Source organism: Dipodomys merriami, unplaced genomic scaffold (assembly GCF_024711535.1).
Source record: "Dipodomys merriami isolate MVZ:Mamm:240054 unplaced genomic scaffold, mDipMer1.0.p SCAF_34, whole genome shotgun sequence".
Taxonomy (NCBI): Eukaryota; Metazoa; Chordata; class Mammalia; order Rodentia; family Heteromyidae; genus Dipodomys; species Dipodomys merriami.
The window spans coordinates 5,148,836-5,293,014 of NW_027204937.1; the positions used below are offsets into that span (position 1 = coordinate 5,148,836).

The following is a 144,179-nucleotide window of genomic DNA, read 5'->3' on the forward strand; positions in this document are numbered from 1 at the left end:
CTATGATCTTCTTTGGGGCTTATTTTCTACTCTTTAACATGGAAGACCCAGGGTTAGGCAACATGGTGTAAGTCAAATGGTATTTACAAGGTCTGGCAGATGTTAACCTGCCTAGACCAACACAATGACATTTGTGTAGTGCAAAAGCTAAAAGCAGATTCGAATTTGACCTGGGGAATATCAAGGACTATTTAGTGAACACTCATAAAGCGCCATTATTCTGTGAAAAAGTGTATTCTATCAGACAGGAAACAGAACAGCAGCACCCAAAGAATGCAGGTATTTGGAAAGGTCAGTTGAAATTCTCAGCAAAGCCAGAAAGCTTTGGAGATGCAATGGCTTGACATTGCCCCCTTGTGGAAATAATATACAGCTAGCGAAACAAGCCAGCTCCTTTAGTTGTTGGGAGAACAAGGTTATAATGGAATATATATTTCCTTCTGAAGGCTATATCCTAGAGTAAAGGACATAGACAAGACTTTGCCTGTTCTAATGAATTTATTGGAAAAAAACAAATGGTCTAGAATGACTCCAGAAAAAGGTTAAAGTTCCTTAAAATTCCTAGTCCTATTGTGATCTGGGAACAGCTGGCTTTTCTATCCATATATCCTATCGGCATCTCTATTGCCTGCACAGATGATATTCACTCATTGCTTTGAGTATAATCTTGTGATCTTGTTGTCCCTTGGAATCTCTTTATAATAGAAAAAAGCCCTCTAACCTTTGAAAACCCTACTAAAATTTCTGTTTGTCCTTCGTGTCCCTGCTAATCAAGAGTATGACTTAGTTTAAATTTAGGAGTTTTTTTTTAGACTTTCCATCACTAGACCTATTCTTTCTTTAAAAGAACTTCTTTAAAATTATGAAAAACAATATTCCTTATGGTAAAAATATTTTTTTATTTTTATTTTTTATTTTTTTGGTCCAGTCGTGGGGCCTGAATTCTGATCCTGGGCGCTGTCCCTCAGCTCTTCAGCTCAAGGCTAGCGCTCTACCATTTGAGCCACAGCACCAGTTCTGGCTTTTTTCTTTTTGCTTATGTGGTGCTGGGGAATTGAACCCAGAGCCTCATGCATGCAAGGCAAGGGCTCTACCACTGAGCCACCTTCCCAGCCCTGATAAAAATACTTTTTACAAGATTAAACTCAGCCTTATGCTTTCTAGACAAGAGTTCTACCACTTGAGACCCTCTCAGGTTCTTCTGCTCTTTTGTTTGTTTTCAGATAGGATCTCATGCTCTCCTTGTCTTGGCTTGCCTTAGACCACAATCATCCTACTTTTCCCTCCCAAGTAGCTTGGACCAAAGAGATGTACCATCACACTCTATTTTTGAGATAAGCCTCATGAACTTTTTCTTGGTTTGGCTTCAAATAAGATCCTTCTGTCTCTGCCCCCCACACAACATGGATAAAAGGCAATTGCCAACATGCCTGGTCTAAAGCATTCTTAACTGAATTTTATTTCAAGAGTTAAAAAAATGAAAAGAACTAAACAGGCACCGTGTTTCCCACCTTGACAACAGAAACATGCTCTTTAGTCATTCATCTGTGTCAATATTTTCTCTTGTATCATTCTCTAAATATTTATAATGACAGGATCCCTAAAAGCCAACATCCATAGGCCACTATTTTACATGAAACCCTCTGGTAGCCATGTATTATCTTCCAGAGCAACTTCAAACTTTCTGCTGTTTTTACTGGCAAAATACTTTCCAGCATGTACCCCCACACAACACAGATTTATTTAGATATCCATACTCTCATAGTCATAGTTGTTTATGTTACAAAGATAACAACAAATTATGAATAAGAAATAGAACAATACTTAAATGCTTTATTAACAATATAAGGGGGAACTTATTATACCCATAATTGTGTTTTGGTAAGAGAAGAGTTATATGTACTTGAGAGTTTTGAGAGTCAGAGATCAACACTGCGTTGAACTTTCAACCTATTTGCATTCCTCATTTTAACCAATGTTGCAGCATTACTGCCGTTATCAAAGCCTTTGCTGACAATCGTGGAGAGTCTGTGCCTCCCTTGGTGCGAACAGAAATTCACTGTAGAAAGCACTGACTTAAAGAACAGAATTAAACCTCTCCAGATGGTGTGCAGAACTCTTCAAAAGCTGGCCAGTGTACACTTCCAATGGGTCTCTGAGCAGCTTCTCTATTCTTTCTTTGTTTTGCCAGTCGTGGGGCCTGAACTCTGAGCCTAGGCGCTGTTTTTGAGCTCTTCAGCTCAAGGCCAGTGCTCTACCACTTGAGCCACAGTGCCACTTCTGTCTTTTTCTGGTAGGTAATTGGAGATATGAGTCTCATGGACTTTCCTGCCCAGGCTGGCTTTGAACCTCAGTCCTCAGATCTCAGCCTCCTGAGTAACTAGGATTGTGGGCATGAGCCACCGGCACCTGGCAGCTTTTCTATTCTTAACACACTGGGTCTCAGACCTACAGGTGGATTGTGGGCCGGGGGAAGTGGTCCATATTTGCCAACATCTGTGCTTGTGCATCTGCATGGAGTATCATTGACTCTTCAATTGCTGTGGATTTCTGGTCATCTTTTAAAAGCATGGATCCAAAAGCCATTTGTCTTTGAGCTTTCCCAGGTCCTACATCTAGAATCCTAGTAGCGGTTGCTCCCTCACGACTTGGTTGTCCCTTCAACTATACTTTTAGCTTCTTGTAACGTTTTGACTAAACGAGAGAAGAATCTATACATCCTTGTCCACCTACGCATTTCATGGCAAGCATTTAAGAGCTGTGGTAGAGTGAAACAGTAACTGCTATTAATGCTTCAGACTTCATGTTTCCTAGACTGTCACCATGAATAACCCCCATCACCTGCAGCCACTAGGGGGCACAAGTTCTTATCTCTGCAAAGGAGACCTTGATGCCTGGAAGATGGTCTGGAAGATGGTTTTTCTCTTTCTTTTCTTTTTCTTTGCAGGAGTCGTCTTGCCAGGGAGCTTTCTTCATTCACCAGGAGAGATTTTGCCCCACACTTTTGCTCCCCCTTAGCTTGGGCTATTGTCTGCTCTACTACTTTCAAGGGGAAAGGAGGAATCTATTGTACTGACAAGTTTGGACACTTAGAGTTTTTTTGTTTTTAAAGATTGTTTATACTCTTACCCCTGGTCTGACTAGACTTCCAGCAATGGGGAAGGGACATTGCTTAGTTTAAAGACCTAAATAGGACATTGAGACTCTCTGAAAATTAGTGAATTGTACTACTCTGGACTCAATAAACATAGTCAAGTTCACATAATGGACACTCCACCTAATTCTAAGAAGCTAAGGGGCTCCATTACCCAAAGCCCTTCCACAATCCCATATAGTTAGGTGATGTAAGCAGCACTGGAAGGTTTGGCAAGTGGGAAGGAAGGAGAAGCTCCTTTTCTTGGCCAGTGGCAATGCTAAGGAGGAAAAGATATGGAATGCTCAGAGATGTCCTTGATGGTTCTCAAGAGCATTTGCTTTGGTATTACAAGCCAGCATGCTCAGCTGGATCTGACCAGAGTGCTTGATAATTCCCCTTTAGGGTAACCTTTTAGGAGCCACATAAGGGCTTCAGGCTTTGTTTTCAGTTCTGGCTTCCCTATCATTTGTTACCTCAGCCTCTCCAGTGGATGTGGAAGTGAGTCCCTTACATGGAGCCTTTACTGTCTTTCCAGGTTGTTACCCAAACTGTCACTTCTGTGGTTGTGAGGCTTATAACATGAATGGGAGCGACTGGGGTATTTACCAGCAATAGCAGGTATCTAAGTTACTCCAAAATTTAGTGGTTCAAGATAGGAGCCAAATCACTGCTCCTAATTCTTTGGGTCAGGATTTGGGGAAAAGCATGGCAAACATGTTTACCTCAGGGCTATCTGGTACTGCTGCTCACTGCTGGGTGAGGGGAGACCCAAGAAGGTCTCCTTCTACGTCTGAGGCATGTATGCAGACAATGTGCTTCAGCATCTTGACTCTCCCAATGGTCCCTCTGTCCATATGGTCCCTCACCATTCAGGACTGTGGTGTGATTTTCTCTTCCTAGAATGGAAGTAGAAACTCAAAGTATTTCTAAGACTGGAACCCAGATAGCACAGTATTACGTTGGACTCCTTCTCCTATATAAAGGAAGTGGCCCATCCAAATTTGAGAGGAGAGGAGCAAGCCGATTCTTCTTGAAAGAGGGTGTGGAAAAATCACCCTGGAGTGAGAATGGGAAGTGGACTCTGGTGGCTGCTTTTGAAAACAAACAAACAAACAAAAACAAATAAGAAAGCTGAGACCTGAACAGGTTAACCAACTCACTCAGCTGCTAATTAGAAGAGTTAATATCTGGCCCTGATCAATTCAGATCAGCCATGTATGTGTTTCACTGTTAGTCTGCTACTTTACCATGCACATTTATTTATCTCCACTGCTCTTCTGGTTACATATCTGTGCACATGGTTCTCAAATGACTTTGAAGGCCCAGAAAAAATGTAACCTTCCTTAGTAGTTTAACCAAGTCTTTTCATGGCATTTCTCTTAAGGTCCACAACATTAGGAAAATAAAACAAACAAAAAACAATAACAATAACAACAACTCCAGCTAAAATAGAATCTACTGTAGGAATCTCATAATTGGGCTTTGGTGTTCTTTATGTCTTTATCTTGGGCCACACAGTATTAAGATCTAGAATGTTGTGGTTAATCAGCCAATATGAAATGAATGGCCTTAGAAATAAGCCCACTTTATTTCTGACCAGATCATTCTCAGCTGTGTGGTCATTCTAAGAAAGCTCCCAGGATCTCAATCATTAGTCATCAAATTTCCTCCAGACTTCTCTTCCAACCTTGTTCTTTCACCATTACATATCCAACTAACTTTCATTGCCTAGCTTAGTATCATAGCTCAATTTACATTTAAAATATGAATTATGACAGTCTTAATTTTTACCCTTGTTGTCTTCTGAAAAATACCTAGCCGTAGGCTTCTTTCTCTGCTATGCTAATGATAGCTTTGACTGTTCCATTGTAATCTGCATTCAAAGAGGAGCCTTTTCTATTTTGCTCAACATTGACTAGCTAATCCAAAGTTCAAAGACTGTTATATAACTGGAACTGAATTGACATCTAAACCGGGATCACCTTGGTCACTAGTGAGGCCATGGCTCCCAGACCGACTGGCAGAAGAATTTAATGAAGTTCTGTGGGGCTGCCTTTGTACCAGGGAGTAGTCTGAGGGCAGGCTTTCTCAGAAGGGCTTTCCATAAGCCAACAAACTGAGTAATCCCAAAGGAGACATACCTAACACAGCCATAATGAACCCTGTGTCAGAGGGGCCAACTGTTTGCCAATTCCCAATACATATGGTGTTCTTTTCTTTGGCTAAACTTCCCTGGAGCTCCTTTGCTTATTTAGCTTTCCTTAATAACCAGCAGATGGCTTCTGTCTGGGCAGTCATCAGCTGGTGCCTAACAGTGGCAGATTCGAGAGGAGGCATGGGACTTGTTAGGGGTGCAGAATCCAGATGCTGGCGTGCAGAATGCCAGGTGAAGTTATCAGGCATCACCTAATTGCTGTTGGGGGCAGTGCAGACAGCTGAGTGGGGGTATTGTAGGGACTTCTTCCTGGAACGGGGAGATTGTTCAGCTGGGCAGGGAGAAGTAGGGAAGGCAATGGCAGTGGTATTCAGGAGCAACATTAGAGTAAACACAAATCATCCCCTGAGTCCTCTGTACCTCACCTGATGCATTAGGCATATGTGTTCTCAATCAATGTATTGGAAATAGAAGCTGGGTTGGATCCACCAATTGTTTATATATTCGTCCATTCAACAACTTGGATGGTGCACCAGACTGGATCTAAGGCACACAGGTCCTTGGGATACTGCAGTAAAAAGACAAGGGTATCTACTGATTTTTTTAAAGTTCTTGTTTTGTTTTATTTAAGGTTTTATATTAATGTTTTTATCAGATCATAATTATATTCATCTATAAGGCACAATGTGATAGCTTGATATATATTTATTTGATTGCATAAAAACAATCAAATGCATAATAAAATAGAATATCCAAATGAGTAGCTCACTTATTTTCAGAGAAAGAGGTTCATGTAGATAGTCAACAAAGCAGGGAAGGAAGTTTTCAGCTCCTGGAAGGGGCCCTTCAAGGAGTAGGAGGAATAAGGGAAAGAAGATTTGAGAAGATCCAGAATGCTCTCCTCTGGCCTTACTGGCTATTCTTCCTAGAGTAAGAATGCTGGGGATGTAACAAATCAACCCATTACAATGGTGTCAGAGTCCAGGCAAATTAGTGTAAGGAGCAACAGACATGTATTCTACAGAAATTTCAAGAGTCTCTTCTCTCTGGGCTAGACAACATGGTAGTCCTGTAGCTCCAGTAATCAATAATGCAGATTGCCTTCGTTCTGGAAGAACACAAGGACAAAAAGTCAGAAAGGAATCTGTGATGTCTTTAAAGTGGTGGTAATTACTACAAAAGACCATTGACACAGCAGTGTGTGTGTGTGTGTGTGTGTGTGTGTGTGTGTGTGTGTGTATGTGTGTGTGTGTGTATGTGTGTGTCTAGCAAGCCTGAATGCATGCTGGGGGCATGGAGGAGGTAGGAGGTTAGATGGGTAAATCTGGCTAAGACCAGTCTCTTTGAAGAAGTAACAGTGCAGTGAAAGTCTTGGAAAAAGCGCTACAGATGGAAGGGGGCCCTGCCATGTTTCTACAGAGGAAGGAAACATTTGGTAAGTTTGGAAAATAGCGAGGAGGGCAACCTGAGCAGACTATAGTTCTAAGGCAAAAGTGGGAGGAGTTCAGCCTGGAAGAGTAGTCAGGGTCTTCGGGCAGAGATCTTTAGCAAAGAGATGGAATTCATTTTAGAAGTGGTAGGAAGGTGTCAGAAGGCTTAGGAACAGGAAAATGACTGCAGTCAGTAGTTCTGCTAAGAAGGGACAGTTCTGGCTGTTTTCATGTGGCCACATGGCAGGATTGCACATCCCAGCCTGCTTTTAAGTTACACGTGGCTAACAAATTTGAGGAGTGAAGTGTCATTCTTGAGTGAAAACTTGGTAGTCAGGAAGTGCACATCAGCCTGGGTAAGTACAATGACCACGCTGATGCATGCAATGCTTGTTCCAAGAATAGCACACACACTGTAGTAAGTACTGACTGATATTTGGGGGTTGTTATTGTAGAATAAGGAAGTCTATTCCAACAAATACAAATTTGACTTAATAAGTATATTTAAAATCACTAAGGTTATTATGACATGTAATTATCTATTATCTATCTATCATCATCTAACTATCTATCCACCTCCCTAAATGTCCTCCCACGATTCCATTATTATGTGAAAAAATGATAAAAAAAAACCAACCACAAAATATATATGTGTATGCTCTTTGTATTTGCCTTTATTCCTACAGTTTTACTGTAAGTTTGAAAATATCTTCAAATGAAAGTTTAACATTTCAGAAAAAGAAAAAAGCAAACTTTTACAGAACTACCATGTTAGTCTATAATGCAGCCACCCATGAGAGAGTTTATGTTGAATGTCCTGTCCGAATGTGAAATTGCCACCTAAATATGAGACCTCTAGGCCTGCCTTCATCCACTGTGACATCCAATCTTAGGTATATGGGTAGAGACTTTAGAGAGTGTAAAGTACTGATTTTCTAAATGATCAAGCTTTCTGGTTATGCTTTTGGCTTTCTATCCACACTAATTTCATAGATGAAGCAATTTTCCAGGCATTTCTTTGCATCGGTGTGACAGTGTACAGGTTTTCTAAAGTCTAATTGATTCTACTTTTAACTACTACACCTGCTGTTTCAAAGTTCAATAGCTTATAGTCATTATCTGAGTGAGAGCAGTTTTAAGCTCTTCTGGAAAAGAAACAAGAAAGTATATATACATCTCTCTCTCTCTCTCTCTCTCTCTCTCTCTCTGTGTGTGTGTGTGTGAGAGAGAGAGAGAGAGAGACTGAGAGAGAGAGTGAGAGAGAGAGACTGAGAGAGTGTGTGTGAGAGAGAAAGAGAGAAAGAGAGAGAGAGAGAGAGAGAGAGAGAGAGAGAGAGAGAGAGAGAGAGAGAGAGAGAGAGAGAGAGAGAGAGAGAGAGAGAGAGAGAGAAAGAGAGTACATGCATGCTTGCACATGTTAATCCTCAGGCTTGAACTCAGGGCCTTGGTGCTATTCCTGTGCTGTTATTCCCCACAATACTAGCACTCTCCAACTTGAAGCACAGCTCCACCTCTGGCTTAAAAAACAGTCTTATGTGAATGTAGCAGTTTAAAGCATGCTGTGAGTTAGCTACCTTTCTCTCAAGGAAGAGCTGGAGTGTCTGGCCCTTCCTTTGAAATCTGAACAAGTGAAGAGTGTGCTACTGCAGTGACCTTTGCCGACATCTGAAACTGGGTTGTAAGAACCATACAGCTTTTTTTTGTCTCCTAGAACATGGATCCTTATTCCTGACCTATCATGAATAAATGAATGAATGAATGAATGAATGAGGGCCTACCTTCTTCAGGCCACCAAAAGGAAACATGGAGAAGCCTTAAGAGTCATGGAGAGATGCCTAGCCTTTCCTCATATGCCATTTTGCTTCAAACTATGACTAAAGGTACATGAGAGATCTCACCTTAAAGCCTCCTATACCTGATTGCTTCCAGAAGTTTTGATCCACAAACCATGAGAGAACATCAAATAGTTGCTTTAAGTTTTTTTTTGTTGGTCATGGGGCTTGAACTCTGGGCCTGAGCACTGTCCCTCAGCTCTTCAGCTCAAGGCTAGAGCTCTACCATTTTAAATCACTCTTTTTGATTGATTTGACCCCTAGGATTCAGATAACCCATTCCTGAAGCCATTACCAGGGAGGGATGAGGGGGAAGAACAGGATTTGCAGAGAAGAATAGCAGCAAAAAGAACTTTGATTCCCACTACAGACCTAGAAAGAGATGGAAACTAGACAATAGGGATTTGAGGAAGGTTAGGATGAGACATGAAGCTGACAAGATTGTATTCTTTTTATTTTTTTATTTCCACACTGTAGCCAATCCTTTGCATTCAGGCAGTTAACCCTTTCTTTATTCTGGCAAGAAATTGGATAGGTATTCTGTGGAGAGTTTATTCAGCCTCAAAGGCTAGAACCTAACCATTCCAGGCCATAAAGGAGCAGCTCCATACTGAAACCAGGAAGATTTGAGAAGTGAACTGGGATTGTGGGGTACCCACACACAAATATTCCAATCATTTTACAATATTTGAGTCATTTCACAGCCATGATGGAGGAGTAAGGAAAATCTCATGAGACTGGCTATCCATCTGACTCTCTGGGTGTCTCTTTCTCTCTCTCTTTTTCATACCCCTGCCCCGTAGCATTTGCTTACAGTCTAAAAAGGCAAACTGAATGAATAAAGACCTACACTGCGGTACATTATCTTAAAATTTTAGAGCTCCAGAGTAGGCAAGTAACCTTAATATACTCCACAGGGAATGTGCAAAATTTCAAATATAACAATGGCATCGGGCTCTGGAAGCCAGAAAAGCATGAAGCAGTGCCAAGAATACTGTCTTACACATTGCAAGCAGGACATGAAGGAATGGAAAGGAATACAGATATTCGTGCTCCTCATAAGACAACAAGGTCTCTCTACTCTGAATATTTCTCTATTCACCACTCTGATTGCTAAAGTAACAACTGATTGTGTGGAGGATGCACAAATTCGAACCCCATCATCCAGGGTTTCCTAACCACCAGGGCCTCTTCCATTGTGCCCTACTTAAATGCAGCCACTAGAGGTCAGTGTACTCCATGATCTTCCTATGTCACCCTGAACCTGTATCCCCCCCATTCTCTTCTAGTGTATCCCATCATTCCATAAACCTTCCACCCAATCAATGCCCGACTCTTTCATTGTGCATGGTGGACTTTATCACCAACAAAACTCTCCCTGCCTTTCATGCCTTTTTTTTTTTTTATTGTGAGAATACCGTACAGAGGAGTTACGATTACATGGGCAAAATAATGAGTACATTTCTTATCAAGCATTGTTGCCTCCTCTTTGTTTCCCCTTCCCATCCCTTCCCATACTTCCCCCTTCTCCCCACCCAGTCCTCCCCTCTCCCCCCCCCACCAGAGTTGTAAAGTTCGTTTTTGACATAACGACTTGTACATCTCATTGTTGCAATGGGTCCACCTGTATCCCTAGTTAAACGATTTGTTTTTCCCCTTCCACTCCACAAATTATACCAACATCAAATACAGTGAAAGCAGGGTTATACCGTGAGGGAGGGACATACAAAGCAACAAAGAAATCATCTTATAAATATCTTAGAAACAAGTGCATGAAATGAAAAAAAAAACACATTTGAATACTTATCTTGGGGTTCATTCCCCTAACATCAGCTTATCTGACCTTTTCTGGTTGACTCAGACACATACTAGTTATTGCAAATAAGGGAAACTATGGGACCTATGTTTCTTTGGGCCTGGCTTACTTCACTTAATATAACTTTTTCCCAAGTCTTTCCATTTCCTAACAAATGGGGCAATGTCCTTCTTTCTGATAGAGGCATAGAATTCCATTGTGTATATATACCACATTTTCTTGATACATTCATCTACTGAGGGGCATCTGGGTTGGTTCCATAGCTTAGCTATGATAAATAATGCTGCAATAAACATAGTTGTGCTGGTAGCTTTAGTGTGGTCTTGTTTGTGAACATTTGGGTAAATGCCCAAAAGTGGGATTGCTGGGTCATAAAAATGACAATACTTCCCAAGGCTATCTACAAATTTAATGCAATGCCTATTAATATTCCAACCTCATTCTTCAAGGAAATAGAAGAGGCAATCCAAAAATTCATATGGAACAATAAAAGACCCCGAATAGCAAAAACGATCCTTATCAGAAAGAACAGTGCTGGAGGAATATCAATACCAAACTTCAAACTCTACTACAAAGCCGTAGTAATCAAAACAGCTTGGTACTGGCACAAGAACAGACCCCAGCGCCTTTCATGTCTTATCTGAAGAATCCTTCCACATTCTCTGAGACCACATTCTCTCTGCCCTATGATAATACATCCCCTGTATTCTCTTGTTCATGGTCTTGAGAACTATTTATTTTTTCTCCTTCAATTATCTGTGTATCACTGGAATGTAAGATGCCCTCTGACTCCTCACCACCCCTTACTCTATATTTTCTCTTATATCAGAGTGCTTTTGAAACCCTTGGTTACCCTCCCACTAGTGTGCCAGTAATTGCTGTCAAGAGGGTTGCCTGCCATTGTTACTCACTGAGGAACTTGGTGTGTAGCTTACTTTCTTCCCCTATCATTTTCCCTAATAACTTCAGAGTTAGAAAGCTCACTCTATCTAAGTGACTGCACAGACACTTAGCTCCCGGTCTCCTTCCTGTCTCTTCCTCACTTTGGCCACATGTTCCCATACCATTACCTCTGTAGCAATAACCCCCAAAGCGCTCTATTTCCCCTATCACATTAGCTTATCCTTCCAGTGTTCCAGATGCTTCCTGCAAATTCCTCTTCTCTTCCACAGATATATGTGTATATATTTGTATATATGGTATATATAAATATATGTATATTTGTATGTATATGTGTATGCATATGTGTACATATGTATAGGTATGTAGACATATACATACATCTATACATTCCTCAACCCACTTACTGACTTTACAGGCTTACTTCTCACCCACCTTAGATTCTATGACCTTTATTTCTAAGGATTCTCAGCACTTCTTCCTGCCCATTGAGTTCTGTGCTGAAGGATGCTCCTCTGAAATGTGCTCAGATCCCTCTTGCCTTCACAGGGACATACTTCCAGCAATTAGGCCCCTTATCCTCTGTATAATTAACTTCTCCTCAATACTGAATATTTTCCCTAAGCATGTAAACATGTCTTCATGTTATTAAACATGGAAAAGAACACCTTCCAACTGTCTAATTGCTATGCTCCTCATATAGAAAAAACTCTTGAAAGATCTTTCTTTTTTTTTGCTTAGCCCTAATCCCAACTTCTCCATTGGAATATAAGTTCCTTAAACTTAAGAATGTCTTACTTTGGGGTTTTCCAAAATCAAATCTTGAGATAATGAGTTGCATAGCCACATTTTATTTGGAAACTATAGAGAAGCATACTAGGAAGTGGAAAGTGCTAAAAATAGAGAAGACAGTCTATAGAGTATGCATTGCTAATTTAGCTAGTACAGTGCTGGCTGGAACTAATTTGGATGGAGAAACTCTGGGAAATGGCAGAAAACTGACACTGCACAATTCCTCCATCTGACAGTATAGAGAGTGCTGGATGATCTTCTCTTCATCACTGGCTGGGCAATGATACAGGAAGTCTCAGTTCCATGACTCTTGCAAATGTAGACCATCAGTGACAAGTGCATGCAGAAAGGTCTGAGACACAATGTCAGACAGATTCTACCGAAAGACTAGAGCAAAGCTGGAAGTTAATAAGAACTTAAATACTTTTGGAATGACCATTTCAGCCAAACTATTCATCAGCAGTGAGTGGTGGTGAACTTAGTATTGTGGTGTTACTAGGATATATTACTAGGGTGAATTCTGATCATTTTGAAAACTTTTGAGTCTGTGTTAAGGAGAAAATTATGAAATCATGGGTGAATTTCCATGTGTTTGGTTTGTCACAGGCTTAATATATTTTGGCAAAGTTGTGATGGTCAAGGATGCTACTGTCTGAGAAAAGCATGGATCATTGGCCCAGGGGCAAGATGGTGGTAGGAAGAACTAATACTGACTAGGTTTGATTCTCAACCTGGTAATGATGTAAACCAAGCCAAGTCTTCCTATGATGTTCACTCAATCTTCCATGACAGCACATTTCCCCATCTACAACTGGGCATTCTTCTATCCTTCATGAAGACATTCATGAAAAGTTTGCTCTATTCTGCCTACCTTTCGAACATTTATTATGTCATTTAATTGTACCTTTATAGCAACCCTATACTATAATATTTCTCAGTCCCACCATTCCCCACTTAGAAATATGGAAACTGAAGAGCGGGGAGATCCTGTTGCTGGGCCAAACAGACTTGTTAGATTCTCACAATGGCGTTCTTTCTGCTCTAAACCCTGCTTTTGTCTAGTGTTATAGCCAATGCAATTGTAAAACCCACAAAGAGGGGCTAGGGAGATCTAAGTAGGGTTTACTAAGAAAAATGCCAGCAAGGCTGATTAAAACAACAACTGGCTCAAGCCTGTAATTCGAGCTATGCAGGAGGCTGAGATCTGAGGATCACAGTTCAAAGCCAGCCCAGGCAGGAAAGTCCATGAGACTCTTATCTCCAATAAACCACCAGTAAATGAGAAGTGGGTGCTATGGCTCAAAAGTCTAGCTTTGAGGGAACAAGCTCACGGACAGCGCCCAGGACCTGGAGGCCAAGCCCCATGACTGACAAACAAAACAAAAACAAAACAAAACAAAACAATGCAACTGAAATTCTGTAGTAGAAGCATCTTTCTAAAGCTGAACAGCAATGAAGGAAGACTAAGATGGCCTTCACATACCAATTCATCTGTCCAAGTTTATGTGTTTGAGAGCAACAAGTAACCAACATACATTTCCATTCATATTACCCAATCAAACGTCTCTGAATGATTTTTTTTATTACTTTCTGGGTTGCTGTTTATTCACTACAAAGTCATAGCCTTCATGCTGCATCTAGGGTTATGGGTTAAAAGGTTCAAGTCTGTAGATTAAAGACATCTTAGTTCTGGGCTTCCCAAGCCTCTCATTCTATAACAAATATCCAAGCTTCTGCTTCTCCTTTTTCTTCCTCCCCTCAAAGTATGACCTTGACCCCCATTTCTGACTGAGCCCGCCCCTGAGCAAATGCAGTTTATAGTTCAGGTTGAGAACGCCAGATACAAAAGCTTACATGAGCTTTAAGCATGAGCTGAGATAACCAGGAAAGAAAGCTCTTGCTGAAAGATCCACAAAGCCCAGAACAAATCTCCAAGCCATGTAATCACAAGGGGTTTATGCAAACCTCTTAAAGAAAGTTTACACACACACATACATCCAATTTCCTCTTTGGAAAGGGGCTGTTTCTTTCCAATGAGTCAGTGTTTAACAGAGCTTGGCAAAGCAAGTGCTTGTCAGCTGGAAGAAGATGGGGTTTTAAAAGTCAACCCATTCTTGAAAGGAGAAAATAACCCTTAAGCTGCATTAACATGGCCTGCCACCAGCAGCAGGAGGGGGCGTCTGTTATCGCTGTGGTTGGATGGGCTTGCGTTTCCTTCCCAAGCTCAGGCAGCCTCGGCTTGCCTGCACCTGCCTTGTTATCTGCCTCCTGCAGACAGCTCTTGCTTTGTGTGTCTCTGAGTGTGGGTCTGGGAGCAAAGCTGGACTTTCTGAGGGTCTAATTTTGAGTGGGAGGAAATGTACACTCAGCAAAGCCTCTGTATCCTGTGTCTGAGTTATGGGACAAAGTCATCTGGTGGTCCTCACATGAGAACTGAAAGGCAGGTACTGGTGTGGATGGGGTGCGTTTATGCTATTTTAAACACGAAATGTTGGTATTTTAATTAAAAGTAAAAAAGATGACTTATGAGTTTGTCCTATGAATGTGAAATCTAACCATTTGTGTGTGGAGATCAAGACCAAGGATTGATTTTTTTTCAGTGTATATAAAAAGTCAAGGCTGGGAACGTGGCTTACTAGTAGAGTGTCCTGGGTTCTATTTCTTGGTATCATATAAACAAAAATAGAAAGTCAAACTCCTGGACAATCTGCCAGTCTGGTTAGGGGTGTGTGTGTGTGTGTGTGTGTGTGTGTGTGTGTGTGTGTGTGTGTGTGTGTGTGTGTGTGTGTGTGTGTGTGTGTGTGTGTGTGTGTGTGTGTGTGTGTGTGTGTGTGTGTGTGTGTGTGTGTATGCAAGGGAGAGAGAGAGGTTCTCTAGAAGCCTCCATGGTTATAGAAACACAAAGCTCCTATTTCAATAATAATTCTCCTATTTTCTCCCGAATGACTAAAATATGAACTGAAAGCGAGGAAGATCACTCCACGCTGAGATCTCCATCTGTACATGAAAATATTAAAAAAATAATGGAGATGAGTCAGAAATAGCTTATTTGAAGGCAATATTGTAGCTCTCAATAAAACATTTGTGCTGTCTGACCTCTTTGCTCCTCTTAAAAGCTAAGTTTGCTTTTTTATAAAAGGAAAGATCCCCGAAGCTATCATAGACAAGATGGAGCTCTTCAACTGGAATCAGATGAAATGTCTGGAATTATTTTTATAACATAGGAGTTTCTACAATATTCTCTATCTTCTCTTCCTTTTTACTTGTATCCTATCTCCAGTCTCCATTTCTTGCCTCTTACCTGTTGGATGATTCCTACTTTACTCCCTGTCTCCCTTCTTGGCTCCATGGGCCCCACACATAAGTAACAGCAGAAGCCAGCTGTGAGAGTTCCTGGGAGGCGTGGAGGAGGAAGGATCTAGCCTGAACAGGGCAGCTGGTTGCTGGCTCTCCCTGCAGAGGATTTCTCCCAGGAGAGCTATGCACATCCGTCTTCCATTCAGCCCCCGTGGCTGGGGTTCCATGGGCAGTATTCATTCACAGGATGGAGCTTCAGAAGTGGAAGTCAAGTGAAAGGCCTTGCTGGACAATCAAGAGTGAGAATTCTGTTGTCTTAAGGAAGGCGATTCTGTGGTTCTCCAGTTAAGGCCATTGAGAACATGCTCCTAAACATCTGAAGCCATTGAAAACGTTTAATCGGGGAAAGCTGTCGCTCCATAGTGTTGTAAACGAAGGATAAAGCAATCACTATTCGTATGTATGAGTCCCATGGCTCTCTTGGTTGTAAGGGTAACCGAGAGAAGGCAAGCCCAACCATGCTCATTTTATTGTTACTTTTGGTTCATTTTTGGCTTGTTAAAGAGTGGCCTGTTACCATGAAGGAACCCCCTCTCCCCCCAGTTACCATTGTCTGTGTTGAGTGCAGTAGGGGGTCGGTAACGATTAGATTATGATACTCATTCATATCCTGTTTCTCTAACGATACAAGTTGAGCACAGGTGGAAGCTAATTTCTCTCCCTGGCCACTAGAGGGCGCGGGAACCCAGGCTAAGGCGCTCTCCCTGGGACAGGGGATGCGGGGCAGCGCGGGAAGGCGGTCCGAGGGGACGTGTCCAGATGATGGCTGGAGCGCTGGCTCCAGTTGTACTTCGTGCGTGCGTTTCCTTGACCCCAGGGACTCTAGGGCTGCAGGAGAAGACCACCCCTGCAGGGTGGAGGGAGTCCAGGACGAGGGAAGGGTTAGGGAATGAGATAGAAACTGTGATGTGGCTGGGGCTGCAGACCTGGGGCCTATACCTACTATTTACCAAATGGAGAGATTCCTGTCCAGCCTGCGAAGGATTCTGCAGGCAGGGCAGCCTGACTTACGCAGGACGAGGTGGGCTGAGGTGGAGGCGACCTCAGAACTTGGGGGAGTGCGGAACCCCTTCACCTCCCCTAGCCTCAGTCCTACCATCTGTGAAATGGGTGTCACTGATACCTACTTCTCAGGATTGTGGGATTGAAGGAAGTACCTGAGAGCTAGCTTGCCTTGGAAGACCAGGCATCTTTCACTCACCAGGTCTCAGGGCTCCAAGGAACTGGAGGAGATGAGCTTCTGTACCCCTGGTTTGATGAGCAAGCCGAGTAGGGCTCCGGCCTAAGAGATTCACCCAAGGTCTCAAGGCCAGGCTGCCATCCTTAGCCGGGGTTCGTGTCTTCAGACACGAAGCTGCCTGCCTGTGTCAACGCGGGGGTCCTCAGCCCCCCCCCCCCCCAGCCTCCCCTGGGCCTGGTGAGCTGTTGGCGTGTGTATCAGTCACACACAATGGTGCAGGGGCACATATGCTGTTCTGGCAAGGCACGGCGCCTTTCCCCATGTCGGTGGCAAGGGTGGATGAATAATACAGGGAGAGGGATTCACAGAGGGGCGAGGGGAGGCCAGAGCCGCGGCAATTCCCCTGTTTGCTGCTCCCCCCTTTCTCCCCCCCCCCAAATAAAAGCAGGGTAGCAGACGGTGCAGCTGGCTGGGCCGCAGAGTGGAGCTGCCAGTCCCATCATCTTGCCGCTGGATGTGGCACAGCTTTCCTTCCCTATTCTTTCTCATTTTTTGACACTTGTGATTATTACCAATCCTGGTGGCGCTGACGCACGGAGTGCAATGGTTACCATGGCATGCTTAATAGCGAGAGCAGATGTTTGGCAGGCAACCTCCATGCATTCTAAATACACAAGGCGAAAGTCGGTGGAGGGCGTAATTGATTTGCTGCCTGCTATGGGAAGGCAGCCCGGGGCCCAGCGCGCAGGGTCGCAGCACCCTTGACCGCATCCTCTCCTGAACACAGCGCTCGGGCTCTTTGGGAGCTGACCCCGTGGAGGCTCGCTGGGCCTCCCCGGCCATCCCGGCCCACCTGCTCGCTCCTCTGCTGCCCCAGGGAACACCTGCACCTCCCAAACAAGCTGTGTATGGTCTGTCTCCCGTCTGGGCCTTGGCCCAAGCTGTTCCCACCGTCCAGAACACCCTGTTGTTCTTTGTCTCCTGGCCCCAGGTCTCAGCTCAGCCTCCGGCCCCAGCAGGGCCCTGTGATGTCTGAGTTGGCAGAGGCCCCCTTTCCCTACTCTATTCATGGAACTTCTGGGGCTTATTGTCTTCCCAACAAAATGGGTGTTTCTAGGAGGTGGAACTCTCACATTTGTAAGGGAAAAAATGAAACAACCACCTTTATTTATGAGGAACATTATGATTTTGTGAAATCAGACTTCTTTACCATCAATATCTCCTCCCTCCCTCCCTCTCTCCCTCCCTCCCTCTCTCCCTCCCTCTCTCCCTCCCTCCCTCCCTCTCTCTCTCTCTTTCTTTCTCTCTCTTTCTTTCTCTCTTTCTTTCTCTCTTTCTTTCTTTCTTTCTTTCTTTCTTTCTTTCTTTCTTTCTTTCTTTCTTTCTTTCTTTCTTTCTTTCTTTCTTTCTTTCTTTCTTTCTTTCTTTCTTTCCTTCTTTCCTTCTTTCTTTCTGTCCCAGGGCTTGAACTCAAGTCCTGGGTACTGTCCCGGAGCTTCTTTTGCTCAAGGCCAGCACTTTGCCACTTGAGCCACAGCACCACTTTTGTACCGCTTTTTCTAAATAGTTTATTGGAGATAAGAGTCTCACGGACTTTCCAGCTCAAGGTGGCTTCATACCTCTATCCTCAGATCTCAGCCTCCTGAGTAGCTAGGATTACAGGTGTGAGCCACCAGCATCTGGCTTCAATAACACATTTCTTTCAAAACATCTCCCAAATACTAACACCAAGAGGTTTTGTCTTTCCTCCAAATGGCACTATTACTATTTGCTTACTATCTGCATATCTCTCCTAGCCTGAAGCTCTGTCTAGAAATGTGATATCCTTCCTTCATTGAGCTTCACCTTTTCCAGTCCTGTCAAAGTCAAGCAAGCCTCCTTTCATGCAGCCTGGCTTACCCTCCCTAGCATAAAGGATCATTTCCTGTTTATAATGGCTTCCTTGTCATGGCCACTCACAATGCCTACTCACCTCTACAATATGCTGTCCTTAACTTCTCCGGCATTCTCATCTTTCTGAGATGAAGCCGGGTGCACTAGTTATGAGCCCAGGTTTTGGTCTCAAGACTAGATCTATGTCTGAAGTCTACCCCTGACTGGTGATCACTTTGTCCATTTAAATGACTTTTCTGATTCTCTTTGTAAAGCAGGATGGTCACACACAGCCCATTGTTGTGACTGGGTGGAGTGCAGGGACTTTGATTGTCAACTTGACAGGTTTAAGAAGCACCTAGAAGACTAGTGAAGCCCCTCCTTCACATGTCTGTGAAAGTGTTTCCACAGAGGATTAAGGAAGGGGAAAGACTTGTCCTAAATGTGGACTACACTTTCCTATAGGCTGGGGTCCAGGATAGAATAAAACAGGAAGGAGGAAGCCCTCTTCTACACATTAGCCACATTAGATCGAAAACCCGGAAAGTGTGTCTGAAAGTATAAATTTCTGCGGGAACATTCTAGTCCCTTCCCAAGAATCTCTTGCTCATATACTGTGGTAGGGTTGGTCTACTACACTGCCCTCATGTGTGCAAGAACTTCTCTGTCTCCAGGCATGAGTGACACAGTCTCATAACTCTGTAATCCAGAGAGATAGATTCTAGATCTATATTTTTTTTCAGGAATTTGTGACATTAGGGATGCCTGGTTCTTGGCTTCATATCTGAGGAATATCAAGCTAGTCTCCATTATTTTCTGTTGGTGCAGCTGTCTTCTCTTTGGTTTATTGGTAAAATGATTTGCGTTGATTTTTGAACATCGAACCAGCCTTGCATTCCCAGGTCAGTCTCACTTGTCACTTGGTGTTCTCTCTGTTAATGTTCTGCTGAACTTGAGAAGTTCTTTTTGTTTTTTTTTCGGTCGAGGGGCTTGAACTCTGGGCTTGGGTGTTGTCCCTGCGCTCTTCAGCTCAAGGCGAGTGCTCTACTGCTTGAGCTACAGCACCACTTCTGGTTTTCTAGTGGTTTATTGGAGATAAGAGTCTCATGGACTTTCCTGCCCACGCTGGCTTTGAACTATGATCCTCAGATCTCAGGCTCCTGAGTAGCTAGGATTACAGTTGTTCTTCTACCTAACTGCACCCCTACACTCTGGCATAGTAGGTGTTCTAAGAGCATGTTCCTCTTTTCTGAAGGAATGGATATTCTCCATTTTACTTGCCTCAAGGGTTCCATCTGGGTAGAAAGTCTATTTTCCCACCTCTGGACTTGATACAGGGATTTTTTTGAAGGGAGTAAGAGATGCAGAATTCAGGGCTTCATCTTTCCTATTTCTTTTTGTTCTTTCTCCTCTGTCTTTTCCTTTCTTTCTTTTTCTTTCTCTCTCTCCTTCCTTCCTTCCCCCCCTCCTTCCTTTCTCCTTCCTTCCTCTGTTTAGCAAGATGAATATATTTAGTCACATTACAATGTGACATGTAGATGGAAACAATCTGATACCATGCTTTGATTCCTGTTTCTGGACAGGTGGCACGAATACGCTCCTTGATTCAGGAGGTTCCAGAGCACTGCTTCCCAGTGGTAACTGGTAAAGGACAGCTATTCAAATTCTAACTAGAGTCTAGAAAGATGATGGTCCCTTTTGAATGGCAAAAAGTCATGAGTCAGCTGCATAGGAAAATGCCTTCCTGGTGATATTCACTGCACAGAAACAATTCCATCAGTGTAGGGAGTGCATTTAGGAGGCAAGACTGGCAGGGCAGGGAGGACAGAATATTAATGAAGCTGTCAGACTGGGGATAGCGCGGCTTCAGCGGTGGGCAGCAGAGGGAGCTGTTGCCTCCTCTTCTTTACATAGAGCTTGGCAGGATGATAATGGTCAGAGCTTAGGAGAAAAAGTTGGTCTCTTGTCTGTCATAGATTTCTGTGACGTTCTAAGGAAAAGTGCATTTGCTCCTCTCTTTAACTTCATTAGGGACAATCAGGAAAGTTGATGGTTAGTTTTAATATAGGAGCTCACTCTGCCCAAGATTTGCTATGAACCAGACACTATTCTACACACACTTCATGTAGATCAATCATTAAATCTCACAACAGTAGTAGGAGTAAAAGTAGTCATAGGAGGTAGGCGATAAAATTACTAGGCCCATTTTGGAGACAAAGAAACTGAGGACAGTAAGGCTCAAGTGACATCCTCAGAGTCATATAGCTAATTACTGGCAGAGCTGGGATTTGAACCTAAGCTGTATGTTTCTGACAGCTTATGCTTGTAGTGGTGATCTCATTTAATCTTACAACCAGTTCTATAAGGTAGGTGCATTTTATTACTATTATTTTATTCACTCACAGAGAGAGAGAGAGAGAGGAAGGGAGAGATTGTTCTAAACACATTTTATTGTCGTCATTTAATATTTGGTGGTTCTTCTTTCATATGATAAGCAAATAACACAGAGAGTATGGGAGGGCAGGACTTAGTTCCAAGTCTTCTGCCTTGGACTGCAGTGATGCTTATGACCACATGACTTCCTGCACAAGTCCTTCCTCCCCCATGATAGACGGTGGGGTAGATAGTCAAGAGACATGGAGCCTAGTCTCAACAAGGACAGCTGCTCTGGGCTGCCTTGACCTCTCCTCTTCTTGAGCCTTAGACATGGAAAGGGATTTTAACTCTCCTCACTTGGAATCCTCGTGCCCTTGACCTTGCTTGAATTCCTCAAGCTGGGGACCTGTGCTTTTAGAAGGCAAAACTGAAGGACAGAAGAAACAGAGAGACGATTTTCACTTCTGAATAGAAGAAGGAGAAGACAAATATCCTCTGGGGTTTTGATGAAGCTATCAGTTCAAATAAACCTGACATCCATTAATAAATGTTGACTGGTTGGTGGAGGACCTTGCTCAACACAGAGAAGGAGTCTAGAGCATGTTTTTCCACCTCAGTCCTCTTGTTTTGGGAGGTTGGCTATTGCCTTTCATAGGGAAGTCTCCTGCATATTGATCTCTGGTTACTTACCAGATGCCAGTGATATACTGCCCTTGAGTTATATCTACGATGTATACCATTCACTTATTACTGCCACCAGGACAGCCAAGGAGGCCAGTTACTTAGGTTTGATGATGATAAAAGTGGTGGCAGTAATAAGTGATCTGGTGCTTACAAACAATCTATGAATTTGATATTGGTAATCACATTTGTATCAAAGAGAGAACTGATTGAACTCCCGGAAGAGCAGTGAGCTCAGGCTTCAATCCCAGGCATTCTTCTCTCTATAATTACGTCATCTACTCTCTTCAAGCTGATATAGATAGCAAGACTTGGCAAGTGGGTCCCCACTGGCATGGATCCATTGTCTGTTTACTCCATCCCTGGTGAAGGAAATTAACTCTATCACTAAGCACACCAATTAGTTCAGATAGCAATTTTTTTATGGCACGACTTTTTCGGTGAGGAGAGCGTGAGCTGACTTACATTCTGACACAAGCTCCTTATCATGTGGCAGGCGAGCAAAGAAATTAAAATGTCAGGTAATATTTGCACAAAGCTTTATTGCTAACAAACGCTGCACCCTCGATGTTCTTTAATGATCCTTAAAGCTTTGCCTTTCCAAGCCTTGGGAGACTGTTCCATATGTGACCTCACAGAAATGATCACCTTGCAGTTGAGGGAACCAAGCCTCAGAGAGTTAAGTGATTTGTTCTCATCATTATGATAATAAGTTGCGAATCCAGAATGTGGATCTACGTTTCCTACTGCATAGTCCACTGCCTTTTCTAAATTAGGCCTCTGTCTGGGGGGGGGGGGGGGTCCTACAGGGGGGTGATTTTCTTCTTCTGTCTTGCTCTATGTAAGTGTAAGGATGACAATAAATGACCTCTATTTCATGGGGAGCATCTTTATCATAGTATAACATGGTTTTAATGAAAGAAATTAAGTCACTGTCATTTGGCCAGTGTACTTCCCCATTCAAAAAGCACAGTGTTCTTTTGAATGTCTGGGGTTGTGGAAAGAACCCGCATTTAGAAGCAGTTGTAGCCCTATTTAGAAATGATGTGACCTGACACAGGTGTTTAAGCCTGTCAGGTGGACATCATCACACGCACCTGTTGGGTTCTTGCAATTATACAATGAGGCTTTCGTGATATGGATATATATCCATATAGAATGTGTGCGTAGCCTACAAGCTGTCAGTCTCGGTGAGAGCTCAGCCACTGTGTCTCTTCCTGTTTCCTCCTATCTATCTAGTACATATTTTTCAGTCTCTACAACTCCTTTCTAACATGGTAACTAGTAACAGTGGAAACCAATCTTTATCCCTAATGCACAATCCATCTGGGAGAAAGCTAGCTCTCCTTAAATCAAGACTAATCAAAGGAGCCTCACGACCCAGCTCCGTCCTGCCATGAGCTCGTAGGAACAGATGGAAAATGGGTTGGGCAGATGGAAAAACTCCATTTTACGACAGGAATTATTTATTTGTGAAGTTGGAACCACTTGGAATGAATATTTTGAATTAGGAGGATGAAATATTGTAAGATTCACAACAGGGCCATGAAATTAACTAATGCACTGCAGCTACCAGCACCATTGGTAGGGGGAAGGAATAATCACGGGGCTATTAGAAATGGCCCAAACATAAATTATTTACTTCTATGTGTCAATGACTCCCTTGAAGCTCTTCCATTGATGACATCCTTTCATGTCCTAAGACATTTCTTTCCCTAAGAAAGATAGTTTTCAGGTGAGTTCCTTTGTCTTTGTGATCAGGTTATTACAGGTCATGGATATTATAAAATGCATAGCCATCATTATCTATATTTTATGTTCAACCCTCACCATAATCCTCCAAAGTAGGTACTTGAAAGCCTTCTTTCCTGATGAAGAAAATGAAGTTTAATGAAATGCTTTCACCCAATGGGCATAGCTAGTGTTTCATAGGGTTATTCTTTCTTACCAGGGTTCTTGGGTATTCAGCCTATTCCCCCGGATGGCCCTTGACTGATCAGAACATTCAGCTGGCTGCATCAGGTCTCTGTGTCATCTGTGCAGAGTCTTAGCCACATATCCAGGGGCCTTCAGGGTCAATTCTGCCTCCTTTGACTTTGCCTCCTTCTCTTTCATCAAGAACATCACGTGCACATGCAACTGTAGCTGACAATTCCCAAGGCATACAGTAGATCATGCTGCAGAATCTTTGCTCATCTTGTGTGTCACACCTAAAAAATTCATCCCTGCCCCTTAAATGCTCCACCCACTCTCTTCCAGGGTAGTTCATTTTCCTTTGCCAACATGTGACTGAGTCTTACTCTAGGAAGCCTTCTCTAACGACAGTTGTGAAACGCATGGCTCTCAGTGATGGCTGAGCTTTCAGCTTCCCGTCTCACACAGCACTGAGGTACCACTGTTCTCTACAGCTTCGGTGTCAATGGTCTCTAACATCCTGTGAGCTCCACCTTATCATTGCTACGGGGCAGGTACCCAGCACAGCATGAGCACAAAAAGGTGATTGAGTGAATGGGTAGATGGGTAAGGATGACAAATGCTCCCTTCTTTCTAAAGTATATCTGTATTTTGTCTTTATTATTTGGAACAGACTCAGATTAGCAAGCAACCAACCTAGGTGGATAGGAATTATCCACCCATTTGTCACCAGGATCTCAGAAAAGGGTGGAGGGGAAGCATGGCTGGGTCAGAGTGAGAAAGACTGAATCAGGAGCCTGTTAAGAACCAGGACAAAAATTTATCAACAGATTGCTTCTAGAAGTATCAGAAGAAAGTCCAAGTTAGTCAGTGGTACTTGGGTAAGAGCATTGCTAAGGAAGAATGGATACACATTTTAGAAATCCATCCAGACCATTTTCTAAGGTCTGGTTCATAGAAGTTACTTGGCAAGTCCTAAATTGCACAGGCAGAATACACAGGCTGACCTCTTCTTTCTTGTCCCCTCATAGAAGAGCCCAAGCAGATATCAGAAAGAAGCTGTCCTCAGGACATTGCACATTTCTCTGTGTTCTCACAAGGTGCGGGGTGATCAGAAGCTTCAGATATGGGAATATATTCATGTAAGTTATGATCACTTTGCTCCTTTTTCTAGCCTCACCTCTTCATAACGTAGAAATAGTTCCTACCTCTAGGGGCTGACATACACAATTGTTGAAATTACAGAATCTGACCTACAGCTTGTGCACCCTATCGAGTCATCTTTTGCTTAGCTTAGATTCATAGAACTTTGGCATGAGGTCAGGGAACCAAATCTTCAAATGTGTCATGTGGGACCAAAGTTCCTGGAATCCTGCCTGTCTGGTTCATGGAAATGGGAAGTTCTACTCTGGCAAGCTAGATCCAAGCTAGGATGCAGTTGGATTGCCAGATCTAGTAAGGAAGAACTATACGGAAGAAAGACAGGTCCCATCTCTAACTCTCTTGACTCAAGAGCAAAGCCACATAACTTCTCTGAGCCCCTGTTTCCTCACTTGAAAAGGCCATCTCTCTTCTCATGTGACACCCTATTTCTGGACACTCTCAGTGTTGTTCTGAGCACGGAGGCACATTTGGAAACACACCCTAGATGAGATCTAGGCCACTGAAATTGACCTGGTCAGAAGCCAGTTCCTCAAGGAGGCATGGCCAATGGTGGGTACCTTTGTGTCTCTTCATTCTTTCTCCCCCATGCCAAACCTAAGGGCAGGTAATGCAAGGCTGAGTAAGGAGGAAGTGTTATTAACTAAGGTCAGCTATATTGGGAACAGTTGAGATGGCTTGATTGGAAAGGTTTTTTTCCCCAGAGTGAAAGTAAAAAATAGAAGATGAAAGTCAGGGTTTGGGTTATGGAGAATTTTGTACAGTAAAGAGACATATGATTTAGACTTGGCAGAATACATTACAATTCAACAGTTAAGAATGAGGAAAAAAGACGCTGGGCCCCAGTGGCTCATGGGTATAATTTTAGCTACTCACAAGGCTGAGATCTGAGGATCACAGTCTGAAGCCAGCCTGGGCAGGAACATTTGTGAGCTTCTTATCCCCATTTAACCACACTCAAAGAAAAGCCAGAAATGGGACTGTTGTTCAAGTGGTAGAGTGTTAGCCTTGAGCACAGAAACTCTGGGACAGTGCTCAGGCCTAGAGTTCAAGCTCCAGGACTAGCACCAAGAAAACCCCCCAACTCATTATGTCTTTAGAAAACAGTGGGCCATCCATGTGGCTGAAATAAAGATGGAGGAATATTGGGCATATGAAGTAGGAAGGGCTGGGCAATGAGATGTTGATTTCCAGAACAGGTTAGCTAGGCTGCATTTGGTCATGTTTGGTGGCAATGACAGCACTTTAGTCAGAATGCAGTTTTGTGACACTTGTTTTCAATGATTCATCAATGGTTATTTGTTATCCCCTACAAATCACACCTACCTAGAGATGATCCTGACATACTGGCGGCTCACAATCTAAGACCAAATATATGCCTTGGAAGTAGTTAATGAATCCATTGGTGTTTGAGGTGGTTTGGAAGATGAAGTGTTGGAACTTTACCTATAATGGTATTTCCCATCATACTTTGCACAGATCTAGTTCTGAGGGATACTAAATTATTATTTGAAAATAAAAAGTACATTGGTAAAAAATATACTGGAGACATTTCTCTCTCTCACTGTGTTCTCATTTTCCCAGGGCACATATAATTAAGTGCTTATCGCAGCCATACCATTATTTTTCCATTTGCCATTGTGGGTTGTACCATGGGACAGCACAAAAGATCTGTTGGAATTCTATCCTTCCAGGGACTCAGGACACAAGTGTAGTTGGCACTAGAATCTTTACAGTGGTGCTCCAGGTCCCAAGGAATCCTCATGGTGGGCCCTAATTCACTATGAGAGTATTGGGCATAGAGAAATGAGAATATCATAGTGAAAATGAGATCAGACACCCAAGTCATGTATCATTAATCTATAGACCAAAGGACACTACAGATTGCCAGCAAAGCGAAGCTAGGGAAGTGGCTTGGAATGGATTTTCCTTCTCAGCCCTTTTGGAAGGAACTACCTCTGAGGACACCTTGATTCTGGGCTTCTACTTTTCAGATGGTGAGACTACATTTCAGTTGTTTACTCAGCTTGCAGCATTTTGTTACAGTATCGTTAGAAAATAACTACATAACACGTTGTCTAAATTTCCCTCTTCTGTACACACTCCCTTTTGCAAACTATCCCTTAAGCAAGGCCTGGCACCGGGGGTTACTGTGCCAATGTTTAAATTCTGTCTGACCTCAGGGAAGGTGGGTGCTTATTTTAGAAGGACAAGAATTAAGAGTCTGTCTGAGAATACAAGATGCCAAGTAGTGAGATCCATGTCCTTGAAGATATTCAAGCACATGGAGGCTGAAAGAAACTCTACTTCAGGCGAGTTCTGTGAGAATGCTGACAGACAGCTTTGCCTGTTGTAATCTTCCAGGAGCTGGCCCATGGACCAGTACTTTGGAATTCTGGTGAGATAAAACCTGGGAACATGTCTCCCTTGTGTAAGCGTTGGAGACAGTGTGGGAGAGTGGCATGCGTGTTTTGAGCAAGGGCTTAGTACCAAGTGCCAGTTGCTCTTCACTGGATAAGTCTCACTCGGCCTTTGTCAGAGCTCAATCTGCTTGTGAATTTGTCTGGAATCCATTCCCAGCAGCGCCATCTGTTCCTGATTGTCCTACCATCTGACCATTTACCCTTTGTCAACCACCCCCCTCCTCTGGGCACCCTGACTGCCAGTTGGAGTCCACCCATTGTCCAACCTGGAAAAACTGAGTCTGAGGAGAAAACAGGACAGGAGTGAGAGGAGGACAGACACATGCCAACGGTGGTGGCATTTCAGGCCAAGATGTATCTGGGGAGATCCCAAGCCTTCACACAGAACCTGGAGAGAGAGCACGTAGCCAAGGCAGAGCCATATTGTGCCCCAGGCAGCCTGATGGCTCCACAAATAATATTGACTCCTTTTGTTTGGAAACTTTTGTGGAGGCTTCCCACTTCCCAACACACCACCCTTCAATGCTGGGCCTCCCCCCAATCTACTTTGCCTTTTGCAGGGTCGGTCCGTGGCCAACTGTGCAGGCAGATGAGGGCCCCTCCATGCTAATGAGGGGGGCCATGGCTGGCATTCCTGAGACACCCAGGCTCTCCCTGAACTGCCTTTGTTGCTAAGGAGCCTTGGAACTGCAGCTGAAAGGCTCTTAGGAGGGAGGGAGTGAAGACAGGGAGAGAAGAAAGGCAGACATTTGTTTTCTGAGCTTCACAGTTCCCTGGCCAGCTCGAAAAGCAGTCCAATTTCTGATCCCAATTAGAATATCAAACCCCCTTGTTATTGTTTCTCCTAATGATCTTGGGAAATTCCTCTGAAGAGTCAGCAAGCACTTAGCAAATGCTTTGGACTGTGCCCCATTGTGCTTCTGGTTGTATAAACCACACCAAGGCAACCTGAAAATACCCTTTATTCCAGCCCCTAGGGTGGTGGTGGAGCTGGGGGACTGGAAGAGGGCAGAGAGTAGCTGGGTTTTCAACATGTTCTTATGCAGGCTCTGTCCAATAGCGTTCCCTAGGCACCTACTCTGAGAAGAATCTGGGCTCTGTGATGGAGAGACAAAAATGAAGATGGTGGTCCCCAATTTGGATTTACTGCCAAACTTCCTAGAGAGACAGTGAATTCTGTAGGTTATTTGCTGTAACTGTGTCTGTATGGTGTTGTCAGACAGAGTTCTTCACTGGTTCTAATCCTACCACAGTTACTGTTAGACCACGAGTAAATAAATAATTACCCCATGTCTCATCTGTAGGATGGGCACAGTAACCTTCTAATTTGTTTGCTAAGAGCAAGTGCAAGCAGAAAATAACAGGAATGAGAACAAGTCTTTATTCTCTATTGGCTCATGACCATTTCCAGGTAAAAGAGAAAAAGGTCTATTAAATAGCATAAAGTAAAATACTGTGTAAGAATAAAATACACTAATTTCACCTCATGGGCCATGTCTGTGTGCCAGGTGGAGTGGGTTATCATCTCATTGTGCTTCCTGGGAAGATGGTGAAGTACTGAGGTTCACACACCTGAGAGACAGTCTGCCCATTGGTGAGATCCTGCCTTTGACATTCTGAATTCTCACCATCTTTAAAAGGCCAAAGCCCAAGGCGCTTAGAGAGATGTGGTTCCACAGTTGACTCTAAGCAAGCCTCATCACACAGAATCACACCCAGAAGGTTCTACTGGAGAAGGTGTCTCAAGATAAACAGACACAAGGCTTTACTACTCAGCCTCTAGTAGAAGCTCACACTGACACAGCCATAGGGAAAAATGCAAAATGCTACTTATCAAAGAGAGAGGGAAAAAGAAGGGGAGACAGAGACAGAGAGACAGAGACAGAGAATGATGTTAATACATAGAAGTGGGGCTTGCAAACACCATCATTATTTAATCAGCAGTGTTGAAAAATATCAAACATACCATGTTAATAATATGCTTTATTATCATAGAAAAGCAAAGTAAGTGAGTTCGTATAATATTAACAAAGAAAAGTGGTATCTCTTCTGGTCATTCTGAATTGCTGTGGGGCAAACATCATAGTCAGAAACCAAGGCCATGGATCTCAGTCTCATGGATCTCAGCTCTGATAATGCCTGGGCCACTACATTCAGGCTGTTTAAACACATCCGGGTTCAAAGTGAGTTGAGAGTGATGTGTGCCCTCACAGCATGGCCTAGTATTACAGCTCCTTCAAGTACCGCAGAGCTGGCTCCAAGACCAAATCTTCCCCTTTGCGAAATTTCTGCATAGCCTGGTTGATTTTCCAAGGGCTGAGGGACAGGTTGTAAATGACATTGTAGTTATGAATTAGGCGTCTGGCTCGTTCCTTCTCCAGAAGCCCTGTGAGTAGATTGGATGGGTGGCGGGTTTGTTAAAGAGAAAGGAGAGAATAAAAAATATGAGCTCAAGTGACTTTGAGGTGGATATTAGGTATTAAGCTTTGAAACTTTAAGCATCTTAAAAATCAAATGCCACCTTCCAAAGTATTTAGAGTCCCAGATGTGCGTCTGAGATTTTGGAAGGAATTTCTGTGTGACTTGGGGAGGGACAGGAGGAGATGAAGTCTAATAACCATCACAGATAAGTTCTAAAGCAATTTAAGTTTGGCCTTATAACCATACTACTCCTTAAAAACTCTCATTTTTAGTAGTTGTACAAAGTGGTGACTACTCAACAATGCATCTTGATCAATGTCACCCCTTCAATCATTCTACAATCTCCCCTCTTTTCCAATCTCCCCTCCCTTCAATTTTCCTAGTCTCATAGGACATGCATTGAGCATGATGACTACATTCTTCCCTACTTCCTCTTATTTGTCTAATCCCTTCCTTTTCATTCCCTTTCCCCCCATTCTCAAGTACCAGCTTCCTGGGTATTCATTTTGTTGGACTGTGAATTCGTTTTTCTAAGGGGTTACACCCTTTGAATTTTCCCCTGCATAAACCAGAATTTAGTTAATAGGCTTGTGTACACTTGCATACAACTCCATATGAGCCACACAACTTTTAAAGCCAAGTGTTGAAAGTTTTGGGGTGCGTGGTAAAAAAAAGTATCTCCACATGTTCTAGTTTTTTTTTTTTAAATCTTATCAAAGTATACAAACATGTTCCTACACATGCAGGGTTGAAACAATGCCTTTGAAGTGCATTTCCGGACCGGCATTCCCTGTGCTGTTTTCTAGCTGGGAGCTCCTAGGGAAATTGCTTTGCTTCTCAAGGATCAAAGGTTGAACCTGTGACATAGAGGTAGGGCTACATACCAGCTCAGGATACAGTCTGATACCCACACACTACACAGGGCAATGCCAGCCAATGCCAATTTTCATTCCATAGAAAGGTTAGGGAGGCATGGCAGTTGTTGAGAGAAGTTTTAAATGTACATCTAAGTATCATTAAAGATCACCAACTCATTCATATGCCTGAATCATGAGCTTAGATACATGACTTGGGGAGTATAAAGAATTTATAAAGCTGGGTGCTGGTGGCTCACGCCTGTAATCCTAGCTACTCAGGAGGCTGGGATCTGAGGATCGCAGTTCAAAGCCAGCCTGGACAAGATGAGACTCTTATCTCCAATAAACCACTCAGAAAACTGGAAGTGGCACTGTGGCTCAAGTGGTAGAGCGCTAGCCTTGAGCTGAAGAGCTGAGGGACAGTGCCCAGGCCCAGAGTTTAAGCCCCATAACTGACCAAAAAAAAAAAAAATTATAGAACTGATCTGCTATCTCTGGAACTTGCTGACCCATTGGGAAACTGAGTTATGCCTAATATCAATTAGAAGACAACTACAAAATAATAATAATGACAACACATTATTGGATAAGATTTACTATACTTTACCAAGCATTTTGGCAGTATTAACTCACTCAATCCTCCCAACAATCCATTTCACAAAGGGAGGAACTGAGATCTAGCATCTCCACATTATTTGATCGAGTTTCCTCATATAGCGTTGCCTTAGGAACGAGGGGGAAAGACAGGGATTCAAATATGTTTCATATTGTTTCCTCATATGTTTCTTGAATTGTGAAGACATCTGTTACAATTGTCAATAAAGAGCTTTCAAATATCCTTTCTGGAAATGAAAGATAATCCCCTGTGCTCTTTTTACTCTCCGTTACCTATAGAGAATGCGATTTTAAAGTTATTTCTCCAAAAACCTAGAGGCAATGCTTCATTTTAGAGAAGACCTTTATTAGTCTTCCAGAGCTGGGCAGTGGTAGATAACTTGTCAGTCTGGCTTGACATACCATGGAGAGGTGTGCTTTCCTGTGAAGAGAGCGTGAGGCCGATTCTTTTCTAGCATCTGTTCTCCTTTGGGAGTTCTTCTAGACTTAACAGTAAGCTATATGTTCAGGTGAACTTCTGTTTTATTCTGTTCCCATTTATTTATTGGTTGACTTGTCCAATATACTTGTCCATTTTCCCTGAATCAACTTCATTCTTTACCTTAGACTATACACAACTTAGAAAGTCTCTGAATTGAGTGTTTGCTCTTAGGTTTTTCTCCCTTTAAACATTTCCCTAGATCCTTCTTCTGGAATTGTAAGTCAATGGCAATGATGTAAGTTTCTGACTACAAGTTTTGGGATTTTTTTGTGTGTGTGTGGGTCCAGTCATGGTGCCTGAACTCTGGGCCTAGGTGCGGTCCCTCAGCTCTTCAGCTCAAGGCTAGTGCTCTACCACTTGAGCCACAGCACCACTTCTGGCTTTTTTCTTTTTGCTTATGTGGTGCTGAGGAATTGAACCTAGGGCCTCATGCATGCAAGGCAAGCGCTCTACCACTGAGCCACCTTCCCAGCCCCAAGTTTTGGGATTTTTAAAAAAAGTTTCTTTTGAACCTCACTTTAAATGTTATAAAGAAAGAATGAAATTTTGTGAAAAATCAGTAACATAATTAGCTCTTAGTACAGTGGCCAGTACTTGTAAGTACTCATTAATGCCAAGAATCACAACAAGACAATTATAATAATTAACTTAAGAATACTTTTCAAGTATATATGTATACATTGAAATGAAATAATTATTATGCTACATGACATTTAGTTCATATTCTAATTAGAAATACAAAGTAATGTCAAAATTTTCATCTAGCAATTCCAGTGGTATTATTACTTTTTCTTGTCATCTTTGCCATTGGTAGAGGTTCTTAGTGTGAAACGTTCAGTGAAATTTAGATCTGTCTGAATTACTCTGCCAATGGGTGGTGGTCCAAAGTGGAAACCTAAAATATCCCTAACAATCTGTCTCAGCGTTAAAAAGTCTGTCCTTTTGCAGCCAGAACCAAAACACAAGAGTTAATAAGAACCACTTTAACATCCACTTCATGGTTACAGTTTACAGAGAGCTGCCAAATATTTTATCTCATCTGATCCTTTCTCAACTCCAGGAGGCATGTTTTATTAATCCCAGTCCTAATTTATAGATGAAACTCAGAGAATTTACATGACTAGCTTTCAGGACTCAACAACTAGTGGAGTCTGGGACTTGTCCCCAAATCTTCTGTTAAAAAAACAAAAACCAAAACCGCATGTTCTTGTATGTCTCTAGAACTGGCTCTAGTGAGTCATCAAATACAGCAAGGATTGAATTATGGCTGCACTTCCTACTTGCTATCCTCTGTAAACAAGGGTCCTAATACCTTCATCAAGTGTTGATGTGAGAACTTGGTGACGAAGTGCATGGAAAGTCCAGGACCATGTAGAGAATATACTTCCAGGCCTCCTGCCACCTTGAACTTGAAAATACTTTGTATCTAGCCTTTGGTTCATTGGGCCACTTCCAAGTGCACTATTTGCTCAGACATTTATCCCAACCACGCTTCTTTCTTTAGCAAACATGACCAGTTATTCAGAGTCATTCTTTATTTCTTCTCCTCAAGGCTATTTTCTTGACAAACCCATTAGAGGGTAAACGCGGTAGGTTCCCAGAAACAGTGATTTGATGATGGATAGTCTGCCTTCATCTTTTTGGATGAAGAACACCCTGTCCTACATATTTTCTTGCACATAATAAAGCACAGTGATTCATCTGTGAGTAAAGGAAGTGTCATCTGCTCCGCGTCTAGAAGGAGGCCTTCATGGTCTGTGAAATGCTGTGGCTAATAAACCAACCAAATGACCTCAGTTAATCCTCTTTCCTCATTAAAGACAGTTGTAGACGTTCCCAAATCTGGCTGACACATTCCTTGGCTGTTGAGGAGCTAATGGATTTCATAGAAACAGAAAAAAATAGGCATAAACAGTGAAGAGGCCATGAGAAAGGCATTTCAAATCTGCCGGAATCTGTCTCCAAAGTCAACAGAACTTCATTTTCCCTCAGAACTGTTCTGTTCCTATGAGAAAGGTCCCACTCTTTGGGGAGTCTCTTAGCAACTGAGTTTCTGATTTTATGATCCATCATCTATCAATCCCACTTGACATCGTTTTCCTTAGGCAACAATTTTTCTGTCTACGGAGACTGGTTTTTATTTGATTGTGTATTACTTGTAACTTCACCACTCCACTCCTAACGCTGATATGTACACCTAAACTCAGCTGTTCATACCTTTTACATCTTCTTTCTTTCAGAATCTTCTCTAAATACTCTAGCTCAGCTGGAACATCTTTTGGGTGATTCTAGGTAGAGGAAAACCCTCCATCTAAGCTCTGTTGATTCGTAAGTAAGGTGAATTTTACCCTCCTATGAATCATGATCTACTGTACACTTTGAAGACTGTCAGATTCACCCTGTACCCCATTATGCTTCTGCTCAACCTCTAACCTTTGCAGAACATTGTCTCAGATGTCCTATCCAACTCCAAAGTCTTCCACACTTCATCTTGAAGTACCAGTCTCCATCTTCTCCGGAGCCCTCTCCAGTACCCCTGCTTCATGGAGAGCTTCCTCTTATTTCTTTTCGTCTTAAAATTTTTCAATTGATATAAAATTATACATATTTACAAGGCATACCCTTGATATATATACTTGAAAGATACCAATATAATTAGCAGAGACATATCTTTCTCCTTGAATATTTATCTTTTCTTTGTAGGGAAACAAAATCCTTTCTTCTTGCTTTCTTGAAATACATACTGTTATATATAGTCACCCCATTGGGTAACTACACACAAACTTTTCTGCCATGTCTATCTGTCTGTTGTCTTTCTTTCAGAGACACTCACTTGTGTTCATCTATAATAATTTATTCTATGCCATTATTTTCTTTCCATTTTTAACTGTTCTTTCAATCTCTGTATCTTGCATATGATAAGAAGTTTCAATTGGAGACCATGTCATATCCTTTCTCTTGGTCTGTTCTCTAATATAGTGATGGGATTATGAAAATGAATCTTTTACATTCAGTTTGGGGGCTATTTTCTCTTTCTTCAGAAAAATTATTAAAAATCCTGCATATAATATGGTAGTTATATTTTGGGTGGTCTAGAATTAAATTGCTTTGGAAATAATGTAACGAAAAGATCAAACCAAAAGAAAAGGCAAATTAAGATTAAAAAATAAACACATACAAAGTAAATGAAGGCATTGCTATTGTCGTAAGGTTACTTTTAGAGAGTACTAAGGTTTACCTCACCTCCTCCTGTGGCACACTGCAAACCAGCTCAACAGTTTTCATCCATGTACTTTTTTTTTTTTTTTTTTGTCAGTTGTGGGGCCTGAACTCTGGGCCTGGGCGCTGTCCCTCAGCTCTTCAGCTCAAGGCTAGCGCTCTACCTCTTAAGCCACAGCACCACTTCTAGCTTTTTCTGCGTATGTGGTGCTGAGGAACTGAACCCAGGGCCTCATACATGCAAGGCAACACTCTACCACTGAGCCACCTTCCCAGTCCCCATCTATATACTTTTGCATTTGTTCCCTCTTCTTTACTCCTAGATTTTGAACTAGTTCTAGATACTTTCTTTCTCATGGGCACTGCAACAGCCTCCTTTTCCCTTTCCTCTCTTATTTTCTTTTTCATCCTATGTTTCTTTCTGAATGACAACTTCATCAAACCATGCCTGGGTTTAGAAACTCTGAATTAAGTCATGTTTGCAACTTTCTGCTCTGGCATTGAATCATTTCACTCTGTGGCCCCTTTTATATTACTGTCTTGATCGTTTAGTATTCTTTGAATGGTCCCTATTCTGCCAGAGTTGAGCTCCCTAAAGGGGCTTCCTGCATAGCATTTTGCTTGGCCAGTCTTGCACTTTTGCCAAAAAGTTTCTCTATATCGCTCCTTTGTGCCTAACTGCACTTACTGTTTAATACTCAAGTTAGCATTTACAGAACCTTCTTTGACCCCAAGAAAGGACTCTCCTTCCTTTGAATCTCCACAAAGCATATTCTAATGGCACTTACCATCTTCTAGTCTTGGATTTGTTTAAACATGACTATTCATTTGCCTGTTCCTTACCCAGCTCCAAATATTTGTTGAACAGTAGGTACTGGGTATAAAAAGAGTGATATAGTCTGCTGGTGAAATGGTAGTAAGACTTCTGATTTTAAAATGCAATGTATCAAATATGTTAGTGGATGTTCAAGAATCCTGAGGGGCCAGGTGAAGGCTGTCTGATGACTCCCAGAGGAGTGCTTTGTTCAAACACAAAGATATTTAGGTATTAATTAACAGGTAGACAAGTTGGGGGTGGGGTAGGAAGCTCAGATGGAAGGGTTAGGTTTAGGAAAGGCGCAGACATAAGGCAAAGCAAAGTGTGTGTGAGGAATGGGAAGTGACTCATTCTGACATGGTGGAGCCATCCAGAGAACAACAACAGTATGAGGAGAAATGCATCAGGTAGGCAGAATTTTGCCTGGCTAAGGACCTTACGGTCATTCTAGGACGAATAGGGGGCCAGGAGATATTTTAATTTGGACAATTTTAAGATTGGATTCTGGATTCGATTTGGGCAGTAAGTAGAATGAAGGAAGGGTCAGAGACAGGAAGTGACTATCAGGGGGGGATGCTTGTCTGATTCATCTCTGTATTTCTTGATGGTGCTAAGCACAGTGCCAAGCATATGGTTTATATATAAATCATATTACCTGTAGGAAAGGACTAAAAGTGTGGTGTCCCCATTTTGACTGAAACACAAATAGATAGGCATGTTGAAATGTATACATCACCTGTGTTTCTGGGATCACACAGGTAGAGGGCATTTTCCAGCTTTCTGAACCTGTCTATCCACATCTCACATTCTTCAGGCTTGTTCTTCACGGTTGTGCTCATGGGAGGCTGGGAGGCCGGCCTGATCTTCAAAGAGCTCAGAGGATCTTGTGGAGCTGAAGTCTCAGCAAGAGGGCTTTCTGGCTGCTCTTTCTCCTCTGGAGTTTTCTACCAAAATAGCACAAGTATTTCACTGGCAACAATTCACCCTCTAGAGTTTCTCCAGACTCTTGGCCAAAGATGAGGCCACACAACTAGGAAGATTTATTGTAAGGTCTGGCTTTGGAGAGTAAAGATGCATTTTAAATGCTCAGTACCATGGGACCATATCTGCCAAGTTTTTGCTGGATGCAGAATTGGTTAAGATTTTATTTTTAAGAGGAAGGTGACATCATTACTTTGCTTCAGTTTTTCATTTCTGACTCGCCACAAGCAAAGGAACTGAAAATGGCTAAGGTTTTTCCTGATGTTTTCTTCGAAGGATAATAGCGAGAACTACAGGGAGTAGGCTTTCCTGCAACCTTTGCATCCTCTCAGGGGGATAACTTCTCTAAGATCAGAACTAGGGTTGGAAACAATACTGATACCTTTTAGGCTTGTGGGCCTATGTTAAAGGATGGATAGTGTGCTGGAATAGTCATTTAACAAAGGACGTACAGAGCCCCAAAAAGTTACTGTGATGTACTAAGATTGCACAGATATAAGGGCAGATTCAAGACTACATGCAGGGCATAGAGATGATGGCTACTTTACATAGGTATCCTAATCCATCCTAGTGCAAAATGAAAATAAAATAGAGAAGTTATCCCGGGAGTTCCATGTAGAGAGAGTGGGGGTCTATTGTCTGCTCTGCCTTTGTCTGTTTGTTTTCACCCCAAGAACATCATTGTTCCTCCACTCTGTCCACCTGACAGCAGAACGGCCATGTTCTACTTGCCTAGTTCAAAACTGGGCATTTAATGCAACATGATCAAATAAATACACCGTCCAAGAATTTCAGTTATTTTTATGAAAGAGAAAGACAGAAAGGGAGACCAATAGAGATCATTCTTTGTGAGATGCTGAAACTCTGCGGGGTTGTCTACCTGAATACTAGAAATGAGAAGTGAAGACTGAGAGTCAACAGCAGGAAAAGAGAAGATGGAATGGGATGTCCTGACAGTGCGCAAGGTCCTGGTGTTAGTGCATTGCTGATTTCTGTCTGTATTTAATGTCATATGCTTCTTGATCCTTGGAGGAGATTAGGCTGCTAGGCTTGCGCATTGCAATCCAAATGTCCCTTAGAAAACAATTCCTCACCTGCACTCCCTTATGCTTGGAAATGTTTCAGTCTTTGCAATTCTGTACAATGGTCTCAAATTTCTCACATATAAAAAGATGCTATATTCTGATGGAAATTGGGGTGCTGGGGCACAGTGGCTCATCAGGAGGTTTGCCATTCAAGACCAGCCATGGCAAAACATTAGTAAGACTCTCATCTTAACCAATAAGCTAGGCAGTGGTGGTACACTTCTGTGGTCCCAGCTATATAGGAAGCATAGGTAGGAGGTACAGGTTGGAGGATCACAGTCTGAGGCTGGCCTGAGCAAAGATGCAGGGTCCTACTGGAAAAAATAACTACAGCAATTATTGTTGGAGGAATGGTTTAAGTAGTAGATTGACTTTCTTAATGTGTATAATGCCTGTACCATCAAAGACAGAGAGAGAAAAAAGAGGAAAAAAAAGAGGAGTAAGGGGAGAAGGAAGAGGAGGAAGAAAAAGAGGAGAAAGAGGAGGAGAAAGAAGAATTACAACAAGAAGCCAAAGTTCTGAGTTGGGTCACAAACATGAATACAACAGTTGAAGGGAAACGTGAAGTCTTTTTTTTCTGAAATAGAAGATTATACATTACTGTACCTATGAGGACAATAAGCAACTGGTAAATAGCTTTAAGACAAATCAATTTATGGAAAAGCCAAAAAATGTTTTCATTTAGAAGAGTATTGATCTTATGCATTTCTGGATATTTGGGTCACTGTAAAAATCCGATGAGAACTTCAGAAAAGCTGCCCAAATGAACACACATATGTAAACATTTTGAAAGATGATTTTTAGTCAGATCCAAAATGACTGTGAGTCTCGGAATCTGATTCTAAGCCATGCTGTATTTCTTCAGATAGTCCAATGCTGCCTGAGATTTGTAAGGATGTGACTAAGGCTCAAGCAAGTACTTAAGTAATGAACATGGCTCCATGTATCTTACTCTTACCCTATCAGGAGCTGAGAGAATCTCTTGCTTGGCGCAAATGAACATTTATGTTCTTCTTGCTTATTTCTCTGTCTTAACTTCTTTGAGTCCTACGTATACACCTTTTCCTTTAGCCATAAACGACCAGATAAAGAAAAAACCCTGATTTTTAAATGGCTTTATCTTCTTATAATGCTGTTCCATCTGTTATAAAAGCACTCCTTGTCATCTAGCCATTCTCCAAGAAGTATCTCACATTTCTATAAAGTCTTCCCTGAACACCTCAGCTAGGAGAGAGGCAATTACATTGCAGTGTCTTTGCCCATTAGGGTCCTCATTGCTGCATTTGTTGGGGTCTTCTTCCACTAGATGTTTGGAGACTGTAGGCATGTGAGTGCTACTGATGTATCTATGCTCAAGGTGTAGCAGTGGCTTGCACACAGTAGACTTTCAGTGAATGAAGGAATGAATGGGTTTCTCTGGAATAATAGGAACATTGCTTTTCTCAATCCTCTGCTTTGGTCTTCCCTTTTAAAAAGTGGGACAATGAATGTTCCCTATACAAGAATGTGAGGAGAATTAGTTATTGCTGAGATGCAATAAAATCCTCAAAGAAGAGGCAAAATAAAAGAGCAAAATATTTTTTTTGATAATCTTATTCACAACAGGCTTAGCATGCAAGGAGAAAAGCATGTGCTGTTGTTTCTTGCATAACAAGAGGCTTGCCAAAATGGATACTGTTTTCTAAAATATTTCAATGTGTGAAGTGCTTGAGAGGCCTCCTGTCATTTTAAGATGAATTATGTTCTAATCTGGGCATTTAAAAACACAACAACAATAGAAAAACTGGGGCTGTTTTTCAGTTCTACAATGTTTCCTGGCTCAGTGTTGAGAATATTAAAATGGATTTGAAAACTGCTTGCCAAATATTTCCTCCTCCTCCTCCTCTTCCTCCTATTCCTCCTCCTCCTCTTCCTCCTCATCTTCTTTCTTCTTCTTCTTCTTCTTCTTCTTCTTCTTCTTCTTCTTCTTCTTCTTCTTCTTCTTCTTCTTCTTCTTCTTCTTCTTCTTCTTCTTCTTCTTCTTCTTCTTCTTCTTCTTCTTCTTCTTCTCCTTCTCCTTCTCCTCCTTCTCCTCCTTCTCCTTCTCCTTCTCCTTCTCCTCCTCCTCCTCCTCCTCCTCCTCCTCCTCCTCCTCCTCCTCCTCCTCCTCCTCCTCCTCCTCCTCCGCCTCCTCCTCCTCCTCCCCCCCTCCTCCTCCTCCTCCCCCCCTCTGCCTCCTCCTCCTCCTCCCCCCCTCCGCCTCCTCCTCCTCCTTCTTCTTCTTTCTTCTTCTTCTTTTAAATTAGAGAGACTGTTACATTTTAAAATGTGTTGTCTGGGGAAAAGTCACCCCCGTTTTCTGGAAGTCAGAGTTAAGATGTTAAATAGGTCTCATAGCCTCTCTTTATTTGAAGGTCAGATGATGGATCTGTCACCAGCTTGGGAAGGACATGTGCACACATCCTACAAGGGCAATTTCCTATGGCATGTGGCCATCCCAACACCATGTGATAGCAAGAGGGTTCTGCATGCCATCTAGCATAAGAGTTAATCCACACTTCTAGGAATTCTTCTCTGTCTAGGGAGGGTCTTAAAGAGAGTATGGCATCAAGGACTTAGAAAGAAAAAGCTCCCAGGGGAGCGCCCCACCAAAAAACAGAGGAGATCAGGTCAAGGACCCGTGGGACCTTCCTCTAACTCTTTATACCCAGGTACCTACCACATGTTCAGTTTTGCATTCATCTATCTCGTGGACCCAAGGCTTCCCTGGAGTGGTAGGGGAATCCTTTGCAATCTTCCCTAAACAAGAAAGAAAAGACATGGAAGGGTTTAGTTCAGTCTCTTTGTTTAACACATCTATATAGAAGATAGCGATCATTGGGCCAGAGGCCAAGGCGATGGTGGATAACTGAGAATCAGACACAGCCTGTGCATTCCCCTCTGCTACTTTCTGTTGAAGAGGTGCTGTATGACAGAGGTGCAACCAGTATCTCCCACTCACCACTAGCGTTCTGTCCAGATGCTACTAGCTGTAGCCTGTTGCCTTCAGGAATAAAACAGATTTCCTTGAATTCAGGCATACAACCCCACAAAAACCTACTGCAGTCCTTGAACAGTTGGGCTTGAATGTTAGCTACTTCCTTTATTAGAGGCATGGCACTAGGTACATTACTCAACCTATTTGTGCCTCAGTGTCTTCTGTGAAGTGGGGTTAATGATGCCTACAGGTTCTTCTCAGGATTAAATGGACTAGAAAGTCTAAAGCAAGAGCCTGGGGTATGGTTTAATGAATATGCAATAATATTGTTATCTGGTTAAGGGTATTTTCATCAATAAATTCCCATCTCAGACATAAAACCTTTTTTTTCTTAAGACAGGCTTTTAGCATTGTAATTATGAGTCATTATGTACTGCTATAGTGTTCTCCACCATCCAGCATTAGAGTGTGTATGGAGGGCATACTTGTGAAATAAATGAATGGTCCTGTGCCCTCCCCTATCTGACTCAGGTGCCATACAGGGTAACCCTAATTAGATGTTTAATGAGGGTCATGATAACAACCAGTTAGGGCAATAAGTACCTCCCAGGCAGATCTGACTTGGCAGGTTGAAAATTTGTCAAAATAACCCCATCATTACCTAGTAGCCCTGGCCTCTGCTCATTATCTCACCCAAGATATGTAGAAATAGCTTTTCTATTTATTGTAGGGGGAAAAGATTTCCATGGTAGGGGGGTACTTAGAATGAATCTACGAGTTGTATGTGAAATAGGGGCAGGAGTACTGAACTCTGGTGTCAGACCAGTCAGAACATTAAGCCAGGAGTTTTCACTTTCCCAGCTATAAAACTTCAGATCATTTCTTTCCATCAGTGAAATTATGCCTGCATAAGTATTATATGAACTATTTACTCTAGGGAAGAGATACAAACACATCTGTGGTGGTGTTATATGACCATAAGCAAATCTAGTTAACCCAAAGAAGAACTAATATTACCAGATGCCAAACTATTTTTTTCTGGACACTATCCTTTTTAACTTTTTATTTTCAAAGCACTACCCTTTTAAGAACAGGTTCTAGAACCCAGACTTTGTCCCTATCCCAAGTTCCTTTCTACTATTGATCATTTTCAAAGTTCCATTAGAAGAAAATACATACTAGTCTACTTTGATTTCTTTTAAGCTTCTCTTTCTTCCTAATAGTTAATAGCATAGAAAAAGGTAACTGTTTGCATGTGTAAACACTGTTTGGGAGACTTGAGGCAGAGCTTCTTTTTTTGTTTGTGTTTTTGAACACAGCAGGAAGGATAAATAATAACCATCTGTCTAGTCTGCCAGTTGAAGACATGTATAGGAGGAAATAAGCCAAGTGGGTTTCTAGAGGTTTCCAGGTGTGGAAAGGGCCAGGTTTTACAGGGCTTCCAGTGGACTCCGATAGTTACATAGCCAGCCCTCCTGTCTGCTCCTACTAATGACCTGAAATCAGTGGTCTCTGGAGGTGGCTTCATTTGAGAGCCACTCAGGGAGCTTTAAAAATGACCAGTGCTCAGCTTCATACCATTCCAATTAAGGAAAAAGAAAATCTCAGGCGAGGAGAACTCAGCTCAGTACTTTTCAAGGAAATCCCTCAGTGATTTTAAAGTGCAGCCAGAGTAGAGGACCATTGCCTGAAATAAAGGTTTTCTGGCACTTCAGCTCCTCTCAATGGAGCTTTTGTGGGAGGAAAATTAATCTCAGTTAAATAAAACAGCAGACATTTTCTATATATTCTAAAGAAAAACTGACCCTGTGATGTAAAAATTATGCCCATTTGACAGATGAAGAAGTTCAAGCAGTGAAACTTTCAGTTATCAGTTGTCTTGAGACAACAGGAGTAAGTTTAGGTTTATATTTCAGAGCAAACTTTTCTTTTCTTTTCTTTTCTTTTGGTCAGTCATGGGACTTGAACTTAGGACCTAGGCACTGTCCCTGAGCTTTTTCACTCAAGACTAATGCTCTACTACTTAGATGCATGGTGCCACTTTTGGTTTTCTGGAGCTTAATTGGAGATGAGTCTTACGGACTTTTCCTGTTGGGCTGGCTTTGAACTGTGATCCTCAGATCTCAATATCCTAAGTAGCTAGGATGATAGGTATGAGCCAGCAGCACCCAGCCCAGGACACATTTCTTAATTGCTTATTAGATGTTAGGCTGTGCCACAACCGTCAATAAATCAGAGTTTTCTTGTGGACTGGGTATTCTAGTGGCAAGAGCCAACAAAGAAATTCATATCATTAAGTATTATAGACCCAGCTAGAGCCAATTGTGGAGGTGGGAATGACTCCAACTGCTGACAGAAATGCACTCAAGGCCTCCACAGCAGTGATGGTTAGAAGAATGCTGAGCAGCATCAGAGGAACAAGAGAGCCGTGAAAATACTTGGGAACAGAGCACTTAAGAAAAAAAAGTTACAGCTAAGACCGAGGCCTTAGTGCAGGGAGTAGTGTTTAGTATACTCCAGCAATAACTGAGAGGAGAGGGTAGCTGAAATGAAAGGAAATACCATGGACTGAAGACGAGGTTCCTTGTTTGATTTCCCCCGTGAGCATTCCCTCTTTGGTAATTTCCCTTATTGCTGTCCTCTCCGGTGATAGAATGTTTTCCTCTGTGAGGACCCTGCCTTCCCTATCCCAGTGCCCTATGGTTTGATAGGGTTTGATTTCTAAGTTCAGCTCCCTGCTGGGTCTGATTATTTTAGCCTTTTATTCAATCCCAATCCTCATGTCAAACTCAAGTTGAGCCTCCTAGTTAGAGAGGAGTGACTTGCTACTTATCCAGTGAATTTCCTTCCTCAGTGGGACGTATCAAGAATCTTGTGGGGCTGTGACATCCAACACTAACCTATCTCTTTGGCTGTTGAAGAAGGAGGTCCTGCAGCTACCAGGTTTGTGCTATGGAAAGCCTATAGTTGATGCCAAAACTTGGTAAAGCAGAACAGAGAGCCAGAAAGAATGTACATCCTTGATGGTGACATTTGGATGGCCAGATCAAGCCAGGCTGGTGGTATTTGTTGTGCCAGACTTTTCATCTAAATGATCCAAAAATTTCTCTATTGTCTAAAGCCAACTGAGTTGGCTTTTCCATCCCTTCACTGTAAGTAGCTGTATGGTAATTAGACTGAATTTTTAAAAATTAAATGGAGGCCAACCATTTCCCATTTCCCTTTGTTTTCTATAATGATATGTCTTCAAGAAATGTATGTCTAGGAAAAGAAATCCTTTGAGACCACTCTTCCTTCACTTCCAAATTTCCAAGCATCAGTAGCCATACTGTGCAGCTCAGCCCTTTGCTCCTCCTCTTCCTCGCCCTCACTAATATTCTTCAGATTGAGAAGAATGAAATCAGTAGCCATATTAGTTTAGATGGTAGACTAACATCATGTTTGGAGGGCCTGTTTTTGACTTGGCCTTCATGGGATTTCATAGCACTTTTTGGATCTGTGACTTGAAGTGTTTCAACATTTTTGGGCATTCCTCTTAATTGCTTCAAATTGTTTTAGTTCTATTTACTTCCCCTTGCCTTCTGGCAATAGCATGTATGTTGATGTTGTTTCCATTTCCTATATGTCTCGTGTGTACATTTTTGGAGCTAATGTATCCTTATTTCTCATCTATGTATTAACATAAATATTTCACACTGAACTATATTCCAGTCCACTAAACCTCTTATCAGTTATGTCCAATCCTCTGTTAAATCCATATTTTGGGCTTTTTAAATTTAGCTTTTGTATTTTCTAGTTTGTATGTTCCATTTGATATCTTTTATAAATTTATACCTTTCGTTGAAAATTCTCCAGTTTGTAATTTATTTCTCAAACCTATTAATATTACTTTTATTATTAATTTGTTTCATCCTGGCACTGTTTACATCAATTTGGTAATTTTTTAGTAAAGCTAGACTTTTCATACATCCTGTAGAAATTTCGTATGATGTTGTCACATACAGAGAACTTTTTCCCCCTCTACTGCTTAATAATTTAAGTTGAATTTTAAATAAGGACCTTCAAAAGATACTCTTTTTTAAAAATTTTTTTTTGGGGGGGTCTGGTCGTGGGGCCTGAACTCTGGGCCTGGGCGCTGTCCCTCAGCTCTTCAGCTCAAGGCTAGCGCTCTACCACTTGAGCCACAGCGCCACTTCCGGCTTTTTTCTTTTTGCTTATGTGGTGCTAAGGAATTGAACCCAGGGCCTCAGGCATGCAAGGCAAGCGCTCTACCACTGAGCCACCTTCCCAGCCCAAAAGATACTCTTGAATTTTGTCTGATGTTCTAGTTTTGGTCTTCCTGGAGATTTGATCAGACCCAAATGAATCTACTCTTATCATTAATGCCAATCACAGATATGAAGTATTTATGTGAAAACAATATATAGTCATTAAAGAACAAGTCTACAGGATTTTTTTTTTTTGGTCCATCAATGGGGCTTGAACTTTGGGCCTGAACACTGTCCCTGCACTCTTCAGCTCAAGGCGAATGCTCTACCACTTGAGCCATAGTGCCACTTCCGGTTTTCTAGTGGTTTTTATTGGAGATAAGAGTCTCGCAGACTTTCCTGCCCGGGCTGGCTTTGAACCGTGATCCTCAGATCTCAGTCTCCTGAGTAGCTAGGATTATAGGCATGAGCCACTGGCGCCAAGCTGTCTGCAGGATTTTTATGATTGCAAATAAGATAAAGTTTCAAACAAAAGAAGTACTTATAAACTGAGTGACTTTAATCAAATTATCATAGCATATTTTAAACAAAAGAGAGCATAGGAATGAAAAACTCAAAATTCTACACACCTATGTTTGAACATTTCCTGTGGGGATAAAGAATATACAAATTAAATATGTCACTCAGTGTTTAAGATCATCTAAGCAGTGATACAGAAATAGGAAGAGATCAAAACATTAACTTCCTCAGAGAATAGTAGATTATCATACAACAACACCACCACTCCAGCTTGTTACCCTGGACAGTGATACACTGGCTAAAACTTAACAATATATTGCTTGTTTTCCTTGTCAGACTTGTTATCCCATAAGATCAATAAGACTTGTTTCTCTTCCTTCCTTCCTTCCTTCCTTGCTTGCTTGCTTCCTTCCTTCCTTCCTTGCTTCCTTCCTTCCTTCCTTCCTTCCTTGCTTTCTTCCTTGCTTCCTTCCTGGCTTCCTTCCTTCCTTCCTTGCTTGCTTCCTTCCTTGCTTGCTTCCTTCCTTCCTTTTTCTCTCCCACCCTCCCTCCTTCATTCACTTTGCTTTTCCTCCATTTTAAAATTGAAAAATAAATCAAATTAAAGTAAAATAAATAATATGATAAAATGGTTATTTAGCTACAAAAGTGACACTTTGACTTACATTTTACAGATTCTTTTTATGCCCTATCATATCCTATATGCTAAATTGTGTTTCTTTAACATTTATATGTTGAAGTTCTAATGTTCAGTACCTTGGATTGTGGCTCGGACATAGAGCCTTTAAAGAAATGATGGCTAAAATAGGCTGCCAGGATAGTTTTTTTTAATCCATTCTGACTGATACCTTTGTTGAGAATGAGAAATCTGAAAACAGAGACTAGATGTGTGTGCGTGTATGTGTGTGTGTGTGTGTGTGTGCGCGCGTGCGCGTGTGTTTGTGTGTGTGTATGAGTGCGCACACACACAGACAGAGGAAAAGTGATGTAAAGACAGCAAATATCTGTCCAGCACTGGGGAAGGATTGCTGTTACAATTGTTTCTGCATTCTCAACAAGAGCCATGTATGAATCGTCAGAGGATAACAGACACCCTCATTGGTCACAGCATTGACCAATGGAGATCTGTATGATACACCTTGCAAACTCAGCTGTGTGGTGTCTTTCTAAAGTAATTTCTTCATTTACTTGGCAGTTTCTTGGAGATCTTAGACCATCTGTATAGTGGCACTAGCACCCAGCATGACTCTGTGTAGTGTGATATCCTCAACCTTAAAGATGTACTGCATCCAACATATTTACTAAAGTCTGGGTATTTCCAATAGCAATGGATTGAATTGTGTGCCCTTTCCCAAGCTGTATTCAAGACCCAATTACTGGTACCTGTGAACTGGCCCTTATTTGGAAATAGTATGTACAGATGTAATCAAGTTAAGATGAAGTCATTCTATATTAGTGTGGGCTTTAAATCCAATGACTGATATTTTTTATAAGAGAAAAAGAAGAGCTAGAATAGATGGAGGTACAATAGACAGAGGAAACACAAAAGAAGGTCATGAGATGGCACAGGCAAACACTGGATTTATACAGTGACAAGCCACGAGAGAACTGGGGCTACTAAAATATGGAAGAGGGAAGAAGAGTATTCCATGGGGCAACAATAATGACACTTTCATTTCAAGTGAGAACTACCTTCTTTGTGAGAGAGGAAACTTTTCATTTAAGCTACCAACATCGTGTTTTTGTTACAGCCACCCTAGGAGATGAACACATTCAATATTCCCTTAAATTTTCAACATTATGATACTCAAATATAAGTAATCTTTGTAGTGAATTTACTACTTGAAATACCCAGTTAGGTCCCTACTTTTCTACACAGATATAGACGGAAGTATCTACTCTCCAAAACACACACACACACACACACACACACACACACACACACACACACACACACACACACACACACACACACACTCAGTACCTTGTATTTTGATTCAAAGTAGTTGATGGATGTAGTAAATAGAAAAACTACAACAGCAAATTAAAATCAATGCATATTTTTTCACCTGTCATATTTAAAACTTGCTAATTGCTAAATATTTTGCCCAATTTACTTTATAATTTCACTTAATAATATGTCTTGGAAAATTTCCTGTTGCAGCTCAATTATGTTATTTTGCAAGTGCATTGTTTTATAAGTTGGTTGAACAGTGATTTAATTAAATGATTCTTGAAGGGTCTTTTAATTGTTTCCACCTATACAAACAAAAAAATACCCTGATATATAAGTGGGGATCCCTTTATTTAGGATGCTTTGCATCTTTACATTGAGATAGTATCTGAAAAGTCATGAACATTCTGGAATTGATTTCAGTCTGTATCCACTAGAGTTGGCCTAATCAATTGTTTTCTGGGCTTGATCACCCATTAGTCATAGTAAATGTGAGATTCAAAAAGTTAGGATAGTGGAAGATTTGCTCTGATGCAGTTGATTATTAAAAATTAAAGAAGAAATTAATTTCACTGATGTTGCTTATAAAAGATTCTTTATTGTACCTATCTACACAATCTAGGACTAGGGGATAAAAGAGAAACATACTTGTCTTTCTTAAATAAAATATGGCAAATATCCATGTAATATTGACATGGTCTGTAACAATTATCCTACCAATGGTTTCATGAAAGATAATCTGGTCATAAAAATAAGCCAATAGAAAATAACAGGATATATTTTATGATAATAATGTTATTAATTATGGATCTGTATAATTATGCAGAGCTTATATGAGTAACTCTCATCCTAAGAATTATCTTTATAAAGCTGTAATCTAGAACTGTAAAATATTTTCAATGTAATGTAGTCACCAAGTCCACATAAATTAAAAGTAATATATATATATATATGATATATAGGACACACTCAACATATACATTTCATATATACACATATATGCATATGTTGGAGATGCTTTTGGTGATTATCAGGAGAATAAACTAAGATAGAAATAAAACCAGAGCAACTGAAATTCTGAGAATACCAAGTTATTCAGTTAAGAATGCTGACTTTATCTTAAAGGGCTACCACTGGGGAATGCCTCAAGAAAAAATAAAACTTGGCAAGTTATGCCTTTTACGATCCAACTAGCCTAGAAATATCTTCATGAAGGAATGGTCACTCCAATTTTCTTTCACTGGTGAGCCATTTACACTTTGGGAAAGAATGAGAGGAAACTCAACAAGCAAGCCACTCATGCTAAGCAGCCAAGTAAAGAAAGCTGCTGGGAAATAGAAGGTCTCTCAAGAGGAATACTGGACCTCACCTGCAGGCAAATCAGGCAAATCTGAAGAAGCTTGTCTCAGCAATTCAACAAACTTCTGCCATCTGTGTAAGGAAAAGAGATACAATCTTAGTAATAAATATCATTATCCTGAAAGAAGACGCAGAGAAACTTTATGTTAAACCTGCTTAGGAGAGGTACTGAAAGAGCTTTTTGATACCTGTGTCATTCAAGGTTTAATTCAGGAAGCAGAAACTACTTTAGGTAGCTACCTTAAAAAATTAGGTACTCTGAAAATTATTGCAAGGAAAATGAGAAAAATATGACTGCAAGAATCAGTGTAGCTGTTCACATTTGTCATCCGAGCACTTGGGAGGCTGAGGCAGGAGGATAATATATTTGAAGACAGCCTCAGCTACATGGTAAGATATTGTCTTAAAAAACAAAGAGAAAAGAAAAGAACTAGGATATAGCTCTGGGAGACTGTTTTGCCTAGCAAGTGCAAGGCCTTATGTTCTATCCACAGCAACACATGTACATGCATGCACACACACACACACACACACACACACACACACACACACACACACACACACACACACATCTTTGCAAGGCTTGTCGCCTGGAGATTGAGATCTGCTGTCAGTTTGGGGTCTGCCCTCAGTGGCTGTGGTTCAGAGATCAGGGAACTGCAGGGAAACCTGGCTGGTTCCTATTACACTAAACATGAGGTTTGTGACTATTCAATGTCAGGTAAATTCTGGCCACTGGAAAAATGAGTGCTAGCCAGTTTTTGGAGTTATTACTGCTGAAGGGAAATAAGTACATACATAAACTCTGTACCATCACCCCTCTGATTCCCTTTTCACCTCTCTCCTGCAATTGCATCTTGGTGTCACAGAGATTTTAGAAATGTTTTATTCAGCTCTCACAAGTATGGGAAGAATTTCAGCACAGAGCAGAGCAGAGAAGGGGACAGATAAAGTGCCAAATGCAAATAGAAAATGTATGAAGAATTGTCCAAGAAAACTACATTAATAATAATAATTAATAATAATAATAATGCCTGCAAGTGACAATCAGATAGCCACTGAAGTACTTCAGCAAAGCTGATGGTAAAAATCATTTATATTTTCTTACCTAGCATTTATCTTCTGCTTACATGCTTTCCACTGTGTTTTGGGATATGGTGTGTGCTAGTACTATAGTTGAAGTCCCATACTTTGCTCTAGCCAATTGTGTGACCCACTTGATCTAATCTCCATCTGTCATTTTTCCTATTCCTTCTTTTCTCCTTCTTTTTTGTCTCTGCCTCAAGAGATATCACTAATTTTTGGTTCTGCTCCTTCCTGAAGTTTTAATTTTTCCCTAATAGTCTTAGTTATTTCATAGCCTTTAAAATATTTGCTTTTGTGTAGATTGGAAAAGACAGCTTCTGTTGTTAGCAAACAAACTGCAAGTGACAAAAACTTTGATTTCTGTCTTCCCCATCAGAAGCACACCGAAACTAGAGAGTAGATTGAGGCTAGACTCTGGTGCTCAGGCTTATAATCCTAGCTACTCAAGAGGCTGAGATCTTAGGATCATGGTTCAAAGCCAGCCCAGGAAAGGAAGTCTGTGAGACTTTGATATCCAATTAACAACCAAGAAAGGCAAGAGTGGAACTGTAGCTCAAGTGGTAGAGTAGTAGCCTTGAGCATAAAAGCTGACCAAGAGTATCAGTCTCTGAGTTCAAGTTCCATTATTAGCATACACAAAAATGTTGTGTGTGCATGGTGGCATGCTTCCCTAGAAATCACATACTGGCCTGTCTCAAAAGGAATGTTAGATCACCTTCCAAGCCTATTACCTTTCTCTACTTTCTGAATTGTGTGTTCTAGGCTCAGGGAGAGTGTGGGTAATTAGATTTGCTCAGCTTGTGCTTGCCTTTTTGTCTTAGCACATCTTGCTCCTTCTCCCAACAATTCTCCCCCATTTCTCACCTTGTGGAAATCCTGCCATGCCAAGTAATGGAGACTAGCACTGAAGAGCCAGCTCTATCCAGATTGCTAGAACAGTGTGCTCCATGACTTAAAAGGGTGACTTCACAGCCGTCCCTTCAGAGTACTGAGGTTCTCAACTCCATCCTAAATGTACAAAACCAGCAAGATGGAAGAGGCAGCCAAGAAGCACCGCGCCTTCAGGAGCTGGGTCACTCTGCTGCGATTGTGTAATGGCATACATATTTATGTCTTTCTAAAATTCATATGTTGACATTCTCACAATGTATTTGGAGGTGGGGCCTCTGGGAAATGAATAGCTCATAGAGGCAGATCTCTTACAAATGGGATTAGTTTCCTTACATAAAACCTGAGAGAGACTCCTACCTCTTCTGCCACAGGAGTTCACAGTGGGGAAAGGCTGTCTGTAAGGACCCTTATCAGTCTCTAGACTGAGAAAAATATGTCTGTTGATTATAAGCTCCCCCAGTCTATGGGGCTTTGCTGAAGAAGTACAAATTGACCAAGACAGGTTGCCATGACTAAATACTTCAGACCTTGGGTTAAAATTTAAGATCAAGAGGTCGGGTCAGCAAAGGTAAGGAGATGCCCAGCTCCTCAAATCCAAATTCTAGTCAATACCAAGCCCAGGTGAAACTAGCTCTGCATTAGGCAGTTTAAACAAAGTCGCTGTGCCTAGTTACAATTCTGGGAGCTACTGGTGCTTTAGAACTTATAATGTCACTATAATATAGAGACTAAGAGCTAATTCTCAAGCTCAAAACTCTATGCTTAGCCTTAATGATGAATTCATTTGTAGGTTACATATCATTCTTAGGCTCTGTATATCACTATCTTCCTTTAAAACACATAATTTTGCCTACTTCATGAGGCAGATAGAAGGATTAAAAGTTAATATTTAGTAAGGCACTTGGAACACTGTTTGGCATATAGTAAGCCCTATACAAATGTTGACAATACATAATGGCAACAATACCTTTGTATTATTATTATTATTATTAATTATTATTATTATTAAATGGAAAAGCCAGGTTGGATATCTCAGACCCAACCAACATTGAAAAACTCTAATAGCTATTTTCTAATACTTTTCCTATTCCTTTAAAAAGGTAATTGCTGAATCAGACACCTCATGTTTCCTTTATCTCTAAAAATCCTCTAGTTGTTCCTAGGCTTAGCAAAACCAGTTCTTTTCAACTTGATTGCACCCTCAATAATGGGCCAGATGTGTGTGGTAAGTCCTACTTGGGGCTGTCTCAATTGCTCCACTCTATTTACCAAGCTTGCATGGTGGCTTCATTAATTTTTCCCTTCCCCAACACAATTTGGCTTGGATGCATGTGTTTTAAACCATTTAATTTGGCCAATACAATTTTAGAGTATTAGTTTGCCTCCTGTTCTCTCTGTCTCTCTCTGCTCTCCTTAATTACCATTTATTACAAAGTCACACACAAAAAACATTAAATGTGCATTCTGACTTCATGTTCCTGGCCAAGAACAGGGATAATCATTTCTATCCAACACAACCTGAATTCATTTTACATAAGGGTGGATTCAGAGGAGAGATTTGAAATCGTAATCAAGTCTTTCTCAAAATCGCCTTACCTTGGCAGTCATACACTAATGTTTCTGCTAATTGGTAGGCAAATGGCAAAAAAGTAAGGATAGAAAAATTCAAACTCTTAGTTTTAAAAAAATTATTATAAAAAACAACAGCGCTGTGAGAAGGCTCACAATATTTTCTCCTCTAGTCAGCTCTTGCAATAAGAAGGAAATGCAACTCATTTTATTTAGTTAGATGGTGCTAATCCCACATCACCATAATCCCTCCTGATGTTTTATTGATTCTAAAGGACATTTAATCAGGAAGCAGCTCAACACTAGAATCCTGCTAATTAGCAATCAGCCACATTCCAAATGGGCTCCCAATTGAATGGCAGATTAATGGACAATATGTACTAAAATAATGATTTGCGCATTCAGCTTCTGAAACTTGTGTCTAAATTGCATCTTTAATCTCTTAAGGATATAGGTTTGCATACAAAGTCCTTAACTGAATGGATTTAATTCAAAAGAATAAGCTTTAGCCTATGACTGTTTAAGGATGGAGCAAGTTTATCTCTTTTAAATGCAATTCTTTAGTTCTCATGATGTTGATGTCCTTAAATCTTCAAAGGTCAAGAATAGGTGAATAATATCCAAAGGTCAAAGACAGGTGAATGAAGATATCTGAGTTTCTGTAATTTGTACACAAAATAGTAGAAAATTAAGATTTCCTTCTTGCCTTCCTCCTCTATTGTCTCTGGGTCTCATATTCCTGATTCCTGAAATATTAGATCTGGACTTGAATTTTTAATCAGCATCAGTCTCTACTATGAAACAGATAGCATGTGACCTTTGATGCTTGCTTTTCTTTTTCTTTTTCTTTTTATCCTTTATTGTGAAAAACCATACACAGGGGTTACAATTACATGGGCAAGATAGTGAGTACATTTCTTATCAAGCATTGATGCCTCCTCCTTTGTTTCCCCATACCATCTTTTCCCCTCATCACCCCCACCCCAACAACCCCTTACCACCCCTCCCCACCACCCCACCCCACCAAAGTTGTAAAGTTCATTTTTTGAAGTAACGTCTTGTACATTTCATTGTTGTAATGGGTCTACCTGTAACCCTATTTAAACAGTTTGTTTTTTTCCCTTCCCCTCCACAAATTATATCAACATCAAATAGAGTGAAAGCAGGGATTAAACCCTAGGGGAGGTACATACAAACCAACAAAGAAATCATCTTATAAATATGTTGGAAACAATACCAAGAAAGAAGAAAACATTTGAATCCTTATCTTAGGGTTCATTTCACCTAAAATCAATTTGTCTGACAGTTTATGTTTGTCTCAGACATATATTAGTTATTGCAAATAAGGGAAACCATGGGACCTATGTTTCTTTGGGCCTGGCTTACTTCACTTAATATAATTTTTTCCAGATCTTTCCATTTCCTAACAAATGGGGCAATGTCATTCTTTCTGATGGAGGCATAGAATTCCATTGTGTATATATACCACATTTTCTTGATCCATTCATCTACTGAGGGGCTTCTGGGTTGGGTCCATATCCTAGCTATGGTAAATAATGCTGCAATAAACATAGTTGTGCTGCAATAAACATAGTTGTGCTGGTAGCTTTAGTATGCTCTTGTTTGAGATCATTTGGGTAAATGCCCAAAAGTGGGATTGCTGGGTCATAGGGGAGCTCTATGTGGAGTCTTTTGAGGAACCTCCATACTGCTTTCCAAAGTGGTTGAACAAGTTTACACTCCCACCAACAATGCAGTAAGGTTCCCTTCTGTCCACATCCCCTCCAGCATCTGTTACTATTAGAGTTCTTGATTATAGCCATTCTAACTGGGGTGAGGTGATATCTCAATGTTGTTTTGATTTGCATTCCTTTTATGGCTAGGGAGGTTGAGCATTTCTTCATGTGTCTATTGGCCATCCTTCTTTCCTCTTCAGAGAAGTTTCTCTTTAAGTCTTTAGCCCACTTATTTATTGGGCAGTTGTTTCTTTGAAGATTTATTGTTGGGGGATTTAATTTTTTGAGTTCCAGGTATATTTTAGATATGAGACTCTTGTCTGTTGTATGGCTAGTGAAGAATTTCTCCTAATATGTGGGTTTTCTATTAATCTTGCTAGCTATGTCCTTTGCCATGCAGAAGCTCTGCAATTTCATACAATTCTATTTGTCCAACCTTTCTTCGATTTTTTGTGTTTCTGGGTCTCTATTAAGAAAATTTTGGCCTGTACCAAGGAGACCTAGGGTTTCTCCTATTCCATCTTGTAATGTTTTGAGTGTGTGTGCTTTGACTCCGAGGTCTTTGATCCATTTGGAGTTAATCTGGTGCAGAGTGATATATAATGATCTAGCTTTAGTTTTCTACAAGTGATTAACCAATTTTGCCAGCATCATTTACTGAAGAGGCTGTCTTTCTTCCATTGTATTTTTTAAGCTCCCTTATCGAAGATTAGATGTCTATCGGTCTGTGGGTTCATTTCTGGGTTTTCAATTCTATTCCATTGGTCCTGAGGTCTGTTCTTGTGCCAGTACCAAGATGTTTTGATTACTATGGCTTTGTAGTAGAGTTTGAGCATCGTTCTTTCTGTTAAGGATCGCTTTTGCTATTCGGGGTCTTTTATTGTTCCATATGAATTTTTGGATTGCCTCTTCTATTTCCTTGAAGAATGAGGTTGGAATATTGATAGGTATCACATTGAATTTGTAGATAGCCTTGGGAAGTATTGCCATTTTCATGATGTTGATCCTTCCAATGCAGGAACATGGGAGGTCTGGCCACTTTCTAAGTTCTGTTTTGATTTCCTTTTTCAGGTTTTTAAAGTTTTCATCATAGAGGTCCTTCACTTCTTTGGTTAAGTTAATTCCTAGGTATTTTATTTTTTGTGGGGCTATTATAAGTGGAGTTGCTTTCTGATTTCAGCCAGGCTTTTCTCATTGTTGGCATACATAAAGCCATTGATTTTTGAGGGTTAATTTTATTCCCTGCTACTTTGCCAAAGTTAGAATCAGCTTGAGTAATTTGGGAGTGGAGTCCATGGGATTCTTTAAATACAAGATCATGTCATCTGCAAAGAGGGAGAGTTTTACTTCATCTTTCCCTATTTGGATCCCTTTTATGTTTGCATCTTGTCTTATTGCTGTAGGTAGGCATTCTAATACTAGATTGAAGAGAAGTGGAGAGAGTAGACATCCTTGTCTCATTCCTGAGTTCAGAGGAAATGGCTTTAGTTTTTCACCACTTAGTTTAATGCTGGCTGTAGGTTTGTATTAACAGCCTTTATTGTATTGAGGAATGTTCCCTGGATTCCCATTTTTTTCCAGAACTTTCATCATAAAGGGGTATTGGATGTTGTCAAATGCTTTTTCTGCATCTATTGAGATAACCATGTGGTTCTTGTCCTTGCTCCTGTTGATGTGATGAATTGTATTAATTGATTTGCTTTTCATCCCTGAAATGAATCCTGTTTGATCATGGTTTATGATTTTTTGGATGAATTCTTGAAGTCCATTGGCCAAAATTTTGTTGAGAAGTTTTACGTCAATGTTCATCAAAGAAATGGGTCTATATTTCTCTTTCTTTGATGAGTCCCTGCCTGGTTTTGGGATGAGGGTTATGATGGCTTCATAGAATGAGTTTGGTAGTGAACTTTCTCTTTCAATTTCATTGAAGAGTTGGAGGAGTATAGGTGTGAGCTCTGCTTTGAAGTCCTTGTAGAATTTAACTGTAAATCCATCTGGTCCTGGGCTTTTCTTAGATGGGAGGTCTCTTATTGCTGTTTCTATTTCAATGCTTGATATGAGCATGTTAAGATTGTTTAATTCATCTTGCTTTAGTTTTGGCAGGTCGAGATTTGCTAGGAAAAGGTCCATTTCTGCCAAGTCCTCAAACTTATTAACATAAAGGTTTGAGAAGTATTCTCTTATAATGTTCTGAATCTTGGTTATTTCTGTGGTGATACTTCTATTCTTATCTTGAGTTTATTTATTTGGGTGTGATCTCTTCTTTTCCTGATAAGATTTGCTAAGGGTCTGTCAATTTTGTTCATTTTTTCAAAGAACCAACTCTTTGTTTTGTTGATTCTTTCTATGGTGTTTTTGGATTCTAATTCGTTTAATTCTGATTTAATTTTAATCTTTCTGTCTACTGGTTTGGGGTTTATCTTGCTGCTCTTTTTCAAGGAGGTTGAGATGTCTCATTAAATTGTTGGTTTCAGATCTCTCCAATTTGTTGATGTAGGAACTCAGAGCTATAAACTTGCCTCGGAGTACTGCCTTTGCTGTGTCCCAGAGGAGCTGGTAATTTGTGTTCATTTTTGTTGAATATCATGAAAATTTGAATTTCCTTTCTAATCTCTTCCATGACCTATTGGTGATTCAAAAGTGTATTGTTCAGCCTCCATGTATTACAGGACTTTCTTTGGTGGCTTTTGGTGTTGAGTTCTAATTTTATTCTCTTGTGGTCTGAGAGAAAGCAAGGTATAATTTCAATGTTTCTTAATTTGGACAAGCTTGCTTTGTGACCTAAAATGTGGTCTATTTTAGAAAATGTTCCATGGGCTGCTGAGAAACCGTGCATTCTGATGCTGCTGAGTGAAATATTCAGTAGATGTCTGTTAAATCTAGTTGATCTATGGAGTTGTTTAGATCTGTGGTTTCTCTGTTGAGTTTTTGCTGTCTAGTGGGGAAAGTGGTGTGTTAAAGTTCCTAACAATTAATGTCTTTGGATCTATGTGGGATTTGACGGAAAGTAGTGTTTCTTGGATAAATATGGGTGCTCCGTTGTATGGTGAATAGATATTTAGAATTGTAATATCCTCCTGAAGGAGAGATCCCTTAATTAGTATGTAGGGACCTTCTTTATCACTAATCTCACTAATTTTAATTTGAAGTCTACTTTATCTGATATTAGGATTGCAACTCTTGCCTGTGTATGGGGGCCATTTGCTTGGTAGATTTTGTTCTAGCCTTTTACTTTCAAAAGTTGTTTGTATTTATGGGCAAGGTGACTCCTGAAGGCAGCAGATAGAAGGATCTTGCTTTTTAATCCAACTAGGCAGTCTATGTCACCTACTTGGAGAGTTAAGTCTGTTAATTATGAGAGGACTGAGAGGTATTTGGGAGTTTCTGCGATGTTTCCATCTTCTTGGGGGCTGCCGCAACTGGTTTCTTCCTATGGTTCTTGGATTCTCAGTTTGGGCGTGGTTTCTTGGCCTTTGTTGTGGTCTTGTTGGTTTTCTATGTGTAGGACATCTTTAAGTATCTTTGTAGGGCTGGTTTGGTGGAGATATGTTTCAATTTTTCTTTGCTATTGAAGGTTTTTATTTGACCTTCAGTTATGAAGGAGAGTTTAGCTGGGTACAGAATTCTTGGATGATAGTTATTTGTCTTTAAGGCATGGCATACATCATTCCATGCTCTTCTTGCTTTGTCTCTACTGAGAAATCTGAGGTGATTCTAATTGGTTTCCCTTTATAAGTGATTGATCTTTTCTCCTTGACAGCTTTAAGGATCTTTTCCTTTGTCTGAATTGATACTGTGTAGATTATAAAGTGACAGTGGGATGTCTTGTGCTGGTCTGGTCTATATGGAATTCTAAAAGCTTCTTGTATCTGAATAGGACTATCTTTTTGCATGTTTGGGAAGTTCTCTGCTAGGATCCTGTTAAACAAATTTCCTAGATCATTAACTTCTGTCTCTAGGTGCTCCTCTACACCCATTATCCTCAGATTAGGCCTTCCATCAGAAGACACCATCAGTGTCTTCCAAATGTTGAATAGATCTATCATATTTCTAGGACTTGTCTTGGATAGTTGTATGTTCTTTCTCTATAATATCTAGGCTGTCTTCAATCCCTGAGATTCCATCTTCTTCATGGTCTAACCCTCTGTCAAGACTTTCTACTTTGTTTTTTATTTCTTTTCCTTCTAATTGGCCAGCTTTGATGGCTTCAAATTCTTTGTTGGAGCTTTGTTTTAGATCTTGTATGAACTTCATTACTTCCTTAATTTGGTGTTCAGTGTTTATTCTAAAATCACTTAGTTGATTGGTTATGGTTTCCTTGGACTCCCCTTCCTTCTGTTGGGCTCCATTCAGCATTCCCTTTGTGGTCTCCCTGACTTCTTTCAGCTCTCTGTTTATGGATTCTATGAATGCCTGTATTGATCTTTGTCTATTCTCATCCTGCTCTCAAAATTCCTGTATTACTCTTTGATTAGCTTCCTTTCATTCACGCAATTCCTGTAGTTCTCTTTGACTGTTCTGAGCCTGCTCATGCAATTCCTTGATTTCTCTTTGCATGTTCTCAACCTGCTCATGCAATTCCTGTATCAATCTTTGAGTAGCTTCCTCACCCTCACGAGATTTCTGTATTGATCTTTGTTTTGCCTCCTTTCTCTCCCTATCAGGCTTACCCTGAGTCCTTTGCAGGTGTTCAATCTTTTCATTCACCATGTTTACCAAAAGTGTTTGTAGAGCTTTTTGGGGACTCTCCTCTGTATTATTCATTAACAGTTCTGTCCCCTGATTTATCATGAGTGGGAGTTGAGATACAGGAACTTGCCATTTTTCTTCTGTTTTTCTGGCTTATTCTGCCTATTTGGTATGAAAGTAACACCAATTTTTTGCTAGAACACTATTTTAAGGCAAGCATCAACCAAAGTCATGTATTTGCACAGTCAAAAGGCTGCAGATACAATCTAGTTCAACAGATACAATCTACTCAACATCAAACAACTATGGATTAATGGGCTAAGAACAGCAAGGAAGAATTTGGCAAACCAGAAATTATTAGGTTTAGGGAGAAATGTGGGGAAAAATAGGATTAGAGGGATGTGGAGAGGTAAAGGGAGAGTGAATTTAATCAAGTCCTAATCTCAGTGAGGGAAATGAATTTGATGGAATGATAGGAGAGAGATTAAAAAAGAGAAGAAAAAAAGAAAACAAATGGAAAAACAAAAATTCTTTAAAAATTATATAGGTATAAAGAGATAATACTGGTATTAAAGAATTAAAGTCTATCATGCAATTGTTTCTAACACATTTATAAGATTATTTCTTTGTTTGCTTTGTATGTCCCTCCCCCACAGTATGACCCCTGCTTTCACTGTATTTGATGTTGGTATAATTTGTAGAGGGGAAGAGGAAAAACAAATAGTTTAAATAGGGATACAGGTGGACCCATTGCAACAATGAGATGTACAAGTCGTTATGTCAAAAACAAACTTTCCATCTTTGGTGCGGGTGGGGGTAGGGAGAGCAGGGAGGATTGGGTGGGGAGACAGGGGGAGGATGGGAAGGGATGGGAAGGGGAAACAAAGGAGGAGGCTACAATGCTTGAAAAGAAATGTACTCATTATCTTGCCCATGTATTTGTAACCTCTCTGTACAGTATTTTCACAATAAAAAAATTAAAAAAAAAGAATTTAAGCCTAAGAGGTTGTGAATTGAGTAATAAATTTCTGGATTAAATGTGTACACAATAGGGGATAAGGTCTAATAATCGACAATGGGTCTATATCTGAGGATGAACAGGACAGCAATTAAGTCACACAAAAAGGAAAGTGGAAAAAAATGAAAAGAATGCAGAAAAGAAAAAAAAGCACCAAAAGGTCAATAGAGATAAAAAAAAAAAAAGCACACACACACATACACCTAAAATAAAAATTATAAGAGAAAAAAAGATCAATAGAAAACAATTTTTTTAAAAAATTAAAAATTATAAAAAGGCACAGAAAAGAGTTCTTTTTTTGGGCGGGGGGGGGGAGGAATGGAAGATCCTGTATCTTCCTTGTGTCCATAACAAGTCTCTTGATGGAGTCTCTGGTCTGTTTGTGGTGTTTGGTTTTCCTGTGGCTTGATTGGTTTCTTAAGTCAGTTTGTTTGAGCAGGCAGAAAAATGCTCTGCTTTAACCAGATCTTCCTCCCTGGCTAGTTCAGTGGGAGGGAAATCTGCATTGAGTATCACAAAAGAAGGAGATGGCTGTTTCCTCTAGTTTGGAGATGCTGTGATGAGGCTAGGTTCTGGGTTTGGGTTGAGGCCTTTCAGCAAATAGTAGCTTTTCCCTGAGGGGCTAGCTTCTGAGGCACTCACAGAGCCTAGCCTGGAGCCATTCTCAGTGTTTATATTTATTGAATTTCAATTGATTGTCTAGGCTGCTGTAGTTAGGTGCAGCCTCTGGCTCTGCTTATCCAGTGAAGAAAGTCACTCCTCCAGGGGTAGAGTGTGCTCTACCTGGGCTCGGTAATTTTCCTTGGGTGGAGCTGAGCCTGGCAGGTCAGGTTAGGTTCCTGAGAACTGCTAAATGACTCTTTTGTTTTCTTCCAAGGCCTGAGTTGGAGCTAGTTGCTCAGCTGGGCCTTTTTCAGTATCAAAGATGGAGATCTCTGGTGGGGATGGGCTGGGAGGGGTGGCCTTCCCTCTTCTGCTCCCTGAGAAGGAGTGAGGATGTCAGGGTTCTACTTATGCTGAAGTCTTGGTTCCTGGGTCGTCTCTGGTCTATGATCTGCAGGATGAAGATCCTGCAGATGCTTGTCAGTTCTTGCTGCTGTTGAGTAGAATCCATTTGCCCACTGCATCTGGCACCTTTGTCCCAGACTCTCTGTGTTGTAGGTGTGGCAGCTATGACCACTGCCACTGTTGCTGCCACCCCTGCAGCCACAGCTACCAGCAAGTGCTCAGATCTGTCTCTTTGCCTGGATTTTCCCTCTCTGGCCAAACTCTGTACCGTGATGGCACACTTTGTGGGGCTTGAACTCTGGGCCTGAGCACTGTCCCTCAGCTCTTCAGAGCTCAAGGTGAGCACTCTACCACTTAAGCCACAGCACCACTTCCGGTTTTCTGGTGGTTAATTGGAGATTAGAATTGCACAGACTATCCTGCCTGGGCTGGCTTTGAACCATGATCTTCAGATCTCAGGCTCCTGAGTAGCTAGGATTACAGTTGTGAGCCACCAGTGCCCAGCTTCATTTATTCCTTTATCCATTAATAGATGCACTCCATACTCCTTAATCCTGCTTATTGTTTTTATATTTGTCTTGTGACCATGTGATATGCCCTATGTTCTAACATGTATTGTTTCTCTTCCCAACTAGAATACAAACTTCATAGGCAAAGGGCTTTGTTTTATTCATATCTGTATTCACAGGGTCCAGAGTAGTGCTTAGTATATAGTAGGCTCTCAATAAAGGTTTGCTAAGCGAATGAATTAATGAATTCATGGAATATTTTCAGTACATTCATGTGTCAAACACTGGGCTGGATGATGGGTACGTAGAATGAGGAAAGAGTATGGTCTTTGCCAGTACTGTGGTGATCATCATTATGCAGATATCAAGTGAATAAGTCACACAAATAAATACATAATTGCAAGCAGTGCTGTTAGGAAATTAAAAAAAAAAAAACTAGGTGTTCTGAGCATGTTTGGCACAGGGAAAACCTGATTTTGAGAAGCTGGTTAGGGAATACCTCCTTAGTCTGACCATGAACTAGGGATAGAGAAGAACTCATATTTTGGCATCTCTGAGAGTATTTTGAGATTCCATTCTTGCCCTAATTTAGTTCTAGTACGTGCATATTCATTATAGTAGTATTTATTATGGCAGGCACATTTCTAGACATTTAAAATATAGCAGTGAGGGGCTGGGAAGGTGGCTCAGTGGTAAAGCGCTTGCCTTGCATGCATGAGGCCCTGGGTTCGATTCCTCGGCATCACATAAGCAAAAAGAAAAAATCCAGAAGTGGCGCTGTGGCTCAAGTGGTAGAGCGCTAGCCTTGAGCTGAAGAGCTGAGGGACAGCACCCAGGCCCAGAGTTCAGACCCCACGACCAGACCCCCCCCCCCCAAAAAAAAAAAAAACCAAAAAGATATAGCAGTGAACAAAGCAAAGATCTGGCCTGCTCTGTGTTATTTATTGTCTATTAGGGAGAGACATAGGACAATAAATGTAAGAGAGTAGCAAATTATATAATTTATTTTACAAGTATAGATGTGTATGGAAGAAGACAAAAAGAAAGCATATTAAAAGAGAGAAGAGACTACACAGGAAAATAGTAGGCTGCATTGACAGAGATATTTGAACTAAACCTTGGGGAAAGTAAGGAAGTTGGCGTGTGGATGTCTGTGGAAAGATCATTCCTGGTAGAGGAAACATGCAAAGGATGAGTGTTGAGGAGGAGGCATGACTGGTGGACTTGATATGAAAAGGTTCATAATGAGACTGAAACAAAATGGGCAAAAGGAAGTCCTAAATAGAGCCAGAAAAATAAGTAGGTAGCAAATTGTATAGAACTCATCATAAGGACTTTTTGTTCTTTCACCCTCACAGTGAAATCAGGTGTTATATTGAAATATTATAAGCAGATGATAATGTAAATTGTTTTGGGTTTTAAATAAATTCCTGGAGTTGCTGACGTGAGGATCGGCTAGAGAGAAGAGTAGAGTCAGGGTTAAGGGGCTGCTGTAACACTCTGGTATCTTGGCTGGAGTGTAGTTAATAAGTAAGACTAGAGGTAGTAAGACAAAATTCTGCTATGTCAGCATTTTATTTTACTTCATTTCAAAGTATTTTCCATTTTTTCTCCTGAGAATTCTTTGATCATTCATTATTTAGATGTATGTGTATGCCTAGATTATTTGGACACTTGCAAGATTAAAAAATCTTGATTTTGAATTTTCTGTGATCAGAGCAAATACAATCACCCTTTGGTTACCATTCCAAGAACTTCTAGCACACCAAAATCCATACATACTAAGTCCCTTATATACAATAGTATAGTATTTGCATATAACCTACATATGTCCTCTTTTGTATTATATTGCAAATAATTTCTAAACCATTTTTAATACCTAATGCAATGCAGATGCTACTTAATGGCTGTTCTACTGTAACTGCCCATTATTTAGAAACTAATAATAGGGAAAAACTCTATATGTGTTTAGTACAGATATAATTTTTACTTTGAGCATTTTTGATTCATGACTGTTGAATTCTTGGAGCTGGAATCAGTTTATACAGAGAGCTGACTGTGCTTTTATGATTTCAAATCTTCCAAATATACTGAAGTCAATACTCAGAACTGATAGCATAGTTCAAATTACATACATTGTTATTGATTTCTGTCTGTACATTCTATCCATTTCTGATGAGAAATATTGAATTCTTAAATTGTAATTGTGAATATATTCATTTTTATTTCTTTTAAATCATGGGGTTTTGCTTCATTGAATCTATGCTATCATAGGTCTAAACACTCAGAATTGTTAGATTCTCTTTATGAATTGACCTGGGTAATATTTCTTACTTTGGAATTTATTTTGTCTGATGTGAATGTAACTCTTCTGGCTTTCTTTAGAGAAAGCTTATAAGGTATGGCATGTTTTTCCCCATGTTTTTCCTTTTAGTTTGCCTATGTCTTTGTATTTAAAATGGGCTATTATAGATGGAATTCTGTTGTTCTTTTAAAAATAAAGTCTGAAAATCTCTGTCATTTAATTTCTGCCTTCAGTCCATTTATACTTAATGTAATTGTTGATATAGTTAGGGTTAAACCTACCATATTAATACTCATTTTTGCTTTGTTTCATCTATTTTTTTAAGTGAGCGTTTGTTTTGAGGATTGATTGTAGTTATGCTTCCATTTTATCTTCTTTGTTAGCATTTAACACATTATATTCCTAAAACACAATGACACTATTCTACCTATAGTATAAAAATTTCATCATAGTTCTGGGTGCTGGTGGCTCACACCTATAATCCCAGCTACTCAGAAGGCCGAGACCTAGAGGATCATGGTTCAAAGCCAGCTGGAGCAGAAAGTAGAGAGACCCTACTTCCAACTAATTAGTAAAAATTCAGGCTGATGGCATGGCTCAACTGGTACAGTGTCAGCTAAGCAAACAAACTGAGTGAGCTTGAGAATTTATACAAACCAAGATACAGTCAGAGAAAAAAAGTCAACTTACCTTATTTCCCCTTGATAACCCAAATCTTGGTAGTTAAGCAATGTTTCCAGAAGGTTCAATGTTATAAATAATCCATGCCTCCCACATATAGCTCTGACCTAAATATAAGGAAGGAGGGGAGCTTAATAGGATGAAGTTGATACTTTATTTTCCTTCCATAATTAGAGCTTTTATTAATTCAAAGAACTAATAATGTTCAGCTAGTTGGATATTTACCGATAGCAAATTTTTATTTGGCTGATACAGAGGTGTAGTTTGTTATTCAGAAGCAATTGGGCTTTCAATTGTTGATCTTATATTTTTTATCAGCCATGATACAAGCAGTAATGGCCTAGGAATTACCTATATTTTAATATAGGTAAACTGCAAAACATTTTTTATAGCATCTACTTCTATTTACAAAACAAGTGTGTTATATTCTCAAGGTTAATGTTATTATCTATACTTTATATATAAGTAAACAAAGGCATAGATTAAATATTTCCTTAATACCCTATAGTTAATAAATTATAGGATTTAGCATAAAAAGCAAATGTTCAATAAATATTTGTTGATCAAATGAATTAGCTGTCATTGCAGTTTCCCAAATACTTAATAAAAATTCTGGGTGACCCATTGTAACAATGAGATGTACAAGACACTATTTTGAAAACAAACTTTACAATGTGGGGGGTGAGGAGTTGGGGAGGTGGGGAGGGAAGGGATGGTAGGGGGAAAACAAAGGAGGAGGTAACAATGTTCAATAGGAAATGTACTTAATACCTTACTCATGTAACTGTAACCCCTCTGCACAGTATTTTTACAATTCAAAACATATTAAAAAAACTCTAGGTGTAGCTAACAAACCAGTTTAGTTCTCAGGGTGGTGGGTGGGTGATAACTTAGATTCAAATATGATACACTTTTAGGAATGTGATAGCATATGTTGTGTGTTTATAATAACAGAAAAAAGAATTTGGAATTGAACAGACTTTCTTTTGAACATCAGATCTACTGCTTTTGACATATGAAGTTACTTAAACCTTCCTGTTTCTAATTACTTCATTCATTAAATGAGACAAACACTTTCTAATACCCCAGATTTTATGAAGATCACATGGTAGAAATAAGTACTTAGAATAGTACCTGGATTTTACTATGCATTTCAATATTTTTTTAAAATGAAGAAAAAGGACAATAGGCTGGGTGCTGGTGGCTCATGCCTGTAATCCTAGCTACTTAGGAGGCTGAGATCTGAAGATTGCTGTTCGAAGCCTGCCCAGTCAGGAAAGTCTGTGAGACTCTTGTTTTTTGTTTTTTTGTTGTCAGTCTTGGGGCTTGAACTCTGGGCCTGGGTGCTGTCCCTCAGCTCTTCAGCTCAAGGTTAGCGCTCTACCGCTTGAGCTACAAGCCCACTTCTGGTTTCTGGTGGTTTATTGGAGGTAAGTGTTTCACGGAGTTTTCTGCCCAGGCTGTCTTTGAACCATGATCCTCAGATCTCAGCCTCCTGAGTAGCTAGGATTACAGGTGTGAGCCACCGGCTTTTGAGACTCATCTCCAATAAACCACCAGAAAACCAGAAGTGGCACTGTAGCTCAAGTGGTAGAGAGCTTGCCTTGAGCTGAAGAGCTGAGGGACAGCACCTAGGCCTAGAGTTCAAGTGCTATGACCAAAAAAAAAAAAAAAAAGAAAAAGAAAAAAGAAAAGGGGACAAAAGTAGAAGAAGAGGAAATGGGGAAGGGTGATGACAGAGCAATGACGTATGGCACAGTAAACAAGAAAGATAGGAAGGAGAAAAGGAGGAAGAAAGTACTTTAATTGAGGACCAATGATTAGATCAAAACTTGTCTACTAAATTGTGGTTTGGGTATGAAGCATGCCACCAAAAGGTTCATGTGTTAAAGGTTTGGTTGCAACCCAGGCAGGAAGTGATTGGATCATAAGAGTAATGGAGTAATCCATTTGTGAGTTTATAGTTGAATGGGATATAAGTACGTAAAGCCTAGTGGAAAGAATCATGTCACTGAGGTAGTCTTTGAAAGGTATATCTTGTCCCTAGGCTCTTCCTTAGGTGGTTCTCTGTGCACCCAGCCACCATGGTGTGAGCAGCTCATCAGTTTCCCATGAATCTCCCACTACCTTCATGTTTTTCCCCAGCGCGGGCCCACAGAGATGGAGCCAAACCACCATGGACAGAAACTTCTGAAACAGTGAGCCAAAATAAACCCTTTCTCTCTCGAATTGTTTTTCTCAGGTGTTTTGCAACCAAGACAAAAAGCTGCCTAACACATGAATAGGCCAAACTAAATTATGGCAGAAAGATTAATATAGTGAGTAGAGGTCTTTCGGTCATGATGTTTTGTCATGGTGTGTGTGGGGGTGTTATTGATGCTAGTGTGTGTCCCTTATTAAGTTGATTTCTTGGAGAAAATAAAGAGATCAGTATAAAGTGAGCCACTGGTGCCAGCCAAATTAATTTAAATACAAACACAAGTACTACTTTTGGGGTTATCACAGAGCCTGTTACTCTGTCCTAATTAGCCTAGGACCAGGTACCTGGTAAGCAGGGATAGCCTCTACACTCCTAGAGTCCATTGACATTAGTTAGCGTGGCCAACCCTAAGCTTGTTTTACTAGGAAACCACCAGAAAGGTTCTTGTCCACCCTTTCCTCTCATTCCCTCAGCCTCCTGGCTACCCACATGCTTCTGCATGCTTCCTCTTAGGAACTATGAGAGTCAAGGTTTGTTGGTCTTAGAACCTACATTTTGAAGTGATGTCAAGGACTGGGGTGTAGCTCAGGGGCAGAGCATTTGCTTAATATGTACAATGCCCTGGGTTTAAGCTCCAGTAAAAAACAAAATATCAAAACAAAACTAAACAAAAAGACTTTATGGAAGGAGAGACATCAAATCTAGATATAAACCTCATATATGTTATTGATTAGGTGTAGTGGAATTAAATCAGAGTCATTTATAAAAAGAAAATCGAACATTGTTTTGGAAAACAAAAAAGATGGAGATAACCAGAAGCATAAGGAGATGGGAAAATTTTAGGCAGAGGAAAGTCAAGTATGAAGAATGAGAGAAAAAGACCAGGGTGCTATTTAGAATGGAATGCATTTTACTTTAAGTACTCTTCTTTTTTAGACCCTTTTATTACTGGGCAGAAATTTTCTGTGACTTGTTGAGCTTCTTTACAACACAGTTGTTTACCCAGGGCTGAGATTGTATTTCTTGTGTTATCACCATTGCTTACCAGAATCATGGAAATGAAGGACCCACAATTAAATACATAAAGGAATGAGGTAATACATAAACGAGTTGGCATCAATAGACAGTGAAGTATGTTTGGGTTCAGGTTGGCAAAAAAGAGAGGTAGAAAATGGCCACATTATGTCATTGTAATCTATGGACAAGAATTGAATTATCCACAGGCATACAACATATTGGTTTGTTTTATATAAAGATGTTGTTCTAAAAATAGATCATTTATTTCTAGCAACACTGAGTTTGCTCTAGGCTAAAATGAATAACAAATTAGAAACAGTATATTGGGGTACCTAGAAGCAGACCGATTGATAGGTACTAATCATTGACTAGGAGCCACCAAATCATCTACCCAGAAATCCTAGCAGTTTTGTGTGATTCTATGTCCTCCTGTCTCTGAGAATGGCCGTAGAACAACAATGGCAAAGGTAATAGTTGGAAGCCAAAATCAGTCCATCTAATTCAGGGTCCACATTCCATTAGTTACCACAATCTACTTTTCTCTTTCCTTAATGTTATTGTCTTGACTCAAGCTCTGTATTTCCTATGGAATTACTGAAATGGCCTTCTAAAAAGTTTTCTCTGCCTTTAGTTTTGTCTACCTCTAAGCTGTTCTTCAAATTCTATTAGAATGTTCCTTTTCAAAAACTCAAATAGGACTGTACAATTCACTTGGGTAATATGCTTCAATGATTGCTTTTGCCCTTCAAAATAAAATCTGTACTTTTTAGAAAGATCCTTCATATACTGGCTTGTGTCCTTATCTTAAGCAGCAAAGGTCAGATAAGATGATGTTAGGCAAAATGAACCCCAAGATAAGGACTCACATGTTTTTTTTCTTGCTATTGTTTCTAACATATTTATAAGATGATTTCATTGTTGCTTTGTATGTCCCTCCCCCATGGTATAACCCCTGCTTTCACTGTATTTGATGTCAGTATAATTTGTGGAGGGGAAGGGAAAAAACAAATTGTTTAAATAGGGATACAGGTGGACCCATTGCAACAATGAGATGTACGTCGAAAAATGAACTTTACAACTTTGGGGGGAGGATGGGGGGAGGAGATGGTATGGGAAGGGGAAACAAAGGAGGAGGCAACAATGCTTGATAAGAAATGTACTCATTATCTTGCCCATGTAATTGTAACCGTTTTAACCCTTCTATATGGTATTTTCACAATAAAAAAAAGAAAGTGTTGGTGTATAGATGTGTGTGTGTGTGTGTGTGTGTGTGTGTGTTTGTGTGTGTGTGTGTGTGTGTGTGTGTGTGTGTGTGTGTGTTTCTGGGGAGAGAGTGCTCAGCTTTTAAGGAATAATCACAAAAATCCATGATTCTCTCTCCTGAGCTTCAAGCAGGGGAGATGTAGTAAGGACTATTGGTTCCCCTCCCCAAACAATGCAGCTTTCCTCATTCTTCTCTTAAATCCTGTGTCTAGGAGTGAGGAAGTTGAGGCGTGACTGTTGCTGCTTCCTGTATCCAAAGTTCCTTAGGTCGCAATTTGCCTCACATTCTAGGGAAACAAAATTCTATTTCACATGCCTCTTAGAACTGTTTCATACTGCGAGTAAGTTCCAGATGTCTTAAGAGACACCAGATGCCCCAAGAAAGTCAGAGCAGCTTTAAGGCAAATGTGTCTCATTCCTTGGATCTCTAAACATAAAGGTTAAGTTTTCAGGGACAGCTGTGGAGGAAGAAGCCTGGAGGTCTGAAGGATAGCCAGTGCTCAATGTGTCATCACTCAGTGGTGGCAAAAATCCTCCTTCCCTGGGCTATTTGTGAAGTGAGCCTCTCAATGAACTGATTTAAACATATATGTGCAGAAAAGGAAATTGCGTTCCTGTAGGGTCTTGTACATGGAGAGGCATACTCTGTACTTTCCCATATTTGTCTTGTTTAACCTTCACAGTAGATATAAGTGGTAGCTATTTGGAATCTAGATTTTTCCTGGTGAAAAATTTGAGGTTCAATGAGATCACATAAATGTATTTTAATTTTCAAGTTGTTCATGTTCTACCGATTTGAAAACTTTCAGGCTTCACCTATGATATTTTATGTTTTCTAATCTAACAACAAATTGCTGCTTCTTGGCTTATTTCTTTCTTTCTTTCTTTTTTTTTTTTTTGGATCCGGTCGTGGGACCTGAACTCTGGGCCTGGGCACTGTCCCTCAGCTCTTCAGCTCAAGGCTAGCACTCTACCACTTGAGCCACAGCACCACTTCCGGCTTTTTTCTTTTTGCTTATGTGGTGCTGAGGAATCGAACCCAGGGTCTCGAGCATGCAAGGCAAGTGCTCTACCACTGAGCCACCTTCCCAGCCCTTCTTGGTTTATTTCTGCAGTCTTCTTATGAGCATAGCAAAGGCCACTTATGATGTGATCAATCTCCTGCAGTATTCTGTCTCAACTACAACATGCTTGGGTATGTAATACACATACAAACTTACATACATGTTCATATATTCCAAAAGCCTGTCAGAATATATGAACACTAACATATAGGTGAAAGATGCTTTGTTTTAGAATAAGAACCTGTGTTTAGTACATTGTAGCCTGGATTTCTAATAGATAATACCATTTGAAAAAATTCCTGACTCTTTCAATGCTAATCCCTGTACATCTAAAATGAAAGGTATGTTCCAATGTTTCTGGTGGAAACTTTTTTTTCCCCTTGTACTTCCCAACTCTGTCTAATTCTCTAGCATTCTAACTCTATAGATTAGACTCAGGGGAAATGTTCTGACTACTTCTCGCTAATGGAATTCGAATCCTGGCTCTTATTTTCCGGAAATATTCTGTACTTTGACACTGCCACTTGTTTCCTGTAGCCCTTAGGTGATTTAACTGACCTTGCTAAGCTTAAGTTCTATTTCATTTATTAAGTCAGTATAACAATATTTACCAGGATTTCACTATGATTTGTAAGAAATTAACTTTGTTTACATGAGAGCATGTAAACAAAGCACTTAGCATATGGTAAGAACTCAATGGAGTCATAGTTAGAAAGTGTTATCAACCCAGTTCTAATAATAATGGTGATTGTAATTTCACCTGTATATAAAGTAGCCTCATGGTTGGGTTTTATTTGGCTGCAGAATCTATAAATTAATATGGCTGTGGATCTTTGTCTACAAACCATATCCACACTGTTAATTAATGCTTCAAAACAGCATGCTACCCTCTATCAGCAATAAATTACATCAGTCTCTAAAATATGGTATTCCTAAGGAAGGAGACACCACATGCTGATCTTGCTGGAAGCTGGGAAAGGATTGAGAAATGAATTTGGCCATAAAATACTTGTTATTCATTGTGAAATATTCTTTGGATACTATCAACATTTTCTTTTTCTTTTACTTTTACTTTTTTTGATCAGTCCTGGAGCTTGAACTCAGGGCCTGGACATTGTCCCTGAGCTTCTTTTGCTCAAGGCTAGCACTCTACCACCTGAGCCACGGAGCCACTTCCAGCTTTTTCTTTTTATGTGGTACTGAGGACTAGAACCCAGGGCTTCATGCATGCTAGGCGAGCACTCTACCACTGAGCCACCTTCCCAGCCCCAACATTTTCTAGTATTAACATCAGAAAGTAGCCCAATGTAAGTAATTCCTGGGCCAATTCTGCACATTTCATAATCCCTTATCTGTCTTATTTTTCTCTCAAGTACAGAATGGAATCCACCAGCAGAATACAGATGAGAACTGTATCTTACTATTATAGACTATAAGTTCTGAAGTAGCCTTTGGTAGCTGAAAAAAATCTGAACTCTAATGTTGTTACCTTGGGTAGAGGGAGGCAGCCAGAGAATGAGTGATCTTCTTTTCGAAAACTCAGGTTGAGGTTTGTGATGTTAGGTCTGCCATTGGCTACCTTTAATGCCATCTTCAAAATCTCCAGCAGGCTCTTGTTTATTTCAGACTGCAAGCTGGAGCCTTGAGGTAAGGCGCTGATGGGAGGGACACAGGGAAAGACAGATGATTACAAGATGCTCCCCTCTGAGCGAAGGTATGCAGCTCCCATGCTGTATCTCAACTCTGCTGTCTATTGGGGATTCCCAAGATTCTACCTCCTGACACCTTCTAAGTCTCAGTGACCTGCACATGTGACTGTATGTGGAGATTTCACATGTCTTCCACTAAAGTGAGCTCTTCAGTCTCTTCTCAGGAGGTGCCAGCCAATGTGACTGCACATAGACTAGACTTCTTAATCCATCTCCCTAGTTCTTCTTTCCCAGTTGAGATAACAACAACAAAGCAGTGATTAAACCAGCTTACCTACTTAATATTACTATTCCCAAACACAAGTAATTAGCAGCAGCAAATCAGATGTTCAAGGTATTCATTGTCAAAAGCCAAGACAATCCTAACAAAGATCTGCCAGCTCCCCCAATCTAAGGAACTTACCCAGGAGGAAATCTGAACTAGGGGACATCTTGTATTGTCTTTGACTCTACTTTTTATCTCTGGTAAACCCAGAAATATTTTGAGACTAGGTACAGCCTGGTATGCAAATAATAATATAATATGCTCTGTTATTTACATAAAGCCATCATTCTGAGCACATCAGAGAAAGTGAAGTATTATACAGACCAGGGTATTTATAGAAATGAAGCCAGGCTCTTTGTTAATCAATGTGCCAGTCAGGAAAATGCACTCCCTCTGCTTTGTCAGAAGAGCCGTGAGTGAGGTTGCTCAGATGTGCTCCTGCAACAGGCTTTCAAGTAACTTGCCAGCTGCAGTAAATGGATTCCACATATGCATGTCCACTCAGCACTCAGTGTACCAAGCCAGGGACAAAGCTGATGACTTCCTATCCCCAGGAACTCACAAGAAAAGAGAGAAGAAAAAAATTCTCATTCAAATCTAGAACACAGGTATCCGATTGACAGAGTTTGAGACATGTGTCCTTGCAACAAAGAGAGACTAGCAACAGGCAACCTTCCCTTCTACAAGAGTGAGACAGTCTCACTAGCTGGGAAACTTCTTGAGCAAGGAGAGGATATTGAAGCCTCTAGCTAAACATAATGTATGAGCATAATATCTATTCAGGTGTCTCCATAATCAAGTCACATAAACTCTTTAAACAAGGGAAGATGGCAATTATAGTTAACAAATATTTATTGAGCATCTCATATTAAAATGTAAGTATATAATATGTATATATATATATATCAGTATACATTATATATATATATATATATATATATATATATATATATATATACTAATATTTCCAGGGCTTGTTGATCCTGCTAGAACAGTTTCTATACTTGACTGCATATCTATATGGAAATATCATTTCCTTTGTATTATGAGCCTTTGAAGAAGAGACTTGGCCTTGCCAACCTTGGAATTTATTGTGCCCAGAAGAGTGAGCCTTACAATCAGTTGCTGTTCAGTGAGTCTGCAGTCAAATGAAGGATCAGTGTCAAAGAGGAAACCTGTGGAAAGGAATCAGCTCTAACACCTGGCTCAGAGCATCTGTCCAAGAAAGTCTAATCTTTGTCCTAGAATAAAGCAATTAACTCCAGTGCTATAGCTCTTAATCATTACATCATATCATTCATGATTAAGAAGTCAGGAAGAATAGTTTAAAAATCATAAAGAGGTGTGTATAGTATTTACTATGTACTGCTCTTTCTGGGTATTTATTAACTCAGTCATTCCTACAAATCAATGAAGTAAGTCTTTCATATTTCCACTCCCCAGCTGGAGAATAGAATCAATGACAGGATAAGTATATGACAAGGACACACAGACATTGAGAGGCAGAGACAGAAGTCGAATTCAGTTTTCTGGCAATGATACTATTGCTTCACACCACTGCATTTGTCACTGTTCTCAGAGAATGTGGAGAGTATCATAGTTTATTGTGATTCATCTCTAATGATATTTCTCACATCCTATTTTTATTTGCATCCATTTAGTTCCCTTAAGATCATATAAAGGGATTTTAAAATTCCTGTACCTCAAACATTTTGCTCATAACTATAATCCAGGATCTGTACTTACTGACTGAATCTATTTCAGGAATCACACTTTATAGATGAGCCTTGCATCTACATACAATCATTTCTCATCTCATAATGAGGTTTTTCATTTTCACACAGTCACCTCATAAAGACACACATGTTTGGTGTTAAGAAACACATGCACATTTGCAACTGCTACAAATAACTCTCTGTGCTGTCCTGCATATGAGAGAGATTGTGTAAGAGAGACAGAGAGACAGAGAGACAAGGAGAGAGGAAAAATGAGCCATGTGTACAAGCCAACTGTTGGTGAAGACAAAGTGATTCTCCATTGGCTAAGATGTTAGAATGGATGCCTACAAGATCCTGCTAGCCCTAGAAGTATAGTGCAATAGAATAAATCTTGTGTCCCTCCAAATTTCAAATGTTGCAACTTTATTCTCCATACAATGGTTGATAGGAGGTAAGATCTTTGCAAGCTAATTAGGTCACGAGGATAGGCCCTCATGAATGAAATTACTGAGTGCCCTTATAAGGAGAGGCCAGAGAGCACTCATCAATTTACACCATGTGAGGATACATAAAACACTCATTCGATCCTCACTAAGTACTCAAAAATAATTAAAACCTACTGGGACTTTGTTCTTGGACTTTCAGCCTTCAGAACTATGATAGATAAACATCTGTTCTTGATAAGCCAGCCAGTCTCAAGTAATTTATTACAGCAGCCTGAACTAAGTCATGTAGGAGTACTATGCCTATTCAAAGGGAGAATACCTTTGGGCATGATTACTATGACTCTGAGTTTTCTTCAGGTTGCTGTCCACAAATGTTTCATTTTGCTGTGTGTCATCTGAAATTGCATCATTTAAAAACCATAGTAGTTTTTCATAATTTACCTGAAAATTAAATATAAAATAGAAACATCATCATTTAATTTACTTTGAAGAGAAAGAGATCTAAGGAAATAAAATTTATTTGGAATTTTTTTACCACTAGAAATTTTAAAAGTCAATCAAAAATATAGGATTATAACTATTGGGACTTTTTTTTAACCATGACTTTTTATTTTTATCCCTTCTGGGCATAAAGTTGTACTTCCTGGTTGTCTGGGGCTTGGGTAAGGCCACGTGACCAGTTCTGGCCAATCAGTTGTGAGCAAAAGGGACAGGTGCCACTTTTGAGTTGAGGCTCAAACTATTGGCTGGAGATTTTTATAGCACTCTTTTTCCTCTCTGCCACCAGGTCCAAAAGTATCCCCCAGTGGCTGTTTCATAAGCCAATATAATAACTTTACCTAAAAGGGTCTGTGGCTGATTTAATGGAAACCCTACTGAAAACTGTGTTATTTTTGATCACCACAGAATGTGTCCTCTTGTCAGTTTCCCTCTCCCTTCTCTCCTTCTTTCTCTGTGTCCCTTCCTTCTCCTACCTCTTACATGTTCATTATATATGCTTATATTTAGATACATTTTGCAGAAGTTCTGGTGGGTGGAAAAATTCAGGGTAATGAAGGTATGAAAGTGAAATAAGGGTGCTAACATCTCTGATATACACAAGGCCTCATGCCAGAGGGTCAGATGGAACTAAGCATTGACATCGGTTGCCATTTTACCGCTAAGAACTCCTCATAAGTACGCAACACATTTCATTTATTCTATTATGGCAGGTTGGAAAAGAAAATTTATTTAAGTACCTACTAAATGCCAGACATAGGATCAATAGTTTGCATTTACCATGTCACTAAACCCTGAGCTGATATGAGATTGGTGTCAAGCTAGGGTTCTAGATAAGATCACTTAGATATTAGGAACATTAAAAGCAAAGTGAGCACCATGTCTATGAGCTAATGATTATGGAATTAGAGAGTCCAGGCCTTCCTTTGGGATAATTTTTCTCTCTGTAGCCATGCTATTAATACACTCTGGCTAATGATTTGTTCACTGGTATTTTTACCTATGTTAGGGTATCTTCCTGTGGTTCTGAGAACTTAGATCATACTATATTCAGCTTGGTGCCAAAGATGTGCATTATGGCTTTGTTTTAAAGAAATTATGTCTCAAGCCCAAGTCTGCCATTAATTTGCTGGGTGACCTTGACAGCCACCAGGTCTCACTTTCTTAATCTGTAAAATGGTAGTGATAAATCATGTTTCAAAGATACTTCTCATGTCTAAGAAACTGGTACATCCTATTGGAGATCTTAGTTAAGCCCTCTACTCTTCCCATGGACCCCCACACTAATGCAGCTCCTGAGTGAATTTAAGTAGACACATCATGTTAAATCTGCTTCCATCTTTACAATGTTAAGGGAAGACAAAGTTGAGATAGGAAAGTCCTTTAAAAAGAAATTTACTAGAATGTTAGTGAGTGGCACATACTTTAGAATCCCAGCTGCTTGAAGGTAGAGATTGGGAGGGTGGTGGTTTGAAGCTATTGTGGTGGAAAAAAACACTTAGCAAGACCTTATCTCAACAAAAAAGCTGGACACAGTGTTGCATGCCTGACCATGTGGAAGGTATAAATAAGAAGATCATGGTCCAGCTGGCCTAGGTTAAAATTGTGAAACTCCAGCTGAAAAATAACTAAAGCAAAAGAGGACAGAAGGTATGGTTCAAATGGTAGCAAGTATAAGGTCATGAGGTTAGGCCCAACAACCTGCAGTATCACCAGAAACAGAATGTATAAAAAGGAAGTTAAACAGAGCTAAAAGCCTTAAGTGTATTTTCTGTTGCATTCTATTCTGACTAGAAATGTCTATGTATGAGTAGGAGTCAAGGTCATGTTCAAGAAAGAAACTTTAATTCCAGTAACATGGTGCGTAAGAAAAGAAAAGACAAAAGGAGTCCAAACTTATAATAGCAAGATGGCCATACCATTTCAGGAGAACCTCTCTTCGAGAATCGCTGGAAAAGGAGCTTGATTGTAGGTATTGGCAGAGGAACTTGGTGCTTTATAAGGAGGTAGCTCAGCTGAGACTGGAGGAGAAATCCTGAGGAGATGGGGTCCAAGGTCTTCAGTTCTTTCCAAAGGCCGTGTAACATGCTAGAGTTCAAGGAGTTTGACTTGAGCTCTCTTCTGATCAGGGAAAGGAGAAAAGCATCTTCTCTTTGCATTCCATTTGGCCTCTGGCCAATTTCCTAACAAAACCATGTGGGAAAAATGAACAGGGCTTTGAGACAAAATAATGAAAGGCCCAAGCAAGGAAACAGAAGCCACTGAGGCTGAAATTGGGGCAAGGTGGTAGCACTTGGGGGTGAACATCAACCTGGGTGATTGATTTCAAGTTCAATTTGCCTCAGATATGTTCCATAAAGAAAGGAAGGAAATCTTTTCAGAGTACACACACACACACACACACACACACACACACACACACACACACACACACACACACACACACACACACACACACACACACACACACACACACACACACACATCCCCCATCTATTGATCTTACAGAATAACATCTTTGATTATACAAGAATTCAGAGGATCAAATCTTAGAGACTCACTAGATTGGGGAGTTTAGTACTGGACAATGTAGAAAAAGGATGAAATCCAGATTCTGAATTTAGTGGGAGTGCTATGACCCTTCTGGAAAACTTTGGAAAGAAGACATGGAAGCCCACTGTCAGTGGCTCATGTCTATAATGCTAGCTGAAGAAGAGGTTGAGGACTGAAAATGGAAGGAGGAAGCTAGTGCAATCACAAAAATATATGAGGCTCTTACTTCCAATTAACCAGCAGAATGTTAAGACTGAAGGCCTGAGTCTAATCAGTCATGAGCAAATGAGCCAAGGAAGAACAAGAGGCCCAGTAGTGGCACCAAATGCCAACAGAGGAGTAGAAGATTACGGTTGAGATCCAAAGAGTTTTCCCAGGAAGCCTTCTGGAAATCTCTCTAAACATAAAGAGTATGTTTCACCCTTAGACTATCTCATTCTCTGCTCTGTATCAAAATATAGGATTCAACAAAGGATGCTCATTCATTCACAAAGAGAATAAATAATTCAATATACACACCTCAGCTTGACCAGAACTGCTGCTCCTTGCCATCACTTCCAAAGATGAATCTGTAAGCTTTCTCCTGGGGAGGCCATGAATATAGGACAAGACCTGGTCTCCAGCTGGTACAGAGTAGCAATGGACATTTGTATGCCTGGGACTCTTAAAGAAACAAAGACAAATGGAAGCAAGGAACAGAAGAAAGGATGGGACAAAAAAGAGTTAAAAACTTGGAAAAAATTATATTAAGTGAAGTAAGCCAGGCCCAAAGAAACATAGGTCCTATGGTTTCCCTTATCTGTAATATCTAGTATATGTATGAGTCAAGTGGAAAAGGTCAGATAATGTGATGTCAGGAAAATGAACCCTTAGATGTGTATTTTAATGTTTTTTTCTTTCATGCATGTGTTTCTAACGCATTTATAAGATTATCTCTTTGTTGCTTTGTATGTCCCTCCCCCACAGTATAACCCCTGCTTTCACTATATTTGATGTCAGTATAACTTGTGGAGGAGATGGGGAAAAACCAGTTGTTTAAGGATACAGGTGGACCTGTTGCAACAATGAGAAGTACAAGTTGTCATGTCCAAAAGGAGCTTTACAATGTCGGTGCGGGGGTGGGGGGGGAAGGAATAGGATTGGAATGGGGGGGAGGGGGGCGGCTGGGAAGGGATGTGAAGGGTAAACAAAGGAGGAGGCTGCAATGCTTGGTAAGAAATGTATGCATTATCCTGCCCATGTAATTGTAACTCCTCTGTACAGTATGTTCACAAATAAAATAAAATTAAATTAAAAAAAAAAAGAGTTAAGTGGGGGAAGGGGTTATATGAGAGCCAGCCAATGTCTCTTGACAAATCCCAGTTCTAAAGGAACTCTATCTCATGCCCATGTAGTCTTTGAGACATTGGGTCCCCAAAGAAGAAAACTTGCCTCACACAGTTTTCAGCATTATGCCATTAACCTGTGCTTGACAAGTATGTTAACAGGTACTTGTCTCATCTGCACAAGAAAGCTGTCTATAACAGACAAAAAAATAGGTAGAACATAAGGTGTTTGTTGGTAAATGTGGGATGAGTTTTTCATGCATTCTAGCACATTAAATAGCTTGATAATAGGCTCAGATAATAATGAAGATGACTATAAGAACACAAAGCCTGTGAAAAGTTTGATATGATTCCTCACGACTTACTGATACTTGCAAAGGTAGGACTATGAAGGTTTGTAACTCATCAAGAATACATCTATATACGATTTCTCCTATACCAAAAATGCTAAGTCCCAAAATATTGATTATGTCCCATAATAAGAACATAGACATCACAGTTTTCAAAAATATTGAAACTATTTTTTGAAAGAATATCATGAAAAAAAATATAGGGGCATGCAGTAAATTCATGCTATTTCCAAGTCATTTACAGTAAATAATTACATTCTGTTTTATTTAAATGTCAATTAATTCTGAGTTTTATGGGCCCAGTGATCCCTTGTCTCCTGGTTTCATGTCTTCACCTAGTCTCCCTCAACCTTTATCCTATAATTCGGTTAGTCTATGTGAGCAGTAGCATGCTGCAGAAATGATATCATGTGATACTTTTGAGATTTAGTTAGAAAAGATATCATGGCTTGGATTTAGGTGTGCATGTTCTCTGTCTCTCTCTCTCTCTGTCTCTCTGTCTCTCTGTCTCTCTGTCTCTCTGTCTCTCTGTCTCTCTGTCTCTCTGTCTCTCTGTCTCTCTGTCTCTCTCTCTCTCTCTCTCTCTCTCTCTCTCTCTCTCTCTCTCTCTCTCTCTCTCTCTCTCTCTCTCTCTCTCTTTCTCTCAATCTTTTGAAGCATTTATCCTTTGGGAAGCCAGCTACCAGGTCATGAGCAGTTGTAGCAGAGGGGTAAAAACTGAGACCTTGAGCCATTGTCAGCAAGAAACAGAAACCTCCCTCTGTCTTTGGAAACATATTTGAATTTGAGAGTGGCTTCTCTTAGCTCCGGTCAAGGCTTCTCCCTTCCTGGGAGAATATCTGGAGTAAATTTCATGGAGATCTCAAGCTAGAATCCTGTGTCTCAGTGGTGCCTGGATTCTAATCCCTCAACAGAGCAACCTAGCATGTTTACTGATTTAAGTGGTAAGTTTGGGACAATTTCTTATGCAGTAGTAGATCATGAAACCAGATTTATTTATTTTATTTTGTTTTGTTTTTTATTTCATGAATCAGTCCCTTAACATTTAAGTATTTTTTCCCCTTGAGATGTTTTTATTGGAGATAAGAGTCTCAGGGCCTTTCCTTCCCAGGCTGAATTCAAATGGTGATCCTCAGATCTCAGCCTCCTGAATAGTTAGGATTACAAATGTGAGCCACCGGTGCCTGCCAAAACTTTCTTTTTTATTTTTTTAAATTTTATTTCTTGTAAAGATACTGTACAGAGAGATTACAGTTATATCAGTAAGGTATGAATACATTTCTTGTGGAGCAGTTTTTCTCCTATTTTCTTTGTTTTTCTCCCTTCCCTCCCCCACCCTGTCCCTCCAAAGTTGTAAAGTTCATTTCCAACATAGTGTCTTGTGAGTGTTATTGTTGCAATGGGTCATCCTGTGTCCTTGTTTTTAGCATTATGTTATTCCCCTTTCCTTCCCCAAATTAGTATAGACGAGATACAAGTTATCAAAATCAAATACAGTAACAACAGGGATATACCATAGGAGGAAGACCATGCAAAAGAAACAAAAAATTTCACATAGACATTAAACCAACAACAACAAAGAAAAACCTCTTGTGTCCATACCTTAGGGTTCATTTCACTTAGCATCATCTTATATGCTCATATGTACATCACTTTTGAGCTTTTCTGCTCATCTGATAAAATTATCCTAGACATATACTAATTATTGCAAATACGGGAAACCATGGGACCTACATTTCTTTGGGTCTGGCTTACTTAATATGATTTTTTCCAAGTCTTTCCATTTCCTAACAAATGGGGCAGTGTCATTCTTTCTGAAGGAAGCATAGAATTCATATATATATCTCACATTTTCTTGATCCATTCATCTACTGGGGGACATCTAGATTGGTTCTATATCTTAGTTATGGTGAATAATGCTGTGATAAACATAGTTGTGCTGGTAGCTTTAGTGTGGCCTTGTTTGTGATCATTGGGGTAAATGCCCAAAAGTGGGATTGCTGGGTCATAGGGAGCTCCATACTACTTTCCAAAGTGGTTGAACAAGTTTACACTCCCACCAACAATGCAGTAGGGTTTCCTTTTGGCCATATCGCCTCCAGCATCTGTTATTAGATTTCTTAATTATAGCCAATCTAACTGGGATGAGGTAGATTCTCAATGTTGTTTTGATTTGCACTTCTTTCATGGCCAGAGAAGTTGAGCATTTCTTTGTGTGTCTATTGACCATTCTTACTTCCTCTTCAGAGAAGTCTCTCTTTAACTCATTAACCCACTTATTAATTGGGTGGTTGTTTCTTTGAGAATTTGTTGTTGGGGGATTTAATTTTTTGAGTTCTAAGTATATTTTAGATATGGGACCCTTGTCCCTTGTATGGCTAGTAAAGATCTTCTCCCAATCCATGGGTTTTCTATTGATCTTGCTAGCTACGTCCTTTGCCACGCAGAAGCTCTGCAGTTTCATGCAATCCCATTTGTCCAACCATTCTTTGATTTGCTGTGTTTGTGGGTCTTTACTAAGAAAATTTTGGCCTGTGTCAATGATTCCTAGAGTTTCTCCTATTCCTTCCTGTAATATTTTCAGGGTGTCTGCTTTTACTTTGAGGTCTTTGATCCATTTGGAGTTGATTCTGGCACAGGATGATATCTAAGGATCTAACTTTAGTTTTCTACAGGTGATTAACCAATTTTTCCAACACCATTTACTGAAGAGGTTGTCTTTCTTCCATTCTATCTTTTTGGCACCCTTATTGAAGATTAGGTGGCTATAGGTCTGTGGATTCATTTCTGGGTCTTCAGTTCTATTGCATTGGTCCTCAGGTCTATTCTTGTGCCAGTAGCAAGCAGTTTTGATTACTATGGCTTTGTAGTAGAGTTTGAAGTTTAGTATTAATATTCCTCTGGCATTGTTCTTTCTGTTAAGGATTGTTTTTGCTATTCTGTGTCTTTTATTGTTCCATATGACTTTTTGGATTGCTTCTATTTCCTTGATGAATGATGTAGGGATATTGAGTATTGCATTGACTTTGTAGAAAGTGTTTCTTAATATGTAAAATATTTATATATTTCTTAAGCTAAATCTACAAAACAAGATTTGTTCAGAAAAGTATGGTTTCTATTCTTGATCCATTCATTGTGTTCTATCTGGCCAAAATAGATAACCATTCCCTCCCCCAAATTCTTAATTCTTTTATTTTGTAAAATAAAGACATAGATGAATGAGGGGTAGATAGGCAGTAATAATAATCTATATGCTTTTGTCTACTTTCCTTATAGTATATATATCAATAATATAGTTTGCTATGTTACTCCTATATGGTGATACTCATATATATATATATATATATATATATATATATATATATATATATATAAATTCTTTATAGGGCTGGGAAGGTGGCTTAGTGGTAGAGGACTTGCCTTGCATGCATGAGGCCCTGGGTTCGATTCCTCAGCACCACATAAGGAAAAAGAAAAAAGCTGGAAGTGGCGCTGTGGCTCAAGTGGTAGAGCGCTAGCCTTGAGCTGAAGAGCTGAGGGACAGCACCCAGGCCCAGAGTTCAGGCCCCACAACTGGACCCCCCCCAAAAAAATTCTTTATTATTTCTATTTACAGTTACATAGTACTCTAGATATATACACTTTTGTGTATTTCTTAATCCCCAGTTCCTTACTGATGAATATTTATATTATTAATAGTTTTTAGTGCAATGGGTACTTTTGCAGTGAGTCTTTTCTGCATGATTTCTTGAATACTTTTCCAGTGTGTCTTTAAGCTCCATTTCTAAAAGTGAGATTTTCATGTCAACAACCAAACATATATAAAGTGCTGCTAATTATTTTCAAATTTCCTTCCCAAGTGGTTATTTCATTCTAAATGAATTCCATAAGTAGAGAATCTGTTTTGCCTTAGCTTTCCTGAAAACTATGTTATAAATTTACTGGATTTTTTCCAGTGAGAAATTGTATCTTAAAATGAACTAATTAATATTATTCTTATTGCACGCAAGACTCTTCTGATATGTTTAGGAAACATTTAACTTTATGTCTGTTCACATTTGCTCATTTTTCTAACAGTTTTAATATTTAGATGTTTCTCTATATTAAGGATCTATTTGTATATGATATCATATATGGTTTACCAGATGTTTTGTTGCTTATAGTGGTTCTGGCAATATATCAATAATACAATTACCTCTTTTTCTATGCATTTGAGTCATAGTTCAGAAAGTTTTCCTTTATCCTAATTAATAGAGGAAGTCATCCAGATGTACTGGTACTACTTGTACAGTTTCCTCTTTTCACACCCATGTGGGATATGTTTAAATATGTATTCCATATATGTGTTGTATGTGGAACAGACCTAATTTAAGGTTTCTATATGGCTATCGAACATTTCCAGTACCACCAGTTAAAAAGTCTACTTTTTTGCCAAGCACCAGTGGCTTACATCTATAATTCCAGCTACTCAGGAGATTGAGATCTGTAGATTGCAATTCGAAGATAACATGAACAGGAAAGTCCATGAGAGACTCCTATTTCCAATAAACTACTTAAAAAGCTGGAAGTGGCACTGTGGCTCAAGTAGTAGAGTGCTAGCCTTAAGCCAAAGAAGCTCAGGGACAGTTCTCAGGGCCTGAGTTCAAGCCCCAGGACCAGTGTGTGCATGTGCACACACACACACACACACACACACACAAATACTTTTTTATCATTTGTGATGTAACACTTATTTTATTATACACAAACTACAATATATCATTGGATTTATTTCTGGATTTTTCTTTCAATTTCACTTGTATTGTATCTGTTTATATGACTAAAGAATACTATTTTAAATATAGAGATTTTATATGGTAACATCTGGTGAGGGTATCTTACTCATTATCCATACCATTGCTTTTCTTTTCAAAGTTTCCTGACTCTTTTGTTTTTCCAAATTAATTTGATAACCAATATGGCTATTGCCAAAGTCAAACAAAAATCTAAAAATTCTGTTGGAATCTCATCAAATTTATAAACTCCTTCAGGGAGGATTTATATCTTGATCATGCCAACTCTTGTTTGTTGAAGAACATAAAATGCTTTTCATTTTTATCATAAATGAGTAGACTTTTTATTATTTGTATTGTTGGCACTTGATTTAGTTATTTAGTCAATGTTATTTTCTTATTTTTTATTGTACATGGTGTCTCCTTGTGCATTTTATCTTCTAACTAGTTTTTGTTCATGTATATGAAAGCCATTGATGTGTGTTATTGTTAGTATAATTTTATAGTTAGTCAAATTTTATTGTTTTATTAGTATTCCTTTGTTTTGAGATCATAGGATGTGTAATCTTATCTGAAGGTGATGAAACAGGTTTCTCTTCTCCTTCTTAAGGATGATGTGTGTAATTTATTTGTTATGTTGGCTAATATCACCAGCCTAGTACTAAAAACCAGTGGAATTAGTGGATAATCTTGACTTCTAGATTGTAATAGGAAACTCACTGATGTTTCCTCATTCACGGCTAGAAATATTTTACAAACAAACTCATTTGTTCATAGTCTAAGGAGGCTTACAGACATCACAGAAGCCAAGAAAATAATCTATTTTAATAGACAACTCAACTACAGACATATGCCTGGACTAGGTTAGAAGTACAGTAGGAAAGACACCTCAGTCTGAAGAATCAGACAGTGGAGTTGATATCTAATTTGTGAGTTCAACAGGAATAAGAGTTAATCAAATAAAGATGGAGGGAAAAGAATTCCACCAAAAGGAATTAGCATAAACAAAGGATGGGAGGAAAATAGGAACAGAGCTGTATTCCTTGAAAAGGAAGATTGGTGATTAGACAGAAATATAGCAGATAGAGTGGGGCCAAGAGGCAATGAGGATTTATCAATTAATTGGGTTAAGAGTTTTAAGCAGAGAGAGGCACCACCTGATAAGTGGTTTTGAAGTTCTTACTTAAAGATGTGATATTTATATCCTAGGCCCATTAGTATTGAGCTTTCCCATGTGATTTGCTTTACCCCATGGGATAATAGTGGCATGACTCAAGCAATAACTTAAAACCTGCTTATGCCCTTGAATTTGTTGGGTTGAAGTATTTGGAGAACCCATCTGCTTCAACGTAAGGTAAACAAAGCAGACTTGAACAGTTTGGAGCCAAATCCAAATGAGATACGGATGTGTGCCTTAGTTCACATCCTTAAGGCATTTGTGTGTGTGTATATGTGTGTGCACGCATGTGCACACACATATACACACACACACACACACAATTATTGTTATAAACCACTGAATCCTATGTGCGTTGTTACACAGAAGTAGTTATTATCGTAGCTGAATAATACAAAAGAGGTTTCAAGGCAGTGAGTTAGCATTTTGTTCTGACCAGGATAAAATGGACAAAATGAGAGAAAGAAGACATTTTCAGATGCCTGAAGGAGCGATTAGTTAGACATCAGAGTAAAGGAGAGAGCAGGAAAACTTGCTCGAGTTTGTTGCTGTTACAACTGGAAGAATGGTGGGACCATTTTGTGAGACATAGGCCCCAGGAAGCAGGGTAAGGTAGTGAGATCAATATTATGCTGTGAACATGTTAAGTCTGAGCGATGAATGCAAGCTTAGTAGGAAGGCCGTCCACACCGGTCTACTCAGCTATTCAGTGAGGATTACATCATGTGTTTCTACTCACCTCACAGGGATAGTGTGGAGAATGAAGAAGAAAGACTTGGCAAAAGAATTTGAAAAGTACACCTAATTATCAACTCCAATGATTATTAAAAAAAAGTACTTAGCTTTATTTTCATGGTACCAGATTCAAAAGGCATTCTCTAATTTTAGTTTTGAAATTGTGCTACTGAATTTATTGCTAGTCACCCGTTTTTCCATTTTTTTTTTGCTTTGAGAAACAATATATATTTTCATAGACTTACCTATAAGCAACAAAATTTTGAAGAAAAAGATCCCAGGGTTGTAGGACAGAAGAACCAAGTTCTCTTCTTGCAAGAACTCAGACATGTCATTTAAACTCTCTGGATTTCTCATTCTTCCTTTGTAAAGGTTTATATTTGTCTAGTTCTAAAAAATCTTATTGTCCTTGTATACATAAAATGATGGGCTCTCATAACTTTTATCTTTACTTATCTCTTATCAGTGATTCTCTCTGGACTTAATCTGTTATTTTGCTCTTGCCCTTCCTCACTCATGTTAGCTCTGTCTTTATCAGCAACTCCTTTTTTGGAGCAAATTCAGTGGGTCCAGATTGCCTGTTATGTGCCAAGCAGGAAAGCTTATTTTCATCTATGTGCAAGTGATAAAGATCTAGAAGGAGTTCTGATTGGTTTGCTTCTATAACTGCGGCAGGATTCCATTTACCACTTAGTCAAGGTGGTAATGAGGGTCTCTGTACCAGGCAACTGTGGCTGCCATCTGGCAGGCCAGCATTACACGCCTGCCTGGCAGACAGAACCAATTAGTCAGTCCCCACACCTCCCACGAGGCCTTCCTGTGTTTGGTAGCTGGGAGTCAGCCCTGCAGAGCCTCCTGCAAATCCCTGAGTTCTAAAGGAGGAGGGGCAAACCATTTCTCTCTGGTATTACAGAGATAGCAAAGACTCCTGAACAAGGAGACCCAAGAATTGCTCACCCAGTAAATATGGCACCCATCCTATTGGTGAAGGCAAAGTCTAGGGCAGGAATAAGGCAGCCAGGTGCATTAGTAGGAGTGTCAAGGAACAGATTTTCATTTTTAAGAGGAAAACTAGAATTAGTTTAAATGCCCATAAAAGCTGTTTAATGAACCGTGTTATATCCAAACAAAGGAACAGATGCAGGTTGGTGATTTAGGACCTAGAACTTGGGCTTCCCTGGTGCTTTGCCTCTTTGCAGCCTTATGATCTGGGTCAGCTTCATAACCTCTTTGTTTCTTGTTATCTTTATCCATGAACTAAAGATAATAAAAGTCTTTATTTCATTGGGTTCTTGGGAATAGTAAGTTAGTTAATACATGTGAAGAGCTTAGAATAGTGCCTGGCTCATAGTGAATGCAATCTAAGTGTTATCTGAGAATGATTCTCATAGAGTCATTAAAGATGCATAGAATGAAGGTTTTCATGCCAGTGAGAGAATTCTTGACATGGAGTGATTTGGACAGGAAAAGAGAATATGCACATAATGATTCTCATTCTGTATCTATCCAAGAAGGAAAGAAAAGGAAAGAAGACTGCTGGTATCCTTTGCCTAAATTTTAGCATCTCATTTTTTTTCTATTCTTTGGATTTTCAAACTGTCTAGGTGCCTGTACACTATTTTATAATTAGAAAGAAAAATTTAAAAAATAAGTTGAGAAGATTAGGAAGAAATCTTGCCCAGAAATAACAGTGTCACCTACCTCGCAAGGCTAATTCCAAAGACAAAATAATAAACTATACCAGGAGGCCATTAGCCAATAGAAAAAGGTACTGCTCCCCACCTCCAGTACTGGGACTTGAACTTAGGGCCTTGGCATTGTTCCTTAGCTTTCTTGCTCAAGGCTAGAGCCAAAGCTCCACTTCTGGTTTTTTAGTGGTTAATTGAAGATGAGAGTCCCATGGGCTTCTCTGCTCAAGCTAGTTTTGAATTTTGATCCTCAGATCTCAGTATTATGCTGATGCATAAGCCATCAGCATCCAGCTCAAAGTATTTTTTAAATAGTAATATTCCTATGAAGGTCATCCTTGGGGGACAATAAAAACAACAAGAAATACATTAATGCCAGAGTCAAAATTAGGACAAAAGATGGATGTCTTTAGAAGTCCACAATAGATTATTTCATCTGTTTGGATTCATTGTCTTCTGCTCATATTAGGCACTGAATTCAAGGACTCCTCATTAGAAATACAAAAGAATACATTAAATAGAGTCAAGAGTACTTGAATTCTAGCCTAAGCTGTGCCATTAATGTAGTGGGAAAGCCACTTTATAAATGAACATCAGTGTTCAACTACACCTTGTAGACTATAGTCTGAAGTCCAATGATGGGTTATAAATGACTTCAAATTGGTAACACTTTGCATGGTTCTTATGGGTAGATCACAATCTACACACATCCATTTTCTCATATCACTAAAGACTGGCTAACATCTCAACGACATAAAAAGGACTATTAAAATGATGAACTAAAAATAGTACGTTGGAGTTTGCCACAGACTCTAATCAGCATTCTGCTAAAATAACTGGCTGTCACTTACTGCTTGGCAGCATTGCCATATTCCTACTCTATGTATCCATTGAACTGCCATTTCAGCAATTTTTTTGGAAATGGTACGTTGTTATCAATGAATCATTAGTTTTGTTTTGATTTGGATCCAGTTTTCAATTGCTGTTATATTCATGTTTTAATTACAAATTACTAATCATTTAAATTCATCATTATCAAGTCAATTTGTTATGGATTGTTTGGTTGATTCCTAACAGAATGTAGTGATATATATTTCCATCAAGACAGTTTGGAGCCTATAATTTTTTGATATGTAGACATAGCTGCATTGGATTTTGAAAATTAATGATTTCTTTCTGCAATGCAAATGTAAACAGACCCTGCTCTAGCAGGCTGGAACTTTGCATGGATAGTGACAATTGCTATATTCATTGCTCAGTAGCATTGAGTTAGCTACAGGCGGTGTAGATTGAAAAACTCGGTGGTCAACAAAGATGTAACATGTAAAATGACTTTGAAATTCATTTTCAGATAGGAAAAATGTGTATTTAATTTCTATTTCATGTAAAATGTATTAATTTCCACTTGCACCAATGGAGTTTGCCACAAGTTTGGATAAACTTGTGTTTACTCTATTTTTGTAATAAATTACCAAGAAAAGTTTAAGTATTATTTCTTACTCACTTGGCCATCTGTGGATCTATTGGCATGTGTTCCTGTTAGGAGTTTCTGGTTGTTGTCTTTCACATCACATGGGTTATCCCTGGTTTGCTGATCAGAGCGGCCAGTGTGAGCCTCAGCATTGTTGCTCATCTGCTTCGCATTACCAGCCATGGGGTTGGGGATCTGGGGAGTTATTTGGGTTTCCTCCTTCAGGAATTCCTCCTGCTTGCTGTGAAGAAACAAGTAAGGCACTTTGTTACATGCAGGGAAGACTCCTCTTGCACTAGGTTGGCATAAGAAACAGAAGGTGTTAACCTAGCAGTGTGAACAGTGGTAACTGAGCATTGTGAAATGTAAAAGTGAATGTTGCTTATTTGTTTAAGGATCATTTGCTATAGAGACCTCATGCTATTACCATTTTAAGCTTTATCTTTTCTCTGACTCCTTCCTCATACTTATAAAGATTATCTATCCACGCCACAACTCTTTGTGTAAGTAGCAAATAGCATGAAACTCGAACCCTAAATGTTAGTACATTTCTTTTTTTATTTTTATTTTTTATTCCAATTTGATTGTAAAGGTGATATACAGAGGAATTACAGTTAGTTACACAAGTCAGGTAATGAGAACATTTTGTTGAACCCTGTCACCCCCTCCTCCCTCATTTTCTCCCAATACCCACCCCCCTGCAATTCTAACAGATATTTTCAGCTTTTTCCATTAAAAAAAGAAGAAGAAGAAAGTCAGAAGCACTTTCCAGGTCCAGCTCTGTACTTTCTCTTCTCAGCTGCCAAAGCTGGAAACTTCTTAGGCTCTTAGTGGCTCCCCATTTAAGATTAAGTATTAAGCAGAGAATAGAAAGGGGGAACAAGAATGATTTGAAAAATATAGCTAATGAAAAAATTAACTGAACGTCAGCCTTGTTGAATAATAAAAGACTAATGAATTAAAATAAAATGGTATCAGTTCATACATCAAAAATACTGAAAGCAACAAATCCAAATGTTTTCTATGAGACATAATTTTTTTATTGTGAAAATACTGTACAGAGGGGTTACAATTACATGGGCAAGGTAATGAGTACATTTCTTATCAAGCATTGTAGCCTCCTCCTTTGTTTCCCCTTCCCATCCGTTCCTATCTCCCCCCTTCCCTCCTCCTCCCCCCCCCAGGCCAAAGTTGTGAAGTTCATTTTTCGACATAACGACTTGTACATCTCATTGTTGCAATGGGTCAACCTGTATACCTATTTAAATGATTTGTTTTTCCTTCCCCTCCACAAATTATACCAACATCAAATACAATGAACGTAGGGGTTATACCGTGGGGGAGGGACATACAAAGCAACAAAGAAATCATCTTATAAATATGTTAGAAACAATCACAAGAAAGAAAAAAAACATTGAATAATCATCTTGGGGTTCATTTCACCTAACATCAACCTATCTGACCTTTTCTGCTTGTTTCAGACATATACTGGTTATTGCAAATAAGGGAAACCATGGGACCTATGTTTCTTTGGGCCTGGCTTACTTCACTTAATATAATTTTTTCCAAATCTTTCCATTTCCTAAAAAATGGGTCAATGTCATTCTTTCTGATGGAGGCATAGAATTCCATTGTATATATATACCACATTTTCTTGATCCATTCATCTACTGAGGGGCATCTGGGTTGGTTCCATATCCTAGCTATGGTAAATAATGCTGCAAAAACATAGTTATGCTGGTAGCTTTAGTATTGTCTTGTTTGTGATCATTTGGGTAAATGCCCAGAAGTGGGATTGCTGGGTCATAGGAGAGCTCTATGTGGAGTCTTTTGAGGAACCTCCAAAAGAGACATAATTTGTAGAATGGGTTTCAACCTTATAAAACATCTTAGGCATATGAAACTTTTTGGTCAAATAGATACACTTTTAAGGATATGAACTAAAGAAGAAGAAGACATTTAAAAACACTCAATGTTTAATAATGGGTGGATATGTTGAACATTTCTTTTATATCCATATTACAGAATGTGTGGAACTGTTCAAATAGTTGTGAATGATTTTAATATAAAGTTAATGTCAATTATAAAAATAAGTGAAAATATGATTAATTCAACTATGTAAAGTATAACTATATATGTATATATATGATGTGTGGTCTATTAAGTCTAGAAAATTATACTAGATATAAGCAGTATTATTACATTGGAGGAAATCATGTGTCATTTTATATTACATCTCATAGTATTAGTATTCTAAATTTTCCATATGAGATAATATTTGGAAATCAGAAAGAATTTGAAAGTTGCTAGCAACATTCTATAAATTCTTGATGCTATTATTGACACAGTAGACAAGATTATTTTAAATGTGATGTGTTATTTGATTACACATCTTGTTGATCTGAATAAGGCCAAACTATACACAATGCTTAGGACATATGTGTCTTTTTGTTGTTGTTCTTGCTGGTGGTGGTGGTGGTGGTTGTGGGATTTTGACTTAGGGTCTGAGTGCTGTCCTTGAGCCTCTTTATGCACAAAGCTAGAGCTTTACCAAATGAGCCACAGCCCCACTTCCAGTTTTTTTGAGTGGTTAGTTGGAAGTAAAAGTCTCACGGACACTTTTCTGCCCAGGCTGTCTTTGAACTGTGATCCTCAGATCTTAGCCTCCTGAGTAGCTAGGATTACAGGTGTGAGCCACCAGCTCCATATGTATCTTTTTAATTGCCATTATTCTTGAGGTGGTTGCATTAATAGGTAAAGGAAAGATGGGGACAGGAAAAGTTAGACAGAAAATATAAAGAATGTAAGCTTCAGTAGATGATAAGCATAGGATAGCAATGATTATGGAATGTGAGCTTTCTTATAAAGATTTGTTACTATTGGGTTTAAGTGGCAAAGTGCCATTTAGTTGAAGAAAAGGAGAGGATTAATTGTTATTTATTATTTTATTATTGTAGTGATGAAATACAATTGGCTGACAAAAGATCCTTAAGAAGGATAGACACAGGAAGGCAACTTGAAAGGCAGTAGACAGATAAATTTGTAGGCAAACTAACATGTTTGGTGACAAGGAGTTGATCAAATTGTGCATAGTTTACATCTTTTTCCTGTGATAATTTGATAAAGTTACCTATTAGGTCTCATGGGGGAAGTGGTAGATAGAACATTTGAATTAGGGGCAGATTGAAATAGCTGGTAAGAGTGTAGAGAAGAGCTGGTTGGAAAAATAAGACAAGTGTTTGTTTGAGTTGGTGATTCTAACTCAGATGTTTGTGACCTCAGTTTGGACGGGTAAATACTCTCCATCAGGAACACTGAGTGCTCCTCACAGGACAGCAGAAAAGGCAGGTGATGGAGTGCTCAGACCTTGTGCTCTGCGAGACAAGGGCAGGGGGAACATCAGAGGGAGAGTATGTATTTGAGAATAGTTCTGACCATATGAAAGATATGTTGGTTTCCTGACCTCAACAAATGTAAATCTGGCTTAAAAAAATAACACAAAGTTAGAAACTTAATAACTGGTTAAGAACTTGGTTCTAGAAGTCAGGATATTGATGGGTGTCTCAGTCTGGGCATATTTGGTGACTCAAAATTCTTTTGTACACTTTTTTGTGAATTTAGATGTATCTCTGCAGTAATAAAATGGTATAGAATTTACATAAGCAACATACAACCTAACTCACATGGAAGTAAATGTCAAGTGAATTTTACAAAGAATTTGAACAATTTGGATGAAGTTCACAAGAAAGAGAAATAACTATGGATGGTGTGACAACGGAAAGATTAGATCAGGAGACTGGTAAATAAGTTGGTGTCTGTGATTGTGTTTCCAAACAAGATTAGTCTTGAGGGCTCTGACCTTGAGAATGGTTTAATCTATTGACTAATCTGTGACGACATTATTGAGAGGTGGAGAAAGGTATTGAGGTATTGAGAGGTAGGCCCAGTTGACTAGAATAGGATATGGGAACACCCTGGGGACTATAACAGTGTCCCACCCCCTTCCTGCATTTCCCTTTCTCTGCTTCCTGGCTGCTGTGTTGTGAGCTACTCTGCTGTGATACACCCCTTTTGACATAATGGCTGGACACATGTGAAACTGTAAGCCAGAATAAGTACTTGCTCTCTTTACATTGTTCTCTGGAAATTTGGTTACAGCAATGTGAAAGTAACTCATACAGTTTATAATGATGACAAAAATGATTGTGTTACAGAGCATTTAACTGCATAAATTCAATTATGGCCATCTATCTCTATATATATCTTATTTATTCCTCAGATCAACTTTGTAAGTAGATGCTCATATTCTCCTTCTTTTAGGATAAAAAAATTAGGAAAGTTTATATGACTTATATTCCTTCATATATATGTCTAGGAGTGGTATAGCAACATCAAATAGTAGTTCTACCTTTAATTTTCTAAGAAACATCCATATTGATTTCCATAGTGGCTGAATTTACATTCTAGATCAACAGTGTATAAGGGTCCCTTGATCCCCACAGTATCCCCTGCATTTGGTGTTGTTTGTTTTTTAATGATTGCTATTCTGACTGGAGTGAGATGGAATTTTACCTATGTGTTGATTTATATTTCCTTTATGGCTAAGAATGTTAAATATTTCCTCATCTATCTATCACTGTCCCTGAGTTTTTTTGCTCAAGGATAGCACTCTACCACTTACAGCTTTTTGGTGGTTATAGAAAAGAGTGTCATGGACTTTCCTACCTAGGCTGGCTTTGAACCATGGTCTCAGATCTATGCCTCCTGAGTAGCTAGGATTAAAGGCGTGAGCCACAAGTGTCCAGCCATTTGCACTTCTTAATAACCAATGACAGGGATGTGAAAACAGGATCTGTTTGAGGGTGAATATTAGCAGGAGCAGAAAGGGTGAAATGAGTTGGTAAAGGTGTAGCAAATATAGTTGAAATATTCTGTACACGTGTATGAAAATACAGCAATAAAACTTTTTGAAATTATTTCAAAGAGGTGGATGAGGGAATGAAAGAAAACAATGGAGTAAATTGATTAGGTCACCATGTAGTCATATTATTGTGATTAAAAAATGGAGAATAAAGCAAGAAATACTTTGCGACTTAATTTTGTATAGCTTTCACGAATGGATCTAAGATTTCAAACTGTTGGCCACAGTGTCAGGAGAGAGTTCTTGGAAATGTGGGATTAGGAATGAGCAGAATGAGCCGGCAACCAAAGCAGGAAGTGTAAAACTTGAAGGCAAAAGTGGTCATGGGCAGAATGAACCCTCCTGGGCAGTTTTAGGATAGAATTGTTTGAGAAATTTTAACATGAATCTGCCTGACTTTTTAAGCAGCCACAGTAAATGTAAAAACCAAAAATAACCTGTTAAGTCTGTTTCAAGTAAAAGCTGTCTTAAAAAAATAACTAGCATGTCAAAAATTAACATGAAAATGCCTCTCCAGCTGAGAAGCAGCATGTGTCTGTGGTTAGCACAAACAATTTGTCAACACACATTTGTTGTTATGTTGTTCACAAACTCACAGTTCGCCCTTCCAGGCTTGTGTGCTAGCTAGCTACCTACCTTATTGAAAATAGAAGTTTGCCATTTCAAAAAACAACATAAAAAGACAGAGAAACACACACACACACACACACACACACACACACACACACACACACACACACATCATCATCATCATCATCATCATCATCACCATCTCTTGGAAGCAAGGCATAGCTCGCTTTTTCATGTATACTTCTGACCTCTCCTCTGCTGTTCTTGGGGATGCCATGAAGCAGTTAGGGAGGATGACTTTGTGGCGGAATACTAAACAAACAAGGAGAAACTGTCCAATTGTTTCCCAATGCATACTGGGCTCTTGCTTGTAGTGCCGCTCTCCAGTCTCAGGGTTACAAAGAAGCACCATAAGGCCATGTAGTAGCATCCTCTGCCCAAGGCGTTGTAGGGATCCCCCTTGGCCTCACTCCCCATGTTTCTCCACCTCACCAGATCTCACATTTGATTTGGATTACACCCCTGCCGAGAACATAAAATCTCAAATGGAGGACCCAGGAGGCTCTGTGAAAGGTCACCAGATGCCATCCTAAAGGTCTGCCAGCTTTGGCAGTGACTCAATGCCACCAGTTTCCAACTGTGAACCAACTAACAGGCCTTAAACTCTTTGGAATGGATGCCCAGAGTGTGCAAATGCAGTAAAAGCATGCTCTTATTTCAAAGTTATAAGATATCATGGACACAAGCATACATTTCTATTTTTTAACAATAAAAAAATAAGAAACAAGAATAAAATACAGCACTCGAAAACAGCTGAAACACCCACCAACTGCTACAAGGGAGATGAACTGAGAAGCCTTTGCTAAAATACTTATCAAATGTTATTGTGGCAAAGTGTGAGAGATTTTTTTTCTTCATGCCTAGGACCTATGCACTGTATTTTTATCACAGTAGAAATTTGGTCTTCAGAAACATCTCAGAAGTGTGTTAATTCAACCCCCAAACTTGTGCCTGAATCTCCTCAGTTTTGTACTTCGATGAGGTGACACATTTGGACACATTTGGAAAGGTTTGATGTATCAATCAACACACATTGTCATGTTATCCTAATAACCAGGAAAGTAGGTATTATCATTGTCAGTATGCAGATGAAAAGAAAAGGGTAATGGAAGGTTAAGTCTGTTGCCTGGGGCCATCTTGCTAGTAAAGTGGACCTCTAGAACTTGCACCCAGAGATGTGCAAGCTTGGGCAGCAAAAGCTTTGCTCCTTAATTTCACACCAACAATTTACTGGATGCCATTAAGCAACGGTGTTTTATTCCTTCTTTGAAAATATTAATCAGTCTTAATGAAAAAGTGGGATAGAACAGCATCTAGACCAAGTTCCAACCTAGTCTTTGCTGTAAACATTGGAGTAGTCATTAAGGTTTTAAGGTTTCTTTCCTTCCTCCCCCCTCCCTCCCTCTCTCTCTCTCTCCCTTCCTCTTTGTTTCTTTGTTTCTTTGTTTCTTTCTATCTTCCTTCCTTCCTTCCTTCCTTCCTTCCTTCCTTCCTTCCTTCCTTCCTTCCTTCCTTCCTTCCTTCCTTCCTCCCTTCCTTCCTTCCTTCCTTCCCTTCTCCCTCTCCCTCTCCCTCTCCCTCTCCCTCTCCCTCTCCCTCTCCCTCTCCCCCTCCCCCTCTCCCTCTCCCTTTCCCTCTCTGTCTGTCTCATTCTTTTGTCAGTCATGGGGCTTGAACTCAGGGCCTGGTTGCTGTCCCTGAACTTTTCCATTCAAAGATAGCATTCTACCACTTTGAATCTCAGGGCCACTTCTGGTTTTCTGGTGGTTAATTGGAGATAAGAATCTCACAGACTTTCCTGCCTGGCTGGCTTCAGATCTCAGCATCTGGAATAGCTAGGATTACAGTCCTGAGTTACAAATGCCTGGTTCATTAAGTGCTTCCTTGTACTTTTCAGAGACAAGGAATTCATTACACTCATTTCTTTCTTCCTAACATGGAGCCAAAATCTATCATTAATGAAAATAATCAGAGTTTATTTTTCATGGTATTGCACTACTGTCTTTTACAGAATAAAATTAGTTTCTCAAATTGGGATGATTTGGTTGCAAAATTGGCAATCAATTCAATCAGCAATTATTCTTTGGTATGAGTTACTTTTAACTTATAGAACTAACAACATCTCAATATATCTGTTCTCCTGTAAATTTTTTCTTTATATGTGATTATACAACAACAGATATGTTTATAGCATGTCTTATATCTGTGCATTATTACCTTGATTGAGATTTCAATGTTCATCAAATCTACCCATTTTATTCAGACTGTGTATTGTCTTCAAGAATATCTTAGTTAAGGGCTAGGAAGATGGCTCGGTGGTAGAATGCTTGCCTTGCATGCATGAGGCCCTGGGTTCCATTCCTCAGCACCACATAAGCAGAAAAAGCTGGAAGTGGTGCTGTGGCTCAAGTGGTAGAGCACCAGCCTTGAGTTGAAGAGCTGAGGGACAGCACCCAGGCCCAGAGTTCAGGCCCCATGACCCACACACACACACACACACACACACACACACACACACACACACACACACACACACACACACACACACACACACACATCCTAGTTATTTTGGAAGGCAGAGATTTAAAGACAAAACTACATAGAGCATGATAATCAAAAGAAAGTCATATGAAAAGAAATATTGAACCATAGGGGAGGTTCAGACCAGAGATACAAATGACTCAATTAAATAATTGACATATGAAATAATAGTTGAAAAAGAAAATAAAAAGACTAAAAAAAACCAGATAGGATGATGGACTTGGCTGTTTGAAAAAGTGGCAATGGTTTCTAACTTTCAAATTTCAGACTGTCTGTTCACAATCACACATGACAGTGGATGATAAACCAGCTACCTGTATATCTTGGAGCCTATTAAGCTAGAATTTCTTAAACAAGCATAGAAAATCTATATTTTAGTAAACATTTATATGAGTTCTATGTACAGAAAAGCTTGAGAAACAATGGCATGGAAAATGAACAAGAACATTTTTCTAAAACGTTTCTAGATTTACTGATAATTTTAAGCAGTATATAGTGATTAAAGCCATTGAGTCCGAATGACTTGATTGTGAATCCCTATTTCAAGCAAAATTAACTTGTAGGATGGACTGGCAAAGCTGCAATTCAAGAGAACAGCTTTTAGTCTCTCTAACTAGATTGAAAGAGACAGAAAGACACAGAAAGATGGAGAGAATGCAATCTGACCACCTTGTTACTTACTAATCACAGTAAATTAAATTCTAGAAATCAGCCTCTTGAAAAATCAAATAAAATTAGTTATTGCTAAAATCAGGTTATGCTGAAGCTGTGGTTCAGTGATAAGAGTCCCTCCCTAGCAAGCAAGAGGCTCTGAGTTCCAACTCCAATACCACTACAAGAAAAAAAATATTATCAGGTCTTATAAATCCTATTCATTAATTTTATAGAAACCCCTCAAATGCTGTTGTGTCCTGTTGTCCCCAGGTAGGTTATTCCACAGACCATTATAGATTGCTCAGCATCCAAATCTTTGAGCCCACCTAATGGGTTGAAATTTAATGCCTTTTGCATTTGAGGTCTCCTCGTTTGTCTTTGCAAGACTAACAAAATGACCATGCAAATACAAGCCCTGTTCAACAATTATCTTGGTACTTTAGGGTACTGTTTCTGACCTAGGTTTTCTATCTAGACTGAAAGGATGTGTAGCAAAATTCTCTTTCTGTACCATTTCCTGGATTCATACACATACTTTTGAGGAAAGGGAGTTGTAATTACTGTTCTTTATTTTCCTTAATTGGGATGAATTAAACCAAAACATGACTCCAAGTGGTAAACTGATGATCTGGCAAGTGCAAAGTCTTGAGGTCAAACCCCACAGAACTGTCAAAGGGAAAAAGGGGTGTCAATTCTAGTACTTCCTTTCTTTGTGAACTACCAAAAGTCTACAAAGGAGAGCTAACTGTACCCTTCTGTGTCAAATTGCATTTAGTGAATTTTAGGGATATATTAGTTCTTTCCTCAAATGTAGCCATGATGAATCTGAAAGGGGTGAAACACAAGCTGTTTGTTGAGAAGTCCATGCTCAGTGGAACCTGAGATGCAAGGAGGAGTGAACATTTGCAAGTGAAAATTTTACAACTGATGACATTATTAATCCACCCCTATAATTCCAGCCCCCCTAATCCTCCTCCCCCTCCAAATTACTCTATGTGGTAGATTACAAACTCGATGAAAAGAAGCAGTGATACTCCATTAATATTTATAAATAATGCAATACTCATATTTTTTGTTTATTTGGAAAATCAGCTCAAGTAATGAGTATAGGGAATTATAAAGATGAAAAATACCAGGAAAACAGTGTACACAGAACTTATCAACACTGTTTTACTTCTACTGTTACATCTTAATGAGCTAATTTTTCCATGGGAGTCATTTTTAAGAGATAAATTTCTGGGTTAAAAAGAACCAATTTCAATATCATCCAAGAAACAGTGGTATTTTTCATCCAGGAGACTTACCTTGTTGGCTTCTCTACCATATATCGGAAATATTTACTTCCGATGATTTTCACTATGATCTCAGGCATTGCATCTGATCTGTGGGGAGTCTTCCAAGACATGATGTTTCTAAAAAGTTTCTTCAAATCTATAAGGGTGGACAAGAAATCATTACTGTTGATTTTTTTTCAACAGGCAATCACAATATCCTTGTCAACAACAACAACAATAATATTGCCAGGACTTAATAGCTATCACTATGAAAAGGTTAAGCTACTCTGGTATAATAACTAAGTTAAAGGATCTTGAAAAATAGGAAGTGCAGAAAGGTTACAGCAGAAGATGTGAGTCATACCCTGTCCTTTCTTCAGGGATGAGAAGGTGAATTTCCTACTCAAATACGTTAGATGTTTCATCACAATTTACTATTATTTGTCCAGTAGAGCATATAAGTAACTGATTCTAGTTGCTTTGGGAGAGACTTCATTTCCTTAAAAGAACTTCTATCCCAGGTAAAACCCTGGTTAAATAAATGTATGTGCTTGACTTCTCCTTGACACTTTAATTTAGAGGCACAACCAGGAGCTTATGAGGGTGGAGGTGAAATTTTGCCATCTCTACACCCGTTTTATCTTATTTAACACCCCTTATAAAAGTGAGCAGTACGCTTGTTGTTATCATCTCACAGTTGAGGGTACAGGGGTATGTCTATATGTAACTTAATGTTCCCTGGGTAGCACAACCAAAGTAGATCCACGGACTCAACTTGCCTATACTAAAGACATCAGATGGGATTCTCATGGGGTGAGAGATGAAGCCAAGGTTTTGTAGAACACTGGAAAAGGTCCCATTCAGATCCATTTTCCCGTTGTGAAATCAGGGTGCTTCCAGTTCTGCTCTTGGGCAAACTGGGGAATGTGTGTGTGTTGTGTGTGTGTGTGGGGGGGGCAGGCAATGAGATGACAGGTATGCAGAATCACTGCATACAGGAAAGGGACTTGTCACCCCACTGCTGTGGCAACAATCCAGAGAATCTGAAGTTGCGGTGGTGCAAAAGATCAGAACTGAATATTTCCAGAAAGTCCAAGTTCAGACAACCTGGCCATTCTAAGATACTCTAGTGTCCCATAGAAACCATTGCGTTCTAAACCTTGGGTTACAGACTGGGAAATCAAGGCGCAGGGCGGGTATGTTATTTGGACAATGTCACATACAGTAAGGGGCAGAGGATTTTTCCAGTGTTCTGGCCTGACAGGTAGAGCAGGGTTCTTCCCAAGACTCGAGTTTCACTTAGTGGACAGCGCAAAACCTGCGAGGAACCTCACCCCCACCCCACTCCCACCCCTCCCACCAACCAGCTGACCTGTAGCATCCTCGGATGCTTCAGGACCAGAATTCATGATTGACAAGCTCCCTGTCTGACCATGCCAGCTTCGGCGTGGTGTCAACCGACCCTCTCCCCAGGAGAGAACAGAAGGACAGCCTTACCGCGACGGGGACCTTTTCCCACTCCGGAAAACACTGGGCGCAGTCTGCGCTTCTCCAAGAGCAAAACTACACAGAGACCAGGGAGACCGGGTGGGGGTGGAGTCTGGGAATCGGGCCAATCACAGCACCTGGTTGACAAGAGGCGGCTGCTGGCGCCCTGGTTGCTAGGGACACAGAAGCCGTTGCTGGGCGGGGTCCAGGGTTCCCTCTGCCCATTGGAGGCTGACAGTTCTCTGCAGAGGTTTCCAGGGTTGTTGAGTATGACAGGTGAGATGTGTTCTCAATTCTGTGCCTTCATGCGTCCTTAAAGACCTGGAGAGGCATACATGTCCCTCTCTTTCCCTTAAATTCCCTTCAGGTGGCTTTATGAAATTTACACTTAATTAGGACTCTTAAACTTCAGGTGCAAACCCTTGTTTCCATTCTGTATGGTTGGGTAACTCTCGTCTTTCCCCTGAGATTTGGTTTCTCTTGTTGGTCAAATGAGATAAAAAAAAAAAAAAAAAAGAACGTGAACCTAAAGGTGAGATAGTGACATTCAATAAAAAAAAAATAAAATGGTAATAATAACCGTGAGTTATTTCTATCTTGTCCCCTTTAAAGGACATTCCCCCCCCCCCCAAAAAAAAAAACACAAATCAAAACTTGGGATGCTAAGAAGTTACTAGGATCCTACAAAGACACAGGATCCAATGACAGGGTCAAGATTTCAGTGTAGATTTACACATTTCAGAATTCTTGGTACTTTTTTTTACGAGTAATTCAGTACATGCGAGTGATGACACTATAAATTCATTTAAAAATTGTGTTATTGTTTTTGTCAGTGCCAGTATCTTTCTTTACCTGCCTCCTATGCCCTAGCAGCACTTTGTTTATTATTTACTGCACCCTCTGTTGATACATGCAAGTAGCTCTCTACAGGGCCTCAATCTCTAAAAAGCCAGAGATATGAGATGCAAGCACATTCTATGATACCAGAGGGTCTCCCTCTCTAGCTTGTGGCCCAGCTTTCACATTGCTGCCAGATCCTCTTCTGCTCACACCTCAGAGATCTGGACCGTTCCGAAGGATGTTTGCATTTTCCAGTCTGGACTCAAGCAAGATCTCTGACCTGGTCTTCCACTCTTTCTCTTAGGCTTACTATGTTTCATCTGAACTGTTGTACTCACCACCGGAATCGGCCTTTCATTTCACTGTCTCTGCATCTTCATTATCTGTTCCCTCTGTTTCCATTGCCAGTACTATTTCCTCACTGGGTCAGCCTGCTTATCCATTCTTCAAGTTCCCTTTCATATGATCAGGAGTATGCAGTTGGGGTGCAGACACCTGGAATTCAAATCCTAGCTCATCCTATTTCAATATAGTCTTGGGCAAGTCACTTAGCATATACTTGCATCTTAGTTTCCTCCTCTGTACAAGGAAGATGAAGTTACACAAGTGAGGCACTCAGAACAATGTCTAACACCTAACAAACAACATAAATATTTGCTGTAATTATACTTTAGGAAGTAGACTAGAACTCAGAAGCTAAAAGTGCTGTGTTCATCCTGTGTACAATTTATGTTTCTCTCTTAGGAAATATGCCATTCTTTGCCTGACAGTATGGCTGCTTGCTTCCTTTGATTATATGCTTTTCTGGATTAGGAAGGGCAAATTAGCATTTGCAGAGAGCATTTGTTCTTAGTTAAATTAAGGACTTTGAGACTAGGAAATTACCCTGGATTATTTACATGAACCCTATATACAATCCCAAATGCCCTTACAGGGAAAAGCAGAAAGGTCATGTGGCCACAACAGCAAGAGAGTACAGTATTTTCAGAAAGGGGTAAGGATGCAGGGAAAGAAAGTAGTCTCCACAAGGCTAGAAAGGCTAGGAGACTCTCTTCTAGAGTCTTCAGAGGATTCAGCCTTGTTGATCCCTTGAATATAACCCAGTAAGACCGGTTGTGGACATCTAGCCTCCAAAACGTAAGAGTTTATGTTATCAAAACCATCAAGTGTATTAATGCAATACTGTTCAGAGACTCATGTTCTCTCATTTCTCTCTAGTTTCTTCTCACTTCTTCCTTCCTCTTATCTTTCTCCTCATCCTCCTTTTCTCTATGTTTCTCAGATGTTCATACCAGATCTCTACAAGTTTAATAAATTGAAGAAAATATAACAAAAATCAAATCTTGAGATTCCTTCCTGAGAAAGACTTCAGTGAATATTGCGCCTACTCTAGCTTGGGCTACTTCAATATGTTTCCTATTCTGCCCCTCTGTGAATAGATCCTTTCAGAATCTTTTCCTATCTCAAGGAGTATTTGGGGGGGCTGTCAGTAAAAGTTCCTTTACATGCTTCCTTTTTTCTATTAAAAAGTGCCATTTCAATCTCACTTCTTCAAAGAAAGCATTACATTCTTGGAAGAGAACTAACCAATGACCAATTGGCAGATGCTGGAGCAAAAAGAGGGCTCTTCCCTGTTGGAGTTACAAAGGTGTGGGTTAGGAAACTGTTCTTTGAACCAGCTGCTGGTGACTCACACCTGTAATTCTAAGAGTAGAAGAATCACAGTTTGAGGCCAGTCCAGGAAGGAAGTGTGTAAGATCCTTTTGCAAAGATAACCAACAAAAATCTAGGCTGCAGGTATGGCCTGAGTAGTAGAGCACCAGCCTAGGAAGTGCAAATTCAAGTACCACAAAAAAGAAAATAATAAGAAAAAAATATGCCATTCTCTGGTGGTTTATGCCTGTAATCCTAGATACTCATGGAACTGAGATCTGTGGATCACTGTTGAAACCAGCCTGAGCATGAAAGTCCATAATACTCTTATCTAATAAACTACCCCCCCCCAAATAATCCAGAAGTGGAGCTCTGGCTTACATGGTAGAGAACTAGCCTTGAACAAAAGACGTTCAGAGACAATGCCCAGGTCCAGAGTTCAAGCCCTAGCACAGGAACAATAAATAGATAGGTAGATAGGTAGGTAGGTAGGTAGATAGATAGATAGGTAGATAGATAGATAGATAGATAGATAGATAGATAGATAGATAGATCTTTTTTGGTTTTGTCTTGATGTTAGGAATTTTACAAATGTCAACCTGAAACTGACATTGAAGAGATGCATTGAGTCTTTTTATCAGCTTGATTATATTGATAAAATTTAATGTGTTTTCAGATGCAAGAGAGCCTCTGCTTTTCCATTTCCTAACAAAATGTCCTTGAACATGTACCTTGATTCTTTCATCTGTAGTATGAATACAAACAATAATTACCCTAGATGATTTTTTTTTCAGGATTAGAGATTATGCACTTTGAGATGCCTTAGAAGTAATAAGCTTACAATAAACTATATTCGCATTAAAACAATAGTGTGTAACATTCAGCAATTATCTATTATTTGCCAGAGGTTGTACTATGAGCTTTCCATTCACAACCCATGCAGTGTTCCTAGCAACTTGATGAAATAAAGACTATTAAGATCCCTTATTTTAGAGAGCCTGATCTCGGGAACATGATTTACTCTAGGGAATATAGCTAGAAAAACAACTGCATACAACTGTAAAACCCAGTTGTATTTGATTCCAGAAGTGGTCTTTATAATCCCTACTCCACAGTACTTCGGTGGACATGGTTTCACCATTGTTGGTATAATAATGACTATTTTTAGGCCCAAAGTCCCTTAATGAATGCAGAATTTATAACTCTTCCTGAAGGAGGAGTGGCCTTTTCTTATCTGGATTTTCATTTCACACTGTGCTTTATGAAATGACATAACGAAGAAACATCTCTCCAGTGGTTTATATTAAACAAGGCAAAACAAAAAGCTATGCAATAAATGTCTCCATAAGATTAAATACTGTGGTTAAAACTGCCTTCCTTGGATTCAACAGCTTTGGATTATGAGTCACCAGAGAAAGATTCCACACAAACATCTCCATCCAACAGAGTGAGTTTTCTTTTCCTTCTCTCAAAAGATGAATAGCTGCAATAAGGAAACCAAAGAATGCCCCCTCCTAAAACGTCATGACTTTATATTTGCCATCAAGCAGACGAAGGAAGAAGGCAAAAATATTTTCTCCAATGTTTTACTCTTGCCCATGTAGGTCAAGCTAGAATGAGTTTATAAACAGGAAGCAGTAAAGAACTGCACTTTGAACAGTTTAATCATAGATCTATAAAAATGAGGCATTTTTCAGTGAAGTCTCTGTCTAAATAGAGACCAATGCTGACATTAAACTGAGCTGAATTACAAAAAACAAACTGAAATATACAAGGTTTTATTTTCTTCTGCAAGAGACATACAGAACCTCAGCTAATGATGTTTGTGACTAATGGGGGACATTAGGAGAAAAGACAAGCAAGGGCAGGCTAGTTTGAGAATAGAATGCCAATGTGGTCAAGTTCCTTTCCTCCTTACAATGTTCTACTGGCTCTGATATATAAGTGTGGCCCACTGATTAGATGAACTGATCACTCCACAGCAGAGTTTTCTAGGGCTCCTGCTATGAAGTTCAATAGAATGGGTATATTTGGTAACAGAAACTTATTCTTTTAGAGTTTTAAGATCTGGGATCTGAGAGAAATCTTACCTCCAACAGTTAGCAGGGTTGGTTCCTTCTGAGGGTGATGAGAGAGAATAGTCATGCCTTTTATCTAGCTTCAGGTTGTTAGCTGGTCATCTTTGCTGTTACTTAGCTTGGATAGATTTCATGTTCACATGGTGTTCTTCCTTTGTTTGTGTAAAGAAACAAGTGATATTGGATTAGGCTCACACCAATTGCAGGCATGACTTCATCTTAATAAATCACCCCTACAATCCCTCGATCCATAAGGTCACTCGGTGAGACACTGTTAGAATTTTAACATAAACTTAAGAGATACACAATTCAGTGTTTTTTGTTTGGTTTGGTACTAGGAATAGAACCCAGAGCATCAAGACCAAGTGTCCTGTCACTTGAGCCACGATCCCATATCTTTTGTTTGTATCCTGTTTTTGTCTAGGATAGCCTTGAACATTTAACTCTTGGCCTCCTACATGGATAGAACAAGTGTGGCCATTACACTTGGGCACAAGTTCATTATTTAATGTCAGAAAGCTCACTTGCATTTAATATGGTGTAACTTCATGCACGCGACTTGCCTATGAATTTATTTCTTTCCCTTCATACTAATATATATCTTAATGGTAAGAAAAATGGGTTAATGGTTGCTTAGAAGTATATTTGTTACATACAAGACTTTGCTGCCATTGATATTACCCTGTTAGTGATCATTACTGTGGCCCTTTTGGTATGGCCTATGAGTACTTCTCCAAAGTCGTCTCACTCTTTCACGTCCTATCTACAAAACTGCACCTGCAGTCACCTGAGTCACCCACAGAGGCACCTGCAGTTGCCTACAGCCCTCCTCTTACTTTCAATGGGATTTTATCCCTACAGAATTTTGCATATTTTATACCATTTTGCTTGAAAAACAACAAGGCTTCCTCACAGCTCCCTTTCTGACTTTTAAGATAAATTAATACCTGAGAGCTACCATCTATCTATCTGTCTGTCTCAATCTCCAATCAGTCAAATCTCTTCAGTGAACCAGCAATTCTAATGAACCAACTGTAAATATTGCCTTAATATATATATTTCTTTCTCTATTGCTTTTGTTGACCATAATTACTCTATTATATTCACCACATGGCCTCTTGTAAGCACAGTGCTGGAATGTAGTATATGATCACAAGTGTGTATTAAATAAAGGAAATGAAATAATCATGTTGGATGGGTTTTAATAGAATAATAATGATTTTGATGAATAAATGTAACAAACTAATGTTTTATTTAATGCTATTTAAATTTATTTATTTATGTATTTTTACTAATATTGTTGAAATTCATTGTTTATTCCAGTTTACTAGACATAAAGACTCAGTTAAAGGAAGCATATTAACAACTGGTTACATTGAAATTAATTTGTGGTTAGCATTACTACAAAGGAAACAACAAAAAATGTTACATGATTAGTTGATTGTTCATTGGTATGACACAAATACATAGCACACTAAATGAAGGGTTTCTTTAATGCTTGCTTTGTGCTAGTCAGCGGGTAAGGCACTTGTAATACCTTAGTTAATTTCAGGGATGATCTTATAAGGGATGTATTATTTTTCTTGTTTTGCTGATGAGGAATTGGTTCTCAGAATGCTACATCAGCCAGGGCCCTTGGATAAGAACAAAGATTTCACTAGAGTTTCCACTAGCAAAAAGGGAGCTTCTTATGTAAGACAGCGGCCAACATAAACTCAAGCCTCTAGTAGAGTGAGGCCCAATAAAGGAAGGAATATGTCTTTTTTCTGACTCCTTTCTGCATCAGCTTCATTTGTTATCTATCTATCTATCTATCTATCTATCTATCTATCTATCTATCTATCTATCTATCTATCTATCTATCTATCTATCTATCTATCTATGTCTGTCTGTCTGTCTGTCTGTCTGTCTCTCTTTGTGTGTGTGTGTGTGTGTGTGTGTATGTGTGTGTGTGTGTGTGTGTGTGTGTGTGTGTGTGTGTGTGTGTGTGTGTGTGTATGTGTGTGTGTTTTAGTCCCAGGGCTTGAATTCAGGGCTGGGGCACTGTTCCTGAGGTTTCAAGACTTTCCTGCCCTAGCTGGCTTCACACTGTAATTCTTAGATCTCAGCCTCCTGAATATCTAGGATTACAAGTGTGAGCCACAGGTGCCTGGCTCTTTTTTTTTTTTTATTGTGACCTGGCTCATTTTTTTTATATCTGATAAATATTGGTTTTTCAAATGCCAGACAATGAAAGAGAAAGTCAACTCTCATAATTTATGCATTTGCATCATTTTTATTGAGGGACCAACAAAACCTAGAATTTATTAGTTTCATTTGTTAGGGAAGGAATTATGGTGGCCCAATTTGGGTCATGGGACAATCCTAACCACTTAATTGTTGCATTAGTGGGAGAGAGAGAGAGAGACAGATAGACAGAGAGAGACAGAGAAATAGAGAGAGACAGAGAGAGAGACAGAGTCAGGGTCAGAGACAGAGAGATAGAGAGAGAGACAGACAGAGAGAGACAGAGAGACAGAGACAGAGAGAGACAGAGAGAGACAGAGTCAGGGTGAGAGACAGAGGGACAAAGAGACAGAATGAATCATAGAATAATTGTTGCTCAGAGCTCTTAGAAAGTTAAAATGTATAGAAACCTGAGAGGTTAATCTGGTAGGATGTTGGATAATTTGTCCAAGGTTTTATAGAAAATAAGTGGTAGAGCAATGATTCAATTTCACATTTGTTGAATTTAAAGTATTATATTTCCTCCTGGGTACCTATGTCATTATGTAGAATAAACAAGGCCTGGAAATGTAACAAAAAGAATTGCAAAGAATGACTGCAAAGCAGAAGTTGTAAAGCTCATAAAGATTGTCCACCTCTATCTTTAGCTTACTCTGCCTGCATTGTTAGAAACATTACTTTCAGTTCTTAACCTCTATAAATAGAATTGCAGTGCTATAAGCTGAACACATCCTACTCTCCCAGTTCCAGTTGAAATTCTGACCTTCCAGAATGAGGGGAGATTAAGTCAGGGGGCCTTGGTCCTCCTGAATGAAAGTTTTCAGAGCTTCCTCACCTTCTGCCATGTGAAAACACAAGAATCAGAGCACAACCGTGCACCAGAAAGCAGGCCCTCAGACAGCGAGTCTGCTGGCTCTTGATCTAGAGCTTCCCAATATGTAGGACGGGGAGAAATACTTTTTCATTGTTTATAAACCACTGTGAATATGGTATTTTTTGTTATAGCAACACAAATGGACTGACACATACAATCTCAAGGTTGAAAGTAGCCTTTCAAATGATATGCTCTAATCATTCTTTTACAAGATGGAACATGAATATTCTTTGTCAAATTCTGCCCCATGAATCTGAAGGCTTCAAAGAAGCTGTAAGGTAGAAGAGTTAAAATATGGGCTCTCAGTACAGAAAATTTGGATTCAAATCTTGACTCAGTCACTTCAAACCTCCATGTCCTTAGGCAATGAATGAATATTTCTGTGTTTGTCTCTTAATCAGTTCATTTATCATTCTTTTTGAGAAAGCATTTCTTTTATACTTAGTAAGTACAATTCACTCTTCTATTTGATATTCACCAGCACATTTACCATATTAACAGGGAGATAATTTTGTTTTCAGGGTAGGAAGCTGAGAGATAGAAGTATGTCATCCACAATTTCAGTTGTGGATGGGGTGGGGCTGGGGTTTAAACACATGATGTTGCCATGTGGTACCATATGTAAAGCACATAGTACAGAACTAGGAACATCCTATATCCCTAAGATATTGAGGGCATTCTTGCTGCTGCTCTTCCGTCAGTCTCAGGATTGTTACTACCATCCCAAGTGCTGTCAACTCACTGATTCCTGGATGCCTCTGGGGCAAAAAGGGTGCTTATTCTATTCCGATTCTGCATCCATGCAGTAAATTCAAGACTCTTCAGTGCTTTAAATCCTCATCCATTAGTAAATATAACCCTTGGGAGATAGTGAGAAAGTAATCGAGAGACAGAATGTTTCTTGATCTCACCTTCTACGGGCTCAGATAGATTCTTATGATAAAAACTTAACTATATTTGTATCACTAGTAGATCAATATACATCGAGTATTTATTGAGCACAATTTTAAGGCATTACAGTGAATTACTAAAGATACAATGATCAACAAGATTTAAGTGTATCTCTGAGAGTAAGAGGAAAAATAAAGCACCTTCATGAATAAACATACAAGATATAAAGTAAAAAGGGGTAAGAAGAAATAAATAGGAAAATTTACAGATGAAAAATTGCTTCTGAAACATGAGATTAAGAAAGATTTTTATTGACTTTGCATATAAATTGGTCTTTAGTAGATAATAAATGATATGTTCAAAGAGAAGGGATTATACTAAGTAGAGGAAAATACATACTTTGAATAAGAAAATCAAGAAATTGTGAGATGTGGTCAAGAAATAGTTTGTAGTTTCACCTGGAGAATGGTAGAAAGCAAAGCTTGGAAGGAAAGTTTGGGCCAGATTGTAGGTAATTTTATGTGTCAGTTTAAAATTCATGTTATTTTAGATTAGAACAGAGATATGTATGTTTTAAGTATGAAAGAAATCACCTACCCACAGTGGATCAAGAAAGTGGGATATATCTCACATTTACAATATATATAATATATGTAATATATAATATGTAATACATATATAAGATATATATCTCATCTACATGATACATATATACATATATATACATATATACATATATATATATATATACACACACACACACACACACACACACAATGGAATTCTACCCATCCATCAGAAAGAATGATAGTGTACAATTTGTAAGGAATGGGAAGACTTGGAAAAAAATAATATTAAGTAAAGTAAGCCAGACATAGACTGCATGTTTTCCCTATTTGTGGTAACTAGAATATGCCTATAAATCTATAAGTAAATACACTGTATAGTAAAAGAAATACACTGGGAAGTGATAAATTATACAGATCTCTAGGCATTTATTTAGAGTGAGAGACCAAAGGAGGATATACTAAGGAGAGGATCACAAAGATGCAATAGCTATGTGCATATAACGTAATATATATCAAAATGAACTCCTGAAAGGAAAACAAGATTTTTTCTTTGTTTCTGCTTTTGTTTTCTTTTCCTTTTTTTTCTTGTTCATTTATCTGTTTTTGGAAGGTAATGGGGGGCACAGAAATGGTGAGACAAAGGGTGAATGAATGCAGCAATGATACTCACTAGATACCATATTGAAATTGAACATATAACTTGTGGGTGGGGATGGGTGGGAAAACCTGGGAGAGAGTGAGGGAATGGGTGACACTGTTCAAAAAGAAATGCATTCTATCTGACTTACATTAACCGTACCCCTTCTGTACATCACCTTTACAACAATAAAAAATGCCAAAAAGGGAAGGCGAAGTTATGCTATGCTGCTGACACACAATACTTTAATCTCAGTGGCTGAAGAAAAATACTTTAATTTTTATTCATACAATGTTCTGCTAGGGATTCTGCTGGGCAATTATCTTCCATGTGTTGACTCAACAATCTTGTCTGTGTTGACCCTAACATCTTCTCTCACATTTCTGTGATGTCTGTAGCAGGAGAAGAGGGTGCTTGGGTGTTATCTACCTGGAAGGAAATGCTTTGCTTTAGAAGCAAACACATCCTCTTTCAGTTTATAGCCCATTGACCACATTGAGTGAATGAACCCTCTGTAACAAGGGGCTAGGTTTCCATGTGGTTGGAAAGAGTGAAGTGGATAATGATGAGCTCCCGTGATGTCTACCACACCCACACTCACAGAAAATTCACTGTGATTCAGAGCAAGTTTGTATTTACAAACAAAATATAGATTTCTAATATGCCACAAACAGGAATTTTCCCATCTGTTGCATTTACCACTTTCAAAAGAAGGAAATGTTGTTTACCATGTATCCGCCCACGGCACATAATGAGAGAAAGATGCCTACTTATTTTTGTCATCTGCTGGTTATTATCTGTAGAATAGTGTAGATGGGTGTGCATTGTGCGTGGCATAGGCTTTGCCAACACACAGCTGACACCTTATTTGGCTTCAGCTGCAAGCTGTAGTCATAACCATGATCAGCTAATCCCTTGTCAAAACAGGACAAGAGAGAAATGCATAGTTACAGGGTGAAGCCTGTGTTCACCATGTACATATATATCTGAATGTTCACACAAAATTTCCTGTGTTTGATATGGAGCTATCTGATCTCAAAATACCTTGTTTTTCCACAGCATGTATGGAATGATAGCATGTTTTGATCATAAGTGTCTGAGCTCTGGAAGTCAAGAAAAGATGTGTGAGCTAGGATTTTAAGTCTATGGATTAACTGCCCCATTGCTTTGTGCCTCAGTTTCTTCATTTAATAAATGACATTGATAACAATGGAGCCATTGCAAAATGCATTAGCATTTTACAGATGACTCTCACTTTCTCTTTTTTCCATCTATCTATCTATCTATCTATCTATCTATCTATCTATCTATCTATCTATAGTCTATCAATGATCTTATTTATCTGATCTTTGTCAATTATCAACATGACTAAAAATATAGCTGATTCAGTTCACTATAGGAATACTATACGTTAGCTATAACCTGGGGTTTATATGGATCTGGTGAATTGAGCTGGTAGGTGAGGCTTCAGGGAAAGATTCATAAGAAAGGTTTTCTCTTTTCATGAGTAGAGAAGGACTGATCCTGAGTAGGATGAAAATTATAGTATATTTTTGAAATGTAGGTTTCTTGATGTACCCTAGTCTATGTGTATCTAGAAGATGTTTGGTAAGATGTTGTAGGGAGAGTCTGACACATAGGGACATACACCATACATGTTTGGTGTATAGGCAAACAAATGTTACTCAACAGAACAAGTGAGAGTAATTCCTTTGACTCTGACCTGAGGACCCTGTGGCCTTGGCACTGTGAAGATCATAAAGAACACAGCTCTATGCTATTCTCACTGGTGTTTGATGTTTTGAGCACTTTGGGCTACCCTGTCCTTAGCTGGGGACCAACATCTTCCTGGAGAGCTCTCTCATCGGAGACTATGGCAGGACAGTGCTTGTCTCTTGAGAGACTTCTTGATATTCTCAAGGGAGGAAAAGAAAAATCCATGAAGGACAGCACTGCTATGCTGGTGAGAATGCATGAAATAATCATTCAGATGCTGTGAAATTCATAAGAAAAAAATTTTAATATTAGATCCATCATTTCCAACCCAGGGCCTGTTAGAAAGAGCTCAGAAAAAACTGTGATTAAGAAAAGAAATAAGGAAATAAAGATGAATAATTATCTCAGTGGTCAAATTAAGGTGTTGTGTTTCAGTGGAGGCATTGCTGATATTCTGGATGGGATATTGTTCATTGTGCCAGGCTGCCTAGGCCATTGTGAGACATTTAGCCACCCTGGAAACTAGATGTCAAAAGTGCTTCATTGATTGTTGCAATCAAAACACAAACCCTGTCTCAAATGCCTATTGTGGAGATGGTGCTGTCTCTCAGAGATCATCATTAATTTAACAGAATCCACATTACTGTGCTGCTGAGACCCAGTGTGGGTCTCTCTGGAGACCCATCAAAGCCTCTGTAGAATGGAGCCTTTCTTCCTCTTGGTCTGTTCACCATAGCATCACAGGGGTTTGTTTGCTATTCCTTTGCATAGCATTCTTTTGATCTCTTAGAAAGGAACTCCACAACCCAACATGTTTCTAAGGACAGTGAGTCCCTGCCAACATCATTTCAATGTTATCCCAAGAGATTAATCCTGGTTCCTTGATATGTCTAATATTTTGGTTTCAGCTTTCAACAGACTGGAAACTTCTCCCCATTAGATTCCAACTGGTAGAGATTTGGGAACCAGGAGTTGATTTGGAAGTCCCAATGTCATCTGTATTTATGGCCCAGCAGATATTAAAGATTAGGAATATTACAAAAATAGATTTGGGACCTTTCCTACCACCCTCACACTGAGATCCGGCAGGTCTTGTCTGGAGAGATGGTTAAATCTGCAAAACAGACGCTGAGATGTGTATTCAGCCAGGGGCTTGTTGGCTCATAGACAGAAACATCAGCAGAACACAATGTGCAAAGAAGCTGTTTCCTTTAATGTTGAGCCATTCTCTTCCTGGTTTAAACATGGCCTAGTGTTTGCCAAATTTCATAATTAGCATTGATTGCCCTCCCCAGTGGGAGATAGGTAAGGGGTAAAAATGGGTATATTGTCTTCTCACCATCGTCTCAGGAATCAGTATGAATTCAAGGCTAAAAGGATTACCCATTGAAAACTTCATGTTTGACTTTATTATACCATCACACTCAGTTATTTTTCTGTTTTGTCATAACAAAATGAAATCATAGCGTAATGGAGAATTACCATGTCTATGCCAACCAGCTAACAGGTAATAGAACCTAGATTTGAGCCAAACTTTGTCTGCTTGTGAAGGAAGGAAGTCAGGTCTGGCCGGCTCCATATTGGCTGCATGGTGGATGGAGTCTGTCATTTTGTCTTCATCCTGGGGGATGCCTCCCAAGTGATGGGTGTGCCCAGATTACTGGAGGCAGGGGCGGGCAGTTGGCTGATAGGTTACTGAGCCTGTCAGTCCAGTGCCTGGGACTAGGACGTTCCTCTGGACCTGCCCCCTGCTCCGACCCTATTTAGACCTGGGCCAGCATAGGCCACATTCATGCCACTGATGTCTCGCGATCATGTCCTGTCTTCTGTCTCATGGCTTGTCTCCGGTTATCATGGTGTTCCAATTCAGCTCTCCTTTGGAGCTGAATTGGCTTGTTGGTATTGTTTTTGCTCTTTCTTTCCTCTCTGGCCTGTTTCCTAACCATGTTATGTGTATTTGGGGACTGCTGGCCATTCTGACAACAGGCTGCCAGCAGCCTGCTAGCTGTGTAATAAAGACTCCAATATTCCATCTTCCAAAATGTGGCTTCTGGGATAATTTCACCTTACAACAATTGAAAATCAGTGTTCGTCTGTGTGTGTTTCAGATGCATGTGCATTTACATCTATACATATATAAATAACACTGTAAGTATATGTGTAAACTTAATAGAGACAGTTATACAGATGATGCCCTTAGTTATCAGTCACCTGCAGGGGAAGTCTCTGGATTGGAGAATCACAGCTTCATGTCCACACATCTTCAGTAAACTAATTTTTTTTGGGGGGGGGCGTGCGGTTGTGGGGCCTGAACTCTGGGCCTGGGCGCTGTGTCCCTCAGCTCTTCAGCTTCAGCTCAAGGCTAGGGCTCTACCACTTGAGCCACAGCACTACTTCCAGCTTTTTTTTTCTGCTTATGTGGTGCTGAGGAATCGAACCCAAGGCCTCATGCATATAAGGCAAGCCCTCTACTGCTGAGCAACCTTCCCAGCCCTCAGTAAACTAATTATGGCTTCAAAGAACATGCATGGTGTATTATTTGACTTCTCTTTTCAAAAAGAAACAAAAATTTACTTTTAACTTCTAAAAACATAAAAATGCACATATTATGTGGTTAATGTGATATTTCTTTTGATATATACATATGTTATATAGTTTTTAAATTAGGTTTAACATATCTACTCAACCATTTATCACTGCTTTCTGGTGAAAAGTTTTTTTGTAAATTGGCGGGGGTGGGATTTGAACTCAGGGTTTGAGCATAGTCCCTGAGCTCTCTGGCTTAAGGATAGTACTCTAGTACTCTACCACTTTGAGCCACAGTGCCACTTCTGGTTTTCTAGTGGTTAATTGCAGATAAGAGTCTCATGGACTTTCTTGCCTGGGCTGGCTTTGAATCCTGGTCTTCAGAATCTCGGTCTTCTGAGTAGCTTGGATTACAGGCATGAGCCAACGGGTGCACAACTTGATAAAAACCTTAAAACAATTCCTTCTTAGCATTGTGGAATGCACAGTACATTAAAATCCATAATCACCACTCCACTGGTTTTGTAAGCTTGAAAATAATGAAAAATTAATCTACTTGTCTTCACTTTTTAGAAACAAATTTGGAAAGAGTAAACAAGCTGGTGCCAGTGGCTCATGTCTATAAGCCTAGCTACTCAGGAGGCTGAGATCTGAGAATCATGGTTTGAGGCCAGCCAGGACAGGAAAGTCCATGAGGCTCTTATCTCTAATTAACCAGGTAAAAGGCTGAAGATGGAGCTGTGACTCAAGTGCTAGAGTGCTATAAAGCCATGGGATAGGACCCAGGCCCTGAGATCAAACCACAGGACTGGCACAAAACAAAAGAAGAAATGAAAAGAAGGAAGGAAAGAAAGAAAGAGAGAGAGAGAAAGGAAGGAAGGAAGGAACGAAGGAAGAAAGAAAGGAAGGAAGGAAGAAAGAAAGAAAGAAAGAAAGAAAGAAAGAAAGAAAGAAAGAAAGAAAGAAAGAAGGAAAGAAAGAAAGAAAGAAAGGGGAGAAAGAAAAAGCAAACAGAATCAAACCAGTCTTTAAAACTGGGAAAATATATACCATATATATTATTGTATAATACAAAACCTTAAGAATGAACAAGGTCTACATGTATGGATCTGGAAATATCTAAAAAGTATTTCTATAGATGTACAAATCACGTTGTAGGTTCGTCTCTTTATGTTAAGGTTTGTCTAGAAAAAGTCTTGTAGAAAATATATCAAACTATGACCTGTGGTTCTATCTAGACAGTGAGAATAGTATGCACTGAAAGCCGGGTTGAAATTGGAGTGGGGTATGAAATTGAGGCTGAGGTGCAAAACTTATGCATCTACCTCTTGTGAGAGTAAGTGCTTCCACAGCCGGGCCTCAGTTCTGGATTACACTATGTATTTGACTATATTGTCCAGCCTTTTCATTATGTTTTTCTGTAGTGGATTCAAAGGTCTAAGTCTTGCATTAAGTTATTTTTGAGGGAGGATTCTGAGAATTGTAATTACAAAAGCACACAGCATGAAATTGCATTGTTTTCATCCCACTGACCTTGCAACACAAGTCTCTTTTCTTTTCCAGCTTCTGGCTATCTATGTTCAGGATCAATTCCACATCAATGTTTGAACACACACACTTTTAAAATTACCTTTAAGCAGTTGTACAAAGAGTTGCCATTTAACATGAAGATTTTTGATCACCTTGGAGTAGAGTTTTGTTTTGGGTGAGAGATAGAGCTATAGTTTCAGTCTCTTAAAAATACCAGTAATATTCCTAACCAAGGGGTTGAAGCACTTCTACAACAAAAATATAAAACTTTAAAGAAATAAAGTTATTCATAAGTGAAAGATGCAAATCAATGATCTGGAAAGGTATCTTTCTTCCTGATTAATATACTCTACCTCCTCCATCGAAATATCTCCCCTGCTACTCACACACACACACACACACACACACACACACACACACATACATACAAAATGTTCCTGCCAGAGTTTATAAGGAGCTCATATAGTTTATAGCTTATAGTATCAGTGGGCCATTCTGTGCTTGAAGAATTCATTCTGTTTCTCTATTCTGTAAAGGAAATTTTCTTTTGAGATAAGATTTCCCTGTGTACCTCAGTCTGACCTCAAATTCTAGCTCCTCCTGCCCCAACCTCCTCAAGATATAAAAAGCTTATTGAAACATTGTAGAATTCGTTTTAGACATGACAATTGATTATGATCTACTCCCTACATGGTATTTCTGATTTTTAACACCATGATCTATGTTAGGGGATAAATTACATCCTCCAAAAATTTATATGTTGAAGGTATATCCACTCAGTACATACAAATATGGCTGTCTATAAATGAATAAACGAATGCAAGAATAAATGAATAAATAACTATCTTCTGCTATTTGCAACACAGCCACAAAATGCAGATTCCAATTCAAACCACTGGGTGGCAGTAAAACAGAAATGTCTGAAAAGAAAGCAGAAATCCCTTCAGAATTATAATAAGTTTTATAGACCAAGACAACTGTAGTTGTAAAACATTATGGTGTATCAATTGGCATATTTGCTGATCAAATCTTTACAAGGTTTGAATAGGCTCATAAATACTGGTTCTCTAGTTGGTCCTATTCATGCTTCATGCTTCTGTTTAAAACATTTTGGAGGGAAGGAAATCCAGCAAATGGTTGAAATATCCAAGCAATATGCCACTGCCAATTTGTTTTCCTCTGATTGAGGGAAAATATATATGTCTCGATTAGAAACACGACCCAAACAAGCAGAATCTGCTGCATTTGAAGCCGAGCTCATTTCCCATGCAAAGCATAGCCCAGACTGGAGTTAACCGACAGCTAAATCATTTTGCTACTTGCTTTTTATAAGTGAGTTCCAATTCCTTTGCTATTTCCACTGAGTCTTGTGATGCAGGAATTCACTTTCACAAATGGTTATTGGCTGATTATAAATTGAATAACAAAATGAATTGTAAGACAGGAAGTGACGTCAAACATAACTTCTTCTAAAGTGGTATTAAACAGTTTAAAAGAGTTCTGAGCTGGTTTATGATTGTCAGTATTTAATACAATGTGGTTGACGCGATTAAAGTCGGATGCCTTGGGAGCAGCCTACCCAGATTATAAAGCTGTATGTTCCATCAGCCATTGACTAGACCCAGTAATCAATTACTTTAATTGACTCATCCAAAAGGGTTTGCTGTCCAAAGCATATGGAGCAGCTAATCCCTCTCTGTCTGTCTTTCTGTCGTGGTCATCGTCATTGTGGTGTCTTTTTTTGGAAAAATCACCCTTTATGACTGCTTGTCATGACTGCTCAAGTTATAATATCAGATAAGAATCTTAAGTCTTTCCAATCACTTTCATCCTCTACAGAGATGCTGTCTTCCCGTCCTTGGTGAGTCTAGTGCTTCTGCTTTGATCTCTCTGTTGTGCTGTCTTGGTTGGGGATGTTCAATTTTGTGTCTTGTCCCAAATACGGTCCCCCAGCTACTGACTGTCCAGGAATAGTTGTAGTTCTCGGATAAAATTGGTAGAACTGTACCATTATGTTCATGACAGAGAATCTATCATCAGCTATGTTAGCAGTTGTTAAGGACAGAGAATCTATCAGCCATGTTAGCAGTTGTAAGCATGGTAGTGCTTGGCACATGAGAGGCCCTAAATTTCTTCGTGAAGGAATCTAGCGGTCTTGCCCCTTGCCTTTACACAATGGTACTCTTTGAGAAGAAATATTTAATTCAGAGATCCAAAAATATATAGCGTCCAAACTGTTTAACACATATCATATGCTACTTTGAATGTATATTTATAAACATTTAAATAAATAGAGGCTTTTGTTTTAATAAATAGTACCATAAGCTGAGTCTCCCTGGTTCATGCTTATAAGCCTCACTATTCAGGAAGCTGAGATCTGAGAATCTAGGTTCAAAACCAGCCTGGGCAGACAAATGTGAGGGACTCTTATCTCTAATTGACCAGCAAAAGCCAGAAGTAGAGATCTAACTTGAATGGTACAGCATCAACCTAGAGCAATAAATCTAAGCAAGAGCCAGAGGTCCTAAGTTCAAGCCCTAGTGCCAGCACAAAAAAAAACCCCCACCAGATTTATTTATTTATTTATTACCATGAAACATCTCATTTTTTGTTCTTTAATTTTTTATTGTGGAAATACTGAACAGAGGGCTTACAATTACATGGGCAAGGTAATGAGTACATTTCTTATCAAGCATTGTTGCCTCCTTTGTTTCACCTTCCCATCCTTTCCCATTCACCCACCACCCCCCTCCCACAAAGTTGTAAAGTTCGTTTTTTTTTTCAACATAACAACTTGTACATCTCATTGTTGCAATGGGTCCACCTGTATCCCTATTTAAATGATTTGTTTTTCCCTTCCCCTCCACAAATTATACCAACATCAAATATAATGAAAGTAGGGGTTTTACCGTGGGGGAGGGACATACAAAGCAACCAAGAAATCATTTTTACAAATATGTCAGAAACAATCACAAGAAAGAGAAAAACATTTGAATACTTATATTGGGGTTCATTTCACCTCACATCAACTTATTTGACCTTTTCTGCTTGTCTCAGACATATACTAGTAATTGCAAATAAGGGAAAGCATGGGACCTATGTTTCTTTGGGCCTGGCTTACTTCACTTAATATAATAAAAAAATTTTTTTATTGTGAAAATACCGTATAGAGGAGTTACAATTACATGGGCAAGGTAATGAGTACATTTCTTATCTTATTTGGGACAAAACACAAAGCAAAGGAGGAGGCAACAATATTTATTTATTTATTGTTGGTCATGGGGCTTGAATTCAAGGCCTGAGTGCTGTTCCTGTGCTCTTTTTGGAGCACAGAGCCACTTCTGGTTTTCTGGAAGTGGAAATAAGAGTCTCACAGCCTGGGCTGGTTTTGAACCAGGATCCTCAGATATCAGCTTCCTGAGTAGCCAGGATTACAGGGATGAGCCACCAGTGCCCAACTTAACCACATTTTTATATAATAATAATAATAATAATAATAATAATAATAATAATAATAATAATGCATATAGATAAGGTATATGCTTACTTTATCTCTGTATCTACCATATATACATATATTTATAATATATATATAAAGCAATTTATATTCATATTTATATATACTTAATTATAATCTAATAATTATTGATATCCTGTTGCATGCTATATACTGCATTAGATCTTTATATATATTGATGTTATTTAATTTTCAAGTGCACACAGTTCATATTATGTAATTAAAACTCTGAAAATAAAATAGCCACAATCTGAATGTAAAAAAGCTTGGATTCATACCCAGACCTGCTTTTCTCATTCCATAGTACTGTTACTCTCTAGAGTAGATGGAATTCAGAGAAGGAGGTATGACTCTCTTAAGTGCAAATGGTAAAGCTGAGTGGTAGCATCTGGGACTTCTGTCCTCTGCCTAAATGAGAGGGCTGCTTTCTGCATCACACATTCTACTGAAAGAATTCCTTTCAGGCAGCTGCAGTCGTGCAGCTGACTTCAAAATTTATCGAAGGCCTAGAGTTTCTATTCTGTTTTCATTGAGCAATGCATTCATTTGGCATCTGCCCATGACACATGTGAGCAGATGCTTACTGGTGGTATTCGCTAGTTCACCAACCCCTTGGTCGTTCCAACTTGAGTGGCTGCAGAAAATCAGCATGGGGAAATGTGGATTTTGTAATCCATGTATTGGTATCTTCCAGCTTTCCAGTCTTGTTCTTTACTGCCAAAGCCCTCTTTCTGTGCATTTGTCAAGGTCAGGTGCCATTTTCCACGTGGAGACAACTTAAGTCAGAAAATGAAGTAAACACCAGAATTTACTAAAAAAAAAAAAAAAAATTAAAGCAAGGTTAAAATGGGAATGGTTTTGCTGGCTTTTTAACAAGAAGAGCATTAAACAATGATAAAAACAACAACTAATCTTTCCTGAGTGGTAGGGATATTTATGAGTAAAATGATGTAATCCACGAGAAGCACTGAAAAGTGTTAGTATTATTACATAGCAGAAGATAATTTTTTTTATTTCCTCATTGTTCCTAAGTACATATAAAAGTGTGCCTTTATTCTCAGGACCAAATGCTGTTATTGATAAATCAAGGATTAAATTCCTGGGGTGTAAAGGGTGTTTGTAGCTTCCATATTCTGGTACTTACAATAATCTCTCCATTGGTTATGGCCAAGGGCAAGTTACAATCTCTCTGAGCCTCTGTTCTCAAGCCTTTCAGATAAGGATTGTAATTAATATACTTAATAATGACTACTATCTAGAGTATAATTCTAAGCTCAATTACAAAACATCCTAGGCTTGTTAGCTCATTTGATTTTTACAACAGCCCTGTGAAATGCTTTATCTTACCAATGAGGACAATGAAGCACAAAGCTGAGAAACAGTCAGCCCAAATTATGGAGCTAGAATATATCAAGGTTTGTATAGAAATCCACAAGTCTTTGCTTTGAAGTGGGGCACACTGTGTAGTGTTAGACTTCAACTTTCCATCATACATTTCTCTATCCCTCTGCCTTGAAGAATCTAGGCCACAGTATTCCAAAAGGGCCAACTCTTCTCAGATATCTGAGTCAGGAAGTACCATTTTGAAAGGTAATTCAAATTAAAAATTTGACTCTTACCACTGAAGAGTTCTGATTAATATTAATACATAACCAAGTATCTTGATATATTTTATCTCAAATTCTACCGCAGCATGAACCCAGCATTCTTATGAATGACTCTTCTGCAGACAAAATTCAACTAGAAATTTCACATCTAGTGAATGGTTGACATTCGTACATAGTTTATGTGACTCCCCAGTTTGCTTTCCTACCATGTGAATTACAGAATGTAGAGCCAGAAATAAAAGTGCCTGCTAGAAAAGGACAAAAGCTCTGTACATATGACCATATAAGATAATGCTAAACGAAATGAACCCAAGATAGGGATACAAGAAATTTTTATCTCTCTTGCTGTTGTTTTAATGTACTATGTGTTTTTTTTTGTTTCTTTTGTATGTTCTTCCCCCATGGTATAACCCCTGTTTTCACTGTAGTTGATTCCAGTGCCCTGCATCTTGTATATACATTTTTCTAACCTGGGGAGGGGAAGGGAAATAACAAAATGCTGAAATAAGGATACAGGATGACCCATTGTTAACAATGAGATGTACAAGAGACACTATGTTGAAAACAACTTTACAACTTTGGGGGGTTGAGGGAGGAGTTGGGGAGGTGGGGAGGGAGGGGATGGTAGGGAAAAAACAAAGGAGGAGGTAACAATGCTTGCTAGGAAATAAACTCATTACCTTGCTTATGTAACTGTAATCCCTCTTTACAGTATCTTTACAATAAAAAATATAAAAAATAAAGTAAAATATAAAACTTCAAAAAAGTAGCTGCTAATAAACTTTTGACTTTCCTATAAAACATCATGTTGAAACTTCATCATGTTGAAATTTCTTTTATTTTTTCCATACCATCTCAAAAAAGAATCCTTGTCAGATATTTTTCTAGTTACAAACTTGTTTTGGTATCTTGACCTACATACAAATTATATTTTACATTTTCATGTATTTTTAACAAGAATATTTAAATCATCATTGTACATACACCTTGGGTTATCATTATAACAGATAATATACATTATAACAGATAGTATACTTTGACCATATTGCTAGCTGAATTGTTTGTTGATTGTTCATTAGATTGTGATGAGCATGAGGGTATATGACATGACTCAAGAGTCACGACTATAATAGTGGTAATCTGGCATGAAATTCCAGTTCTTAGTCTCATATCTGGTGTCTACTAGGTGTTAATAGAATGTCTGATGAATAAATGCATATATAAGTGGAACTCATAAATTATAAAACAAACCAGAGTAATTACAATATAATTCATTCATTCATGTTTTAAAGTTTATTGAAAATATGATGTTTGGCTCTTTATTTTGTCTCAGACCCTGAGCTTTCTGGGCTTGGCATGTTCTTCAATGTTTCTTCCATTTATCTCTCTTTTTCATGATTCAGGTACTCATACCAACTTATAACTGTGGGTCTGTCTTACACTGTAGAAAAGTGTAGTGTCAGCTCTCTACCATCTGGTAGATACCAGCTCTGCTGTCTGTAATTCTGTGACCTTGAGGCCATCCCCTAGCATCTGTGAACATCACTCTCCTCTGTAATGTGGCAACACAACAAACTACCTCACAAATATGTGAAGATTAACTGAGATGAGGCTATGAAATCACCCAGCAAGTAAACAACAGAAATGTTTCAATAAGAATTTTACAAGAGTAGGAGATCAAATGTAGGCATATTTTAGAACATAAAGCAAATCTTCACAAGTATTAAAAAAACAGAAATAATCTCCTGTATTTTACTCGAATCAAATAAAGCTAGAATTTAACAGCAAAACATCAGAATTATTATTATTTTTTTGTCAGTCATGGGGCTTGAACTCTGGGCCTGAGTGCTGTCCCTCAGCTCTTCAGTTCAAGGGTAGCACTCTAACACTTGAGCTACAATGCCACTTCTGGTTTTCTGGTAGTTTATTGGAGATAAGAGTTTCACAGACTTTCCTCCCTGGGCTGGCTTTGAACCGTGATCCTCAGATCTCAGCCTACAGGTGTAAACCACTGGCACTTAGCTAGAATTATTTTTAAGTCATAGAAAATATTGAAATAAATGGAGACTGAGCAACATACTGCTGAATTGAGTGGGTCATTGAAGAAATACTGGGGGAAATGACAAGTTTCTTAGAAACGAGTGAAAGCAAAACACAACTTATCAGAACTTTTAGGGCAAGGCAAAGGCAGAAGAAGAAAGCTAATAGTTATGAGCACCTGTATTAATAAATCAGAAACATATCAAATAAATAAATATTAATGATCTACTTCGAGCCCTTGGAAAAACAAGAACCACTAAATTATTAGGTAAAAAGAATAAGGATAAGAAAAATATTGATGAAATTAAGAATACAAATCGAATACAAAGAATCAGTGAAACAAGATTTCTCTTTGTAAAGCTAAACAAGTTTGACAAAATATTAGCTGTGCTGATCAAAAGAAGGGGAAAGACCCATATTAACAAAATTAGAGATGAGAGAGGGGATACAACAGTCAATAGCATATAATTCAGAGGACTTATAAGGGAGTAATTTCAAAATTTATGTTCCTATAAACTGGAAAATCAAGAAGAAATGGATAAATTTCTAGACTCATATGGCTTGCCTCTCTTGACCTAAGAGGTTATCAACCACTTAAACAGACCTATACTGAGGGGTGAAATTGGAGCAGTAATAGCTGTCCAATGAAGAAGAATCTAGGAGTAGATGGATGTACGGCTTACTTGTACCAGACACTTAAAGATGAACTAATGCCAATGTTACTCAAACTATTTCATAAAATAGGAGAGAAATGAACTCTACCACATTTAGTCTGTGAAGCCAGCATTATCGTGATACTCAAACTAGATAAAGATGTATCAGAACAAGGAAATTTATAGACTGAGTCCACATATGCTAAAATTCTTAATACAATACTTGCAAACGAAACATAATAGCACATCAAAAACATCACATACAATGATCAAGGTGTGTTAATTTCAGGGATATAAGGATGATTCAATATAAAAAGCATTGTGGTAATTTGTTTTACTGTCTAACAGATAGGCAATGTTGATCAAAAGTTCTAAGTGTAGTTAGAAACATTCTGAGCACTTCTACATTCTGAACCCTTGTTTTCACTTGCAGTATTGTATATTTATTAATCAGTTCCTTTCTTTTCTTACTGATATTTTTGTCAACAAATATGTCAGTCGAGAAAGGTATATGAATGTTTACAACTGTGATTGTAGGCTTCTCTTTTTACTTATGTCAATTTATATTTTGTATATTGTAAAGCTATGTCTCAAGATCTAGCTTGATCTAACTAAAGCTATCTTGGCTGTAACTCTATTTAGTCTGCCAGATCCTTTGGGATTTCTAGTTTGGCCTAGCTATGATTGCATTTGTATAAATCTTGCTTTAGTCTGTGTCTCCAATCGACAATTTTCAGTTATTAACTTTCAAATATTGGGTACTTTCCATTTCTACTTTGTATCATTCCAATTATATGTGCTATCATATAAAATAGAATTTTTAGGCTATTGTATTAGTATCATATTACATATTACATTATTTACATCACACATAGGGCTATGATGTATAAAATATAAATTTACATAAGTCAAAGGGGGAATATTATGTATAACATGTATAATTATCATATCATTAATATAATTATCATATAATTAATATTATACCTTTTAATCCTCTCATATTTATATCATAATATCTTCAAAATTTTCATCCTTTTTGTTTTTGTCATTTAGTTTTAATCCTTTTTCTCCCTCTCTCCCTTTCTCCCTTTCTCTTTCTCTCCTCTTTTCTCTTTCTTCTCTCAACATGAGTCTTGAACTCAGGGCCTGGGTGCTATGGGTGCTATCCCTGAGCTATTTTTTTCAGGACAAGTGATCACTTTGGCCCACCACAGCACCACTTCCTGTTTTCTGGTGGATAATTGGAGATAAGAGTCTTACAGACTTTCCTGCCTGGGCTGGCTTTGAACTGAGACCAATCCTCAGATCTCAGCCTCCTCACTAGTTAGGATTACAGGCATGAACCACCAGTGCTTGGCTGAATCACTTCTTTTGACCTAATTCATAAATCATTGTTATTCCTTAATCTGGAGGATTCTATCTCTTACTTGTAGCAGTTTATTTGATTCTTATAGGTTCTAATTCTCTGATTGCATTTGTTATCTTTCTATTTCCTTGCTTAAAGTATATTACCTAGCTGGCACCTGTGGCTCACGCCTGTAATCCTAGCTACTCAGGAAGCTGAGATCTGAAGATTGTGGTTCAAAGCCAACCCTGGCAGGAGAGTCCATGAAACTCTTTTCTCCAATAAACCACCAGAAAACTGGAAGTGGCGCTGTAGCTCAATTGGTAGAGCACTCGCCTTGAGCTGAAGAGCTAAGGGACAGTGTTCAGGCCCAGAGTTCAAGCTTCACAACCAACAACAACAACAAAAAAATATATTAACTATAGTTATTTTAAAGTTCATGTCTTGTAATTCCCCAAACTAAGTAATCTCTGGTTCTTTTCCTCGTGATCTTGCTATATCTGGTTTGTTTAGCTAAGTGTCAGATAGTCTTTGGAAACTTATGAACTATCTAAGATATATCATTTTCCTCCAGAATGAGTTCATCATATCTTCAAAACAGTAGAGATCCCTTTAATACAGTCTAGGACTGAAATGATTTGATGTGAGTTGCACCTTTGATATGGTTCCATTTGTTTCTGGCTCATCTCACATCTAAAATTCTCCAGGGGCTTTGCTTATTTGATTTTTATATTACATCAGATAAGATTCCCTTGACTACTGCAAGTAAAAGGAAAAAACACAATAGATTAAACATAGTAATTCTATTATGAATGAGAGACAGACAGACGGAACCCAGACCAACAGAGACAGAGACAGAAGGAAACAGAGAGACAAAGAACCAAAGAACAGAAAGAGAAAAAAGACAGAAAAAGACAAAAAGAAAGACAGAGAGAGAGAGAGAGAGAGAGAGAGAGAGAGAGAGAGAGAGAGAGAGAGAGAGAGAGAGAGATCGGCTAATTTACTATCTTTCTGTTATTATGCTATTGATCTAACTCAATTTTGTGAAATTCTTTATTCTTTCTCTGTCTCTCTCTGTCTCTGTCTGTCTCTCTCTGTCTCTGTCTGTCTCTGTGTGTGTGTGTGTGTGTGTGTGTGTGTGTGTGTGTGTGTGTTTTGTCTTGTCTTGGGTTTTGAACTCAGGGCCTGGTACCATCAAGTTAAGGCTCTACCACTTGAGCCACAGCTCCAGTTCTGGCTTTCTGGTAGTTAATTAGAGAGAGTCTCACATAGTTTCCTGTCCAGGCTGGCTTTAAACAATGACTCTCAGGTCTCAGTCACCTGAATAAATAAGATTATAGGTGTGAGCCAAGAACACCTGGCTTTAACTCTGTTCTGATGATCTTTATAGATGGGTCAGTTTCCAGATACTACATGTAACTGATGCTATCTTTAAGCAAGAAAATAAAAATTTGTTTTTATGAGGCTCCATATATAACTGAATTATTAATTTCTCTCAGGCCACCTTACCCCATGTGAAGTCTTTCACTCGTACATCTCTTTGTCCCAAACAATCAAATACTTATCCCTAAACCATATTTTTCCAGGAGAAAATTGAATGGCTGTGTTTGGATTAAACTGATCAATCTGCTTCAAATAGAAAAGAATCTTCTCTCTAAACACATAGCCAGGGTAACAACCAATATCTAAGCAGCCATGGAACTTGATTAACAACAAACAATGAGAGAATAATGTTATGTATCTCACAGCGAGACAGTGTATCACAGAGCAATTCTGTAGGAGACATATTGAATGCATCAAGTTTCAATACAAGAATTTTGGGATTCAGTGAGTTTCAATGCCCAGCACAAGATCATGAATTTATGGCAGGGACTAGTCAAACAAATACTCTCAGATCCCAAATTCTGGGTTCTTATGCTCTACAGTGCTCTAACTTGGCTGTAATTTCTTCTTTTACATTTTTTTCTTTTCCAATAACTCTACACTATGTTGTATAGACAAAGACATTGAGATGGACAACAGAGTTTTCTTTCCTGACATGAGAGAAGCATCATGAATGATCAGTTATAATGAAGATGATGTCCACAGAGGGTTAATCACTGACAGATGTAGGCCTACCTAAAACTTTAATTCATGTATCTGTGTTGCCATTCCTCAATGGGTAATGGACATCAGCCTAAGCATAATAAGGTGTTGCTATGCAAGCTAAAAACACAAGGGGCCAATTAGATTTTTCACTTCCATTAGCAAATATGATTTGTGTCTACCACCCACTGTCATTCATAATTCTCAATTTCACTCTACTTAAAATGTTCTCCCTTTGCTTCAGCTGAATGATTTTCCCAAGAATCTTTCTCTTTGAGAGGTGCCCTTAAGTGATTGATTAGCTGCCCTGACGGCATTTGCTAAGTTGGGAACACATTAGCCATTTCCATTTCCCCCTTCCAGAGTGGAAGTGGGGAGCCCAGGGCCCTACAGTGAGAAGAAGGAGAAACGGATGGGTTTATGACAAAGCAGCTGGAACTACCACAATGGCAGCCCTGGAGAGCAGCTCACGCCATGGGGTCACCAGAGCAGCATTTTATGTTCCTTTGTAGAATAAACTGAATATTTTTATAAGAAACAAATCTTCCCTCTATGATCCTGTTCCCATTAGTAGGTCAAGGCAAGAGCAAACCAGAGAGGCTTAATTTACTTAGAAGACATTCAGCATAAATACTCTATTCCCTTGTGTGATGTTCTTGTGCTGTTAGCCTTAATACGTGCAAACAAAGATGACTTATTCAAAGTTTTGATATTCCGGAAGACCATTCTTCTTATAACATGGTGTTCCTTTTAGGCTGGGTGTCAAGAAGATCTAGGAAATCTGCATCAACACAGCACATATTTTCACCCCCCTAAACCACTATACAATCTGTAATCACTAGCCTCACAAGTTTGAGACTTTACCTTAACATTTGTAGGAAGCAGATGGTTTCCATACACTGCCAACCTGTTGTTACCAAAGCATTTTCTAAGAATTGTTTTCTAACCACAGCCACAAGCATAATTAACCTTTCTGTGGATTGAATAAACAAAGAAACAATCACGGATCTGCAGGAAAACCAAATATGCTTTTCGAGACTTTGCCTCAGAGAAAGCTCGGGGCAAACATAAAACCATACACAGTCTGATGAATGAGCCACTTTAGTATGAATCCTGGTGGCAGCCAGTCTGTCCCTACCACCATTCTGTATTGTACCCCCTCTTCATAGTCACACGTTCTCATTCACCCACTCCTGTCTTCAGTCATTGGTCTGAGTTTGGAGGTATTTTTCTGAAGAGAGCAGTAAACAGGCAAGATTTTTTTTAAGTTGTAAAACCCAGTCTCATGTTTGAGGACTTAGGACTAGTGCTCACCTGCTGTGTTTCCCCCACAGGCTTCCATGGCCTTCCTGTTCCTTTGACTATCGTCTTAGCATTATTTTCTCATTTATCTTGTTCCTTGTTTCGCTGTTTGTTTTCCTTTCTACTGTTCCTTCTGATTTCTGAAAAGAAACCTTTTCTTTTGAAGCAATCGTAGCTTCCCAGGAATTCACACCTACAAACACACACACACACACACACACACACACACACACACACACACACACACACACTCACACACACACATATGCACATATTTAGAAAGGACCTACCTGGACTTTCCGATTTTTTAGTTTTTTCCAAAACCTAAATTTCACATATTGTGCCATCCAAAGCCAGAAATGGACTTGGGCATGATCCATACAGCTTACTGAGGTCTTGTCGTGTGTGTGTGTGTGTGTGTGTGTGTGTGTGTGTGTGTGTGTGTGTATGTGTGTGTGTGTTTATATGTGTATGTGTGTGTGTGTGTGTGTGTGTGTGTATTACTCGAAAGTTGTAAAGGGGAAGAATTTTCCATCTTCTCCTTGATTTCAGAATAGTACATACTTAGGTCAGTAAATCAGTAAATTATCTATTAAGGATGTGTGTGGGATATTGTCAAATAATTCATATAACCTTGTTCTGTTGATATTCACTAATGTGAATATCTTTTAAAGAGATTATATTATCATATTATCTAAGAAGAACTCATCCAAGCTTCAAAGAAATTAAGGGATAGTCCCCAGATTATTTAAGTAATGACCTGACACTGAGTCTAGTTTGCTCTTCAGTTTCTATATAGACCATGACTCCTATTTTCAGGTTCCATGCTTTTTTCAATCCACAGCATGATATACAGGAAGCCTTCATACATTTATCATGACTTCTTTTAAAGCATAGACAAAACAAAAAATCAAAAGACATATCAAAAACAAAAATACTTCCCAAGGCTATCTACAAGTTCAATGTGATACCTATCAATATTCCAACCTCTTCTTCAAGGAAATAGAAAAGGCAATCCAAAAATCCATATGGAACAATAAAATACCCCGAATAGCAAAAACAATCCTTAACAGAAAGAACAGTGCTGGAGAAATATCAATACCAAATTTCAAACTCGACTACAAAGCCATGTAATCAAAAGAGCTTGGTACTGGCACAAGAACAGACCTCAGAACCAATGGAATAGAATAGAAAATCCAGAAATGAACCCACAGACCTATAGCCATCTAATCTCTGATAAGGGAGCTAAAAAAAATATGGAAGAAAGACAGCCTCCTCAGTAAATGGTGCTGGCAAAACTGGTTAACTACTTATAGAAAACTAAAGCTAGATCCTGCACCAGAATCAACTCCAAATGGATCAAAGACCTTGGAGTCAAAGCAGACACTCTGAAAACATTACAGGATGGAATAGGAGAAATCCTAGGTCTCCTTGGCACAGGCCGAAATTTTCTTAATAGAGACCCAGAAACACAACAAATCAAAGAAAGGTTGGACAAATGGGATGGCATGAAATTGCAGAGCTTCTGCATGGCAAAGGACATAGCTAGCAAGATCAATAGAAAGCCCACAGATTGGGAGAAGATCTTTACTAGCCATACAACGTCTAAAATATACCTGGAACTCAAAAAATTAAATCTCCCAACAACAAATTCTCAAAGAAACAACTGCCCAATAAATACATGGGCTAAAGACTTAAAGAGAAACTTCTCTGAAGAGGAAAGAAGGATGGCCAATAGACACATGAAGAAATGCTCAACCTCTCTAGCCATAAAAGAAATATAAATCAAAACAACATTGAGATACCACCTCACCCCAGTTAGAATGGCTATAATCAAGAACTCTAATAACAACAGGTGCTGGAGGGGATGTGGACAGAAGGGAACCTTACTGCCTTGTTGGTGGGAGTGAAAACTTGTTCAACCACTTTAGAAAGTAGTATGGAGGTTCCTCAAAAGTCTCCACATAGACTCCCCTATGACCCAGCAATCCCACTTTTGGGCATCCATCCAGATGATCACAAACAAGACCATACTAAAGCTCCCAGAACAACTATGTTTATTGCAGCATTATTTACCATAGCTAAGATATGGAACCCACCCAGATGCCCTTCAGTAGATGAATGGATCAAGAAAATGTGGTATCTATATATATACAATGGAATTCTATGCTCCCATCAGAAAGAATGACATTGTCCCATTTGTTAGGAAATGGAAAGAAAATTATATTGGAAAAAAATTATATTAAGTGAAGTAAGCCAGGCCCAAAGAAACATAGATCCCATGGTTTCCCTTATTTGCAATAATTAGTATATGTCTGAGACAAGCAGAAAAGGTCAGATAAGTTGATGTTAGGGGAATGAACCCAAAGATAAGTATTTAAATGTTTTTTTTCGTTGATGCGACTGTTTCTAACACATTTATAAGATTATTTCTTTGTTGCTTTGTATGTCCCTCCCCCACAGTATAACCCCTGCTTTCACTGTACTTGATGTTGGTATAATTTGTAGAGGGGAAGGGAAAAAACAAATCGTTGAAATAGGGATACAGCTGGACCTGTTGCAACAATGAGATGTACAAGACATTATGTTGAAAAACGAACTTTACATCTTTGGCCTGGGGGGAGGGGGGAGGGAGGGAAGGGAGGGGAGATGGGAAAGGGAAACAAAGGAGGAGGCAACAATGCTTGATAAGAAATGTACTTATTATCTTGCCCATGTAATTATAACCCCTCTGTACAGTAAAAACAGAAAAATTCTAAATGCTTGCCCAGACATTACACAATTCAGTAGATGTGGGAAAAACTCTGAGGTCCACATTTAAAAATATGTATATTTGTATTAGGTACATTTACTATTTAGCAGAAATCAAAATTAATTTTTCTCCAACTTTTTATTAGCATACATTTGTTGTACAAGGGCCTGGTTTCATTGTGATACTTTCATCCATGCATATAACGTATCCCAATTTCACCCCTCCCTCACTCTCCCTCCTCTACACACTTCTAAAACAATTTCAACAGGTTTCATTTTTCTATTTTCATATGTGTAAATACACTACTTTGACCTGATAGTCATTCTCATTCAATCTATTTTTTCACCCTTCTCCTTCCTACTATACCCTGCCACAAACCTATTTTACTTTCTTGTCATTTGTTTTAGTGTGTATTTAATTGTATCAAGGGTTTTTTTTATCTTGGTATTTCAGATGTTGATATAGTATTTTTAATCAGAATGACCCTTTTTATTGCTCTCTCTTTAGCTGAAGTTGGATGGTGTTTGGGAATCAAGCATCTATATTACAGCACTGAACTCTTAGCAGCCTCTTGAATATGTATGGTTCCTGTTCCCCAGCATTTCCTCAGAACCATATACCTGTGGAAACCAAGGGTCAACTGTAGAGCTGAGCTTTGAAGCTACTTACTGCCTTCTAGTCTGTCCACTTTCTACATCATGTACCCTGGTCAAAGTCTCAGTAGAGTCTAACCTTCTAGCCATCCAAGCCAAGGCAAAAGACATGAGTAAATCCATTCTTGGTATTCTGAACCTGAGCAGGAGTGGTCTACTTGCTGGTGAACACCACTGGTAGATCTTCATGGTACCTGGAGCACAAGAATCACACAGCTGAACTCTGCTCCAAGGTCTATCTCAAATAAGATACTATAAAATGTCTTCTGTTTTAAACTACTATGTTTTGGCTAGCTTTTCTTTTCCTTTCTTCTTTACAGGAGGGGATAGCTTTTCTAAAGCAACATATCTGAAAAAATACTTAGAGCTCTGTGCCACAATAAAGAATATCAAGAGTGGAAATGAGAGGAACAACTAAAAGAACTAATTTAATCTCATACTGTATATTACTAAGTGCTTTCTAGATAAGGTTGTTACGACTTGTAGAAGACTGAATGGGTTAATTCTTTATCAAATGTTTTAATTAGCTCTATGTCTTCTTCATAGGCTCCTAGGTACAGCTACATTGGAACATTAAAATAACCAGAATGAGGGTTTGATGGAAAGCTAGCCAAATCAATTTTGCTGGACAATGAATTACTGTTGGGAAAAGAAATCAGGTCATGCTGTAAGAATGACTATGGAGAAAATGGGACAAAAAGCTTTTAACCAATTGGATGACTAAGGCTCAGGGCATATTCTACTTTCAGCTAATTCCTTTAGAGCTCTTTTGGCTGTGCTGGGTGGCTTAAATGGTGTCACTATTTAAAGCCTTGCTTTCTGTTTCTTTGTACCTCCTGTGGCTGCTACATAGACTTCCGTTTTGTCTGCTCTTCTTTTCCCTAAACTTGACATCCTATGAAGTTCTTCCTCCTTGTAATTCCAGTTCACATATCACTTTTTCTGCCATATCAAACCTTCAAGCTAGTTGAATTTTCTCTTTAATAGATGGCCTGGTTCCCTGTGTGTTTATTTCACTAAATCATGACAGAGACATACACATTTAATGGTCTATGTCCTCATACTACATTCATTGGGATGTTAAAAAAAAAAAACAACCCACAACATTGGGCTGGGAATGTGGCTCAGGGGTAGAGTGCTTGCCTTGCATGCATAAGGCCCTGGGTTTGATTCCTAGCACCACATAAGCAGAAAAAGCCAGAAGTATCACTGTGGCTCAGGACAGTGCCCAGGCCCAGAGTTCAGATCCCACACCGAAGGAAACAAAACAAAACAAAACAAAAAACCCATAGCATTTTCAACAATGAATCTGATCCTTCTACGAAGTGACTCCCTCACAAATTTAGCAAGAAAACTCCATTTTAATCTGCCTAATCAACATCAGTTGCTAACAGTGTAAAGTCTTACACATTATGTTCAAGTGCCCAGTGATTGCAAATGCTTTCTCTAGTCCACACTAGGGATAGCGTCTTGCTGATTGGCTGATTTCCTCCTCTAGTCCACACTAGGGATAGCGTCTTGCTGATTGGCTGATTGCAAACTCCTCCTCTAGTCCACACTAGGAATAGCGTCTTGCTGATTGGCTGATTGCAAATGCCTCCTCTAGTCCACACTAGGGATAGCGTCTTGCCGATTGGCTGATTTCCTCCTCTAGTCCACACTAGGGATAGCGTCTTGCTGATTGGCTGATTGCAAACTCCTCCTCTAGTCCACACTAGGAATAGCGTCTTGCTGATTGGCTGATTGCAAATGCCTCCTCTAGTCCACACTAGGGATAGCGTCTTGCCGATTGGCTGATTTCCTCCTCTAGTCCACACTAGGGATAGCGTCTTGCTGATTGGCTGATTGCAAATGCCTCCTCTAGTCCACACTAGGGATAGCGTCTTGCTGATTGGCTGATTTCCTCCTCTAGTCCACACTAGGGATAGCGTCTTGCTGATTGGCTGATTGCAAACTCCTCCTCTAGTCCACACTAGGAATAGCGTCTTGCTGATTGGCTGATTGCAAATGCCTCCTCTAGTCCACACTAGGGATAGCATCTTGCCGATTGGCTGATTTCCTCCTCTAGTCCACACTAGGGATAGCGTCTTGCTGATTGGCTGATTGCAAATGCCTCCTCTAGTCCACACTAGGGATAGCATCTTGCTGATTGGTCGATTGCAAACTCCTCCTCTAGTCCACACTAGGGATAGCGTCTTGCTGATTGGCTGATTGCAAATGCCTCCTCTAGTCCACACTAGGGTAGCGTCTTGCTGATTGGCTGATTTCCTCCTCTAGTCCACACTAGGGATAGCATCTTGCTGATTGGCTGATTTCCTCCTCTAGTCCACACTAGGGATAGCGTCTTGCTGATTGGCTGATTTCCTCCTCTAGTCCACACTAGGGATAGCGTCTTGGTGATTGGCAGAACAAGTTGGAGTGACTTACGATTTCCAAGAAAAGGTGGTCTGTGCTGGTTGGTCTCTGTGTTTTATGTAGTGTATTGGTTGGTCTCTGTGTTTTATGTAGTATATATTGTATAGTCAGAAGTTATGCTGTATTGACAAACTTATTTTAAGCTTTAATTTTTAAACCAGAAGGATGGCTGCTATATGACCCTTTGCTTTGAAGTCTCTATTCTGTCTCTTATTAACAGAATTCTTAGACCAGATACTTCACGACCCTAAGCGTCACCTTCTTGATCTTCATAACAGAGATCTCCATTAATAGCTATGGCTAGTTTTAAGTAATTAGCACAGTGCTGAACACACAGTTCCTCTTCCTGTTGTTGTTGTTTTTAAATCACTCTCTAGTTGTTAATTTTCTTCTTTGCAGGAAGTTACATCATTGCATTTCATGGACTTGGATTCTTAATCTTCAGTCTTTCCTTTTTCAACCAAAATTTATCAATCTTGGGTTCTGTATAGCTAAGGACCCACACAAGGGTTACAATCAAGAATCTGGTATTTTCAGATTTCCTGGCTATATTTCCATCTAGGCAGCATAGAAAATTAAGCCAGCATGTTACAATAGTCTTCCAGACTGAGATTTGCAATAGAGCAATGGGGATAGAGGTTTATTATGCAGCTCTAACTAAAATTAGCTTATGCAGGGTGCATAAAGGATTCTCTTTGATCTATCCAATTCAGTTTCCAGATATGTCTGATTCTGATTCCAAATATGTCATATTTACTAGTTGTAATATGAGTATCCAATAGCATTCTCTAATGTGTTTATCAGTTTCCCTAGAGGCAGGTAGTTTGTTTTGTTCATTCATTGTTGTTTAGGAAAACAACATTCTTCCTTTTTTTCCAAATCTGGCATACCCAAAAGGCCTGTGATTCCTCTAATTCCTGTAGTCAAAGAAGAGAGAAATCTTTAGATAAAATTAATATCATAAGCACAAAGTTAATGTGCAACTTGTCATTACAAGGGGGAACATTTTTTAAGGATTAGATTGTTTGGTGTCATGGCCATTTCTATGAACTTTCTCAGAGTATGGAGAAGATCATGGATTATAAATATCATCATATAATGATGAGGGCTAGAGAGTTTCTGGGAAGATTGTTAGGCAGTTAAGCACCCTGGGAATCCTTGGAGTTTGTCTTCAGGTGTATGGATTTCAACTTATATCATACAATATGAACTATTAAGGACAGTGATAGCTATTGCTAAAGCTTGGATATGGTTTGTTGACAAAGGTCCACATTTAGAAGGTTGATACCCAGAATGGTGGGATTGGGAGGTGGTAGAATCAGTAAGAGATGGAGCCCTTCCCAGCCTCATTCTGGCTTCCTGATACTAGACAGGATCACTTCTATCTGCATGTACTCTTGCCTCCAGTTTTGTGACTTTTACTAGTGTGTATACCATCCTTTTTGAGCTTTCACACTTTGGAACTGTGAAATACATGAACCTTTTTACTTTATACAGCTAACCCACATCAGAGATTTCACCATAGAAACAGCTATAGAAAAACCTAATTCAGCTATGGCTACAATTACAGCTTTTGTTCAAATCCACAAACATAAAGCCTGGTTAACTTTCATATTTTAAGATTCACTTTTTTCTCTTCTTCTAAAAAGCCTTGCTTGAGCCATCTAAGAATTAGTCACTCCATCTGCATGCTACTATCTTTTATAGAACAGACCACAACTGGGTACGAGCATAGAACATTTGTTTCATATAACATTTGTTTATTTTTCTTCCCTTCTGGTCTATGAGAGGTTTCTATATTAGAGCAATGCCCAGCTCTCCTATGACAGCTATTAGCTGACAGTGAGTTTGATATAAAGAAGGTACTTGATAAAAAGTTTGATGTTATCAAAATTTTTGCTTGTGAATCTTATAGGAAAATATACAGAAGCAGAGATTTTATGATTTAGGAGAAGGGAAGGAGAAGTCATCCAGTACTCACTCAATATTACATTCATAGTACAAGTTAAATATTTTGTTGTTTCTCATAGCGTTCTTTAGCCAAGTAAGTACTATTGTCTTCATGTGAAAAAGCTGGGACTGAAACTCGGAAAGTTGCATAGATGTTTCTAGGCTGCACAAAGAAATTACTGCATTCAAAAATGAATTTTAAGCTTGTGGATTCTAAACCCTGTTATCTTTAAAAAAAAAAAACAACTTTACTGTCTGTCAGTGAGACTGAGGCCATAGTTTGTTTCTGTTCCCATGAACATAGTTCCTGGAGGTCTGACTTTTTGCATTTGTCACCCTCTGTAGCTACCACTGAAAGACCAGTTCTCCACCTGATGACTTCTAGATGATTTCAAGCATAAAGAAGTAAGAGTTTGTAGATTATACTGCATCAATTAGCAGGCAGAGGGATTGTGCTTAAATGATATATTCACACTGGATAAATATAAATTGCACATATTGAATGAGGTATGTAGTCTGGTATATTTTTATATAAGTACACACCTGTAAATATCATCACCATCAAGTTAGCAAAGTATCTCCTTTCAAAAGTTTCCTCATGTCCATGACTAGAACCTCTAAGAGAGACCTGAATAGAAATAGTGAGGAGTGACACCTTCATCTAAGGGGAAAGTATTCAATCTTTTACCTTTATGTGTGATGTTAGCTTGGGCCTTTTCAAGGTAGCTTTCACCTGGTTGAAAATATTCTTTCTCTACATAATTTGATTTTTAATTAAAATCAGGCTTAAATGTTGGATATCTCAGCTAAATCATTTTTAGACAGTCACATTTCTTATGTTTAGATATTACAATGTTGCATTATTTTCAAATGCTTCATTAACTTTTGGTTTTCGTGATCAGATGTTATATAAAAGCTTGAATATATCTTATTAAAATTCTAGTATGTTCTTTGATCTTATATATCCAAATAATGAATAAGATTGTATAACTATGTGGTATCTTAGGATAATCAACCTGTAATTGTTAGATATATAGCCCAATGTTCTTACCATTATAGCACACAAATAAGTTATGGGAATTTTAGCATTTATTTTTCATGAAATTTTCTTCTAGTTATTCAATGTAGATTGAATAGGTCCTGAAAGATTTTTTAAAACAATCTAGAAGAGTTTCATCTTTTCTCCTGGTCCAAATTCCCTCACTTTATTGCTTTCTAGGCATGCCTATTTTTCTTCCTTCAGCCTTAGCAACCATTAACTTGTTCTTTTTCCCTTTGATAGAAATAAAGTTTTCATCACTTTATTATCAAATGTCTTGTCATTTTCTGAATATCCTGTGCATGGATTCACACAACAAATAATCTTCAAGGAAGTGAGTTCTGTTACCCAGTAACATACATGTATGATTTGTTGATATTGTATCTTTCATGAATAGCTTGGGAGTGCATTTTTCACCAACTGCCTGAAAGAAAAAGAAGATGAGATCTGTAAAGTGGTGTATTTGTCAAAATAAAATGGATCCAGCTACATAAGTAGGGAAGGGGAAAGCAACTATTCATTTTGGTGCAGTTCTCTAGTCACAATTTTTCAGTGATATGTAGAAAAGACAAAGAGAAGCTATAGCCCCTTTGGCCTAACAGGTGACAATATCTTTCAGTGACAGTATCAAGAGTGAAGGCTCCAAGTCCAAGTCCGTGCTGTTGTTATTATTAGACAGTACCATTTTATGGTAGTTTATATTGTGACAATGGAATGGTTAAACAGTTAGAGGACATAAAATCTTATTTGATAAATTCCCATTTTTCTCCACAACACTGATTTTGAACTCAAGCCTCCATGGTCCAAATACTCAGAACAGGCTTGTTCTACCAGAACAGAAGAGCAGGAGAGGACCTAGAAGATGAGAAGAGGATAACCAATATCATTTGCATAGGCATTTCACACTTAAGGTTTTCACTTCAATGTCGGGGAAGTTAAATAGGACATGATTATCAAGGTTTTGTGGTAGACGTACACTTAGCTATACATTATACTTTACTATGCTTGTCATAAACCAAACATTAATCAAGTTTAACTTTGGCTGTCTCAGTAGGGTCCTGAGTAAAAGAAGATAGATGAACGTGTGTTTTGAAGATAGATGAATGTTAGAATAAACACCCTAAATCACTGAGCAAGTAATGTCTGATGTACAGGTAGGAAGCCTTTGGGTACTCAGTGTTGGGTGGGATTGGTGAGTTTTGGAGCAGGCTAGGAGATGACATTGAGACTGAAGAGCATCTTGGAATGTGAAGTTCCCTCCCATTCCAGACAGCAAGGAGCAAATTGGTAGGCAAAAACAACCCAACTTCCAACAAAAACTGTCAGGCACTCATTCACAGCAAATGTCAGACTTCAGACACCAACTGCTAATGTGTTAGAAAACGCTGATTAGGGAATACTGAAGCTGTCTATAAACTTTATATTACCATTATTTAAGAAAGTCAGAAGTAAATGAATTGATTCTAATTCCATTAACATTTTGTGTTTTTCTTATAGGTTTCTAGTCTGTTAAAGTGAGCATTTACAAAATCTAGATGAGTGTTGTATTTGTAACAAATGTATTATCAAAGAAGAAACCAAGTATTCAATTAATATAAGCATCAACTTTAAATCATAGGAACTCCACCAATTCTGGAATTGACGTGTATGATGTACATAAAAATGGCATCTCCAAACTGAGTAAGCTACATGGGGGGTAGGATTTTATTTCTGTTTTGTTAATTGATGTATGCCAAACCTCTAGGGTATTAGGTCTGAAAAGCAGAGTCTCAATAAATACTGGTTGATTTGAAATAGACCAGAAAATAGAGTAAGAATATAAATATGCAAACAAGAATATTTGTTATGGTTGGGCAAGCAATTTGGCTCTGATATTCCAAGAAACTAAAATGAAAATGAAATTATACTTTGTTAAAAAGCTCATATTGTCAAAGAGGAGATTAAGCTTATTTAGGGCTATATTTTGTAAGAAATTCCTTGTAGTATTGTAAGAAGCAGTACAATAGTAGTACAATGCTATTTTTCATAGCATTTACAGTGAAAATTGAAGTATAAAGGTACACTTTAACATGACAAAGATAATCATAGAGTAGATTTAGATACTCTTCTTTTAATTGTAAGATGTTAAGAAGCAGATTGTGATGTGTATATAATTATAAAAGTAGGAAAAAGGGGCTGGGAAGGTGGCTCAGTGGTAGAGCGCTTGCCTTGCATGCCTGAGGCCCTGGGTTCGATTCCTCAGCACCACATAAGCAGAAAGAAAAAAGCCGGAAGTGGTGCTGTGGCTCAAGTGGTAGAGCGCTGGCCTTGGGCTGAAGAGCTGAGGGACAGCGCCCAAGCCCGTTCAGGCCCCACGACTGGACCCCCCCCCAAAAAAAAATAGTAGGAAAAACTCTACTGTGGCCAAAACAAAAATTGACTTCTCAAAAACAGAAATTGTAAGTTGGGTTCTGGTGGCTCATGCCTATAATCTTAGCTACTCAGGAGAATGAGATTTGAGGATTGCAACTCAAAACCAGCCCAGACAGGAAAATCCCTAAGATTCTTATCTCCAATTAACCACACTCCCTCCCTTGCCCCCTGCGCCCCCAGACCAAACTAAACCTACCAATCAAACAACAACAAAGAAAAAAATGAAAGTGGAGCTATGGCTCAAATGGTAGAATGCTAACCAGGAGCACAAAAGCTTAGAGACAGTTCCCAGGCCAAGTTCAAGCACCAGGACCAGCACCAAAACCAGAAGAAAAAAAAAACTGTTTTTGAGACCAGAACCTTTTTCCTATATGTTTTTCTGTTTCCTTATAGTTTTTAGGCATTGTTTTAATCATATATCCATTCAGAATCCCTTTCTAGCCACCTTTTACTACTGTGACCAACACAGAATGGGAGTAAATTCATTATCACTTTGCTCTTCAGGAATGCAAAATATGGAGAAGGGGCAAAACAAGTCAATTGACTATCAGGACATGTTGCTAGGTGTGAGCTGCCCATAGTAAAAGAGAAGTACTAAATTAACCTTAAGCAATGGTAGGCTTTCCAGAAGGCACCACAGAGTTGGCTTTTAAAGGTACCTTTGTACTAACTTAGTAAACAAAGGGGAGAGTCACTCTTTCTGGATGGGTTGTGTGCCGAAGAGAAAACCATATTCCTGGAGATTGAGGGTGGAGGAAGGCAAAATGCTAAGGAATGAAGGGCCTAGAGGGAAAAGAGAGGAAGTTTGATCCTGAAAACTAAGAGCAGTGTTGACCATTGGCAAAATGATCCTAGTGATCACAAGGAAACCTTAAATTAATGACTGCATGTTTTAGTCTTGGTTGAATAATAGCTTTCATGTTCTCCCTTTCCTTTTTGGGAGTAGTTACTAACAGTTATTAACAATTCTTTTCATACCACATACACAAGAAATTCTACTTCGTTTGTGACAGGGCTATAGTAGTTCTCAAGACTTTCCTCATTAATTAGAGAAAGGAAAACAAGCTCAGGGAGAATAATTTGACTAAGGATACATACTACAGACTAGCCAACCCAGCCTTCATTTCTGAAACACTGTAATACAACAATAAGGACAAAATTAAGTCAGGAGATTGGGGTGCAAATTTCAAACCTGAAATGATTTCATAACCTTAAAGTCATGTAAACGTTCTGAGCTACAGTCTCCTCTTTAGGACATATAGTTAATGATTGCTTTAAAATAAAAACTTGAGGTTGTAAGATAATGAAGCGGCTTGAGTTTACAAAGCTTTAAGGTGGGGCTGAAGATAGCATTTGCTTCTGAAATTGAAGCCCTCAGCTTTCTGGTTTGGGGTTGTTTACCAGAAGCCCTTACAAAGGGATGGAGTCATGACTGTGGATCTCTGTCTCTTCTTACAGACCCAAGCTCCAGTGTTATCCACATGCATCCCCTCTTTGAGTTGGGGGGCTCACATGATCTGAAAGGTTTCAGAGTGGTAGTTCTGTAGGTTACTGGAGTTAGAACAAACGGCAGGAACATGTGCTTCTTGTTGAAACCCTGGGAAAGCACATTTCAAAGCTTAATATAACCAAGATCTGCCAGCACATCTGTGGATCAAGGCCTGAAATCATCCAGAACCTGAACGCTGTTCATTAATGATGGAAGTACAGACAGAAAGTTCTGGGTGGTGGAAGTAGGGGGCCTGGAAGGAGGCTCTTACTTCAATGATGATACGAAGGCAGAGGCTGGTTTTCTAAATCCATTTTTCTTAAAATCACCCCACCCAAATGAAGTCATTATAAAGCTAACCAAGGATAACAGCTCTATCAATCAAATTTTTTTTTTTGCCTTCACAGTTGAATGAAAAAAAATTATTCCCGTCTTCTACAGCCAAAATGGAGAAGGCAGCTTAATTTCCCAGGAAGGGGAAAAGTCTTTATTCCTGCCCTCTTTTTCTCCATCTCTTTTGAATAACTCACCCCATTTTAATGTCATGCTTTATTTTGCATATTACTAGCATTGGAACTTGTGAAGGAGAGAGACCAAGGCTGAGGTGATATGATGATAAGATATCAGACTTTTTCTTTGAAGAATAAATCATATTTTAGGAAGACATACCAATGCACCATAGGGATTCCAGGCAGGAGGCTAACGTGTTCTGTTCCTTTCTATGGTTAAGGAAGCTCACGTTTAGAAGAAAAAGAGCTCTCTGGGCTTTATAGGGAAGGATCAGAGAAGGAAGCAGAGGACCTCATTATGTAGCAGCAGGAGTGACTCCAGGCTCAGGTTAAGAGCATTCCCTTTTGAAAAATTGAAATATCATCCTAATAGCTGTAATGAATTCGTTCTTTAGTCTCGTTCCAGGAAGAAATAAAGTTATTGTAGGAGAGAGCTACCTCAGAGAGGATATTTACCAAGATAGGTTGATTATGGCAAATGAATTATGTGTGGCTGATTGCATTTCACAAAGCCTTGTACACAATAATGTACTCTTGAGACTAAGTCAGACTTTGTCAGATCTGCACAACAGGGATGTGCAGATTTTCCTAGCTCACATTACTCTGTGTATTTAATGAGTGCTAAAGTGTAGGTAAATTGATCTTTCTAAACAAATATGATCATTTCAGGACATTAAGGAAACAATGGAAATATTCAATCGAAGGCCCTCACATTATACCTGAAGAAGAATTGGAAGTTAAATATTGTGTATGAGTTGCTGAAAATCATGAGGGTGGTTATAATGGTCAGTAACAGCCTAAGAGCTGAGATCTTCCAAATGGCAGCAGTCTCTTGTTTACATTGTGTCCTTAAGGAATTTCTTAACAATGTAACATTATTGATAAGCATATGAGGTTGGGGGGGGGTAGAGAAATCTAGTATGGGTAGAGTTCATGGATACTTAAAGACTAGTGATTAACAACTGTTAAATTTATTATCACATTTCATCTATAATAATAATATAAAGGCATATATTTTCCATATATATAAATTCTATAAAGGCATATATACTTGCTGTACAAGTGTAGATTGAAGCTCAGAGAAGTTAATATGGGTAGGGTGGCAAAGCTAGTAAAATGGAACTGGAATTAATTACAATGTCAATTACATTCCCAGGTGTCATAAGTCATTAGTTAACACTTAGACAATATAAATTAATGAAATCATATTTACTAATATGTTGGAATTGGAAGATAAGTTAACAAACTTGCATCTTTGATTCAAGATTTGATGCAAAAAAAGATTTGATGCAAGATTATTCCATTATAAGAATGCATGACATTCACAAGTTTCTGGCTAGACTATCTTCTGGTTATAAACAACTCACTTCCAAGAAAGTTAACTGTTCAGAAACTTGCTATCCAGTATTTCAATCAGTAGTTGCTGTGGTTGCAAAGGATTTGAAATGTGACTAGTCCATCTGAGATTGTGTGAGAGGGTAAAATATACATCAAATATTGACAATATGGGAAGAAATATAGACAAATTAACATACATTTGTGAGTAATCATAATTACAGAAAAGTCTTAGAGACTTCCTGCCTAGTAATCATGGTCACTCAAAAACATGTGTTTAAAAATACTGCCTAAATTTAAGTTATTTAAAAGCATTTCTCATACTTAATGTAATAGCATATCTATACAATTCATATCCCCTTAACCTTTTCATTCTGCATGTCATAATTCAAACATTTGTCAATTCAAAAGTTTATTGCATATCTGAAAAATATTAAGTACTATATCTTTCTGAGAGTAAAATGATGACACAAATATCATTAGTATCCTCACAGAGTTCATATTGTTTAAGCAATGATTTGAGAATAATTCATATTTGAGTAACTGGAAGAGGAAAGATTAGTAATCATGTACATAGAATTATAAAAAGAGCACAGGCCCTAAAATATGCTTACTCAATGCTGAAATAACATGTCTAGGTAGAAGGCCACATTCCTATTTTGAGAATCACTTCGTAAATGAAACATAGGGAGAATGTTTCCTCTGTAAAAAGCATCAGAAAACTTTGTTTGGAGCATAGAAATGGCTCCTTTCAGATCTGACTTATGGCTGAGTTATGATGGGTGACATACAGCAATCCTCAGCAGCAAGGCAAGGGGTGTTCATCAGACAAACTGTGGTGGAGATGGGACCTTCCATTGTGTGACTGTTATTTCTAAAATTGATATGAACCAGTCTAATCTATTTGAAAAAGCATCTTTGTAGCTGTCGGATTGGAAACAGGTCTAGGAAAAGCTGGGAGGTAAATTTTGGGAAGAGGACTCCACCATGTCAATATTGAACAGTAAACTAACACTAAGTGCATGCTAGCACCTTTCCTTGTTTGTCAGATAGCCTTCTCAGCAGTGCCCTGAAGGAAGGCTTATTATTTCTTATTGTTCATAATGCAGTCTAAGACATATGAATGTTTAATCCTTTATTGAAGTTCATAATTTATCTATAATACTTAGAGGAGTAGAATTCCCACTATGTGTATACAACTCTCATGTACATGCTTTTTTTGCATTTTGTCATGCTGTTCTCTTCATATTTTTATAACTATGACTGACAGATTCCTTGAAATTCAAAATCGATTCAAAAACAGACAGATTGAAATTAGAGAAGCCTTCGTTTGCATGGGACCCACTGGAGGTCATGAGAAAAACTTTAGCAACAGGATCATTTATTTCTGTAAACCTTGCAACAGCAAGATAACGTCATCTTTAAAATATGAAAACTTCTTTTAACACTGTAAAGGCCTTTATCCCTTACTATCTTGGATGAATTCATGTTTAGAAAACAGTACCACACACATGCTTCACATTGTTTTATGTGCTTAAGATACAATAATGAACAATGCATGGAGATAATAACTCAGACACAATGTGTAATGATAAGGTCTTTGTAGGAAAGGTATGTCACACTTAAAACTGGATTGAAGCAGTATGGTAGACCACATTGTAAGTAAGTCACAAAGTCCAATAGTACAGCATTGTCTGCTTAGTAGCAAAGAAACACTAGCTTGATGGGCAAGGAGAGTGGATGGATACCAACACCTAGAGACAGAGAACAGAAGAATAAATACTCTCT

The 144,179-nt window shown here is 39.1% G+C and overlaps 1 protein-coding gene across 2 annotated transcripts; it reads right to left on the reverse strand.

Moving 5' to 3' along the window:
- Positions 1–29,039: 29,039 nt before the first annotated feature.
- Positions 29,040–99,834, reverse strand: CUNH1orf87 (chromosome unknown C1orf87 homolog). 2 transcript variants are annotated; one of them, XM_069987049.1, is made up of 12 exons: positions 99,758–99,834; positions 98,291–98,417; positions 88,274–88,481; positions 77,242–77,385; positions 76,089–76,352; positions 73,991–74,112; positions 71,023–71,188; positions 63,999–64,096; positions 48,508–48,569; positions 40,200–40,279; positions 36,172–36,379; positions 29,040–29,411 (listed from the first exon to the last, which is right to left on the reverse strand). In XM_069987049.1, the coding sequence occupies exons 2-12, from the start codon at positions 98,389–98,391 to the stop codon at positions 29,251–29,253; spliced, it is 1,614 nt and encodes a 537-aa protein (XP_069843150.1). In that variant the 5' UTR covers positions 98,392–98,417; positions 99,758–99,834; the 3' UTR covers positions 29,040–29,250. The 2 variants fall into 2 exon arrangements, with proteins under 2 accessions (XP_069843150.1, XP_069843151.1); XM_069987050.1 differs by lacking the exon at positions 77,242–77,385.
- Positions 99,835–144,179: the final 44,345 nt, after the last annotated feature.

Excerpts from the sequence above, each read along its gene's own strand:
- CUNH1orf87 (XM_069987049.1), bottom strand. The coding sequence starts at position 98,391 with ATGTCTTGGAAGACTCCCCACAGATCAGATGCAATGCCTGAGATCATA. Across the intron at positions 76,353-77,241 it reads GCAGTTCTGGTCAAGCTGAG|GAAATTGGCCAGAGGCCAAA; the intron begins GTGTGTATATTG and ends TGGTTTTGTTAG. Across the intron at positions 36,380-40,199 it reads AATGCAAAACTGAACATGTG|AAAACTCCAGAGGAGAAAGA; the intron begins GTAGGTACCTGG and ends CTATTTTGGTAG.